Source organism: Grus americana, chromosome Z, assembly GCF_028858705.1.
Source record: "Grus americana isolate bGruAme1 chromosome Z, bGruAme1.mat, whole genome shotgun sequence".
NCBI classification, from domain to species: Eukaryota; Metazoa; Chordata; class Aves; order Gruiformes; family Gruidae; genus Grus; species Grus americana.
This window is the reverse complement of record NC_072891.1, coordinates 14240032-14384210: the sequence shown is the minus strand read 5'-3', so window position 1 is coordinate 14384210 and position 144179 is coordinate 14240032. Positions and strand designations below refer to the sequence as shown.

The window sequence follows — 144179 nt, the reverse complement described above, 5'->3', positions numbered from 1 at the left end:
AGGATCACATCTAGGCAGGTTTTGAATATCTCCAGAGAAGGAGACTCCACAACCTCTCTGGGCAGCCTGTTCCAGTGCTCGGTCACCCTCACAGTAAAGTTTTTCCTCATGTTCAGATGGAACTTCTTGTGTTCCAGTTTGTGCCCGTTGCCCCTTGTCCTGTTGCTGGGTACCACTAGTAGTTATGTATTTTCTGAAAAGAATGAATTTGAGAAATTTTACAAGCCACTGGCAAAAACATTTGAGACACTATGCTGCTGTAGTTCAGTGTCTCTAAAATAGGGAGTCAAGTTTTATTCCTACTTTGACTTGTGCTGATTGAAAAAGAAATCTGAATCCTGTCAACCAAATGATGGAGACATTAATTTCCCTTCCTATCCCATAAGGCCTCATGAATAGCTAATATTTATGCTGCTACATCTGTGTTTATGTAATATTTATGTTTATAATACTGTTTGTGACAAGTATATGCTAAATTTGTAAACTAGTTAAGCTTGAACTGAATATTTTAATAATTAAACAGTAGGTAACTGATTCCAACATGCTGTACAACAAAAAAAATCAACAGTGGAGAGAAAACTAGAATTAAATATATGCCACAAAGTTAGTATTTTTGTGCTATTACAATCACTTCCAATCAGATTATCTGAAAGACTTTTGTTTAGATAGAAGAACAGACTTTGTAATGTCTTAGTTTTCCTCATCTTGCCTACCAAAAAGTTAAAAACATCTGAAAAGGTTTCACAGAAAATTTTATACTTTCAGCATATTGCTATCTGAAAATCAAGGGGTTTATTATGCCAGTATTAGTATACACACAAAATTACTGCTATTTTAATTAATATTTTCTATAGATAACACTTTATCTGTGACTCTAAACCAGATTTTAAAGTTTGTTAATCATTAGAAGTTTTTGCAGACAGGCTAAATTAATTGCTCGGAGTAGTTAAACAATTCAAACAATAAATTCACTCCCTACACTGAAAATTTTAAACTGAGCTTTGCAGTTTTCCTTGTCAGCATCCAGTTTTATTTTCTGAAATATGAACACTTGTTGCAAACATCCTGGTACAAGTTGTTGCTATTAGAAATAAGCAGGAAGTGAGACATTTTAGGAAAACTGAGATTTTCCAGCGTGGATTGTTTTGTTATCAGAACATCAGATGTTTTCAAAACATCAGATACCAACACATCCTGTCTGAACCTGACCAGTTCAGACCTTCTTTTTGACTTTCTTGAGAGGTACCTTGATGTTATCCTTCATCCCGTCCTACTGCGTCTCTTACGATTGCTCAAATGTTCTCTTCACAACACTGATAATTATCTCATCTTCACAGGCAGTAAAATGTCTTTTTCTAGAGAAATTTGTAAGTATTTTCCTCTACTAGTAGTGCCCTGAGTAGGACCAGATGACATGGTGATAACATCTCGATCCTGCCCGTACTGTAGCCTCCACAGTTAGAAACACCAATAGGGTTGCATTAGTAGATGGAAAACAAACAAACAAACAAAAATCCCATACAGACATTTCTTTAAGATTGTGGCATGTGTCTTCTGGAATTTCTACATACAATTCAATTTCCTTTCTTACCTTGACTGATACAAGTGGTCAGACATCAGCTACTGCAGAATGATCATGTCCACCTTCTTTCTCTGGAAACATATATTTTAACACATTTTTTTCTAATGGTCTACTCAGTTCCCATAATCATTTCTGCTTCTAACCCAAAGTTGCTGTCTTCATTTTTGCAACCTACTGTAGTCTTGCATTTGAGAAAGAGCATTTCAAGAGACAGCTAGATGCCCTCCATTAAAAAAATACAGGTAAAATTAAAGTTCTACAGTCTCATCACTGAAGTAAATGATTTTTGGAACCACAGTTTTAGACATAGTATTGCCAAATTTGAAACAGACAGATTTAACGTAGCAAAAAAAGGTGGAAAACTAACATGTACAGCAGATAAGTTAACAAAATGGTAAAGCAACAACATTAAAAAGTAGTCAGTGTTGGACAAATAAGTGATTTTTCCATCTTTTAATTATGTGTGTCACCTGCTGCCAAATTTGAGCTTGTGCCAGGAGCTAGCTGACATTTAAAAGTATATTTAGTATAATATAAGAAAGGGTATAAGAGCATTCAGTATATTAAGAATGAGGGAGAGCTGGATCTGGGAAGATCATGTGTAATAGAAAAATTAAGAGCTGGAATATACCTAGAACATGGTCCAAAAGATTTGTGAAACATGATTTACCTCTAAAAAGCTAAGTTCACGCTTCCTTCTTTACCAGTATTTATCCATGTGTCCATTATTTGTACGTTTTAGTATTGTTTCTGCCAATTTCTCTGCAGTGAACATCAGACGTTCTAGGCTGTAGTTCCAGGTGTACTGGGCAAAATGTTAATAACAATAGTTTTATTTGATTATGATTATGTTGTTATATGGGAATTATGGGAGTTTTACAAAGTGAAAAATTTAGAAATTTGTCTTGAAATAAAGCAAGTAACATAATTTCAATTAAAGTGATGAAAATAATAGCTTTACACAAAGTTTTACAGAAATGCACTTAGAACCAAGCCTTAGTCAATGGCACTTAGTAGCAAACTTACTAATCGAAATTATATTTAAAATTGTGGTTATGTATCATATCAAATAGGAATACTGCCACTCAGGACTAAAAACTAGTTTATGCTCTTCTGCAATGTGATTTAAGTCCTGATTTTTAAGACTGGCAAATGTGAATTGTACTTTCTTATTGTATGCTTAGAAATTCCATAAATACAACTATGAATTAATTATTCTCATACTGTGTCTATTCTGTTTTATATCTAGCAATTTACATGAATGAACAACCTCCCTATTATGTTTCTCTCTTAAGCAAACTCAATACGCCATTGTGCATATAATAGTTTTTTAAATCAATTCACGTCCATGGCAAGGACATATCCAAAGGAGTTTCTGTTTAGGGTGGTTTCCTTACCACGACACTTACGTAATCACATCAAAATGATAGAGAAAGCTTCCACCAGTAGAATCTCGGGGAAGGTTAATGGTGCAAATACTGCCTGCTCTCCTGCAAAGATGAATCACTCAGTGGGCATAGTACAGCCTCAGCTGGAGCAAAGAAGTTTAATTTGCATACTGCATGCCTGCAGTGATGATCAGCCCTCAGAATTTGGAAAAACAATGTGATGTGTCTTTTAACCATGAAAATGTTTATTTGGAAATTGTATTGTTACATTTTAGTAGCCGCTATGGACAGTGTGATTCCTCTCCGGTCTGATTAACAAAAGATCTTGTTAACTGCTTTAATTTCTATTTCACTGGCTAAGGGTGTATCCTGCTAGGGAATCACAGGGATTGAAATGTGAATTTTCAGATAAATTTCTTGCTCACGGTTCTGCAATCATTTCATTTTCCTAAGTTTTCGTAGGACTTTGAGTAACTATTGGCTTCAGACATAACAGATGTACTGTGCTTTTATTACCAAATCATATTGTTTACCTTCTAGAATGTTCATAAAAGATTCATTGAACAAGACATAAAAATAAATGCATTAAATATATACAATACATTAAAATAACATTCAAATTAAGGTGCACTTTCCACAAAGGATACATTCTAAATTATATTAGTTTAATATCTTTCTAAAACAGTAATTAAAGGAACTCTCAAAAAGAAACAATGGGCTTAAAAAGTTTTCTTGTTGGGCTGTAAATGATCTTAAGGGAAATTAAATGAAAGCGTAAGGAGGCTTTTGAAATTGTACCAGCAAGTCCATTCATTGTTGCAGATATATGTTAGTATTACAGGTCTGTAAAACAACTTCAAAATATTTTTTTTCCCTAACGTAAAAAAGTCATAATAATATAAATATATTTTGATGCTGGGATAGGTGTTTGGTGATAGGCTAATAATAACATTACCATAGCTTGACATCTTCTCAGCATTATTGAGCTGTTGAACAATTACGCATCTAAGATTTGCATCAGATATTTTCTCATTTTAAAAAAGTTCTACTACTCTTAATATTAATTTTTATTTCTTTTTTTTTTTAATGTGGATAATTCGTTTTAGAGTTAGAAGTTTGCCAGGTTTAAAAAACATGCTAAAATTTGCACTGTTTGGAATCCTAGTGAGTAAAGCACTCATTTGTACAGCGAGAACAAAAACAAATTAAGCAGATAAAACCTAACTGTCCGAGATTAATTAAATTCAATTTAATACAAATTGGACTGAGTTTATATTTTGTTTACAAATCACCAAGTTAAGTAATTTCTTTTAGTATGGTATACTTACACAAAACATATCAAAATAAAGAGCTGGAAATCTTATTACCTTATCAAGATTATGATCTGTTTGGCCTAACAGTAACTTCATAGGATAAGTCTGATGATTGAAATATGAATGTGGAATGTTAAACCTTATTAGGAAGGACAGACAAAAGAATAGGAATAAGATATTACTCTGTATATGGAGGCATACATACGTGCTCTGAGAGGCAGAATCTGTCAGGAGATAAACCTGTTTAAAGTCCATGGTGACAATAAAAGAGAAAAATAAAAAAGGTGCTTTCATAGTTAGTCAAATATAAAACATCAATCCAAGGTGATAAGGTAGATGAAATAATTTCAGACTAGGCTGAACTTTGGTAGAAGTACAGCACGTAGCAGGATGCAAAGTATGAACAAGTTCTTGGAACATAATGTGCAAATTTTTTTATTGACAGTAGGAAGGAAAACAGGGTGAAATGCATCTGACTTTGAAATCACAGGTATAGAATTGTTTGTGAATTTGAAGGTGAAAAGCAACGTTGATGACTGTGGTAGTGAAATTATAGAATTCATGATTCCTAGGAAGAAAATAAAAAGGTCATTATTAAACAAAATCCCATTGGAAAGGATTCTAATAGAGAAAAGAGGTCAGGAATGCCAGCAGATACTTAGAAAAAAACTGTTAAGGGCATAAATGAGAAATATTTCAAAGTGAAGGAGGTTGGAATGTTAAAATGCAAAATGCAGGATGGAGAATGACAAATTTAAAATGAAAAATCAGGGAGTACTAGTAGCTATCCTAAATATCTATCAGCACTGTTGTGCTACTGTCCAATAATGAAGCACAGTATTTAGATGCTTAAATCAGAATATCATCAGTAAGATATATGAAGTAATATGTCTACTGTATTTGAAACTCATAAAGCCTGGAGTATTTTGTTCAGTTTTGATCACTGTATTTTGAGAAAGTTTTGGACAACTGGAGAAAAGCTCCAAAAGACCAATGAGAATAACCTGCTGGAAAACAACCCACCTAACATCTTTAAATGAATTCAGGCTGTCCAGCCAAAGGAAGGCAGGCTTGAGGAAGGTCTCAGAACTGTGTTCAAATACACAAAGTGTATCTGAAAATGGCATGGGGAACACCGGTGTTTGCTCTGGATGGGACAAGAAATAACAGTTCAGTTTGCAGGAAGGAAAATTTATATTAAGAGAAATAAAAAAGCCAATATTTTCACACTCAGGTAGTTAAATACTGAAGTAGATGGCCTGGACAGATTGTAAAATCTTTGTCACTGAAGGTTTAAGGACAGGTGCTGTGAATAGTGTAGATCTTGTCTTTAGGCAAGAGAATGGACTAAATGAGTTTCTTTCAATTCTTTATGATTCTTAGATCTTATATCTACTTTACAGAATGAAATCAGCTGTCAGAAAAAGTTACAGAGTAGTGGCAAGGTAAATAAACATAGTTTTTATCTGAATGATTGTCCTCTATTAATGCAGATAGGGATTTGCACTGTGATTTTAAGACCTGCGTTTTTAGGTTCCAGCTGGAATGTAAGTTTGCAAGAAAGAATATAAACAAATTTCATCTCTCCGTGGAGACATTGATGATGAACCTGGTTTTTTTTGTAATATTTCAGTGTATTTTGGAGCTAATGGGATTTGTATTGAATGTATTTCCTGTAGATCCACAGTAATATAAGGAAGGTAAAGCCAAAATTCTTTCTCAAGGAGGACTGATTTGATCTAGTCTTTTGATTCAAAACCCTTCAGATAGTACCTATTGTGAAATGATTTATTTCGAATGAATCTACATTAGACAATAGCTGCAGACCATCACTTGTAGGTCTGATCCCTAGCCAGTGCATTGGCTGTCCTGAGGCTAGTCTTGACTGTGGTACTACATTTAAAATATTAAACTATATTAAATAAAATTTAAAGTATGGACCTGCAGTCAAGAAGCTCTTTGGCCATTAACACCATGCACGTTAGTGAATAATAAACTTTATTGCCTTTTAACTTTTTATATTGTTTGGTTTTGGTTTTTTTCTACATACTACAACAACTAATAGGTGATAGAAGTCTTTCTCAACTTTCTCAGCTAAGAAGTTTGCTATCAAAAATTGGTTCTGATCAATTGATTTGCTTTTGATACTTTTTGCTTTGTTATTGTATTTACTTTATTATTTATGAGCTACATTTCATAGAATCATAGAATGGTTTGGGCTGGAAGAGATGTTAAAGATCTAGTTCCAACCCCCTGCCATGAGCTCTTACATTGTATAACACAACCTTTGTATATCTGTGATATTAGGAAAGACAAAGAGTAGAGGGATGATCTCCAGAACAGAAATTCACATTTTCCAGGTGCATGATTTTTATTTCTGCTGTTTAATGTTTTCCAAGGAAGGGTGATAAAAAAGAAATCCAGACTAATCTGATTTTATTTCTTTGTATATTTGGTACAAGTTTTTGTGCCTGCAGTGACCTGTTGAAGCAAATGATTAAGTAGCTATATTTAACTTATTTTGTATTTTACTTTTCACAAATATACAGGATGCATCTTGAAGTAGTACAGGAATAAACATTTTCTAGACAATTATGTATATAATCCGTTGCATTTCCCAAAGTGAAAAAAATTGGACACTATTCTCATGTCATATTCATTCAGTTTATAATTATTGCAGTAAAAACAACCACACCTGTCCTCTAGAGGTTTTATTGCTAGCACCTGTCCTGCTCCAGTGTATTACAGACATATAGGCAGGCTGATTTCAGTCTTCATCCCAGCAACATTGACAGTATATTCTGCTGAACAAGCATCTACTCCTTTCAGGCAGCATCCATTTTGCTTTCTCTCCTCTTGTCCCTATGGTTGGGAAAAACTCTTGTGACAAAAACAATAAAGTCATTTGTTTCACAATTCTTTTCCAAATGTTTTCCCATGATGCTAATAATGAGTATACCGTGCTCATTTTTAGCAACAGTTCTATATATCGTTTTGCATAACTAACTTGTTTAGTTGCTACTTTGTTGTCTCTTTCCTTGCACTCACCTTATCTATTTACTTTCCTTGTATTTGAAGATGATACTGTAATATTTTCAAAACAGGTAGTGTCTTTATTTTTGCTCATTATTTAGGAACATGATCAAGACTGTTGGGTGATGGATAATAATAGTAAACAATGCAAGAAAAAAAAAGTAAATAGAAAAAGAAAAAAAGAAGAAAAAACTTGTTAGTTTCAGTAGGACTTCCAATCATGCCTTGCATGATTTGGGTATCTGTTCTGAGAGCTTGCCTAATCATGTTCCTTTTGGGGCATCTTCAATGTTTTTCCAGGAATAAAGTTAGTAAGTTTGGATGCACTAACACTTGGTTAAATTTGATTCAAATTATTATGTAAGTCATAAACTTGCATATAAAAAGACTTCGTTTCTCTGCAGAAAAATGACATACCTTATCAGGTTTTATTGCCCTCCTTATCTTCTGATTTTCTCAATGCCTTTCCTTTAAGGTTGTGTTTCTGTAAAAAAATTGCTTTCTGCAACACTATTCTATCACTAGGCCATGGCATTGGTTCGATATTCACTTAGCATCATCAAATTAATTAAAGGTGCACTTTCATTAGTTTTTTAGTTTTGAAGCAACTATCTCACTTAGCCTTGGTCTGCATTGCAAAACGGTCTCAGAGAATACTGAACCAGGATGTGCATGCCAGTGCATCTAATGCAGTCTAGCCACTGATGGTTTTTCAGTTCATGGGACTGAGGCCTGAAATACAGAAGCAGAAAGGACATTGGTCCTCAGCACCAGCGATTTCACTGCACAAATTGACTCTTATTGCCCTGCGCTGCTTGCTAACACAGAGAGCACTTCTTTCATTTTGAAGTGTTTGTATCTGAAAGAATTATTACTGTTGGATATAAGCAACTGCCATAGTAGTTTATGAAAAATCATTGTGTGCTGGTTTTGGCTGGGATAGAGTTAATTTTCTTCATAGTAGCTAGTACAGGGCTGTGTTTTGGATTTGTGCTGAAAGCAGTGTTGATAACACAGGGATGCGTTAATTACTGCTGAGCAGTGCTTACACAGAGCCAAGGCCTTTTCTGCTCCTCACACCACCCCACCAGTGAGTGGGCTGGGGGTGCACAAGGACTTGGAGGGGACACAGCCAGGACAGCTGACCCCAGCTCACCAAAGGGATATCCCATACCATATGGCGTCATGCTCAGCATATAAAGCTGGGGGAAGAAGAAGGAAGAGGAGGACATTCAGAGTGATGGTGTTTTCTTCCCAAGTAACCATTACACGTGACAGAGCCCTGCTTTCCTGGAGATGGCTGAGCACCTGCCTGCCCATGGGGGGTGGTGAATGAATTCCTTATTTTGCCTTGCTTGCATACACAGCTTTTGCTTTATTTATTAAACTGTCTTTATCTCAACCCCTGAGTTTTCTCATTTTTACTCTTCTGATTCTCTCCCCTGTCCCACCAGGGGGAGTGAGTGAGCAGCTGTGTGGTTCTTAGCTGCCGGCTGGAGCAAAACCACAACATGTGGTCTCTTGCAACGAGAGACAAAAGGAAAACTGTACTTTAGAAAATGCTTGAATCAGAAGTTGTAGTATTTAATCTTCCTTTTTTTCCCTAATACTGTTAAAATTCATTTAGTGATGCTTAACTGATGTTATACCTTGTTTAAAAGTATTATTCCAGCATTTTCCTGTTCATCTTGGCAATAATTCTGGCTACTTTGAGAAAAAAGGTGTGACGGGCAGTCACTAGGGAAGAGAAGACTGGAAAGCTGTGAGCTGAGAGGAGGAAATTATTTCCACTCCTAAATTGTTCGTGTTCCATAGGCATATACTCGCAAGTTTGTAGCTCATGCAAGATCAATTAATTTTCACCATCATTGCTTTCATCACTTCATCACATTTAAAATATTAATTCCACCAATACATATGAAGCCAAAGGACAAGCATTTTAAATACTGTATTTTAATGTGGGAAACAAATTTTTGTTTTTGATGACTGTATTTTTTACAGTGCTTTGAAGTGATTTTGGCATGAAAGGTACTATGAAAATGAAGATGGCATGTTTTCCTTCTGTTATTGTAGTGTTATCCCAGTACACCTGCACTGACATCATTGAGATTGTGGGATGGGAAACAAAATCCCTTGAAGATAAATGATGGAATCAATGTAATGATAAATGATGTTATGAAAAGTAATTACTCTGCATGCTCAATAATGGTTTTCCAAATATAAAAATACTATAATTTTTTAATATAATGAAACGGCTCCATCTGAAAGCTCTTTGAAAATGTTGCTTCTTAGACATAAGTTCAAAACAGGAGAAGATTGTATTCATCTCAGTAGGAAGAAGCAGAAATCTATACACTGTTTTTAGAAAAGAAAAAAAAAAGAAATATTCCATCTTTACTAGTAACATATTATTCACAAACCCCTAGGCTATTTTAGAGTGCTGGAATATTACAGACTGCATAGTGGGCTTTAAAATAGAAAGTCAACCCAGCTTTAATTGCAGGAGCATTCCATGCATTATTGTAATAACAATTTGCTCAGTGATTCTCTTCCCAGTATTGAATCTGACAATATGTTGCAGTTATAAGGTGCATTTATAATAATATATAACTTTTATTTAACACCTCTAAGCCAGAAAGTACTTTTCTTATTACCAATAGACAAGAATAAGTTCAGTGGCTATGAATGTGATCACCTACGAGGTGAAATGTGACAATGTAATGAAATGAAGTCATGCTCCTTAGGTATCTTTAATATGAGAATAAAGATGATTGTAACATGCATCAAAAACTACAGGAAGAATTTTGGTAGAAGTGATTTTACTACTGAGGATACAATCTGATGAAATAACAAAAAGAAGGTACCACTCTGTTCTTAATGATTGGGTTTGCTTTAAGTGCAAATGAAACAGGGATGTCAAAGAAAATGTAAACGTTATCTGCAGCACATTTATTCCTGACAGGTCTCCAATTCAAACACTGGCTAGCTTGACCTGATGTAGCTTGTCCAATAATTGTCTGATAAAGGTAAAAGTGTGAGAGTCAAAACATCTTTTTCATTTTGATTAATTTATAAAAAATACGCCAATTTTTGCTTGCAGTGATACCTCCATATTTCATAAGAGAGATCTACATACGTGCTCTTTATACAAAACCATTCCGGTTAAGTACAGCTTATCATTGTTTAATCTCTGTTACTTTTTCTGGTTGCTATATTATGAAGGTTTTTGCTAATAAGTACTTCAGTAATTAAGGTTCTGATTTCTTGTATCCTTACTCTCGCTCATCCGTGCAGCACTGATAGTGATGCATATGCGTTGGCTAAGGAAGGTCTGATATTTTCTTCATCTCTTGTGCTTTTATTTATCAATAATGTAATTTTACCGTGGTTATATTTTATAAGGAGATCACTGCAACGAAATTTTGAAATTTTGTTGTTTGAAAGGATTCTTTTTTTTCTACCATCTTTTTCTGATAAATGGATTTCTTCAAGTCTACCTTCTGAAAAAATAAATGCTCTTTTTATTTTTAAAGACAATAACATTTTATTTAAGAAAGTATGACTTTTCAAATATAAGCTAAAAGTAGAATCATCCCTTTCCTTCTGTTAATCACTTATCTGGGGAAGGACCCAAAAGTAAGGGTGAAGTAACATCACCTGCAAAACACCTCTACATAACATTTTGAAGTTTTCTGTAGAGTTACTGCTTACTGGTTTTGTTGCAGGTCAGGCCCATTCCTTCCTACCCTCCAACACTGAGAGATGCTGTAGACAGCCATAGCAAAACAATGGTCTCCGTTCTTAGAGCAGTTACAGCAGGGTAACTAGGGAGACTGAGGTAGTTAAGAATAATGCATGTTGGAAGCACTTTCAGTTAGGGGCTGGGAAAAGCGGAAATTGTTCCTTAATAAGAAAAATAATAATCATGTTTATCTTCAGATAAATTTGGTTTTAGATCACTAAAATTAGTAAGTCAATTTTCAATCTGGAAGTTTAGGTGTATTCCCTAATTACCCAACTTTTCCACTGGTAACATACTTGTGTCAAAAATTTCAAAGGATTTAATGAACTTCAGTTAAATATCATGACAGACCATTGTCTTTGAGGTAAAACTCTGTGACAGCTTCTGATCCTGCTCATTCTAACCAGAATGACTAAAAATCCATGAACTTCAGTGATGTAATTTAGGGCCCTAAGAACACATTTAGGATTCCAGTGTATTTGTTGGTTATGAACATGGCATTGTCTTTAACTCCACTGAAGATTTGCATACTCTTCTTAACTGGATATTTATTCAAGTATAACATTAAAGATTGTCACATATTTTGACTGACAGCTGTTCTAATGTGGTAGGATGTTTCTCTTAGAAGTTCTTCTAAGGCAAGTAGGATAGGAAGTTTTAACTTGATATAATTTTAATATAAATCTTAATACATATTGCATTGTGTTCACTATCTTTATTCTGTAAGCTAAGGAAATGACATTATTAAAAAAAATTACAGGCAAAATTCATAGCTTCTAAATACCTTAGTCCTTTGAAATAGTGTTGACAAATAGATTACTTTTCTGTTTATACTAACAATTATCAAAATTTCCCATACAAATTAGCAAATAATGGTGTTTCTGAAGATTCTGTAGCTAGGCCTGTAATTCAGTGAAGGAAATAATTATCAAGAATAAAACCATTCTATTTATCAGCTGCATGAAAATTTAGAATGCAGTGAATAAGTTTTTCTTCTTGTATTTAATGGTGCAGGCAGTAAAAAGATCTTCAGCTTGAGAACTGAAAGGAGAAATTATCATGAGACACTCACATGCTGAAATCTTTAACATAATAAATCCTGTCACCAGAACAGAGCATTAGCTTTCTAATTGGGCAAGATTAGGTAGAGTTCAGTGTTGAAGCTCCTGATTATGGCTGAGAAAGTCATGTAATCTGCCTTAAGTGGAAATTGCAAAGGAGATTTGAAGAGAAGGTGCCATATCTATGTAATCATACAGAACATAATTATATGTATTCTCAAATCAATGGCAAAATAATTGCTGATACCAGTAGAAGCAGAACTGAGTCAATATTTTGTGAACAGCAAAATTTGTTCATAGATTTTTTTTTTTATATGTAGCTGGCAAGTGCGTTTACAAAGAAGTGAAACTTACAGGAAGTATGATGGACCAGTAGAAAGTTACCTTTGATCTAGGATCAAAGAAATGTAAAAAGAAATAAAAATGGTTTAGTCATTTTCTGGTGTTCTGCACTAAAAAAGTATGACAACTCTCTTTCAAAGTTCGAAGGAAGAGCCTAGTTTATACTTGGTGTACATCTTGTAATTTCTAGGCAAAGGAAATACACCAGTGCAGGTTACAATAGCACTCAACCAAAGGGGCAGAAGAGTAACCTGGTATCAGTCTTGGCTATGAAAAGAATAGTGTAACTTCTCAATATCATAACTGATAATTCTTTTGGAAAAGAATTGGGATGATGAAGTATTGTGATTTTGGTAGGGAACACGGTGTTCTTCAGGGGATTGGCTGAAATGCTTTGCTTTTATACTTTTTGCTGTAAAGGAGAGACAACAGTTGATTTAATCTGAGCAGTTTTACAAATTAGTAGGCAAGCTGTATGAGAAAACTGAAACATACACTTTATGATTGGTTGCTGAAGAATTATACCTTTGCCTTACTAGCTTTTGTATTTAATAAGTAAGTTGATTCACCATGTAGCAGCAGATACAACATAAAATCTGGTAAATGTCATGTTTCAAACTGAAGCAGTGGAAAGATAGGGGACTTCTGGGTGTGTTTACAACACAAATCTTAACATATAGATATGCAGTCAAGCAAAAGGAGACCCAAAATTAATCAGATACACTTTGCAGTTACTGCTATCCAACATTCCTTATTTATGCAAGCATATTTGCAAAGTGAGTATAATTTATTTTTTTTTCCATTTATTTTGGCCACAGAACAGCACCCTTTCAGTAGGCTTCCCCTCATTATAATTGCATCTTTATCAATTATAGTCCCAAGCTAAATCCTACTAATTTGAACAGCAGCACAATGTTTTTCTAAGCAGTCTTCTGTGAGTGCAGAACACCTATTCTCCATTCCATAAACAGCAGAAAACCTACATCAGCAGTGAGAAATAGGTTGCAAAAATTAGATGTGATGCAAATTATGCTGATCTCCTTCACCCCGATTCTGAAAAAAAAAAAGTCCACCTCAAGCTTCCCTGCATAATTTTGATGGTCTGCAGTTGGAGTGATAACCAACTTCTGTGGAAACAAACTTCTGTGCTTTGCTTGCTTAGATGTGTTTGCTTATTTGTTTCTGTAGGATCTGCTGGGGTATATGATAGGTTATACTTAGGAGTGGGACCATTTGACGCATTGAAGAGAGGCAGACTGATAAAGCTCCAGAGCCTTTGAGAGGTTCAATTTGTTTATTTTAATCATATTAGGCTGTGTTGTTAGCCTAATTCTGATATTTATATGGAATGATGTTAGTTATTTACATCACATAAAGGAATGTCAGTTTACATTTGTGTTTGAGGTCTATACATGATAAGGAGTTAATTACTAGGATTATAGCAATAAACTGTGAGAATAAGATTGCTTTTTGCCTTCGTTCACCCGAGAATTACATCAAATATCCGACTATTGCACATGTTGAGATGGCTTATAGCTATCATAGTGAATCATCCTTCATTTGAGAGAAAGAACATTAAAATGGAAAGTCTGTAAATAATGGTCACCTCCCATTTTAAAAACATTTAGCATTTCTATTTGCTGTTTACCAAATACAGCCCTTTGGAGCAGCAGTTTTTGCACAGAAATCAGTAGCGACTAAGAAATCCCAAGCTAACTTGTTTCCTCCAAAACAGCAAAGCAAAATGCTTGAGAGGACCACAAAGTACTGCTGAAGAACCTTCTCTGCATGTGGAGTATTTTGAAGTTGTCATTTTGGTTTTCTGTCCATAATTCTTCTCATCCCTTGTTCTTACATGGTGTTATATTACATTTTTCTTTTCTCTGCCCTGTTTTTCCCCTTTCCTGCAGCTACTACTGCAGACAGTGTTTGCATGTGTCATTCATTGGTGTGTGATTTGTGAATATGTCCCAGCTGAGCAGGGTTGAGAATTGATACATGGTTTTCCCAGTCAGCAATTAGGATGTGGCTTTGCAAAGCCGGTGTGTGTAATTGTATTTTCAGAGTGGTTAATCAGAGCTTGTGGTTTGCACTGGAAATGTGATAGATATATTCTGGTATGAAATAGGATTACATATGAGAACAGTGCTTGCCAAGCTTCCAGAGCCTGGACCTTCACCATTTACTTTGAAGATTCAAGGTACATTTCTCTCATAAATTGTTATTAATTGCTATTTGATCTACATGTACATACACACATAGAGCATCCAACATATGTGTACAAATGTATGCAGTCTTGTGAGAACTAATGCTGGGGTTTCACTAGATCTCTTTTTACATCTGCAAAATGTCTTGGATGTTATCTTTAAGCCAGTTTCTAAGAAAGTGACTGACTTGCACAAGGAGGAATGAATCTTTTGTAGGAGCCTCTTACAGTCTCTTTTGTTGTGATTGAAAATAAATATTTTGGGTGTTCTAAGAGAAAAAAAATTAACATTTTCAAGCTATGGGTGTAAACATTAACCTCCAAAAATAATATTTAACGATATTCGTAGGACATAGTCAATTCCAAAGGTCAAGGGAAATTGTGTCTAAATGCACTTAGTGATATGTGGGATGATGTGGGACATCCTGGACTACCCATTTGAAAAGGAGAGGGCCTGTGCAATAAAATCTGTGAGAGCCTCTGAGTAGAGGATCTAAACTGAAGGTGTTTCTAGATTCTTCAACTACTAAATCAATTCCCTCTCAGATTTCTCACAGCACTTATTTAACTCTTTTAAAGAGGTTTCCAGGAAAAATACCTGGTATGTAACACTAGGCAAGAAACCTGTAAGAAGCTTTAGCTATTATAAAATTGATGTGTAGGTGATAAAGTTGTGAGGAAGGTCCACCTACCTGTATCCTGAAAGGAGCTTTGCATTTATTTGAAGTACTTTATCCTCTACCATTCTAAAACATGACTAATATTTCCTCTTCTGTTTCTGTGCATGGTGTTTTAAAATGCAGTCTGTCAGTCTGATTTGGCTCTCTAGTGTAACTGCACTTTGTTGTTCATTGCTCTGTGGTACTCCTGTATTTCAGACTTAAGGAATTTGTTCAACATCACTTGTGTTTTTATAAATTCTGTTGATGATCCTTGTAGATTTCTTGTCATTGGGCAAAAAGACACATGTTGTCATCAGAGGCAGCAAATAATCTAAACTTGATAGATAGCTTACATGTTTTTAAGACTTTTAAAAAATTATCACAAAAATTTCCAGGAATTTTTTTTCCCAAAGAAAATAGACAAATAAAGTAAATGTAGATGACTTGCTGAAGTAAGGCTTTAGGAGGAATGAAAAACTTGTCACTATTTAGATACTTTTTTTTTTGTCAAATCCCTGATCAATTAATCTGCAGCTTTCCAAAAAGCTCATTTTAAGCATATGATGTTGCTTAGGAATGAGAGAGTGTCAGCAGTGACTTTGAAATACAGTATAAAGTTAACACTAAAGTAACTACATTACCACCATGGTATATGGGGATTAAAGAATATTCTTTGGGGCAAATTGACAATTAAGGGTAGAGTTCCTAAATGATGACTATTCTTACTTTTTTTGTTTTCTTGTATTGTTCAGTATTTCCGTGCATGATAATGTTACAAAAAGTAAGAGTGCTGATAGAAGAACTTGCCTACAAAGTTTGACAGCAAAAATGATAATAGAAAAGAGGGATCTAAAAGTTAGTTATGACTACGTATTACATCCATGAAAAAGACAATAGTTAGTCTGCCATTGATCAGATAAAGCATTCCCTACAGCAATAGGGAATAATTACTGTACAAATAAAATGCACTTCTGAGCTGTAATCTAGGCCATTCTAAGCAAGACTGGCTTCCCATATTTAAGGAAAATGAACTAAATAGGAGAAAAGTCAGAGGTTTCGAACCATTAGGGAAATGAAGTTTCATGGCAGCTTTCCCATAGTAGAAATGGTAGTAAGCAACCTGTCTCTTTTGAAAGTGGAGCTCAGTAAATGTATGAGAGAATATGTTTTAATACTGAATTTGAAATCATACTTTTAAAAGGGCATCACCATTTCTTTAATGCCCGGACTGTGGCTGTGGTCTCTGTAAAGCTGTCATTTTTCTGTAGATATCCCTGAGATGTCCCCAGACATTTTCAGTGCTGAAGCTTTATTCTTCTTAAGCAGTCATTGATGTAAATTGGTAGAACTGAACAGGAATCCATGCACTTATGCATCTCTCAGACTTCTACAAGTACAAAAGAAGTCTCTGTCAAAGAATACATCTGAACCGGGGACAAAGGCAGTTTCAAATTTGTTATATGACAAATTTAAATAACTAACCAAATTATCTTTGAATTTCCCTGTAACAACTTTGAAAGATTCTGCCTTTGTGATGCATTCCAATGGGAGAAGCATTCCATGAGTCCCACGTACTCCATTAGTCTGTCAAAATGGCAGTATCCTATTTTATTGCTAATTACTCTTTTTTGTTACGTGGTAGTGAAGACACATTGCATGTGGTTTTTAAGTGGTTTACTCTTCCTTGTAATTAGATGGCATGATTAAAATATACTTTACATAATGTCACTGTTTCTTTTAAAGAACGGCATTTATGTTGGGGGGGGAAGTAGCTCATAAAAATAATGACAACCTTCTTTGATAGGATCAACCCTTTAGTGAATTCCTATGGTATCACAAGGCCAATAATTTTTCTTTGTGCAGAAGTCACACTGTAAAAAGGCAATCTACATTTAAATAGTATACTGTAAGTTATTTGAGAGCTTATAAAAATGCATACAAGACATAGACGTTATTATCATTCTCTTAGAAAACACAGCTTACTGAGGGAGCACAGGAAACTTCTTGGCATTCTCAGCCAGTTTACATGGATAGGTATTTTCCCACAAATGACTCATTCTTCTGTATTTGGAACTAGCTCAGCAACATTGGGGATGAATGAAGGTATCTGTTAGGTAATTGTACTCTTTGTCATTTATTGTTACATTTATATATTTTTCATCATTCTGCATGTGCTATATATGAGACATTTAATTTCTCCCTCCGCCTTCCCCTTTTGCAGTAAGGCACTATGCTTAATTTTAAACAAGATATTACTAAAAAAAATTAATTTTATCATGCTCCTACTTCAGTAGGAATTATCCTATTAATTATCCTATTAAAGATATCTGTACTTGGCTTTTAGACTAAGATTTCCAGACATTGATAACCTCTGATTCAGTTACACTGTAGTGCAGACAACCTACAAAGTTTTAGTTGATATGACATTTCTTGACATTTGTACTAGCTGAGTGGGAGCTGGCACTGTAGTGGAAAGAGGTATGTCAGTTTCCTTACTCACCAAGTAAGGCATTCTGCCAGTTAAGTAGGCCACAAAGAAAAGATGAATGGCAGTCTAAGGAAAGAACTGATCCTGGTTTGGAGGTCTGTTTCTGTATCTGTCAATAATTTCTCAGGAGGCCTTGAGGGTGTCACTCAGGGTGATACCTGTAATACTTGTGAGAGTTTCTTTTTAAGGTCCTAAATGTACTATTCCGAGGGGAATTAAATGGCTCCTTGACTGGAGAAACCTAGATGGGGACAGGAAACTAGCACATGCTGTTTTTCTGTTGCTCTGCTGATGACTTATGTGGTCCTCAGCAAATTTGACTCCTTGCCTAATATAGTCCTCCAAGAGTAACTCTGCAGGCCTTGTGGGCTGCTAAAAGTCCAAGTCCTTATGTTCTTACCACTCCTCCACATCCACAGGCTAGCACAAAGTAGTACAATCTATGAGACCTGATGTGTGATTAATGTTTGTCTGGACTGTGCCTAGATAGAGGTCTCTACAGCTGGGAAAGCTCCTAGGCAATAATATGAAGATACTGGGTTGAAGATGGGCTTCTTCACATAAACTGACAAATACCAAGTTCGGGACACCATCAGTGGTGTCAGGCAAGAGGGTTGTTGTATTTTCCTTTTAATAAAAGGAACAAATGCATAAAACTACCTACTTTTCTTCACAGTTTTCCAAGAATTGCAGAATCATTGTTACTGAGCAACAGAACAAAGCTCCAATAACCCTGCTGCAATGAAGTAGGACTGGTAGCATTGCTGACTTATTTGGCTCAAGACATACATAAAGTTATAGCCTGCATTTGTAGACAGGCACCCAACCACAAAAAATAAGCAGAGATGAGAAGACTACAGTTGCCCAGGATGAATAGGGTTGTTATATATAGTAACACGAAGACACCTGCATCTCAAAGGGATCTGACGTGACTTCAATGGAGAAATATCACGCTTTTGAGTGGAAAGGCTGGTACAGTAAGTTGAAGCATACAGTATTATCCCATTATTATCCAACAGACCTAGAACTTGCTTAGTTGCCCTGTATGGGATGAAAAAAAAAAAAGCTTTAAGGACTGATTAACTTTAATAAACCAGCTTACAGTACAGATGGTATCTGCTATCGACAAGTATTCCAGCAGGATATAGAAGAATTATGAATTACATGACTTTAACATAGCACCAAGAAATTAATTCCATGATTTGCATGTGGCAGCAAGAAATGAAAACACTGTTGTGTTTGCCAAGATAGTGAGATTGCTATTAAACAAATATGCTGCTGGGTTACTGGACAATCATTATAATAAAAACAGATATGCTAAGAATTATTATAGGTCAAAGTAAGGTCCTTAAATATAAGCATTACATCATGAACACTGCTCAGGGAGAGATTTTCAGCTATGCATGCAAGCAGAAAGTTTTGGCAGCATCAAGTACGTAAAAAAACCACAGAAAGACTGCACTTCTCTTTGCTATGTTTTTATTTATATGGCTTTTTTTCAGTATTGCCTGAGTAACAAGGCACGTTGACCTGTGTCTTTCAGGGTGAGAATAAATATCAGTGAGTTCTTGATATGTGATGAACTTGATGACAATGGTGGGCCGTGTAATGCTCTGCTAAGTATGAAAGAAAAGAACTTGCCAATGAAGAGGAGCAATTGCCACACAGGACTGAATGAGATTAATTTGAGACATGCTTAGTAACAAAGGCACAGGAGAAAGGTGAAGTATATTGTACGCATGGAAAATGAGAGATTATAAAAGCTTCATTATACTTATTAACTTATTTCAGTTAATTCATCCTTTATTTGCTAAAACTAAATATTTCCCTCAAAATTCCTTGGACTGGCTTTACAGAGCGAGGTGAATGAGATGAGGAAGAGAAACACTGGAAGAAATACTGTTATAAATTAACGCAGCAGTGTATTCTGAATCTGTTTCAAAAAGAATCCTATAATCTTCATCAGTGTAAGCACATGCAGAATGGAAGTTCTTTTTGTAACAGTGTCTAATTGTTTTTGCAGAGCACTGAGTAAAATATAAAAAAAAAAAAAAAAGAAAAAAAGCTGAAACAGGAAAACTGACAATTGTTAGGTTTTCAAGTGGCTTCTTGGATCTGTGGTTATTTGGAGTTCCATTACATTTGTGTAAGGCACCATCTACATTTCAGAGAATGATAATGCCATTATGTAATTGATTGTTAAATGTGAAAAGCAAGCACAAACAGGAACTTCTGAGGCATATTTTCAACTAAGTATAAATAGTGAAAGCAAGGAACTGCTCAAACAGGATTCTGAAGGGAATATAACTCAAGACCTCCAAATTTTTCGAGCAAAATCTGAAAATCTTAAGTGAAAAAACCATTATGATTCAACCTGAAGATCTTAAGAGATAAATTGTAGAAAGTTGCTCAACAGAAAAATTTCCAAGCATTTGGAAGCAGAGAAATGTACTGAGATGAAATTGCTCCTTACAATGACATTCTATACAAAGTAGTAGTCATATTTCATAATTCCCTGGAAATTGTTGTAAGGCTATGTTACACTCACAAACAACTTAATTTCCATCAGATTTAGATAGACAAGTCAGAAATTTTCTATAACAGTGAATGGTTTGGATTTATTGGTCTGGTTTCTCTAATGGATTCTTATTCCTTCTGACAATAAGACATGGAAAACTACTATATCACTGGAAAAGAGGATTCTCTGTTCTCAAGGTGTGCTGCTAATTATTTATTACAATTTATGTTTGCACTCTTCTGAACAGACACACCCAATCTCTTGTGAAGGATTCAGGAAATCAGTCTGACTTGCAGGTTTCTCTGTTAGAAAAGTGCTTTTAGAATTACCACTAGAATATGCTTCCAGCAGTGAGCCATTCCTCACAAACAGGAAGGTCATTTTCATTGTCAGGGTCTTGTTCAGAGGATTTTCTGAAGACCAAAGTCATCCAATTTTGCCTTTATTTACAGTAAGTGTTTTATCTACAGATATATCTGACCCTGCTGAGGTACACGGTTGCCAGCAAGATCTGTTGTTAGTAATGCCTCTTGTCTGTCTTTCATTTTTTAAAGATGAAAATACCATTTTCCATTTATTTACATGGGATCTACACTGTAGTGAAAGAACTTAGAGACTTTAGTCTGGGCTACAAGGTAGTCATTGGAAATACTCATACTTGCTTTCTCTTGCAACAGTAGCGTTTGAATATGGCACCTCTCCCTTTTATCATGTTTGCACTTCAGATCTGTCAACTTCATTTTCCTCTTTATTTTTTAACTGTTTATTAGAAGATGCTAATGTTCTTGAAGAAGGTTATTCTTTGCCTGATGTCTTCCTTCTGGATACCATGACACTATGACAGCAGGGAAGGCAAGCATTTCTGTGTTTTGAATATAAGTGTATCCTGCAGATTTTAATGGTTAAGGTGTTTAGAAAAATAGCACAATGCACAAGGAGCAGCCACAGAAGTAACATTTTGTTTCTACGAATGGGGCAGCAACTGCTGCTTTTTATTTTTCACAGCCATGGTGTGTTATAGTACCGGTGTATACATATTGCATGCTCCCCTGTCATTCTCTAAATTAAGTGTTGATATATTTAACATCTTTAAGTATGTCAAAATTTATTTAAATGGTAAATGGCCTTCCACATCAGCCTTCCACAAAGGCAGCATTTTAATATGCTATTCTCAGGAGAGTTTGCAGTGAAATTTCTGCTTCCAGGCACTACTGCCATCTGCACTCAATGAAACGACATACTTTTGATCACCACTGACCAGCCCAGATATTTGCAGGTCATTTGTGATAGGGGAGGAAGGCAGTTTCATCACCAGAGTGAATAATGAAAGAGATAAAATGTAATCTTGATAGATAATCCTGCTAAGAGGGAAATTGGAAAGTATTTAAACATCCTACTTGATAGTAATAGGCTATTCTATTGGATTAGATCTAAGATTAATACTCAGTATTCATAGACAAAGCTTCCTCTGTACAATTACAAGCTTCTCTTGAGTCTTAGGTGACTTGCTGGTTTGCAGATGGTATCTTTTTATTTTTTTTATTTTTTTCTGATTGTCAGAGGAAACCCACATAGGTTTTTAGGAAAAAAATAGGATTTTTTAAAGGCATGTCTAACAACATTTTATTCTATTTGTTATTTCATTTAAAAGATACAATTTATTTTCTTTTAAAAGTTCACATAATTAATAATTTTATTGAGACTCAAAAACCATCTGGAAGTTGTTTCTTTCTATCAAGGCAAAGTACCTTTCTTAGGGAACCAAATCTTCAGGTGCTTGCTTGGAGCTAGGTTCTCTTTTACACACGAGCAGAAGAAAGAATGGTTCAGGAGTTCTCCCTGCCTTGGGCAGCTCATGAAAATGCCAAGTACAATTGCAGCCTTTTTGTAGATGGGGCTGGAAAGGGCTACTTTGCATTCCTGTTTTTCCACTGGAATGATACAGATCTTCACTGCACTGTAAACTATGTTTAACATATTAACTCTCAGTGTTATCTTGGGACTATCTCAATATTTGATCTATGCTAATAAAGAATTAGTAGATGTGTAGAACTGACATTTTTTTAAAATACAATTTTTCATTCCTTACTGGCATAATAAAGATTTCATGATTCAGTTGAAGTCTGAACAGGAAAATACGGACTTTAGGTAGTTGAATGCATCTGTTGGACATGTAATTTGACTATATAGTTAAAAATAAAATATTTTAGGAGCAACAGGAAAAATGTATCAGTTGTTTCCATTTGCTAGGTTTTATGAGTCCTAATAATGAAAGTATTTTTCACATTTTAACTCATGTCTCTTAAATACCTCAGTGCAAAATTGAGAACTAGAGATTAATGGGAATAAAAGTATCTGCAGAATGATGCTACCAGGAGTAAATACCACATTCTGTTATGGAAATCTGATATACACACTTGAGATTAGAGTCAGATTTTCAGAAGAACAGTCATGTGCAATTTGTACACTTGAATTTTGGAGAAGAATACAAATACCTATGCAATAATGTCTTAATTATTGACACAATACTGCAAGGTCTGATTCAGTGGAAACCAATGTATGTATTGACTCCATGTACTTTAACTTATTCATGATCGACTATATTTATTTTTATTTTGCTGGGTTAAGGCCTGTGTTACAAACAGAGCAGTGAGAAGGGAGAGTCTTTGGAGAGTCAGGTTGTTAGACAGCAGAGTAAGAGATTCCTGCAGCAAGAATGTGAAGAATGAAGTGAGAACTCTGAAAGAAAGGAGGGAGGTTGTTTCAAGTTTATAACAGGCATAACTGATGTCATGTCAATATCTGCGTGGATAGCTATAAGCATTATAAGTGGAAAATATTAAGATACTGAAAATCAGAAAAGAGCCTGGAAGAAGAGATCACAACATTAAGTGAAACTACTTTATATGAGAAAACACTATATAGATGACAAGTTAATGGAAGAATAATTTAATTATAGACATTACTACTTTTGTCTTGCATTCATAACTGAAGCATTTTCTCCTCCTCTTCCTCTTCTTTTCTTTATTAAGCTCTGAAGGTTCCAGATGGAAAGAATGCTGTCAGCCTGCCTGAGGGAAACTAGCCATGGGACCTGGAACTAAAGAGCCACTATAGCCTTCCACTTTGAAACAGGAGATGCAATACAGAATCCTTTCATGAGGTTAAGTGTTAGGTTTCCTGCAGACCTGAAACAAAGAGGTATACCTTGATGAAGAGAAGAATAACAAACTGCAGAGCTTCGAAGAGGCATCAGTGTGTGTGTGTATGATTGCAGCTACTCTGCACTTTCACATGCTATGCAAAGAAAGTCTTACACATTATTAAGAACTATATAGGGCAGCAAAGAAATCTTTTCACCAATTCTAATATCCTTACTGTGGCTTCTTCCAACAAGGTGTGAAACTAAGAACAATATGTTCTTCTGAGGAGTCAGATTTGTGTGGAAATGTCAGTCTCTTCTCTCCTAAAATCTAGTTGCCTTTTGCAAACCAGAATAGAAATGGCTCTTTTCCTGTCACTCTGGGGAAATGAAAGGTAAGATTCAGGGTGTATTTTGAAAAAGAGGGAGAGAATCCTTCCACATGGGAAGTGAGATTTTTCCAAGCACTTGAGGCAATATGAGAGCAGTCACTGAATTTCAAAGCAGATAAAGCTCTGAAAAAAGGAGTGAGCAAAGCTTCAATAATACTGAAAAATGAATGCAAATAAGTTATCTTGACATGTAGTACAAAATAGATTGATTCATCTACTTTTACCATGTATTTTTAATTTCTGAGTTGAGGTCTGAAGAAAGTGTCTTTTTGGTGTTTTTTTTCTTCTATAGCATAGATCTACAAGGACCAAAACAAAGCAACAGGTACAACATAAAAGAAAAGGATATGGTTAAAGAGATATGTAAACATTTTATTTCATTGTGAAATGACTAATTACCAACACTTGACTTGATATAACTATCTCATCAGCAATGAATGGAGAAGCTGCCACATCTGCTAGCTTTACAAGCTTATTTCAGTACTAAGAGTAAATATTTGGTGCATAAGAGATCTGACATCTTTAGGGAAAACGGACACAGATGCAAAGGGTAGGAGTAAGCTCAGGTTCCGATGGTTACTAAAAACAATCCTCTGAATCATTGGTGCTGAAATCTCATACTAAACGAAAGCAATGCTGTGATCAGGAAGTCCCACCAAACATTTGCAGGTGGGAATACAGACCATATGATCAATTTCTAATAGTACCCTTGGCTCACTGAGCTGCAGTGCAAACTAAACAGTCAAGTTTTGGAGACAACGACTTATTGTAAGGTTTTCCTACCAGTGTTGTCTCTTTCATCATAGCTAGAGTGAGGTTATTTTGCCAAAATGCAAGGATTATGGCATCATTAGCATCTTCTACAGATTGTTCGACAATGCAGTTACAAAGACAGCACAGAAAGAAATGTATATTCCTTTCTTCCATAGTGATCAGGAAAGATAGTCTGAAGCTGGTTAGTGGGAACTTTTTTTTTTTTTTTTTTGTTCACTGGCTTTATAAAAACCATATCAGGCCAAATCCTTAGTTAGTGTAAATTGGCTTAGTTCCACTGAAATCAATGACACTATACAGAAGCCTTGGCTCCTGTATATAGATAATGCCAAAGAGTCTGGCAGTGTTGCTTGGTTGTTTGAAGTTGTTTGCTTTTGATGACTGATATACAACATTTCCTCCCCCCCCCCTCCAAGGTGGTAAACAGTGAATCTACACATCCCGTCCAGCCCCTGAAGGCACAGGCAGTGAGAGACCAGGACTGGGAGTCAGGACCTAAGTGATTGTTTGAATCATTTACAAAGTGTTCTACATGTTTATTGCTTGAGCTGCCTTTTGGAATTTCTCAGATCCTCTTTCATCAGTCTCAACTTGAGATAATTAAGCCCTGAGAAGTAGTTTAAGCTTATCAGTTTTTATTTATATATTTCAGTAGCTTTTCTTGGGGGTTTTTGTTTCTATTTCATAAACTACATTATTAATAATATAATCTGTAATAAATGTTCATTGATTTACTTTGTAGGATTAATTTTTAGGTGCTATTGTATTCTATCCAAGTTTGCTAAATCATTCTGTAACTTGACTAGATACAAACCTGCTAATTTTAAATAGCAGAAAGAAAATTTATCATCTATGGTAGAATACTAAGACATCCTCATAAAACATTACCAGCTGATACTGGTGCTTTAAATCCTGCCAAACTGTAAGCTTGCTTATTACCTCTGAAGTATAAAAAATAGGGAGATGCAAGACGTACATAACTTTAAATTCAATATTTTGGTTTTTTTCTTCTCTTCTCCTCTGTCTCTCTACTACAGAAAAAGAGGTTGAAGGAAGTTGCTATAGAAATGCAGATATCTCAGTTAAAAACTTCTGAAGTTAAGCACAAGCTGGAAAAAGTTTGAATGAACTTCCTGTTCCTCTAGTAAGCTCCCAACTAAACATTATTTTATTGGGATATATGGCTCAAATGACATTCATGATGAAGGATGGAAGAATCTGGATCTTAGCTAGTTTCAAGTCAAAGACATAATAAAATGAAATAGTCTTAAAGACATTATAGCGATTCTAAACCTCCTATTAGAGCATGACTATTCCATCAACATTTTTCAAGGGAGATAAATAAGAAACCAGCAACCAATTCACTAGGATTATAGCTATATCGAACATTTACTGCTGTAAAATGAATCACACAGGAGAAAGTTTCAGAAGCAGAGCTTGGAAATGGGCCTGTCTTCATTCACTTGGTGATATAATTGGATGTCAAAATGACCTTTAGACATTCTAGAAGAAAATGGGGACCATTTTTTCATTAAATATGAGAATAAGAAACTATGAAAAGAAACATTTTGTTATTTACTAAAACTAGATTAACAGTAAACTGAATATTTGAAAAAAATTCTTCAAATTTTCTGGACAATCTGATGGAACAGGATGTCAGTATCTGAAAAATTACTATCTGCTATTCAGTTTATAATAATTCAAATTATTATAAACATAGTTCTTTAATATTTGCTTTACTGTGTTGACCACAGACCTCATTCCGTACCTGATTCCTATATACCTCTATATTCAGAATGACATTTAACTCTGGAGGAATTAAAATAAAATGTTAGTGAGTTAAGAGAGATTACATTAGCAAGGACTTTCAGTTTAGTTTTTCCTTTCTTGATTTAATAAAATTTTTCCATAATTACAATAGCTCTTATACAGTATTTTTTCACCCATAGATCTTAGAGGATGATGAATAAAATTATCTTGTATACTTAATTATGTGGAAGATATGCTTAGTCAAACACAAATCACTGGGCTTAATGTAATGATCCCTTTAGCCTTAAAAGTCTTGGATGTTTGTACTTAGTTTGCAAATGAAGGTACAGAGGATGGAAATGAGTCAGCAGAGTAAGATGCAGTAAAGCAGAGCAGAGATGACCTATCTCCTGTTTCTACATCAAACATCCTCTCAAGCCCTTGCCAAATTTAAATAGAAATCAACTACTCTAACAAAACTTAATGGCACAATCAGGGCCTCTGAGTGACATAGGCAAAATCAGAATATTTCCTTCTACTTAGCAAACTAATAACTCTGAAGCTGATAAGCAGCACTTGCGACAGTCAATTGTGTCAAAGTCCCCTTTGACAACATTTGGTTTGCAGATCAATAACTTGGAAGACTGTAACTACTCAGAAGCCATTGCAGTCAGTGGATCAATAGAAGTGTTGTTTACTGACAAGCTATAATAGTTAGGCAGGAGATGTTTTTATCTATTGTGCCGAAGATGATTGCATCACTGACTCATAAAGTCCTCTCAACTGTAACAAGCTGTCCAGTCAATGACAGACAGTTGAATCATAATTTTGCTATTGTCCATATGTACATGCATATTATACAGACTAAGTAGTGTGCATTTTTAAAGATAAGTCTTGGTATTACCCCGTACTCCAGACAGTCATTTGCATGTAAGTGCTACTCATTAGGGCTCTCTTTCTATTACTTTGCTGATTTTGACTGAGGAGATCCATGCTGCTCTGTGTGACAGCTAGCAGGCATCACTCAAAACTGATTCAAGACGCTTGATGACTAAAGGGAATAGTTCAAGTTTCCCAGGTGCTCCTAGTATGAATATTGAGGTACGAAACTTCAGATTGTCAGATATGGTCAGGATAACAGGTGGTTTTATGTGTGCCGATGATTCTCTTTTCTTCTTTGTCTTTCTGCTCAGTACTGAAAATGCACAGAAGTGTCTTTTTGTATTAGTATTATTAAACTGTAGGTACCTAGAACAGATACTAGCAGTCTGCAAAAAAATGTCTTGCAGAGTAATAAAAGCAACATAAAGTCTGCTGGAACACTGCACACTAAAACTTAGTTGCTCCAAGACATCCTAAAGGATATGTAATTCAAGTAATTTCTACTTGTTAGCAGCCTCTAATTTGAAAATAACTTTGCTTAGTAATTTTATAAAATGTATATTTTTTTCTTTGTTTCAGGAGAGGATATAGAACTCTAAGTAAATCAAAAGAAAAGATCAATCTTCCTCAGACCAGTTCCTGCCCCAGTATCAGCAGAAGAGGATCTCCTGAGGTACAAAATAGAAGTCTTTTACTGAGTTGAGATATCAACAAAACCTGTTAATCAATTTAGAATAAGCTTATATTGTAAGTGGAGGTCTTTTGCAGAGGATAAATAAATAACAGCATCCTTTTGTGTCTGAACAGGAAATTAAATATCTGAAGATACTATCTGACGTTAATTGGACATAGGTCAGTGACAGATGCGTGATCTCTTTAGACTGTATAGACTAGAACTTCAATATTGAAGCAAAGAGGAAATCATTGTAGCAGGCACAACCAGTTGAAAAATTGGTGTAACTTATGCTCCTTATAAACCCTCAGCTAGTAAACATTGTCGTCATCTTTGTGGATTTATCTCTTAGTGTCTTAAAATGCATTCAATGCAGAATCACCTGAAGTGATTCAGTCCAGATGTCAGAAGTATGGGGAACTGAGGGAACTCTGTAATGAGAGGAGTAGCCTACAAGAGATGCCAAGAGATGTGGAAGCAATTAATGCAACTTGTGATTTGAGCAATGGCTTATGTCTAAGAGCATATTGCAGTACAATCAATCATTAATGGGAGCAGAAAGTCATGCCTGTCAAATGTAGGACATTTTTCTGCAAACTAATGGCATCACTATAGTCTTGTTTGTCCGGTACTTCATCCCTGTTGTGCCTCCTAGTTCAGTCATGCTTAGCAAATAAATTTTCAGCTGGCTAATTACAGCCAGTCTCTATGCTTTCTGTACAGAGCAAAGGGTCTGTATTTTACTTGGCTTGCAGCATGACCACTGCACTTTGTTCTTTTGCAGACTGTTCACAGGCAGAGATGATCCACAAGCTGCCATACAGCGAATTGGCTCTTTGGAGGTACTTGATTGATAAAAGAGCCATCCTGCTGACTCAGTGTAGAAGTCAGGCTGTCTCAGAAACATAATGGATAGACCGTCCCTGAGGTGTAGGCAGAAAGGTCAGAAATGAAGCCATCCTGTCAAATCTGAGGTATAGTCAAGTTCAGATGGAGATTTATGATTTTTATTATTTAACTTAGCAATGAAAACAAAAGAGGAAAGGGAGGACATGTACACCATATCCAGTGAGAGAACATTAGAAACAAGGGAAGGGAATCTTGCTGGCTAGGCAGCGTCTGGAAAATGGATCCTTATCATTTATAAAAAAGCATTTGTGTTGTCACAGTCTATATTTGTACCTGCAAGTACCACAGCTGTTTATACAGTTACATCTGCATGTGCTGTGAAGAGTATTTTTATAGTTACTGTATTTATGTATGTAAATGGTCATAAGAGCAGCAACGACAACTTGAGATGTGAACAATATGTTCATAAGAGAACTAAAGCTCCTGATTTTTCTCTAAGGCTGGTCAAAAAATATACTAAGCCATCAGTTTCTGAGGATTCTTCTGTAGGAAGAGGAAAGGTAGGGCACTTGGATTTTTTCCTGAGGTTTATTTTCCATTAATTCTAATCTCCTTCTGAAGGTCTTGCTCTTACAATGCTTCAATGTTGCTAGATAGCTTGATAATTATTTTAAAATAGTGGTCCAGTGAGCTGATTTCACATCTATGCCTTGGAGAACTACCTTTTACATTCATCTAAATAAGATTTCTTCTGTTGATTTTGTCGTTTGTTTCTTTTGTTTTCACTTTGATAGTGTGTTTTTGAAATAAGCTCTCATTTCTCCAGCCTCAGCCTTTTCTTAGTTGGTTTGCACTTGATGAAACAGGGCAACATTCTTCTAGTAGCTGTGCTGGGTCACCACCATAGATCAGTATCATTGCAGCCTTATTGTCTAAAGACTTGGGAGGGAAGAAAAGCAGGACTACAAGTCAACCACAGAGAAGGTGGGGAAGCTAGCAAACCCACCAGGATCAAAGTGGATTAGGGAATCTCGGTAATCAGGATCTTTTCAGTCAGAGAAGGAAGAATACTTTAGTGGCAGAAGGTCCTTCACTAAGGAAGAGGTGCCATTTAAACAGTGAAGGCTGGGTAGTTCTGACCACATTACATAGCCAAAAGCGGTGCGTGGGTAGGGAAAGGGTAGAAGTTGCTAAGTACCTAGAGGATCTATGCACTGCAGCTTGTGGAGTGCTCCTTTGCCAGAACTTTTAGAAGTAGTATATTAACCTAGTCCCTTCGCTGTGTTGAAACCCAGGCTTGATAGATTTCCAGCCATAGAGAAGTTTCTGCTTTGGTCATGCGAATAGGGACTCCAGTGCCAGGAGAGTAAATCTAATGCATTGTTCATTGTGATTTTTATAAGTTCAGTAAGTTTGTAAGACTTGCCTTGTATCTTAAACCATACTAAGGTGGACTCATAGTATCTAAAATAACTTGTTCAGACACTCACAGTGTCAAAAATAACCTATTTAAATGTGCATAAGACCTTAGTTGCTTTTCAGTGTACTAGAAAAGCAGAATTTTATGATTCTATGATTTATTTCCATTACTAATGGTTGAGCAATAGCACAAACAAGTTGTGGTAAGATAGGACACCACAGGATGACATTGATGGGGAGTGATAATACAAATGTATACCTCTACTAGTTGTACTTAACACTGCAGAATTTTAACATAATATCGCTGTTCAGGGTACTAAACGTCATGTTCATTATGTAGGATCCATCTGTGCATGATGAACAAAAACACAACAAGGAAGGACTGAGCTCTCCTATACATCATCTCTCAGACTTACCTGCTGGCAAGAAGAAGGTAAACTTGGTGGAATTTATCTGCCTTTCTTTGCCTAGTAAGAGTTTTTCCCTAATACACATTCATAGCATGGCTACACTTCGAACTTTAAATGCAAATTAATGCTGTTTGGTATTTAAGCTGCTTCTCAGCTCTGTTAACTTGTGGAGTCCAGCATATACTTTTGTTTGTGCAGTGGATGTTGTCAAGACATCTGAGTGCTAACAGTAATTTACATCTAATTGCCAATTAGTTTTTGTTGCTTAACATCCCTAGAAGATATATTTTTATTCTCCCTCCATCCTTTCCTCTTCATTGTGGGATTTAAACAAGCACAGGTGAAAATTAAGGTTGTTATTTACAAGTACAAAACTGATATGGCTCTTGTTGGCACTGTAGAAAAATTGCCATTAAAATGTTCATAAGTGTGCAATATAAAAACTGGGAAAATATATGCTGGCTCGGCACGTGGAGCTTCTGCAACATCTTTGTGATAGCTTCAAAATCTCATTACTCTGAATGAGAAACTATCTTTTTGAAATCCAAGCATTTAAATTAGCATATGCTGTAAGCAGGCTTGGCCACGTGGCTGAACCTGATTAAAGCTTAACATCTCTTTCTTCTGGGTTCTAAATCCAAAATCTGTTAAAAAAAAAAAAAAAAAAAAGTGATGGGCTACCACACATCACATGAGTCTTCAAGCAGCATTGACCTTAGAAATTCTGGGACATCAGGCAAATCTCTTCCATACTTTCTTCCTCTCAGTCTCAAACACACTATATATCCTTTTCTGTTACATTTTACATAAGTCTTCTCTCTGCTTAGAGCTACACATTTCTTTTATGCTATGAAAAGGAAATCTCTTGCAAAAAATTGCTGTCCTGTTATATAGTAACAGGTCTCCATTCAGTGTTTCTACAACACATTACTTTAGTAACAGGAGGTGTTGCTAGGAAGTTTTTCCGGTGATTCTTAGGATGCTGGCCTGAACATTTAAACCTTAGAGGAGCCACTGGAATTTGCATTTTCAATGATAAGTAAAAGAAATCAAATAGTTCCTTGATACTAAGAAATCAAATAGTTCCTTGATACTAACAGACTGTTCAATAATGCTCAGCAGTGAAAGCAGTTTTGTAGCAAGACCCCAGCAGTTCTCCAAGGTGGTGGTCTAGTTTTCTGCTCAGGTAGCCTAGAAGCTCATATAACTCAGGGGCAGAATTCAGATATTCAGAATTTACTTGTCATATCACAAATCATTGCCATGGCACCAAAGAAGATTTTCTATTACCTGTTCATGAGAGGAAGCTGGAGAGCTTTGTTCCCCCTGTAAAGAGGTTAACCAAAAAGCTCATTACTGTGTTTATGTCTGTGTCACAGCCTGAGGCCCATATTTGAGATGAGTTTATCTAAGGACTAATTAAGGGCTAAACTGAGAAAACACTAAGATAACAGGAGAATGAAGCAAAATGCTAAATAGGAGCCCCATGTTTCTTGTCCACCTTATTCCAGGCCAGCAAAAGGATTGCGTCTATTCTCCTAGTTTTCAGCTTTATTGCCACCGATTGACTCTTTAGAGTTGTTTTAGGCACAGATGAAATTTTAAAACCAGAAGGTGTAAAACATTCCTTTAACTGTGTTACTTAGAAAATCAAAACTGGAATAAGTTTTTGCATCTTGCTTGTTTTGTTTTGGAGATAGCTTAACTCTTCAGAAACTATGTACTTAAAAAAATCTAGTGCACGGATTGCAAACCCTGCAGGGATTGTTTGTCTCCTTTAACACACTTTTATTCCATTTCAAATAAAAAAAAAATCTTTTAAACACTCTGCTACATTTTGTGATATTAAGTTTTATAAAATCCATAATATGGGATTCCATTTAGCTCAGCAATTTGTCATTAAAAATATTAAGTAATTAAATGTTTGCAAAACTAATTTAGCGAGGTGGAATCTGATTGTTCGTACTTTATTGCAGCAATGTAAATGTGCTGGAAACATTTATAAGAAAAGCTCCTGAGCTTGCAGGCATGTAGAGAGCAATACTACCTGAAATATCAAGTGCAGAGGCTTGCTGCTGTTGTATGCTAATGAAAAGTAACAAACAGATATGCTATTACAGTGCAGAGCTCAAACTTATTATATCAGACAGGTCCTGCTAGAAAATGTGTAGTTTTAGAAGGAATACTGAGCTGTATCAGTTTTCCATTCCTCCACTCTTTTCTTTATGTAAGGTTCTGAACAGAGATGTCTGTAGAGCAGGCCTGTGTGACAGATTCCACACAAAGATGTCTTTGCCTAGAAGTCATTGAGTATCATCTCCTTCCAGTTCCCCTTATAGTCAAATCATTCATGATTACAACAACACAACTCTGCATCATAAAGTTCTAAGGCTAGGACTGGGAGAGAGGTTTGAGAAGAAGGAATAGGTACAGTCAGGTTGCCCAAGTTTATTTAAGCTAAATTGACAGCATGGGAGAGCCTTAAAAGTGCAGTTCCTAAACTCTTACTCAAATAGCCTTTAGGATAAGTCCCCTGAGAGATGCAGTTATTCTGCCAAGATTACAAGAAGAGATTAGGAGGGGTAAGCAATACTGAGGGAATTAAACACCAACTGGTATTTCAAGCAAAGGAGTTTAAATCTGAGTTAGCTCATCCTTAGGACTGCAGGTAGATATTTTTGTAGATTTTAAATGCTAGTTTTGAAGAGAAGCGGCTCCTAGTTTATGATTGATTGATTATAAAAACAGGATTTCAAAATTAGACATAAATCTTTTTAAGAATTAGGTTCCTAAGTGAAAAAGCAGCTCAGATCTTGTGTATCCTTGGTCCTGCTATTTGTAGTCCTGGTTCATTTATTGTAATTTTTCTGATTTTTTTCCTGGTTTGAAGTGTAGTTCAGAGAGGTACAAAAACTCAAGGCTGAGCTACCTGAGTAGTCGTACTAACTGTTGTGGGACATGCATAGCTCACCTGAGGTCAGCACTGTAGGTGACAGTTGATTCAGTGCCTGGGAAATTTCTAAACTTGGAGCTGTAAGTATGCTATGTTAGTATATGACTCTAAGTGTTGGCTAATTTTCCATTCCTGCTGTCCCCACAATCTTTCTGTTACTAACATGTAACCCATCTTGGTGGCAGTCTCCTCTATTCATACAGGTGATGTGCCTCAAACTCTTTAACTACTGCAAGGCTGACTTTTGGGAAGAACAGTTCTTAAATGTGACAGAATTGATTCTGTATTTATAGCTAGTAAATCCTGTACCTTTCTGATTAAGTTTTCCATTCAGGTGAGGGACTATTTATATGGAAAAAACAAACAATGATGTAAGATCACATGCCTTTTATGAATTAATGGTCTACTATGTGTATCTTTACTTAACCCTAGGTGTCCAGGCTATAGGAAACCTAACATACAGTTCAAGAAAATTAAGTGCTTCAGGTTGAGAAACTGTAAATAGTATTACAGATTTCTCTTCCAAACAGATTTAAAAAAATAATAAAAAGCAGCTCCTGTCAAACTTGACGAATGCAAAACCAACGACACTTGGAAGGGGTATCTATTCTGCTCTATTGTGTTACAAGAGGATTCCAATCTACTTTAATGGTCCAATACTGCACCCCAGAGGTAACAGAGCATTGCCAACTTTCTAACATGAAAGAAACCAAAGCATAGTGCTTCAATGTCGTTTTGGCCTTCAGTGCTCATTTTAAGCACAATCAATGACAATTCTGACCATTCATAATCACTCTGTAGTTTGTCATTGAATGTCTTGGCTTTGCATTTGAGAATTAGTGTGAGTAGTGTGCTTTGTCCAGGACAAAGGACTTAGTTGCTGTGACTGCCACTGCACTGCTTGTGAAACCATCGCTAGCTGATGCCCGATGATTAAAAGTGACAAAGAACTGAATTGAACTGAAATCTGAAAGAAGCCTGGAGCTCAGAACGTAGGTCCAATTCACCTTTGAGTTGCAGCAAGTTTTGCTTGCTGTGCCGGGCTTAGCCTTTCAGTGACAGATGTGGTCTCCAGGCATGGCACTGCAGACTACTTGCAAACCTTGCTCGAACATGGTATTAGTGTGTGCAAGCTTTGTGCAAATCTGCTAAAGCCTAGGCACATTCTGTCAGATGATCCCTCCAGAAGGTGAATGCACCTGTGCTGCCCCCACAAATGACTGGAATACACCGTGTGCACATATTACAACTAATGGCTAAGCAGAACGTCCTGACTGATGTGAATTCAGCTTGTGCAAAAGACAGTTTCAGATCACAGAACGTGACACGCTGAACGTGACACAGCAGCATGCAAAACTCTCACTTTGCAGTGTAAATGACAGCCCAGTAGGCGCTGGTTTGAGTAGAGTTAGCCTCTCTCAGTGACAGGAAAATAAGACTGTCGTGTGAAACCAGTGCTTTTAGTTGTAAGTGTTGTTTGGGGAGCAGATCAAGTGGTTGCAGATCTGGATTTCTGTTCCTAAATTAGTGATTCATGGTGTGATCTTGGCTAAATCAGATCCTACCCTTTCATTTTCTCAAATGTTTTCCCATCTTTTGGAAAATGCTTTCCTTAGATGAAAGGTAGCATCTAAAAGCAAAGCATCAGCACTGCTGCAATTCTGTTGCCTTCTGAGCTCTCTTCTGATTCTCTCTGGTGAGCATATTTCCACTGCACAAAGCTTGCAGTCATTTTCATTATCTGTCTCTTTGTTTTGATTGACAAGTCATTCTCTAGAAACTCCTGTCTGCCTGTACAAAATAAGCACTTACTATATCTGATGTTTATAAAATTTTTACCAGGCTTTGGGAACCCTGCAAACCCATGAATGGAATGTGCCTTCCATCCTCATTGATAACATAGTATTCCTGTATCTTAGATTGTTCATTTTATACTGCATACCCACAAGTTACAGTTTCTTAAGTTTCAGTGAGGGATCCCAACCACGTCTTTGGGCCTTCTTAATTATATTAGTATAAATGTTACCATACTGAAACCAGGGAAAGTTTCATTTCTGTAATAGTTTTCTTATGTGGGAAAGTAGTCCCTTTTGGAACTAAACAGTCTCAAAATCTGAAGAACTCTAAGTGCGGCTTTTGTTCATAAGCCAGTACCTCCATGGTTCCAATGTAAGCCTAGAACTTCCTACTGGCATGGGTCTTGAGGTAAAGGTCTTCCTTTCCTCATTTGTCCTGGATGATCTTAAATGGATGTCAATACTGTCTAGATACTGGTTCTGCATAAAATCCTATTTTCTGGGTTATGGTAATTCTGTCATTCTTAGAAGCATCTTCTTACAAGCATGCATCCAAATGGCATTTCTTTGTAACTGAGTTTTATTTAAAACCTAAGTGGAAAGACACCTACTCTGCAGGCAAATGACGAGTCCAGTCTCAATTTTGTAAGAAAAAACTCTGAAGAATAATCTCTGAAATTATCTACTCTTTTTTAGCTATCAATTAGCTATCAATTTCCCTGTAGTTCTCCCCTTTTCCCCCCTGCCCCCATTTTGATCAGTAATGTAATCAGTTACATATCAGTTTCCTTAGATTTAACTGAATAGTCAGCTCTACAATAAACACAGTTTCAGGTTTCTCCTGCAAGGCAGTATTTGCATATACACAATTGGAAGAGATTCTGTATATAAATTTCTTGCCAGTAGTAGTAAAGGCATCATGCACTGTGGTACCCCATCGTTGCACATCAACAGATGTTCAAAGCTATCTGAAGTTTGACCTTAGTTACAGTTGGTTGAACAACTTTCTCTGCCTGAAAATGTACTGAAAGATCATAGTTCTTTCTTCTAGACCCCCAGCATCCCACACCACCTCAGAGTACAAATCCAGTTGGAACAACAGGAATTGTTACTGATGCTCTGTTAGCTTTTTGTCATTTTCTCCAGAATGCCGCCTTTCATGTATTCTGGTTGCTTCTTGGTGTTTTTTTCTTTTGTATATTGATGTGCAATACAGTTTCTTGTTTTCTGTGAAAATTAGAATGATGAAAATTTTGAATAAATGAGATAATGTATTCTGAATTTTGTAAAAGGGTTTTTAACATGCAAGAGAGTTTCATTTAGAGCCCGCTATTTCTTCCTAATGTGCCTTGTAAAATCAACCTTATTATGTTGCCCTCTGGTGGTATGAATTGGTAGTTTAAAATACTTTTTATATCGTGAGGAAAACATTGCCTTGAGGAATTAAATAGAGAAAATTCAGTTAATGCAGCAATGATGTTATAGTTCAATATCAATGTGAAATGAAACAGCATTTTACACCATCATTCAACTGACAGAAATTAGTTTGGTTGGAACAATTTAAAAAATAAGTTTGAAATAAGCTGTAGTCATTTTACTGTCCTAAAAACTTCCAGTATGATCATTTGTCCTAAAAGTTTTCCGGTATGATGCTTTACAAGAGAGAATTTAATTTTAAAGACCAAGATAACAAGATTAGTCATCCTTTCTGATAAGCACAAAAAACATGCTTGCAATAAAACATGAATAGATATAATGAGAAGAGTTTTGTGCTATTTGTAAAAAGGCCTAGAAACTGCAGTAGTCTATCCGTTGCAGATAGATTTCCATTCTCATGCAGAACTCACTGTATAGATTATGACCACAAGGTCAGTATTTTAAGTTGTTTTATTCTACCCAGAATCCTTTTTGCCCATGTGTACCTTTCTAGAATACATAAACAGAAATAAATAATGAACAACCAACAATAACATGCTGCATTCTTCTCCTCTTCTCTTCCTGCTGTGTTACATGCCTCTTGTGCAGTTTACAGTGCTGCAACTGCTCTTCCCACCCCTCCTGCTTGCAGCAGGACTGTGAGCTGTGGACCTGCTGTGCCTACCACAGGGGTTCCTTCACAGGGGACAGACAGTGTGCAGGTAGTGCACTTGCTTCCTCCTTTTCTATCACATCACTGCAGCTTGATTCAGATCAGGCAAAGCTGCATCCATTGCATGACATCCTGTGTCCTGGTTGATGAGCTTGGGATGCCAGCATTGTCTTCTACAAGATATCCACATGTTCTTGGTGCAAGCAATGTGTGACCAATAGATAAGAAACTTAACTTGACCACTGGCTATACCAGCTAGGTAAAAGTGGACTTCGGAAGACAAGTCATAGATAGGAATAACTAAAATTGTCCTTAAGATTGTTTTTGGCATGTTGTCTTAGGTCACAGGGAACTGAAATGTTGCATATATACCAATTAAGTCATATCCTCAAATGATGAGTTTTTTTGAAATGTATTATATTAAAACATCAAGCAATATGTTGCCAGTCTTTGTCATTGCTCTTTACATTTCTTGAGCATTTTAAGATATTAACTTGCTCTAGGCAGTAGTTTATTCTTTTTCTCTGGAAAGAAGAGCCACAAATGGTGACATTTAAACATATCTGAGCATGGAACAGTTTCAAAACATCTGGCTCCTAAAATCATCCCCAAAAAGTCCACCTGGGAATGAGAGTGAAACCATCAAGGCAGCCAAACAATGCTGACATTGATCTTAGCTCTGATTAAAAAGATGCCACCACTATTTTGTACATACTTCAGATATTGTGTACAGAAACCAGCAAGCTAGTTTGTTTTTCCTAAATGTGAAATGAAAATTAATGTGTCATCTAGCAGAAATCTCATTGGTTTGTTTTCATTTGTCTTAAAAATGGTAAAGTGTGCTGTAACACAAAGCATTGTTTTTTAGGCTTTTTAAGTGATTTTTCTCTTTCACTGACATTTATGAAAATATATTTCCATTTTGACTTTTAAATTAGAGAAAACAGAGTGAAGCTCACAGGATACTCGTGCCTGCAGTCAGATTGGGAGGATGGAGAAGAGTGGACCTATGTGATATTTTGGGGTTTTGCCCTCCTCTTGGGTCTCTCTAGCCACCAGTTCAGTCACCACAGATCTTTGCAGTGGGGATGTCAGCGGAGTCTCATGGCGGGTGGAGGAGCAAAATGCTTCCATGCACTGACAGAAGACATGAGTACCAGTGCAGGGCTTCCTCCAATGAGCAGCCTCAGGGGCTGTAACATCCAAAGTCTGTAGAGGTCATTGTGCTTTCTAGAATTCTTCCAGTTATGTCTTTAAAGGTTGAAACTCTAAAGGTAATGGAAATAGCCCTGAAGTTGCCATATATTTTTGGGAGAGAGAAAGACAAGTATGTTTACATTCCTTGTAACTGCTTCAGTCTTGCAAAGTAATTTCTTTCTTTCTACCTGTTTCTGTTTCATCATTGATAGATGTAGTTCCAAAATATATCTGAGGTAGGCAGAGGAACCCAGCAATGTTGCATTAGATGTAACTGGAAAAAAAAAGTTATCCTAGTACTTTCCATAAAGGTAAGCTTTTTGGAAGACTGTCTTAATATTGTTGGATTAATTTAGGCCAAATCTGAAGATCTGTCTTTGACCCTCCAGCACCTAACATGCAGAAAGCATTTAAACTCTTGCTGGAAACAGCCCAGCAACTAAGGTACATCGTTGCACAAAGAACTCAAGTAAACATGATTTATTTGAAGTAGTAAGTGCAACAAGTAAACCAAAATAAACAATTTTCCCAGTGGCAGCCATTCATTTTTCTTAACATTTGTCTTCTGCTACCTCTGTCCCATTTCCTCTCCTGAACAGCAGGACCACGGCTGCCGTTGGGCTTAAAGCCAGCAGGAAGTTTCCATTGTATCACAACTGGCTTTGTTCTTCTTACTTGCCTTCTCATCTCTCCGCTCTCATCCCCAAACTCTTCCTTATTTTTAATGAGTTTTGCTTGGCCTGCTGAAAGCTTCACTAACTGCAGAGCAGTGGAGCCTAACCCAGCTCTAGCCTCAGAGTCTGAAGTTCCTGAAAAGCTGCTAATGCCAGCTGACCTCCTTCTGACCCCTGTAGCATGAAGGTACTATCCTGTGTCTTGTTTCAGCCCAAGTGTCACGGGATTTATCACAGCATGAGGTTAGTCTTATGTGTGTGCAGAGGGACTGTAATTATAGTGATCTGTGATAAGTGGCAGGACCCTTCAACTGGAAAGACCAATAAAACAAGTAGATCTGCATTGATGATATTCCTATAATCTCGTTTTTTTCTGTGTGACTCTTGCATTGGATTTGGGTAAGGAAAGCTTTACCTGCTGACATGCAGTCCAACTACCACATTTTGGCACCAAGGAAGTGCATTTATTTTCTTCAGCAGATGCACAAGGAAAGAACCATGTGGGCTTTTCCACAAAAGACACCACTGATGCAGTGAGTTGCAGACACTGGGAGTGATGCTTGCCCATTTCTCCTCCTTACACCATGTGAACTGTGCATGCTCAGTGCCTTGACCTGCTTTCTGGAAGTAAAGAGGACCCCAGTCTCAGTGGAAAAATCTCCTGTGCAATGCAAACAACCTTTACTCTGTGGGGCTAAAGTTCCTGAAGTTGAATTAGAACAGAATGACACAACAGCAGAAGGAATGAGACATGACACATACGAACCCTTTTTTCTGATCTAAAGCACACATGCAGGCTCGATCTGATCAAGTAGTACAAATGGTTATAGGCAAGACACTGCTTTTTATCTGTAATTTGTACACACATCTTTTCTCTGGGTATGTTGTGTGGCTATTACTTATCCCCAGTGGAGAAGCTAAACCTCACAGTTATGAATGTGGAATGCATTGTGTTGAACAACACTATGCTCAAATATTTCACAAATATCTGTCCCTGCTCATTGGAAACCATCCTCTCTGTAGCGTTCCTCCTACTTCCACAGGCTTGTCTTTGGTGTATTTTTCCTGGGAAGGATATGAGAAATTGGAAAGAAATCTGGAGAAAGAGCACATATACCAAAGGGATTTTACATGCTTTTTTTAGACTGCCAAGCAATAGAACTTTTTATTGTGTCTGTTGTTGTGAAATCAATGATGTAGCGTAGCATAGCATAGAATAGACTTAGATGAGACTAGACTATTTCAGTTGGAAGGGACCTACAACGACCATCTAGTCCAACTGCCTGACCACTTCAGGGCTGACCAAAAGTTAAAGCATGGTGTTAAGGGCATTGTCCAAATGCCTCAAACACTGACAGGCTTGGGGCATCGACCACCTCTCTAGGGAGCCTGTTCCGGCAGTGTGTGACCCCCCTCTCAGTAAAGAAATGCTTCCTAATGTCATCTGAACCTCCCCTGGTGCAGCTTTGAACCATTCCCAATGTAATTTTTCATTCCCTAAAAAACTTTCTTTTGTAAGAAACAACGTACAGTGACCCATACAGAGAAGCTGAAGTTGTTCTGCAGTTTGCCCATTTATGTAAAATAAACTTCTACTTTGCCTCTAGCTGCTGCTGAACACCTTATTCTCTCTGCTGTGTTGATCCAGGATTGCAAGAGACAGCATCTTCTCTTAGTCATTTCCAGGAGCCACTGCTGTGTTGTGTAATGTCATGAGAGACCAGTTTATTAAAACTGCTTTTTGGCTGTGTGAGTATGTCTTTGTAGTAGCAGGGGTTTAGCAGTCCTCTTTTATGCTACATCAGGCTGTGTTATCTGTGAACCTCATAAACCTTGCTTTTCCAATATATGAACTTTGTAACACCTGTATAAGCTCAGCCTGCAGTGAAAGAAAGTTAGGCTAATTACTATTGCAATTGCTGTGCACTCATAGCACTCGGACAGTAGGTTCCTGCAGTGTGCAAAAGCCTGTTTGCTTTTGTCCACAGGAATGTTACTGTAACATTGATCTGGATGCAAAGTATTAATTCTGTTTTCTTGCACAAAGTCTGGGCCAAGGATCTTTTGGGGAGGTCAGATATGTAATTGAAAAGCTGGGCATAGAGCTGCACAGCAATAACTACAGATTCATACTGGGTCCAGCATGGATTTTGTTTTGTTGTTCATGTTTTCTAATTAGAAAGCCAGACTCCCAAAATAATCTGTGATAATCTGTGTAGTTTGCATCCCCAAGATTCTCTCCCATGTGAAGCAACCTACAGGATTAATCCTCTATGGAGGTTGATGAGTAGGGACAGAATAGTACTTAAATCATTATTTAAACAAAAGAGCTGATTAAACATCTCTCAGGGCAGAATGTATACTGTAATCCCACAAAAATCAATAGAGGCTGGAAATGAGCTGGACTTTATATGAACTTGGTGCTTTCTGTTTGCAATATTCTAATCTCTTAATTAACAAGATGTTCTTAGCTCCATCACTTCACTTTTTGGTGATCTCAGCTGATGGTATGTCTTCAGATTCTATGTTTGTATTGATTGATCACAAACCAACTGGAGTCCTTCTGATCCACCCTCATTTCATCCACTCATTTCTCTCCTTGCTCTCTTATGAAATTAATTGTTCACACACTCTCACCCAAAGCTCTTTATCTTTGCTCCCAAGCCATTGCTGCTTCCCACATTTCCAGCCATTAGCATTACCACCTCCCTGCTGTTTAACCTTCCACTGAGCCACATAGATGGGGGCTGCTTTTACTCTGCTTCCTGGACTTGTTTCTGGGCCTGAATGAGGGACAGCTCCACCCAGCCAATTATAATCCTAAAAGATAGTTTGGATATCACCAACTGTTACAGCACTTCTGTCCTGTGGCCATGCCTACACTTTGCCACAGTAACTACTCTGTTGGCTCCAAGTAGAGGTGATTGTGTTAGCCTACCATTGTCTTGTATTTCCAGTTGCCCTAAAAAACCTTTTTTTGCTCTGCACCTTGGTGGATTTTAGAGACAGCAGCAGAGTTTTGTCAGGCTTTGTGCACAATTTTGACAATAGAAGCTCAATAGGATCTCCCGGCTAGAGATCTGGGGGATGCAAAATACTTGAATGCTTGGGGTGAGGCTGATTTCCATGGATGCATCATTTATAGTTTCTTAGCATTTAATTCTGAAGCCAGTAATAAATTTCCTGTCCCCCTAGGGTGAGAGGAAGTTCTGCTGGAACCATCAACCTCCCCAGGGCTACAGGGAAGTATGTCAAACTTATGTGTCTGCTTCCTTTGCTCATAAGACCTCCATATATCCTGCTGGCCCTGAATGGGCCAAGGTAGTGCTGGAGGCAGTTCTTGTGGTGAGGAGGGTTACACTGCAGTAACTCCCTGTCTCTGCCTCATGCTTTGGTTTTGTTGCCGTATTTGCATTTTGCTTCATACATTTACAGAGGAAGGGAACAGAAAGGCTGGAGTTAATCCTTAATGTTCAGAAAGTATTTCAAAGATGCCAACACATGACTGCTATTACCATTGTAAAAATGCATCTTCCACCTCTGTCATGCATGACATAAACAGCACGTGCCTGTTCTCAGGGTGGTCCTACCAGCACTCTGCTCTCCCAGGTGGCAGTGCAGAGTGCTGCTGCCCTGCTGGGCCTGCTTACTGAGCCATCCCTTTTTACATCTGACTCATGGCTGAATAATTACTCTGTGAAATTAAAATGGTTCCAACCTATGTATGGCAGGGATTTCTTACTTCAAAGTAACATTAAATGCTGCATGCATGAATCCTGTATAGACTGGAAAGGGAGGGGTGGGGTTGCTTTGTGGCATCCAGTTCCCACATCAGATGGTATGATATAATAAACAAGTTTCTGCCAGGAACTGGGTTTTCACAGACCAGCTAGAGGTGCAATGTTACATCTTCACTGTAGGAGAACTGTGGCTGCAAACATGACTTGGGCACAATAAGCTATGAAGACAGTGAGATATTTACTTGAATGAGCTCAAAAGGCTCAGACTGAGGCAGATTTGCTGTTTCTGGCAGAAACAGATTCCCCAGGAGAATCTAGTAATTTCAAGACATCTGCTTGCAGATTCAGATAGGGGATATTCTTAGCCTAAAGAACTCTTCTCCACCTGATCTCTCCTGTTATAAATGCCACTTCCTTCAAGCAGGAAAATAGAAGAGCTGTGAAATGAGCAAACAACCTGTTCAAATAGCTACTTAGTTACTGCTCAAGAGGACAATAAATACTTCATTGAAAATCCTAGGATCCATGCAGAAAACTGAGCTCACCGTGCTAGCTGAAGAAATGATGCTGTTTCATATGGCACAGGGGCTGTGTCTGGCCATATTCCTTCCCAGTTTGCTGATGTGCTTAGGTGAATGCCTGACGGTGAGCAGTTGACTAGTTCCAGTGGCCTTTGGAGACTTACAGGTAGATCCTGCAGGAAAACCTATAATCCTGCACAGGTCAGAGCACAATATCCTATTGTCCACTCAGCACTTTGCAGGGGTTACTCTGCTGCTGAATCAAATGATTTATTTCCTTTATAAAGTTATCCAAATGTGAACTGAGAAAGTCCTTGATCATGTGAGGGGAATTCAACACAGTTCACTGCTGGCACTGACTCTCTGACAGAAGATAAACATAATTTGTACCTTGTTCTTTCCCATGCTGGAAAATATTCTGAAAAATATTGTTGCATTCTCTTTCTCACTTTCCCAGCCCCCCTCCCTTTTCTTCTTCTCCTTCTGCCTGATACCAAACCCAGTTTTAATGAAGGTGCTGCTGCCAGTAAAACAGTGGCTATATTTGTTTAATGAGCCTGTTCCAATGTGTTGTTTAATTGCTTCGTTATTTCCATTGTTAGTGCTCTGGATAACAAAGTTATTGGTATTTGACTAATTTTTCATGCTTGAATTAAAATATATCAGTAAATACAATGTCAGCTGCAAAGAGGAACTACCAGCAAACTGTGGGGATTTAGGGACTTAGGGCTTTCTCTCTCTCCCTAAGCAGTAATTACAGAGGTAAATGAAACTTCCGGGAACTGTTATTTCAAATTGAATTTTAACTGCTTGCTTCCTGGAAGGGAAGATGTCAAGCTTACTGTCTGAGTGAAGCATAAACAAGAATAAATATGGAGATACTTAATGAAGGACTCACAGGGAAGGCAGATAGTTGGATGTTTACGCTAAATGTTATGCCTTTCATATTTAGGTAACAAAAAATGAAGTAACTCAAGTGACTTCTATCAGTGTAATGTTTTTGTCTGTGTCATCACCTTCCCTAAGGAGACATACTCACAAGGCATTTCAGGTCCCTCCTTTTCCTCCTTTTCCTCCTTTTCCTCCTTTTCCTCCTTTTCCTTTTCCTTTTCCTTTTCCTTTTCCTTTTCCTTTTCCTTTTCCTTTCCCTTTCCCTTTCCCTTTCCCTTTCCCTTTCCCTTTCCCTTTCCCTTTCCCTTTTCCTTTTCCTTTCTTATTTTCCTTTCCAAAGAGGGAGGGGTTTATAGCATGATCACTGGAGAATCAGAGCACAAGGCTCCAAGAGGAAAATATGCTGCAATCCCTATGGTTGGTGCTCTAAGGGAGAGACTAGATTTGGTTCCTATTGTATGACTTCCTCCCCAACATGGCACCTTTCTGACCTGCATCCACCTCTCCTGTTCCTCCCAGGAAGGGGAAAGGGGAGGGATAGAAAAAAAAGACTGATTAAATTCCACACTGAGCTTTTCATTCCACCTGAAATGTGTAGTTGTGTAAGTTGGTAATGGCAGAGTGTGACCCATAGTGATATCAAACCCAGCAATCATACTCAGAAAATGAGTGGATAAAAGCAGCTGAAAGCTCTGTTGACTTTTTGCAAGAAGATACTTTCAAGTAGGACTGATTCTGAAATTATCTCAAGTAATAAAGACAGAGTTTCTGTAGCCTTTTAAGCAGAAGAAGACGGAAGTTTTCCTTCTGTGTTGTCATGCAAGCCCAGGCTTTGATAACCCCTTGAGACATCCTGTCACTGATTAGCATAGAGCATCAGAAAGCCAGAAACTTTGAAAACTACCTGGGACTGGAACACACCCTCATTATAAAACCCGTGACTGCTGCAGGACAACATCCTTTCTACCTCATTTCATTTAAGCACAGGGCAACAGAAGGTGATATGAGAGCAAATCACTGAAAGTCCTACTGCCAAAATAAGCATAGTGACCAACAGAGGAGACTAGGGCTTGGGATTACAGCATTCTCTGAGACAGATAAACAGAGGGGTTCGTGTTAAGATGCAGTTAATAAGGTACAGCTGTCACTTGGGGACTGTGCTCTTGCATCAGATATTCAGGCACTTTCATCATGGTTTCTGACAACAGGACTGGAATTCAAGCCTGTAAACTGATGCAACAGCTTACAGAGCTGACAGCAAGGGATTAGTTACTTATGTAATAGAAAAGGAGTGGAAGAAAAACTCCTAAACATATAGTTTAGGCTCTGAATTAGAATACAAAGGAGGACCTCCAAAATAAATCAGTGCTGCAGAAAAAATGTGTGAGAGATGAAATTATATCTGCTGTCAAAATGATAAATTGATCTTAAAAAAAAAAGAATAAAATCTAGAAAGGCTTCTACATGGGGAAAGGCTCCATGGGAAAAGCCTTAGGAGTCCCTTACAGCACAGGATGGGGGATCTTGGAGCATGGCAAGGCTCAGGTTTCCAAGATGAGTCTCCAAGAGTCTGTATTCTAATGATTTTGTATGACTGCCTTTATACATTCTATCTCCTGAACATCTCTTTTGTTATTGCATATGGAATCATGGGATTAAAATACCTATCTTCTTTTAGATGGAATTTGATGAATTTGCAGACAGGCAATGTTAAATGGCTGTTCAACTACTTAAGAGACAAAACCTCTAGATTTCAGTTGCTGCTTCAAGCTGTCTTTATGTGTTTGTACTGACTGTTTAAAATAAATATTTAAGTGTGTACTGGAGTAGAAGCCAGAACACAACTGCATATCCAAATCATCAAACAACAAAATGATGATATTTCTGGGTCAGCATCTTGAATTCTGTTCTGTGTAGTGGTACAACTTTAAGCAAAAGAAGAAACTGTGCTGTCCCCATCTGCTCCCATTCTGAGAACCGTTTACAGGGCTAGTTCTTACCCCCCCGGCAGGTGCACCCTCTGCAACTGTGTAATGAAAGGTACTTTCCTGCTGCTTTATCCAATAATCAGTCAAGGGGAAAGCAGCACCCTTTTGCTGGCAAAATGAGTGTGGTGGAGCAGCAGCCATTTACAAAGATCTGTCTCTTCCAGAGAGATCAGGGGACTTTGTGACCAGGCAGGCAGTCACTGCTGTATTACACTGTGATGAGCAGGAAGACTGGAAGTGGAAAGTTACACATTGACTTAAATTTCATTTGCATTTTCTTTGAATAGTCTTGAATACTGTAGAAACTGATAGAAATTTTGTGCTGTTCATAAATGTAATGAGTCTATTACCTCTTCTAGGTACTATTTACAAAATGTGGATTTATATGTGTTAACAATAATTCTTTTGAATAATCATAACCAGTAGGCATGAAGTCTGTAGAGTGATTGAAGTGATTAAAGTGCTGTAGGATCAGGGCTTCAGATATGTATAGGAGAGGGAAAAATAAAATACTTGAAATGGGCAGTGGGTGCATCTATTTGACTGATACACGGTGAGGTATTTGTTTCACTGGTCACCAGGCTCAGGCAGATCTTGTCTATATTTGTTTGTACAGGCACATGTGTCCTTGTGTATGTATTGCACAACAAATACTCACTGTACTGGTTACCAAGTTTCATTCATGCTTGAAACAGGAAATACAGGATTGTGGGAAATACAGGATTGAAATACTGTAAATTATAATTAATAGATTGGAATATATAATAGTTTAAATATTAGGTAAACTGGAGAAAGTCTCAGAGAGAACGTGAAGAAATGTAAAACATGCTATTAAGAGAGGCTGAGAGAATTGGGTTTGTTTAAACAGCAAGAAAGAAGACTGTGAAACAGCCGCAGTCTATCCATATAGCAAGGCTATGATTGAAAGGTGATGAATAGTTCTCTGTTCTAGGTGGGATAAGAACAAGAAGAAAATGTAATCTTTTGTTGCAGAAAGAGCTTGAAGTGAGCAGTAGGAGATATGTCTAAATGGGTGTGGTTAATTGAAGATTTTCACAACCATGTTAATTGTTGAGAGCAGATTGGAAAGACTTCTGTCAAAGATAATGTTGGTTGTACCTGATCTTGCCTCTGCACAGGCACTTAGACCATGCAGATCTCTCTGAAGCACCCGTTGCTGTGATACCAGTCGAGCCTGAGCTGAGTAGAATGTGAAGACTTGGCAGAAATTAGCAGGAAGTGAGATGTGGGGACTAAATGAAACACCATAAAATGCTGTGTAGATTCACGAGATCAAGCCAAACTTGCCATATAATTTTCTTTCTAAATATAAATAATTTTCTTGACAAAAACCATTTATGAGCTCTCACTTATTTGGTATTCAACCTAGTGTTTGGTGTGATGTCTTGAAGAAAATTATTAACTGAATTGAAGAAGATTGGTTTGTATAGAACTGCTCAGGAGTTTGAGACGCTGGTTAAAAGAGAAAAAGAGAAGAGTAACATTGGAGGGGGGTTACTAGTAAAGTTCCCCACTTGAGACAAGTCTTAATAACTCTATTAATGACTTTGATATAAAATGAAGTCAAGTACTGATTGAATGCAATGAAATTCATTTGTGCAATGTGCAAAGTCATTGTACTTAGGGACTAATGACAAGAATTTTTGCTATAAACTGGGAGATAATTAGTTGAAAATGTTTAAAGGATGACTGCATGTAAAGAGAATGAGATGATAGTAAAGCAGTAAATGAGATCTTGGGATGTGTCAGTGAAGTATTTGGTAGCTATTAGGAAGAATTAATGTTTTTGTGCATCCCTAACTTCATCTGAAACTGAAATGCCATTAGCAATTCTGGTTGCTTACATGCAAGAAGGATGAAGACTCAAGTACAGAAGAGGACTGCTAGCACAATCAGGGGAGCAGAGATACATGGGAGTATATTTGAAAAAATTTACTCCTAGTCCAGCCAAAAGAAGGCTGAGAGGGAATTCTGTAACAACACGGGGAGTGAGAAGAGCTACTTACGTGCTATGAAGTATCTGGAATAAGAACAAATGGATAAAAAGTAGTTTTATGAAATAGGAAATTTAAAGGAAATTCCTAACCATTGGATAGGTTAATAAACAGCTTCCCAATTACAATGATAGAGGTAAAAAGCCAAATCCTAATTGCTTTTAAAATGGAGCTCGGTAAATTCATGACAGGAGATGTATGATTTGGTGTCAATGATAGGAGGGCATCTGCCTCACAAGCTCTTGCTTTCTTGCCTTCCTGTCTTGCAGTAATACACATGTCCTTTGCTTCCATATGCTGCTGTGGTAACTGGGGACATGAGAACTGCCATCCTTGATCAGACCTCCAGTTCGTTTCATTTGATAATTGATTTTGGCAATAACAGCAAGTCAAAGCTCCAGAGAAAGTACAAAACTTCTACAAAAAATATGTCATTTAGCATGCTGTTGGGGGATTTTCCTCCTACTCAGAGACTGGTGGGTGTCCCAAGGTTTGAGAATTTCTGTTCCTTTTAAAAGTTTGTATATGAATTTATCTTGTATGACTATGGGTGTTCTCATTGTCTTTATAACATGGAAACTTTTCTGGATTCTGCTGAAATCTTCACTTCAATATAATCTGAAGTAACTAACTGTAATGTGTGAATTTTCAGCTTTTCATTTCATGGATTGCCACTTTGTTTCTTCATTACAAGAGAGCATAAATGGCACGTCCTGTTTCCACTTAATGGAGATCTTGGCCACTTAATGTCTTCTTTAGTAGCACTCGAATTAGTTCTACTCCTTCTATGCTACTTTCAGCTGGAAAATTTTCCATTCTTCCAATATAATTTCTCTTGCCTTTCTTGGAATGCCCTTTTGCTGTTGCGTAGTTTTTGAAATGATATAGCCAAAGAGGAACAGTAAGGCATTGCTATTCAACCCGTTGGAAAAAAAAACACAACTGTTTTCTGCTTTTATCCATCCTTTCTGGGTATAGGCTTTTCTGATACTGCATTTCCTACCAGTAGTTCTTGGGTGTCTTTGAAAATTGTTGAAAGACATATGAAATCCTTAATTCAGAATAATAAAAAAATTACAAGGAAGGTACATAAAATCCAAGATGAATTTCCACATATCACTTGTACTGACTACCATGTCTAAAGGTAACATGGTTATTCTGGAAAATCTGTGTTTTGACTGGTTTTAAAAAACAGGACGATTGTGTAGCATAGTGCAAATATTTTACTGGTCATGTATCAGAGTTGTTCTTCCACAACATGCTTGTGCACATGGGAAAGCCCCATGGCAAGTGATTTTCTTGAATATTGATTGACATCTCTATGCTTTTATTTAAGATTTTTGCTTCACTTGACAGGTGAACAGAATTCAGATAAAAATGCTAATTTAAATCATTTTCAGGGGAAATGCTAGAAAAGGCCACAGGCTCTCCATCTGAAACAGTTCAGGCTGAGCGTGTACTATCCAAACAGGAAACTTGAGAAAAAAGCTGTTCATTCAGTTGCTGAAAATGTTTCTGCTTAGGACCACTAGATGTCAGGCAGAGCGAATAATTCACACTGCCTGATTTGGGATGAATTTCATCCTGCTGTTAGGGATTACTGCAAAGCCTATGAATACACTTGAGGAAGGGAGGAGGAAACAAGCTCAGAGTCCTCCGACTGGCTCTTTCTGCAGTACTATATGTCACATCTATTGCTCAAGCTTTGTCTGCACTTCTCTGCATGGTGAGCTCTGCCCTTATGAAGGTTGAAATTAGATATTGTAGAGACAGTGCATTTTCTGGACAAAAGCACTCTGCTGAAAGGGCTTTAAACCTCGCTGATTTCGTGCAGCTTTTAGATGCAAAATTTCTAGTGTGGGGGAGCCAACAGATTCTGTGCTGCTTCTTGTCTCAACCAATTTCATGACATAAGGATAGATGGCCACTGCCTAGTGTCCAAGGGGCACTTCAAGGAGCCCTCTTGCTCTAACAGGCAATGTACATAAGTGTACAAAAAAATGCCAGTCCTAGCTCCAGGGAGCAAAAAGCAGGAGGGAAAACTGAGTAAAGAAGGAGACACATGAAAAGAGATAAAAATTAAATGAACAGAGCTGCTATCCTTTACAGTTTGCTATAAATGTGTGCTTCATTCTGTGATGTCAGCTGAAGGAATGTTTAATCTTGGCAAAAGTAGCTAATAAATGATGACCTCATGACTGAGTTATAACTGTTTACAGCCCTAACCTATTAAATGGAGGAAATCACAGGTCTCGTATTCTCTCACATTTGGCATGCTAGTTAAAATAGAGTGTGGTGGGTTGACCCTGGCTGGGGGCCAGGTGCCCACCAGAGCCGCTCTCTCACTCCCCTCATTCACTAAACAGGGGAGAAAAGGCATAACGAAATGCCTGTGGGTCGAGATAAGGACAGGGAGAGATCACTCACTAATTATCATCACGAGCAAAACAGACCAAACTTAGAGAGGGAATTAATCTGATTTGTTACTAGGCAAAACAGAGTAGAGGAATGAGAAATGAAATCAACTCTTAAAACACTTCCCCCCACCCCTCCCATCTTCCCGGACTCAACTTCACTCCCGGCTTCAACCTTCCCCCCCTCAGCGGCACAGGGGGATGGGGAGTGGGGGTTACGGTCAGTTCATCTCACGGTGTTTCTGCCGCTTCTTCATCCTCAGGGGGAGGACTCCTCTCATCGTTCCCCTGCTCCAGCATGGAGTCCCTCTCACGGGGTGCAGACCTTCAGGAGCAAACTGCTCCAGCGTGGGGTCCCCCACGGGGTCACAAGTCCTGCCAGCAAACCTGCCCTGGCGTGGGCTCCCCTCTGCACGGGTCCACCGGTCCGGCCAGGAGCTTGCTCCAGTGTGGGCTTCCCACGGGCCGCAGCCTCCTTCAGGTGCCTCCACCTGCTCCGGTGTGGGGTCCTCCACGGGCTGCAGGTGGAATCGCTACACCCCCTCATCCTTCCTCCACGGGCTGCAGGGGGACAGCCTGCTTCACCATGGCCTTCACCAGGGGCTGCAGGGGGATCTCTGCTCCGGCGCCTGGAGCTCCTCCTCCCCCTCCTTCTGCACTTACCTTGGTGTCTGCAGAGTTTCTTACATCTTCTCACTCCTCTCTCCGGCTGCAAAAGCTCTCTCTCTCTAAGTGTTTTTCTTCTTCTTAAATATGTTATCACAGAGGCGCTGATTGGCTTGGCCTTGGCCAGCGGCGGGCCCATCTTAGAGCCGGCTGGCATTGGCTCTATCAGACACAGGGGGAGCTTCTAGCAGCTTCTCCCAGAAGCCACCCCTGTAGCCCCCCCGCTACCAAAACCTTGCCACGCAAACCCAACACATAGAGACATCACATTGTATGTGGAGGCCCCAGGATTTTACTACTAATGATATTAGTGTCTATCAAGAATTCTCCCAAATAAATGCATTATAGGGGTTCAAAATCAACTTGTAAGTCTGATTTTCCATATGGTACAAACCTTCTGCATAAATTTTTTCAGAACTGCTTTTCAGCACAATAAAAACTTACAATGCTCTGTACCTTGCAGGAGAGAGACAAAACTTAGCATCTTTATAGTATGACACTTCTAAACATCCTTATACTGGGTTTTCTAAGTGAAGTGCTTTTAATAAAATGCTTTAATGGATTTGCTAACCAAAGATGAATATCCATAAAACATTTCCACAAGAACATTTTAAATAGTAATTTGTATTAACAAATTCATAATAATTTAATTAAAATGATAATAATTTGTATTGACAAGCAAATTAATTATAATTCATTTGCTTTGTTTTAAAGAAATTTTAAACTGAGCTTTTCAGTTTAAAATTTCAATATCAATATAGTGACAGCAATTTCATTAACAGAAGATGAAGTACTGTACCTAGTTACTGTCTGTCTTTATCTGTTGTTGCTGTCTCCAATCAAAGGAGTGGGATGAATCTGGAAAAAAGTCTGTTTTCTGGAGGTCTTATTTTCAGTTCCAATAATTCCCCAAGTTCTTTAAGACAATATTGCATAAAGTGACAGAAACATCAGAATAACAAAAGCAGTATTTCAGGAAAATGCATGTAGATGAGCTGAACACTCTGGACGTCAGACTTTGAGCTTTCCCTGCGTGAGTGCATTGGCTGCAAAACAGCAGAGCACAGCCATACAGTTTTGTATTGACATTTACCAGACTGCTCCAAAAGGAGGTTGGACTTGCTGGAATTGATTAAGGAATAAAAATTGATTAATTAATCAGGAGGTAAGAAGATATGACATTTTGTTCACTATTTCACCTGGCCTTTCTTGCATTGCCCAAACTGCAGAATGGCACTTACTGTAAGATTTAGGAAGCAGGTCTTGCTGCTCCGGGTCTAGATGAGAGGTCTGTGCCTTGGGAAGTCATGTCATTTTTATAAAGGGTTTAACAAGGGAACTTTGTAACATGCTGCAAGGGAAGATCATACACATGAACACACACAGCCTTACAAGTATGAAAGCAGAAAATAGTTCTTCCTGAAAGGTATTAACCATCAATTTGCAGCTCCAGGGTGACTACCTTATGCAAGATGCAGAACTTCAAGGCATGACTCAGTGAAGTGGAAAGCCACAGAAGGAATTATGGTGCCATAGAATACTTATCAGCAGATAACAGAATGGGCCATGTTGTGTTGCCCAATTGCCTGCTGTTGTGGGACTGGTGGAAAAAAGTAAACACATTACAAATGTGCTTCTAGGTCAGACCAATGTTCTGTGTTAAACCTAGTATTTTCTCACTGCCCTGAAGTGAAGACACTGTTTAGTGAAAGCATGCGAGCTGGCCACTTCTGCGGGTGACTTTCTTAACTTCCAAAGTTGTTTTAGTAAGGATACAGGAGGATTTGTTCTTCCTTATTCCTTTTGGTATCTTTTAGGCCTGTTCATGAATGTATATAATCACTTTTTAACCTGTTGATGCTGTTGCCTTCACTGTGATACTCTGCCTTCACGTCCTGTGTCAACCAAGTTCCGAAGTTCACTATCCACTTTGTAAAGCTGTACTCTCTTTTAATTAGTTTAAACTCTCTATTTTAAAATACTCAAATTATTTAAAATACTTTAAAATATTTTAAAATAGTGTCATCAAGTTCTCCCTGTGTGTAATGGTGTTAGATGTGGTGAATAGCAGTTCTACATTCTCATAGGCAAGCTCAGGAACTGTGGGTTAGAAGAGCGGAGAGTGAAGTGATTGAGAACTGGCTGAATGGCAGAGCCCAGAGGATTGTGATAAGGGCACAGAGTGTAGTGGGAGGCCTGTAGCAAGCAGTGTGCCCCATGGGTCAGTGCTCGGTCTGGTCTTATTCAACATATTCATCAGTGACCTGGACAAGGGGACAGAGCGTACCCTCAGCAAATTCGCTGATGATACAAAACTGGGAGGAGTGGCCGACACACCAGGATGCTGCGCTGCCATACAGGGAGATCTGGGCAGGCTGGAGAGTTGGGCGGAGAGGAACTTAATGAAATTCAATAGGGGCAAGTCCTGCACCTAGGGAGGAATAACCCCAAGCACCAGTACAGGTTAGGGGTTGACTTGCTGGGAAGCAGCTCTGCAGAGGAGGACCTGGGAGTCCTGGTGGACAACAAGTTATCCATGAGCCAGCAATGTGCCCTTGTGGCCAAGGCAGCCAATGGTATCCTGGGGGGCATTAAGAAGAAAGTGGCCAGCAGGTCGAGGGAGGTTCTTCTCTCCCTCTACTCTGCCGTGGTGAGGCCACGTCTGGAGTACGGTGTCCAGTTCTGGGCTCCCCAGTTCAAGAAAGACAAGGAACTACTGGGGAGAGTCCAGAGGAGGGCTACAAAGATGGTGAGGGGACTGGAGAATCTCTCGTATGAGGAAAGGCTGAGAGAGCTGGGGCTGTTTAGTTTGGAGAAGAGAAGACTGAGAAGGGATCTGATCAACGCTTATAAATACCTAAAAGGTGGATGTCTTGAGGATGGGGCCAGACTCTTTTCAGTGGTGCCCAGTGACAGGACAAGGGACAACAGGAAGTTCCATCTCAATATAAGGAAAAACGTCTTTACTGTGAAGGTGACCGAGCACTGGGACAGGCTGCCGAGAGAGGTTGTGGAGTCTCCTTCTCTGGAAATATTCAAAACCCGCCTGGATGTGATCCTGTGCAACCTGCTCTAGGTGATCCTGCTTTAGCAGGGGGTTGGACTAGATGGTCTCCAGAGGTCCCTTCCATCCTCTACTGTTCTGTGAATCTGTGATTCTGTGATTTACCTTATCCATTGTTTTCTTGATTTTGTTATTCTTCATCATACAGCCTCTCAAAGTAAGGAGTCCCAGCCATTTTGCATCATCTCATAAGGCAGCTGTTTTATTTCCATGCTCATTTCTCTGCACTTCTTTTTAGTTCCTGTACATCTTCCTTGAAATGCACAGACCTGGACTTTCTACAGGACTCAAAGTGTGGCTGCACCAAGGCCTTGTAGCCGCAAAATTATGCTCTCTGTTCTTCTTCTGTCTTTGCTGATGACGCCCAGCATCTTGCTGCTTTTTTGGCCAGTGCACTGATCCAATGATTTCAGGAAACTGTCAGTTTCTTAAGTCTCTTAAGATCTTTTTCTGGGCTCATAACTGCCACTTTTGAGTACAGCATCATGCGGTCATGGTTTATATATTTTTCTGTAGATGCACTACATTGTATTTGTCTAAAGGGATGCTTACCTGGTAGGCTTTCACCCGTTCAATTTTGTGACCGCCTTCTGGAATTTGGTGCCATGGGAATGAATTTAACTACTTGAAAGAACATAATGTCATCTGCACACTTAAAGAGATTTCACTGCAAACTTCCTTCTCCAGGGGATTGATAAAGGTTTTCAACAAAACTAGTACCAGACCAGTTTCTGGGAGGACTCACTTTGGACACTTCTTCATCCTGAGAAATGTTAGTTAAGCCCAACCCTTTTTTTATCTTTTAACAAGCTTTAAATCCCTAAAGGACCTACCCTCCAGTCCATGGCAACTTATTTTCTGTATTAACTTTTGGTGTAGGACATTGTCAATAGCTTTGTGAAAATTCAAATGTATTGCTTGCAAATGCAGTACTCCTTGAATTCCCCAGTATTTTTCCAGGATGTCAAATTGCACTGCCCAAACAGACATTTTGTTCATGATTTACTTCATGTAAAGAAGCTAATGTTGCAAGAATAAGGTGCCATACAGAAGTCTAAAGAGCAGCTTTCTTTTTTGCAGCATTTTAAATCCCTGAATATAGATTGTCATTACACATGAACCATATAAATAAAAACTTGTGTGAACATGAAACAATTTTACTGTCACTAATACCTACTCAGCACTCAAAAGCTAGTGGAATCTAGTTAAACTAAACCAACAGAAGAATAAAGATGTTCATGTGAGAGCCAGGATGAAAGCTACAACCTCATGTATAATGACTACTGAGTGCACCCTCAGCAAGTTTGCTGATGACACCAAGCTGTGTGGTGTGGTTGACACACTGGAGGGAAGGGATGCCATCCAGAGGGATCTTGACAGGCTGGAGAGGTGGGCCTGTGTGAACCGCATGAAGTTCAACAAGGCCAAGTGCAAGGTCCTGCATGTGGGTCAGCACAATCCCAATCACAACTACAGGCTGGGCAAGGAATGGATTGAAAGCAGCCCTGAGGAGAAGGACTTGGGGGTGTTGGTTGATGAGAAGCTCAACATGAGCCGGCAGTGTGCGCTTGCAGCCGCGAAAGCCAACCATGTCCTGGGCTGCATCACAAGAAGTGTGATTGGCAGGTCAAGGGAGGTGATTCTGCCCCTCTACTCTGCTGTGGTGAGACCCCACCTGCAGTACTGTGTCCAGCTCTGGGGCCTCCAACATAAGAAGGATATGGAGCACTTCTCCTATGAAGACAGGCTGAGAGAGTTGGGGTTTTTCAGCCTGGAGAAGAGAAGACTCCAGGGAGATCTAATTGTGGCCTTTCAATACCTAAAGGGGGCCTACAGGAAAGCTGGAGAAGGACTGTTTACAAGGGCACCTAGGGATAGGACAAGGGGTAATGGCTTTAAACTAAAAGAGGGTAGGTTTAGATTAGATGTTAGGAAGAAATTCTTCACTGTGAGGGTGTTGAGGCACTGGAACAGGTTGCCCAGAGAGGTTGTGGCAGTAGCCTCCCTGGAAGTGTTCAAGGCCAGGTTGGATGGGGCTTTGGACAACCTGATCTAGTGGAGAGTGTCCCTGCCCATGGCAGGGGGGTTGGAACTAGATGATCTTTCAGGTCCCTTCCAACCCAAACCATTCTATGATTCTGTGATTCTGTGATGTTTTTAGAATTGATGAGGGCTGGAAATGTATTTTAAGACAGTGTAAGCAAAATTCTCCTAATTCTGACTCTGAGAGTTTGCAATACAATACTTAGTACTACAAGAGCTGGCAGCACTGCTGGTTTGCAAGTGAAAAGCTTAGGCCCTGGCTAGATGCCGCATAGCAAGCAGAGAGCAGCCACATAGCTGGTGGATGTGGCCCTGGAAGATCTCACCTGACTCATCTGAATTCTGAAGTAGTTCAGAGATTTTGAGGCAAATCATGAGTCCACCAGGAGGAAACACAAGGAAGAAAAGTGCAGTGTTCATGCTTGGTTTGTATTCTGAGGGGCTCTGTAACTTGTCAGCCAGTTAGAGCAGTTAGTTGGGGAACTGGCCTGGGCCAGACTCTGGAGGGAAACTTTAGAAGTTTTGTATGTTCTTCTTGTCATCAGGAATATCAAATGCTCTTTGGCCACCGCTGACAGCTTGGATGGTACTTCTTCACTTAGGTGTTAATCAAGGGTTCCTGTAGAAAGACTAACATTTGGCCTGACTCTTAAGTCTCTTCAAAATGTGTTATGTCAATGCATTGTCTAGATGTGTCAATAGGGATGAGGTTTGGCAGTTTCCAAGTGTGGAAATCTATCATTTTCATAGCACTTTGGGGGACATCAGATCGCCAAGAGAACACCCCTTGAGAGAGAAAAAATTGAGACTGGAGGAGAGATTAATAACTGTGTGAAACTCTACTGTGTTAGCAATTAGTGTTAGCAAATTAGCCCATACACCACCATTCCCCCAATATCTAAAAGAATATTTCAGGAACTGTGGCACACATTTTCCCCAAGACACCTTCATCTTGCCTGAGAGATGCTCAGATAAAGCAGAGACAAATGAACACACACACACAAGAATCAATGTAAGAATGAAGGTGTTCATAAGTGAACTTCTTTAAAGCTGTGCTGAACAGAGGACAAGATGAATGAGTATATTCTTATGTGAATAAATTTAGTAATAACAACAGCAGCAGCAACAACATTCTTCAGCTGAAGCAAACGTTGTGTTGTGCTCAACTGTTCATCAGAGGATTTAATATAATATTTTAATTGGAGGGAAAATTTTACTTGTAAAAAATACTTGCCACACGATGGCAGCATAATACAATGAGACCAAAATTTTGGCTGACATTGCTGGGAAACACTGCATGTTTTAGGAGGGTGATTGTTACAGAGCCACAGTGCATCTAAAAATGAAGCGTTGGCAGTATCTGAATAGCTCTTTTGCACTGTAGAGGCTAAGTGGCACAGTGGGTTAGTACCGTAGTCTTTTTCTTCTGGAGACTCGGCCTTACATCCTGGCTTAGTCTGTAAATGAAAGCAAGTTGGGTGGTCTCGTCTCAGTCCCCATTTGTGCGTGTCACAAAACCACCAGGCAGTTTGGCATGGCCAGGAGTTGCTGCCTGGGAGAGGAGCGGGGTTCAAATAGGAGGAGAGGAATTGCAGGTCACGAGCAAGGTGAACTGGCAGATCTGTGAAGGGAGGTTTGTGTAGCACTTGCACAGACCAAATGGCAGTCACCATCTGTCCTCAGTAATAATAATTTTATTCTGAATATATTTGCACCGTAGTTTATTCCCTGTGTGTGAAATCCAAGTCAGATATTGATTTTGTCCTTCTCCCTATTGCTATTCGTGGAAGTTTTGGCAGTGAAAGGAGCCAGCAAGCACCACAGGATTTGGCCTGGGTTCATGTACAGTTACAATGAACAAATTAATATAAATTTGAGAAGATAGTATAAATTCTTAAATACACTTTAAGTATCTACAGCAGAGGAGATAATAGTACAAAGGTACTACGTACTAGGGGCAAATCCTCAGGGTTTGGATGGTGCACAAGACATGACCCAGGTGTGTGCCTGTCAGCTCCATTGTATGGCCTCTCCACAATATTAATTTCTCTGGAAACAGCCCTGGTGCTAGGGCAATGCTATTGTCCCCATTTTATTGGTGGGGAACCAAAACACAGAAAGCTGAGTCATGTCTAGGTTTGTGAAGGAGACCAAGGCTACTATTGAGATGGGAGTCAGGGTTTGTGAAGACGTGCCATAGTGGAGTTCTTGGAGGAGACACTGTAAAAGTGAAGAGTAGAGCCAACAGAGAAAGTGGGATAGATGGAGAGAGGAATATGGTACTGCAGAAAATGGGAAACTGGTTGAGGCATTGAAAAAAACCACAATGCAGGAAATGAACACAAATTCAGAAGCAAGAGTAATAGTAACAATATTGGAAAAATATCAGGAAAAAGTTGGGGTTTTTATAATTTCTATCAAATATCAGGAGTTTTACAATACTCTTAAAAAGCCAATAGAACAATAAAGAAAAAAAATCTAAGCAATCAGGAAAAGCAGAAAAGTATACATTGTCTGGAGAAAGGAAGTTATAAAGAGCAAAGAAAAAGCATTAATATAAAAATATACTGCTGAAAAATGCAGTTTTGAGGCAAGTACTTGTGAAGCTTCTGTAAATACAATTGGCTTTAAAATGAGGAGATATTATAGAAAAGTTGAAATATTTCATTTTGACATTTTCCTAGCAAACTCGTTCAATGTTTTATTTGTGAGTTACAGTTCATTTTACAGCTGAGTTTGTTTTAATTTAGAATTGAGTAAAAGCGATCCAGAAGTGAGATAGGAAGTTTCAAGAAGTGGAGAATGAAACATTTCTTTATACCTGAAAGAGACTGCTCTTTTTTTTAAGCAATAATAAAAAAAATTGTTTCATGATGCGTAGGAAGAATTATTCTCCCCAGTTTTTCAGTTCTCTCACTGAAGTGAAAAATCAATTATTTGTGCAGCCCTAGTTGTGCAATGAGGCATGTTGAAGAAAAACTTTGGTTAGAGATACAAGTGCTCCTGTACTAAAATTATGGAATTTTAGATACCTCTGGGTATCTTAGAGACATCTGAGGAGCCAGGTGGGGGAAGAGGGGAAAGGAAAGGGCTCACCATACAGGATTATATCATCTGACTACAGCTCCCTTTGTTATCAGAAGGAATCTTGCTACCTCAATGATGTTGCAAATCTGGGTTTGCAGTTTGGCACGGAGGTGTATAAGTATTTCTCCATCTTCCAAGAGTCTCCATCTTACTCCATGATTCCAGGGTAAGCCAATCTTTTAAAAAAGATTACACAGAAATCCAGACAGGGAGTGATCTATCAGTTTATCTCAGATTTTTTATCCTGTTCTGGGAAATGGTTGATCACACTAGAAGAAAGTTGATCACACTGTTAATCACAGCTAGCACAACTAGCACACTGTTGATCACACTAGAAGCAAGATATACTCTTCTGTACCATTTCCATTTTAACTTTATTAAACCAAGCATGTGTTACAGGGTTAGTTGAAAAAAATGCCCTAAATTTTTTATCAGTTGTGCCTGCATTGGAACACAAATGTCACTTGTACAAACTTAGTCCTTCAGAAGGAAAGACAGACTTTCCTGTGCCAGTAGTTGATTTTCCACATGCATGATCACTTTGCTTTGTACTGGCCACACACTGTTACAGAGAAATAAATTCTTGCCTAAGAATGGCATGGCTGTTTTGTACCCCAACTTCCAAATGAAATCGCTGCTGAAAAATTATGGAATGCCAGAGATCTTTATTCTGCATGGGGGCACAGAAGAGTAAGCAAGGCCACTGTGGCAGTAATATCTCCAAGTGATACACTAACCCTCTTTCTTTAGCTCTTCCCATCATGATAGTAATTCTGGAAACACAAAAATACCTACCTGGATTAATGAATGAATGTGTAAGGTAACTAGAAAAAAATGGGAAAAGTTATGCTCATGCACTTTAGAACACCATGTCTTCTCTGAAATTTTTTTTTTTACAAAATTGGTTTTCACTCAAAATACTGCAGACAAAATCATAGAGGTCATTGTCCAGTGGTTTGTTGGTGTATGTTCAGGAAGGCCCAACTTCTCCCTGATGCCTCCATCTGCTCCAACCAACACAACTTTCTGGATACAAGTGATTCAGCTCATATCTTTTATACCTTCCCAGTCCTTCTGACAAGACATTCAATTCCACTAGATGATAACTGCTAGCTGAAGTTGTTGCTGCATGAACCCTGACACCATCACAAACTACTTCTCTGAGAAAAACAGTGGCTTGTCTAGGATGGTTGTAATGTCACGATGCTGTAATACCCCAATCAATAGGGATTTTGAACCATCTAATTACACATCCAAAATGAACTGGCAGGTTTGCAGTAGCTGAATCAATGAAAAAGTAAATACTTTTTTTTTTATTTTATTTTGCAGATATCAATATGAATTTATATACTTGAATTTGAATGAAATTAAGTAGGATGAACATTGCTTCTTTTAATTTTTTATGTCCCTCCCCCCTTTACTTATTTATTTTTGATCATGAAACTGTAAGCAGGTATTTGAAGTGAGGAAACCCTGCTATGTCAAAGCCCTGCTGTATAAAATGGCCTGGAATTCCCGTATTATGAGTTTGTTGGCTCTGAGTTTGTGCAAAGCTTCTATTAGAGAGTCTTTGTAAGAAATTCTAAATCACAAAAAAAATTAATGTAAAACTATTTTTATTGAAAATACATCTACAAAGTAATGTTTCTCAATCCACTCTGGGTGCATAGCAATGCAGAACCGGTGAGGGATGGGGAAGGGAATCTTTCTATAATACCTGATTTCCATAAGAAACAAAGTTAGTATAAAAAAAGATCACATTCTTTGTGACACAATTCATTTTTTCTCAGCTGATGTCATAGAAAGACAGCCATTTACATTGTCTTTGCAATGTATTTCCAAACAAAATCTTAACAAAAAATTAAATTGTTATGCCGTAAATTCTACAGTTAATGTCTATACACACATTCTGAATACAGTATCTATATAAAAATATCTCTAATTACATGTCAGAAAATGCCTGTCTGTATCCTAGATTTGCATTCTGTTAGCAAAAAAAAACCCCCATACTTGTTCTTTTTCAGTCAGAGATTCATTTAGAGCTTTGTTGGTTTGACTGCTCAGTACTCTGTTAAACCCCGCTCACTTCATTCACTGGAGAGGTCCTGCTCGTATTGTCTGGATTACTCAACTGGAGAAGGTGGGCAGGAGTTTTCAATCCTAAAAAAACCAGTCTTGCCTGGGAAAAGATTTGCCTTCAACCAGCATGCTGACATTTTCACTACAGTTACTTGTACACTTTATTTATGTTCTTTCAGTGACAGAAGCAACGTATTGGGTGTTTTCTGAGTGGCACCTGGGACATGGCAAGGGAATCCTTCATTTCCCATCAGAATTTTTTGGTAGGGGAACAGAGAAAGAAGACAACTGAACATTTTGATAAAAAAAGATCACTCCACAGATGTTTTCATTCCCCCAATTGTAACTGCATTCTAAAACTTTCCAGTTGCACCTCTATAATAATACAAGGCAAAAAAGGAAAAAAAATATATAATTTATATTTCTAGAAAAGGGCTTCATCAGGAAATAATCTTGACATTAACAAAAACAGTCACAGGATTACAAGTGCACTGTCTCTCTTTTTTCAATCTTTCCTTATCTGTTCCCTGAAAGAAAGCTACAATATTGTGCTTCAAAATCCTTTCTAATTAAAATGTCAACATTTATTATAGTATTTACTATTTTGCAATTTATGTATTTTTCCTAGTAAAAAGTAAAAAAAAGCACCCATTCGTTTTACTTTCTAAAGGGTCATTCTTTCTTTTTGAGATGCTACTGATAAACACACCAGGATTTTGAAATTTCACATTGAGATAGGGAGCCTTCTTCTCCAGATGGAAAAATGTAAATACAGCTAATAACTTATCAGTGGGATGAGCAAATATTTGGGAGATTTCCAATCAGAAAACCTCCTGTTGGTCTCAGAGATTCAGATTTAGAATCCAGTCCCTTTAGGATCTGAGCATCTCACTCTTCTGCATCTTCTGCAGAAGGCTGGCACTACCTTCTGTTCTTATTATTCCTTATTAAGTTGATAATTGGCATACCAAGAGCATGCTATGGTTTTTTTCTAAACAGAGATGAAGACACATTTTCTGTCACAGTCAATACAGCCTAAGGCCTTGCTCCTATAAACACTTACACACAGATTGTTCAACTGGGTTGTGATGTTGAAATTAAGGGGGCAAATCCAGACTGGAGGTACATACACACATATATACTTAAATGTTTGCAAGTCAGTGGGAGCTGACTAGGTTAAGTTTTTGTAAAGATTGGCTGATGATAATGCAAAAGACTGTGTCTAGATAAAATAACTTTCTCAGAAATACTTCAACTCAGCTTATAAAAGTGCTGATTTGGGATATTATTTTTTTATATATCTTCCCCCTTTTTATCCTTTTAATTTATGTCCTTCTTTTTATTGTTCTGCTAGTATTTGAACAACAATAATATAAAACTAGAGAAAAAAATCAGATAAAAATAAAAAATCCTGTTAATTTACTTAGTTGGGTGCAGTTATCAAGTTAGAAGGATTGATTGTGTCTTTAGAGTTGTTAGGAATTTTGCAACAGGTATTTAAAAAAATAAAACCATTTTCAGGCTCTGTTATCTGTTTTTACCTTCCAGTTCATCAAAAAAAAAAAAAAAAAGTTTCACAGGGCTGAGTAACATATACACTGATTCTTGTTTTTATTTAATTGAGAATCTTTTTTTGATCCTCAGTTAGCACATGTCTAGCAGGACCAGTGTTGTTGCTTGTTAATTTTTTTAAGTGTGAAGCCAACATATACCGTGATCACTGCTAATTTGGAATATATTTTCATTAATTCTTTCCAGTGCTAGCATAAAGGGAGAAAACAAGGAATAAGTGAACTTGGTGAATTCAAGATATAAATGGCTGGAAAAACTTTGTTTTCCACACTTGCAGTGTTGGATTCATGCTTTCTTTACCCTACATCTTGGTTTCACTATCTAATGGTTTCTCGCTCTCATTTTCTTGTGAGATCAGTTGGTATGGTTTCTTCATTTCATTCTCCTCTATCACAGAATTACCCATTTCAGCATCCCTGTTCTTCAACTCATGCCGTGATAAATGTTCAACAATTCCTGCTCCGATGGAATCTCCCAAGACATTGGTAGTGGTACGGAGACGATCCCTAAGGAGAAATAGTAAGTTAGCCTTTATTTCACCACTTGTTCAGGAAAGCATGCAGACTACCTATTAAAATGGTCTTTAAATAGCTACTAGATGATTCAGCTATTTTATGTGTATTTATTGATCTGAACTGTTAATGCCATGATTTCTTCTATAGAAATTAACAAATTAAGTAGGATTTGGAGTCACAAAATGTGTTAATAGTTTTGGCAACTTCACAACAAGAAACAACTGTGTGATGAGGATAACGGAGCATATGACAGATACTTCTTGGAGGCATTTCTATACTCTGGTGGTTTGCTTTTATATCCTCTGAACATGTAAGCCAATGAGAATCTACCTCGTTAGGGTAATTTCCCTCCTGATCATAAACCATGGTCAGTAATTTAGGGTGGAATTCTGCTGAACTGCTTCAAATTAAACTACAACAATTCAGCCCTCTTAGAGGGCTGCACCCAGAAGATGTAGGAGGCAGCTTGACAAGTGACTAGGACTGTTACTCTATAAGCATCCACCTACATAAGGCTGAGGGCATGTGGTAAGATAATAATTTGAAGACACTATGTTCTGATAAGAACACAGACAATTTCTTGCAGGGATCACTTGAGAAGACTGAAGGGCAAAACCCCCTGGCAACTATAACCCATAGGGGTTAGACAAAATAGAGGTCAGAGGAAACCCTCTGCCTTTGATTTAGCTCCTGGACCCAAGGGATTTCCCCATATACCTACAGGTATCAGTTAATGTTCTACAGACAGAGGAATGGAAAAACTGAAGGACAATACATTGTGGTGGCTGGGTAAGAGAGTTACACAACTGTTTTCCATTCCTGTGTCCATGAGATAGACACATGAACCTTTCCTAGATTAGATAGTTATCAGGGCTGCAATGAGCTGGGTCAGATCTGAATCAGGTCTGAGCCCAACTCATGGAAAGGTTTTCATTGCTATCCTACAAAAAAGTAGACGACTAAGCAATTCTTTGCTAATTTGATTACAGCATGTCTGAAAGTTGTCTTAATACCCTAAGGATCCAGGTTTCTAAGTAACCCTTTTGCTCCTTTTGCATGCAAGAGGAAGCATCATTAAGTAACACCCCTCACCATCTGCTCTAAGAAAATACATTAATTGCAAGAAATTGTGATTATTTTTTTAACACTTCTTTCCAGCTGCCTTCCACAGTAAAAAAATTACACCTCTGATGGCAGTATTGCCAGAATGTCCCTGCATACTGCATTCTAAATATGGTCAAAGAGCTTAGTGACTCCATAAAAATACTTACAAGAACCAGTCCACTGCAATGATAAGAGTGATATCATCTGTAGGCAAACCTACTGATGTAAGCACAATGACCATGGTGACCAGTCCAGCTTGAGGAATGCCTGCAGCCCCAATACTGGCAGCTGTAGCTGTTATGCTGTGCAAAGAGATGGCAGAGCAATTAACTGACTTCCATAATAAACTCTCCTTATCATCTGCTAAACATTAAAAACAGATATGAAGGAAGAATGCAATTGTTCAGTAGTAAATAGAAAGATGAGCCCAGTCCCTTATCTGAACACTACATAGCTTCAGGGGTGTGTGGATTTTAATCCAAAATGTTTACACTAAGCCTTTATCCAGAACCCTCAAAACATGATTTTGTTAGGTGGCAAATCCCCTGCTAGATGCTAAGGGCCAGACAAAAACATTATAGCTACATGCCCCCACCTATTGAACAAAGTCACTCTACAAGCTCAAACATGTTAAAAGAAAAGATGAGGAGGTAATTTTGTCCTGGCAGATCTAATGCAAGGACTTTTACTCTTTGTCCATCTCACTATAACTTCATGCCAGGTGAAGTATCTGTCCTCCAGCAGTTGGCATTCTGCCATCAGAAAACAGAAAGCTGCCAGAAACTCTGAATTGTACAGTCTAGTAATTTGATAGAAATATACTTGTTCAATTTGTTTTGTCAGGTGATTTGGTGGGGAGCAGCTCTAGTACTACTGAATGTGGAACTATTGCCCTGGAGTGTGAAGGCAGAGTTTTCGTTCTGTTGATGAATATTGAATTAAGCCAATGTTTTTTACGAAGAGAAGCACTTCTGCTTGAAAATCACCTACATTCCCAGTTCACCACATCTGAACTTTCAGTGTTCCACTCAGTGTTCCACTCAGTGTTCCTGAGTGAAAAATGTGTCTTTCTCTCCTACAGCATCTCTTTCTTCCTTGCTGACATTTCTTTCTTCTGCACATGTACCCATCACCCTTTTCTTTTAAACTGTTTGAGTAACGTGATGAAATTAATGCAGATCAGTTATGATTGAGTGCTACTTAGTGGGTTGCTTGCTGTTCTGTTTCAAACATTGAAGGCTTGTGTGCTTGAAAACATACCTATCTCTCCACCTCTATTAGCTGGTCTAATAAAAGATATTTCTGTTCCTTACACAGCTTGCTCTACTTGTATCCTGAGACCATCAGCACTAGGAAAACACTACCTCTCCTAGCATTAGCACTGCGATGTTTTTATGCTACTGCTTTGCACATGCATTATAAATTATCTGTTACTGATTGTAAGTCTATAGCTCCCAACAGTTGCATGAGTTCTTAAGAAAGAAAATTTAAAAGTCATTAAAAACTGTTCTTGTTGACTCTACTAAGTGCAGTGTTAGGTGTGTCATGTTACAGTTTTTTAAAGGTTTACTTAACATGTGCTGGGGGGGCCTCTTCTGTGCAGATGTAAATCATTACAGTTAGCCAGCTACTGTAGCAGTTCTTGTTTTTAGCTCTAGACGCTTTTGCTTAATCCCACATATAACAGCAAGAAGGAGTCATCACAAAGGTGCTTTTACTAGATGTAGGTAATAATGGCTTCTGTACCTGATTGTGATAATCTGCCCAAAGTTCAGTTCAAAGTTGTTAACCTGTGCAATGAAAATTGCAGCCAAAGCCTCATATAAAGCTGTTCCATCCATATTAATTGTAGCACCAACTGGGAGTACAAATCTTGTAACTCGTTTGTCTACTCCATTTATTTCTTCTAGACACTTAAATGTAACAGGTAGTGTTGCAGAACTGAAATAAAAAAAAAAAAAACCAAGAAGGAAATATATATGACATAGGTTCTAGAAACAGGGAATGAAAAGAGTGTCATGCATTGTGATAACAAGAGAGATTGTTCTGTCTTAATTTTTGTGATCTACCAGAATATTTTTTTTAAAAATGCAAAGGCTGAATTTAAAGTCTTCTAATGATGGAGGTTCTCCTAATGCTTTTGGAAAGTTTTTCCAATGGTTAATTACTGTCACTGTCTATGTAGTCTCTAGTCTAAATATTGCAGTATTTTGTCACCACATAAATAGAAGAATCTGTTTAAAAATTCCTGCTTCTCATTTTTTTATCTCATGGAGTTAGGATTGAATCATCCCTAAGCATTGTTTTCCTAAAGTTATAGAAATTGAGCTATTCAAGCCCTCAGTAAACAGCATGTTTTCTCTTATTTATTTGTGGGCTCCCCTGAAAAGGGCATTTTGATGGACAATTACATCACTTTACCACTTGTGGGTTAACAGCAGAAGGCAGCTAAGCACCACACAGCCACTTGCTTACTTGCCACCACACCCTGAGTGGGGCAGGCAAAGAAGAAAGGAAAAGTAAAAGCAACAAAATGCAGGGGTTGAGATTTAAAAAAAAAAAAAAAGTTTAGCAAGTGAAGGATAAGTGGAAGAAAAGAGAAAGAACACAAACCAAAACAAGTGATGCAAGGGCAATCACTCACCACCTCCTACAGGTAGACCAATGCCCAGCCAGTTCCCGAGTAAAAGAGGTCTAGCCTCCCTAAAATCCCCTCTTTTCTCTTTTTATTGCTAAGCACGATGTTATATGGCATGGAGTATCTCTTTGGTTAGTTTGGGTCATCTGCATGGTTGTGCGCCCTCCCAGCCTATTGCACACCCCTCAATCTACTCACTGCGGGGGCAGAGTGAGAAACAGAGAAGCCCTTGATGCTGTTCAAAATACTGTTTATACTGCAAATAGCTATAATGTCAGTGTGTGATCAGCGTTGCTTTGGTCACAAATCTAAAACACAGCACCATACGAGCTGGTATGAAGAAAGTTAACTCTGTCCCAATCAGGCCCCGTACACCACTTAATCTTGTTCCCCTGCTGCTACATCCAAATATAATATAAATGATAATTTCATTTAAAGACCAACCCAACTGAACATTTTGGCTTCATATGCTACAGGAGTGCCCATTCGGCCCACATGATGCCAAGCTCCTTTTCAGAAGGAACTGCCTCAGAAGGAAGGATAAGGTAGCCACTTTATAAGAGCTACCTGGGCTCTTTGTTCTTAAAGATGTATCTCTACATCTGGGCACACCAAAGTAAAGAGGTTTTTCAAGACCCAACGATTCAGATTACTCTCAGTTACCTCTTCATTGCTAACTATGTAACAGACTTTTATGTCTTTGAAAATTGTATCAGTATTAATAAAATACTGATAGAATGTAAAGAAGGACTGTGAAAGATTGTGCTACAAAATCTCTTTGATGACAGTCATCTTACAGTTGAATTTTAAACAGCTTTTAAATCCAGTTACAGTATAGTATGTTCTCTTGCATCAATCTAGGTTCTTACTCAGAATCTTGAGCAGTGCCAAGTGGAATGTCTTGTACAGAAGCTGGATCATATCCTCTTAACACTATTACTGTTACCCAATAAAGTTGTAGTTTCTTTTTATTTTCTTTTAAACTACGTTGACAGGCATTAGTTTTATTATCTTAATTTAAAAATCATTATTAATCAAATTCCCTTTTAGGCATTCCACAAATTTGCAAGGATTGACATCAGAATGTCAAGTGTAAAATTAGTAATTGTCCCTCTCTATCCATTAATATACTGTCATAATTTTTTCAAGTCCTCAAGAGCTTTTTCAGTGATAAAAGACTGAATCAGATTCTACCTTAATGGTTACAATAACTTCTCTTCCAGATCTTCAAAATAGTCCCAAACACCTTAAAACATCAGTCTTTAGGAGATACTTTTAAAATCTATTTAAATAAAAGACATTTTATGAAAGGTCATAGGGTATAGAAATGTATATTTGATTACAATAATGTTTCCTTTCATCATAGATGCAAACAGTTTTGTTATTCATATGGCGTACCTATCATTTCATCAACAAAGAGCAGAAGTATCATTAGTGCTGCAGGTTGTATATCGGTTACTGGCTATCAGGATTTTAAGCACAGAATGTCAGCTGCCAATAAGGGCTTTCAGGCTCTCTCAGAGTGCCTTAGAACCCTCCTGTTTGCTGCTCCATTTTGCCATGCACATCCTTTGCCAGCAAGCCATTGCAAAGTACTTAAAAATTTCAAACACAAAGTCACAAGGGTTCCAGCCATGCAATCTGCATCACCAAACAGACTAATTTAATCTCTGTTCAGGGGTTCCTATAGAAAATAGAGTTCAAGTCAATATGAAGATAATAATTATCTCTGTCAGAGAGCAGTGGAACTGAAATAAAGTGACCAAGTAAATACTTGAATACAGAGTTAACCAAGTACATTAGGCAAAATTGTTTCTTAAACCAGTAATATTATAAAATCAATATGGTCTTAAAATATTGTATTTTACCTGGAAGACGTTCCCAAAGCTGTGACTAATGCCTGGATTAAGCCTCCAATAAATACCCAAGGGTTCTTACGGGTGATCAGGAAGTAGAGAAGAGGTAGGACAATGACAGCATGAATTAGCAAACCAATGATAACTGTTACAGTATACATGGCAAGCTGACCACCGATCACACCCATATCTTCCATCTCAACAATTTTTCCAGCAATCAAGAAGAGGATTCCAAGTGGAGCATACCTACAAATAAAAAATCAAATTAGTATCATACTGAACAAAGTAGAAATTCACTCCCCCATCCATACCTTTTGTGTTTATGTGCATGCATGAATAGTTTTCACTGTTAGGATGACTGCAATTATGCAGAAGCAGTTAAAGAGTTTAACTCTTTACAGATTAAACCATAGCAGTAAATGTTTCTGATAGACTCTGTTGGATTTAGGATCTGATAAAGATTTCAAGAGGTATAGCATGACTTTCAGATGCATAGGGAGATGGGCTCCCTTTGGAATTCAAGTGTCATTTAAAAGCTACTTTAGCCAATTCTGTTTAAGTTCTGTCTGTATGAACAAAGGCTCAACTGACATAGTTGTAGACTATGCAAAGTGTCCAGTTCTATTATCTCGCCAGTGCTGTTTCCCATGTTGTTGGAGAAGGAACCCACACAGAAGGCTGATAACTTCCAATGTGTTCACGCTGCTTCTGGCCATGCCCCATTTTATCCAGTGGGGCACTGGGCAAATACTTTAGCATGAAGCCACCTCTATGACCAGAGTTAGCTGCATTGTAGAGCTGCAATAAAGCTGGTATGATCCATTTTTTCCTATTGGTAAGCACAGTTACAGATGAAGAAAGAGCTAGTGCTGAGCATACAACTCTAACATAATTCTGCTGCAGCTGAACTTTTGGTTTAGCCTTATTTCTATAAATGTCCACTTATCTTTTCACACCAAGTTACCACCGAACAAAATTTATCCAGCATATCTCAATTGCATTTTAAGCCATCAAATCCATGGAGAAATTTCTCAGAAGTAACAATTCTTATCCACTGCTTTATCATCTTATGCGTGCTTTTAAAGAAGGAGAAAAAAAATTTGCTTTGTATAGATGTTTCCTGGCAGAACAGAATTTTAGTTACTGGAAAAAATATAATTATTTTTAGGTTTGTAACTAGTACTGCAACATATGTTTGTGTGCTCTTGAGTAGGCTTTTGTAGTTGATTTGTTTGTTTTCTGTAGTAAAGAAAGCAACTAGACATAATTTCTTAATTAACTTACTACATGACGAATAATGAATCCTTACTGTTGAAAAGACTTCATACCTAATGTTTGAGGGAAAATGTATTTGGTTTATTTACGTATTGAACACAATAAAGAAAGTAGGAAAATTATGAGTATGTGTAAGCAGTGCAGTGACAATGGAAGGACATAGGTGAAATGCTACACAACTGCAGGAACCAGTTGTGTTGGAAACTAATGATAACAACGTCTTGCTGTGTAGAAATAAGATTATGGGAGAGATTTGTCGGTTTCCTTTAATGAAGTCAGATTAGGATATAAGGAAACTTTGATAGCATACTGTTGTGACTGCTGTCTTTATGAAGACATAGAATGGCTCTGTATAAGATTAGCAAGTTCTACCATAGACCCTGATTTTTCTCATGTCAAAAGCTAAGCACACTGAAAGAGTAGGTATGTTTGGGCAAATTATTGACATACGGAATTACAGTTCTTGGGTTCATTTATGAAAAGAGCTACAAGATAGTAAAGATCTTATTGTCTGACTTCCTGCCAGACAGACTTGCTATCCAGTGCCTGTGATGAAAAAATATTGTAACTTAAAATGGAATTTATCAAAGAGGCACTTACCACATGATTAGAGCTACCAATCTCATGATAGCCTCATTAAGGCTATCAAAGAAGTCTTTTAATGCCTGACCTTGTTCCTTCATGCTTCCAATCACCAGGCCAAAGCTTATTGAGAAAACCACCAAGCCAAGGGCATTCACTCCATTTACAGAACCTGGAACAGGAACTATTTCCTCTTTCATTCGGGTGAGAGTTTCCATTGCTTCTGACACATTGTTTATTATGGAAGCCACTGTGGATGTGTCATTGGATGGAATATCTACTTTAAACATTCTCTTTTCATAGTTAGTTTTGAACTGTTAAAACAAAAATAAAAGAAAGATAGGAATTCTGTGGATTATGGCAAACAAAGGTAAAAATCACACACTAAATTATTAATTATTATTGTAGGACATTTTAATTCTTTGTGTAATATTTCTTGGTAAAATGTACTGTGAAGAAAACCTGGCTTTCCTGAAAGCAACAAAAATCCATATTAACTTCAAAGCTAAATCTTCACCCTTAGCTTCCAGAACTTGTTTTCTCATAAATATGTCAAAATCAAAGGCGCAGATTTGTCACGCTCCTGAGTTTTGTGACAAAACTATTAATTCTTAGTTTGCATTTTTATAAATTGTCATTTTCCCCAACATTTTTCCAACTGTTAAATAAATAGGTCTTTTTTGGCTAGTTAAAATATTTTCCTGTGTTCTGATGTTTCCTTACTTTTTAATCTTTTTGAATTAGAAAACATTAGACTGAAAGTAACTTAAATATGTCATACCTCTTTTTTCCTTTGCTATGACCATATTCTGCCAAACACTGTACAACAAACATTTCTAATTCTTTTATTTTCTTTATTTCTTTTTTTTTTTAATGTGTACAGGTATGATAATTGTGTTATATGTATATTTTTATTACTGTTTTTCGGTAGAAAAAAACTTAGGTAAAAATTCCGTAATGCAAATATCTGAAGAGTGTAATTGTGCTGGACTTGTGGGCATATGGATTAGACAAACATTAAGCAAGATGTTTAATGAGGACTGGAATTAAAGCCTAATTTTCTACCAAATTTCCTGTTCATTTCCTACTTTCACTTAACTGTGACGCATCTTAACTGACTTTGTCCTGATTGTCCTCCATTACCTCTCAGGTCCTCTCATTCCTACCTATTTGACTAGGTCAAAAGCAACATGTGATATGGCTGTTAGTGTTAGATGTCTGCTGCCTGGCTGGTTGGATGCTCCCTGTTGAAACAGGCCACGAGCTAAGTCACAAACTGCTTTTTTTTCAGTGGCAGCGCAGTCTTGTTTTGTCTGAGAATTGCCTCCCTCGTGTCAAATTAGGTTGGAATTGGCCACTGGGCTCAAAAATTATGACAGGAGACCGAGGAGTTGGGCAGCTACAGAGGAGAAAGCACAGTCACGTGAAGTTTCTTACCTTTAAAAACCCAGTTAGGAATCATTTTAGGTTGTAATAAGCATGTTCCTTCTTTTTTGTGCTTTGATTCTGGAATTCTGTCCCAGCAGGGGGATGCCTTTAATTCTTATTAGTTAAGTCTCTTTAGGAGTATAATACGGATTTGAGGACCTCATTTAGCAAAGTCCATTTCAGCTACTAGACTGGTACACAGAAATGTAGATCTAATCTGTTGACTCGTCCTGTTGGTGAGACTTAAGTATTCAGAAACGTTACTAGGGAGAACACTCTTTCTAGAACCCCTTCCAGAGCAGTGGAAAAATAGTTTATTTGGAGATTCAAAATGGCAATCTGAGCAACAGGAATCAGAGCAACTTTATTTGCTCTGGTACAGTCACTTGAGCTAGCCTTTCTTTTATTATTGCTAAATAACGTTAAGGATAACTCTGTGGCTATCTCTGTCTTATTATGCCCAAAGTTGTCTATCAAAAGTCATGAGGATGTTCCTGGTGAAGCAAAAGAAATTAAGGAAAACCAAATACGAGATTGCTTGACCACCGCAAAACAAATTTTCTGTGTGTGGACTGGTGAAAAGCCAACTAGTTACAGGAAGTGACAGGATGAAATACCACGTTCAAGATGATAGAAAATGTTAAAGGTTTTGAAATAGATGAGGTGATAGCAGAGTAACTATTACTGCTCTGCAGAGAAACTGGTGATAAGAGATCCTTTTGTGAGCTTTTAGGTGATTCGTGCTTTCAGGCAGATCTCTATCTTGGTGGGAATCAGAGTTACCAGCTGTTCAGGTATCTCAAACAGACATTTTGATATCACACTGTGATTCTTCAGATCCTTGTTCTTTTGCAACATTCGGTAATGGAAGAAATTAAACAAACAAAAACTGCTTATATAACATATTGTAGGCTTAAGCATCTCAGAAGAGTTGGTTATTTTTATTAGAAGTCCACACACCTACCCTGATAATCTGTGATGGGCTAGACATTGAAGTCCTGTCATTTCTGAGGATGTTTGGTGCCTTTTGTCTCCAAGCAGCAGTATTTTTGTCTGGTAAGATTTTAGATGCAAAATACTCATATCTTTTCCTTAATTTCATGTGTGGAGAACAAATTAGAAGCAAGGTAAATATTATCTGGAACATACTAATACTGACAGCTTTCTATGAACAACTTTATCTGCAAGTGAAATATAAAAGATAATGGAATTTCTGGACTTTTTTACAAGACATGGTGCTAATGAACAAATTTAAAGTGAATCTTAATCGTTATCTCATTATGAGATAGACAATATAATTACAGTGAATTAGTTGTTCACACTTTTATTATTATTTTATTAGTAGTACAAGATACCCACAGTCATTTTGACTTGAATATATTGCATGACTTTGTAAGAAGCAGCATTATAACATGGCAGTAGCCATTCTAGTGGTTAACTTGCAGACAAGGTAATTGCATGGGTAACTTGTCTGAAAACTCATAATTTACTGTCAGTACTCTGAGCTGGTATAATTAGCACTGTCTGTGCTAAGTCTGTATGACGATGTAGTTTTTAGTGAACGGTGATTTTAAAAGCAACGAGTTTGCTTAAATGCAAACCTAAAAATGAAAAGAAATTAAAAATAAGGCAGTGATATCCCATCTTCCTAATTAATTTTTTCTTTCCTTTCCTTATGGCCATGTGTGAAAGCATTCTAAATTGTCTACAGAAGAGCTGATCACACAGGTTAAAATATATCTTAACTAGCCAAAATTATCTTGAGAAATAGATGGCATATATTAGTTAGTATTCATGTCTGGATGTGTGATTAACAATTCCAATCCTCTTGATAAGGATGAGTTCAGGAAAGAATATTTAATTAAAAATAGTTCTGAAGAAATGAAATTATCAGATGCACCTTTCCAGTTCTTTAAACTTCAGCTGGCATCAAATTCTACCTATTCACAACAGAATGACCCAAATTGTTCAACTGATTCTGTTTCTCTTGATGTACCAAGTTCACTTGTGTTTCTTTTGTCTTTTGATAGACAGAGCACAGCACGAAGATCAAGCAGTTAAAAAGCAGTATCTGCTTATCAAGCAGAGTGCTTATGACTGCTTAGCCCCAGGGTAGACAGCATTTTTGAATTTAGCAAAGAAAGAGAATTGAAGAGATAATGGCCAGAGCTGAAAGATAAATTCAAAGATTTCTTTAGATATCCCTAAACTAGGGGAAAATATAGTGGTATAGAGACATTTTTGAATAACGTAATCTAGTTTTAGGTAAGCGTGGAATATTTATCTGCAATCAGTCTTTTCAGATTCTCCTGTTGCTGATAAAATCACAAAAGCCCCCAAATGATCAGTGCATAGTGAAGGTAGCAACGTATCTCATATGGAAATAACGAGCACCAGAAAGTATGCTGTTTGGATTAACAATCTGTTGTTCCCAGTGATCCTTATCTGCCACTGGTTTAATTGGAGGGCATCCTGTTAGAGACAGGGTGCCAACAGGACTTTGATCTTTCTCAGGCAGAAAGGGAGTAACTAGTGAAGAAGAGAGTGAAGCTAAAGCCCAACACTTTCCAGATTCTTCTTCTCAACTTGGCATGCTAGGCAAGGGTGGCTCTTTCTCCCTGTAGACTTTCCTGGGGCTTGGGGCTGAATGCCGCCAGCTAAGTCTGAAATGGTTCTGCTGATTCTCAGTGGAAAGATTTATATGAAAGGATTTCCTTAGCTTTTCCATGAACTGTCTTTCTCTTCTACAGGGATTCCTCCTGGCTTCTGGGATCCACAATGGGGGATCCTTTTTACAGGGGAAGGGGCATTTTGTTCCAACACTCTTCCTGTTTCTGGGGAAGAAAATGTGCAAAGATGGAGAAGGAGGAGGAGAAGAAGCAGCAAGAGGAGGTAGCTTTGTTTGCCTCACAGACTTGCTGGGAAAGAACAGGAAAGGGAATCCAAAGGACCAGAAGTCTGAATGAGGAACTGTAGAAAATTTAGGAAGATCCTTCCTAAATATGTCCTAAGGTCCCAGTTTTCCTTTGTGACTCTTCTTCTCCCAGCAGCAATCCTGTAAAAGCTTTTCCGACTCCATCTATAAGCCCTCCCTCAGACATTGGTTACCCTTTCCGCACAGCTCCATTTCATTTTGCAGAAGAGCAATTCCACATCCAGAAAACTAACTTTACTTCACTAAAATTAATTATGCAAAGGATAGTAAAATTTCCATGTCTTGGTGTTACAAAATTTGAGTAATAGTTGATCTTTTGAGGTTAAAAGCTTTGGAAATGATAGTTGGTCCTGTGTATTAGTGGAGCTGCTTTGGGAAGTGCTTGCTGTTGATGGGGAAAGTAATAGGTTCAAAATTTGCTGTGAGTCCTAACACAGTCATTAGAGGACCTATCTGCTGGCTGTGGTGAGAAAGAAAGAAAAACCTTCCAGTGTCAGGAAACAAACTTGCCTAAGGATGCTTGAAAACAGAATATGAACACCTAATATTTCAAAAGGTGTGATTTGAATGCGGAGTGCATACGCCAGTGATGGTTTCCAGGTGTGCAAAGCTATGGGTCAGTATTATGGCTTTGAGTGTGGATAACTGAGTAGTGGTCTGTTCTGTGTTTGGGCCAGCAAATATGGTGTTACAGAACCAGATTAGTGCCAGATCGACCATCCTTCCTCATAAGTCTTCTGAGAAACATATGAAAAACCTGATGTAAACTTTTGAAAATAAAGTTATGGAGTCAGATGTTCAAGGTCATCTGGATACATATGAATCTTACACATACTTGTTTCTCCTGTATAATGTTTTTTAGTTTAACAAATCTGCTACAACAAAATTATTTATACCTACAAATCTAGGGTTTGGTACCTGATTCAAAAGGTAATAATATCAGTATGACAGATTAAAATCCTCGTGCTTCAGTAAGCATAGTTGCTGCTAAAAGTAAAAAAAAAAACTTTCACAATACATTTCCCGTATTTTGAACCATTTGTTGGAAATCCCTTTAAGCTGCAAAGCACATGAGAAATACAATATACATAATGTAAACAGTATCTTTAAGTCTGTTAAATCATTAAAGATGTAAACAGGACATCTTTAATTAAGAACATAGATTTAGGACTGCTGGTCACTGAGTCAAGTTTCCTGTTGATGTAGGATACTTTATCGAAAGAATTTCTCAAGCTGCATCTTAAAACTGATGAGGTAGTTTGTTTCCACGACTCCTAACTGAAGATTTTTCCAGGACCTCACCTTTCAGGTATTGATGGTTGGAAAACTTTTCTAGTTTCTTAAATTGACTCATAGTGATTTCCATTTCTTCTTGTATAAACATTTTTCTTTATCTTTTACAGCTCTGTTCCAGTTTCGCTTTTGTACCTGAATAGTTTTTAAATCAAGCTTCTTTTTGCTTTATATGTTTTCCTTTTTTGATAATCCCAGCAGCTTCTCTCTCCATTGTGCTCATTTCACATGAATCTTCCTCTGAATGTAATGACCAGAATATAGTCAGTATATTCAGAGAGGTTTAATTTTTTTTTTCTTTCTGATGATGACTTCTCATCTCAAAGCAGAAATTACTCTTAATTTCTAAATGTTTGTTTCATATGTGATGAAGAGCTAGAAGGAGGTAACCAAACATGCCAATATCTGCAAGAGCCAATTCACTTTGTTGTTGTGACTTTATAGTATTACAGTCTGCCAGGGACATACTACTTTCTTTAGCATTTGTTATACATCTTGATACAAAGTTCTCAGACTTTCTTATCATCTCACAAATTTCATTATGTCTTTTATAAAAATATCAGTTGAGGTATGCCTAGTCCTTCAGCAACTTCCATTACTATCTCCACAAATTCTACAATTTTTACAATAATCTTGTCCCCTTATCACTTCCCTCATATTAAAAACTGTTTTACAGAAGTCCAAAGAGATTAGATCCATTGCACTTCTGTGGCACAAAAAAAAAAAAAAAAAAAAAAAAAGAGCAATCTCATGGAAGAAAGATGGAACGTTGTTCTGGTACAATCTGTGTTTCAGAAACCTGTGTTATTCTTCATCTTTTTTTTTTTTTTCCCCCACATAGTTTTCATTTTCATTTATTACAACATCTATACGCTTTCCTTCAAGGTACTTATATCCTTCAGTACAACCAAGATCAAGCTAATGGGTTATGAACTGCTTAAATCAATTCCCAAATCTTTTTGAAATTGCCATTTGAAAGGCACAATGATTGCTTTCACCGGTTATAGATAATAACTTCCCAAATTGAGACATTTATTAAAAATACTTTCTGCTAGATCTGTAACTTTATGCCCTCATTCTTTCATTATTTTGAGATAAAAATTATATCATTCCCTGACTTTATTACATTAAATTCTTTGAATTGGTTTCTAGCTTAGATAGATACAGACTTTTGTATTTCCATACTGCTCTTCTGCATCACTGTCTTGAGTTCATCATGATCCTTACTGAAAACAGAGGCAGAGCATTTGCTGATTTTAGACCTGAGTCTAGTTTATCTTTAATCTTGACCAAATCTTTAATCTAGAGAGTCACCGCTTTTTATTGGTCTCTGTTTATATAACTAAAGAAAATGTTACTCTTTCTTTTCAATTCTTATGCAAGATGTAACTCAGCTGGACTTTGGAAGGTTTCTACTTTATCCTCTTGCTTCTTGACCTCCACATTTCAGCTTTTTTTTATTGCTATGGCAATAACTGGTAAGTAGTATCAGTTCAAGATTGTCTGTGGAGTCAATAGGAAGCAATTAGATTATGGAAATATACATTACAGATTTCACTGAATCTATAATGTCCTCCTTTTTTAAAAGGAATGTAACTAGTTACTATTATTTTCTTTGCAGAACAGTTAAGATGAAGACCAGGCCAATGACAGAGGAATCTGGGAAGCAACATAGAGAGAGCATTCCTATGCATTCCTATCACAGGTGACAGGAAGTCCCCTAGTTTGATTTTGTTATTGATATCCACAAAATTGTTGCCTTTGTTTTGAACCTATGCACATTTCTCACGTGACATATTTGAACATCTTACAGTCTCTGTACAAATGGTACATATCTCAGTATCTCCCAATTTAACATAACACTGGTTTTGAAAAGTAAATTCTGGATTGACTTTAATGAAGCTTGCTGTAGACTTATGAATTTGACATTTTGAAAAAACTTATTTTTTGATTTGCTGTGCCAGGTGTTTTCTTCACTTCTCATAGCAAATACTGAGACAATGTGATTGAAAATAAAGCACAGATTTGGTTGGTTTGGATTGGGGTTATTTGACAGGGGGCAGCATATATAAGATTTGTTTCTGCTGTAAGAACAAGTATGTGATATTCCTGAAGAAAATGCTATTAAATTTCAATTTCTTGCTTTGTATGTTTTAGTTGGAAATAACAAAACATTTTTACCTGTTTAAAGCAAGCTTCCACCAGATTTGGAGGGAACATATTTCTGTGAAAAAGAAAGAAAGAAACATGAGAAGTAATAAGACTCTAATAATATCTTAAGTAGGGGCACAGCTAATAAAAGAAGTGATGACCTAATTTTCAAAGGAATCCTAAGACAAATATGTAATTATGTATACGTGAGTAGAGCTTTGCATATAGCATTGGCCTGGTTAGCTTTATTGGGATGAAATGTAGTAGGGTAGGATAGATCCTGGCAATTGCAATCTCTGTATCCAATATTGTATAGCAGGTCTGGTTATGGAGCAGAATATTAGCTAAATTACCAAATGAACAAAGCTCTGGGTCAGTACTGACTTTTAATTTTGTATTTATTACTGCTTTCTGAATCCAGATTAATAAATAAGTTATAAATATTTAATGCATTGCTACTTCTCAGACAATTTTTGCAGTCACGTAGCCTAGTACATCATGACGTTTATCACTTAATTTAGAGTCTTGTCATGATTAAGAAATAAATACTTCTGAAGTTTGAGTATTCTTTAAAAATAACACATACACATATAATCATATATATGTGTATGTATACTTGTTACATATGGGGGTTTGTTTGTTGGCTTTCCAGAATGGTGACATTTCTGAGGGAATTAGAAGCAGCCTAACTGAATAGATCTTGAGGAATCTGAGTGCAAACCTCTTCATGGGTCTTTCTGAAGTCCCCCTTCCTGGCAGCATGACTCTTGGAGGCCTTTCTCCATGTCTCTGGCTTCTCCAAATGGGTTAGTGGAACACAAAATTTTGGTGGCTTTACCTGTGGAAAAGCTCCCGAGTTCAAAACCTCAGCTTCCCTACTCCCTGGAATACATCTGTGACATATTAGCTCTATAAAGGAGGCATTGCAGAGTCTCTGAGCAAGGAGAAAACAAGATTTTATATCTGTGGCCCTCTATTTCAAGCATTTTACTTGCCTGTTCCTGGAATTTACTTCCCATCCATAGAATTTAACAAGTTGAGTAGACGCAGCCAGATTGGTGGCTACAATTCAAAATTAAGATCAATAGCTAAATCAGGGATTCAAGTGAAGTGAGAAAACTGTCAAAAGTTGGAAGTAAAGGAAAGCAGAGGAATTTGGTAATAAGGCTTGTGCTATGGAAGGAGGGGAAAAGACCCATGCAGATAGCAGAATAGAAGTCTTTCTTTTGTGCATGAAAGAAAGAATCTTTCTTGGAATATTAAAAGCAGTTTCTTCCCTTGCAACAGCTTAATTTGAAAATAAATCCATATCTTCTTTCATAGCGTTGTAGAGGTTAAAGATAATGGTATCACACAGATGAAAGAAATTTGGCTAGTTTATGCAGTCACTGTCTAAAATTCTCTACTTTTGTTCTCGTGTGAATCTAAATATTACTGTTGTTTCTGTTGGTACAGAAAATGTGCAATATCATAGCCATACCTGATTAAATCAAGAAAGGCATCTGCTGCTGTCACTTGCACAATTTTGCCTTCTCTGTGCATGTTTTCTTTAGTACCTTTCCCAGGGTGGATGATGACCACAATGATTATACCGATCAGTACAGCAATGATCGTAGTACTCATGTAGTAGACTACTGCTCGGACTCCCATCTTCCCTGATGCTTTACTATCCAGGGCAGCAATTCCTAGTAAATATAAGCACAAGGACATTCACCTCATACAGTTGTGAGTAAACAGTATAAACTCAGCATGATGAAAATGGTTTTGTGGGAAGAGTTTTGATGACCTGTATATTTAAAGCTACCCAAGGTAAGTTGGCTGTCTTTTGCAGCTCGTACTACCCCTGTCTTTCCATCCCACCCCTAATGCTTGTCATTAAATAATTTGCTATTGCAAGAGTTGCAGCTTTCTGTGCTTTGTTAACACTTTGTTAAAAGCAAAGATTATTGGTCTGATGCAGCGTGGCACTCCTTGTATTCCAGTGAGCCAATTCATTGTTTTTGATTAGCGTAGTTACCATAGTCTGAAAAATGAGCTGCACCAAATTTGTAGTATTAAGAAAGAAAACAGAATACTCTCAAGTAATATTGATAATGTTTGCTACAATTAATGTATATGAAGAGTTTTCTTCAATCCCTAATGGAACAACCTCAGTTTACCTCTGTCTCAAGCCACGGGAGTTTAAAACAGATTAAAAACTCTTAGCTTGTTTCAGAAAATCCTTGCTATTGTATGAATAAGCATTTAGAGTCTTTTATAAGCTTTGCAAAACTTGCAACATTAATCCTAATTCTTGGCTCGTCTTAATGCATCTGATCTAATGCGAATACTAGGGTGCTCACCATGGCGTCTCCTAAAGTGTTTGTTCATCAGATTGCACCAGCAGAGCTGCACCGTGTTTTTCAAATGAAGGTGCAGTTCTGCCAGAGAAAGAGCTCTGAATCCCTGAGAAGCAGTGTCTCATGAGGATGGTCAGAAATGGAAATGCTCTTTCTCTTTCCAAGCAGGTGCAGTTAGTGTTCTTCTCCTTAAAATGCCCCTTTGCTCCTTCTCCTTAAAATTTCAAGTAGTCAGTAACTTCCCCATATTTCATCTGGAGGGCTATAACATCTGTCTTAAAACCGTGTTGATGCTTCTTGTTGTAATCAAGCTTTCAAAGTGTGGAATGAAGAAAGTGGTCAGGAAAGGATCTCTTTTGCTTTATTATCTCCTCCTATGGACCCCTATATGGCACTGTCTAATCCAGACTTCTGTGGACTGCCCACACAGATCTAGATGCCATCTTTGAACATATAAAACATAATGAAAGTTGACCACCTTCTGCTCTGGGTACCTATCTAAGAGGAGAAAGCATTTAAAATAAGGCAACAGGATTGCATGAATATAAATAATATGGAAACATAAAACTAGAATCATGACCTGGCAAAACTAAATGTTTTCTCAAATCATTGTAGATATATTGTACTTCTGTCTATCTTCTAAAGGAAGAAATATGTGTTACTGGAGTTACAGTGAAAGTACTCTAGTCAATGATGTAACTGAGATCAAGGCTGTGTTGCAGGCTCTGATCAAATCTTCAAAGTATAAAACCAATCACATGCTTCATACTTACCCTTTCATTTCAGCTAGTGTTTGCCTGTCCTTTCGGCAGAAGCCATTAGAGCCAGTAAGATTTGTACCCACACAATGAATTGCAAAGGGACATCACTAGATTCACACCCTGAATTGTTTGATTTTCACGTGCCATTGCAGTGGAAGAACAAAGTGTTACTGGCACAGTAAGAAACTGAAAATGGAAATCCAACATTTGAAGCACTTGATCCTTCATTTGTGTGCTTAGCTTTTCCATCTGTAAAACTGGATGATGTGGTAAGTTACATTTATGTTTTGAAATTCTGTAAGGAAATAAGCCCTATAGCCCTCTTGTCAGTGGATGGAGGATTGATTATTTTTTTAGACTCCTCAAAATAATCAAATGAAAAATAATGCAAATATAGTTAAACAATGCAGAGTTAATAATTTTTGGAGAATTTCAGATCTGCTACTGAGTTGCACAATGTTTATATCAGACAGCATTTGTTACAAATACTATTTTTAAAGTATCAGTATGTAACTTAAAATGAAGTGTAATTTTGAAAGTGAAAAATTAATGCATGCATACTAATCCAGTCAACTTTATATATTTTAATTGCGGTTTTATGTTCTTACTTGCTATTTCTAAAGTAGCAGCAATGGGCTATGTATTTTTTCATTTTAGCTAAGATCAGCTTTAAACTTGATTTACAGCCTGAGCATGGAAAGGTTAACCTATATAGTTTGGTAGGAAAGTTTGGAAATGCACAGATGTAAAATCCGTCACTTCCCAGTATCCTGCCTTTGCCAGGTAATAGATTCAGGACCAGATGCTGAGCACTGTCACTCTAGAGGGTTCCCAGGCATATGTGCTTACTGCTTTAACCAAACCTGATCCTTTCTTTGTGCTCCACACTTGATACAAGATTGAGTTTCTTACAGTCCAGAAATCACTAGAGTCAGTGTAGGGCATATTTTACACTACAGATTGCTGTGTTGAAGGATTAGAGCTTGTGATCCTATTCTTTCTTGGACTGATTCTGGGACTGAGTGGTGAACCATGTGCAAGTGATATGTCAGGGAGCGAGTCATGCTCTTCTCTTTATAAGTTGCTTTCCAGCATGGTTTCCTATTATGCAGTCTGGCTGTGACTACATGGCCCCTTATTTTAGGTTGCTCAGTCTCATTTCTGCTCTTGCTAATCATATAAATGACTTCTCAGCTTGAAAGTAGAGTCCAGTAATTCCTCTCTTCTTGAGCTCTAACTGCTCGTGGCGTGTATACCAGCAAGCATTCAAAGCAGAGGGATGACAGGCCTAAGTATGAACAAAAGCGATATGAGGAGGAAACAAGTTCTCACCTCAGAGAGCCCTTTCTGGGGAGCTGCTGGGCAGCCTTTCCTCCCGCTGAAGTTAATGGGAACTCAGGGAACTCACAAGAGGGACACTTGGTACCATCTAGGGCTGAAACTGCTGAAGCTTCCAGCATACCAACAACAAGAATTATCTAAAAAAATATTTAAAGTCTGTTTTTAAAAGATGAAAAAATTAAGTTTTCTTTACATTTTAAGATGTTGACAAGGTTTCCTAGAGCTCATGGGATTCTGGAAGGGTCCTTAATGAAGAAGCAATAAAGTTTGCTCCAAAGCTTTCATGTGTCACAGACCATTGTATCCTCAGTGTGTCCTTTCACAGCCAGCCAGCAAAACTCCCATTGTCCCACAGGAGATGTATGTGCCCCTTTCATCCTGCTCACTGCTCTCTCCTCCACACGGCTGCTGGCTCCAGCACCTCTGCCTCCTCTCTTCCTCTTCCCTCCCCTTCCCCAGGGGGCCTGGGAAACTTTGCTGTGCCACCGGTCCTCACTCACAGGGATGCCTTGAAGTTGTCAAGGCAACCTGGAGCAGAGTGCCTATAATTTCTCCCAGCATGTGCGTGCACACAACATGAATGGGAATGATTTTTTAAGTATTGATGGGGAGGGAGGGAGGAAGGCAGAGAGGAAGGGAAGACAAGAAAGAAGGGGGCAGGCGTAAGTCTGTAAAACTGCAGACAAACCCAAGCCCTTACCCCCGTCATCTCCCTTCACCTACTCTTTCCCTCTCTTGAGAAGTAAGTGAGGAATCCATCATACTGTGGGTGAAATCAAGACATGACAAGCAGTTCTCCAGAGTGTCAGGGCAAAAAGCAAAATACTACATTGTTCTTTAACAAAGGTGTTAGAAAAGAAATGAAAATATTTTAGGATGTAGGAAAGGCAGCAAGTAAGTAAGGTAATTGCAAAAGAAGGAGAAAAAGAGAGAAAAGATGCAAGAAAAGAGAAAAAAATCTAGTTAGGAAAATTTGTTAAAAATTCTGAATTGTTAATCTGATAGTTCACCTGACTTGGTCATGGTTCTGCAAATTAGTATGAACTAACGATGCAGCAGCTTTCCTGAATAGCTACTATGCTATGACTGGTTTTGTGTCAATTAAATTTTTTTTATATTGTATTTATGGTCCTAGTTTATACAGAATTCTAGGATTTACGAATCCAGAATTGTTTTTATTGTTTTTAATTTTCTTGACATTGAAAGCATGTTGTACATAATCTATACGTAATCTTGGATTGGCACCGGTGCTAGGGATGGTACTATACTCCTCAGTAAGATGGAAGTTAAAATACACTGAGCACATTCTCATTAGATAACACTTAAGCCAACAATAGCTTTGGATCTGCTTATTCAAAACTAAATTCTAAGGAATTATTTTAAAAGCCAAAAAGCAGAGCCTATGCTAAAAAGTCCTACAACAACAGAACACTTTCTCCCTTTAATTAGTGCAACTGCATCAACTGATTTCTTGCAGAACAGTCCAATGCCCTCAAGTCATAAGCTATGAGCTATTTCAGTCTGAGGTTTGAGTTTAAGCACATAACGTAATTTTCCTGTTACAGTACTTAAGAGTTTTGGCGGTGGTGGGTTGTTGGGTTTTTTTTAGAAAGAAGGAATATATATATTTACACAATTAATCATAGAATCACAGGATGGTTTGGGTTGGAAGGGACCTCAAAGATCATCTAGTTCCAACCCCCCCTGCTGCGGGCAGGGACACCCTCCACTAGACCACGTTGCCCAAAGCCCCATCCAACCTGGCCTTGAACACTTCCAGGGATGGGGCATCCACAGCTTCTCTGGGCAACCTGTGCCAGTGTCTCACCACCCTCACAGTGAAGAATTTCTTCCTACTATCTAATCTAAATCGACCCTCCTTCAGCTTAAGTAGATGGAATATGCATATTTACCACAATTATAATTGGTCAGCAGTTGATATGAGTGAGGCCCTATTTCTGTGTGTAAACCCCTAGTCAGCAAAGCACTTTTGGGCTTATATTTGTCCTTGAAGTTAATCACTAACATCATTTGCTGAATCAGAGCCCATAACTAACAGTTTTTAAATGGGATCTTTTTCTTTACACTCAACAGTAAGTAGTATGCCACTGAAAAACTAGGCAAGTAGCAAGATTCATTTTCTTTGGCATTTTCTTAAAAAACCCCCAAAACAGTCACTACTTAGGACTGATCTTAGTATCTTCAGTGATTTTATCATTTGTCAGAGCAAGTGAGACACTATCACAGGGGGGAGAGGGTGTGCATGTGAGTGTGTGCATATATGCATGTGTATAATTTCAGTTTGAAAACAGTTAAAATGCTCCACTACTGTTTTTCATGTTGAAAGTCTCCATTTCTGAAATTCTGGAAAAAATAGTAAGTGTATGTGTTTGCTTTCCTACACTAAAACTCTTGTGTTTGTAATGAGAATCTAACATTTTGCCCACAATATTTTTAACTTTTGGCTTCTTTAAAATTACTTTTGATGCATAATGGTGAAAATTTTAGATATAGAATAGATTAGTTCAGTTGGAAGGGACCTACAACCATCTGTGCGCAGGTGGCTGAATGCCTTTGAGTGAGAATCCCACTAAGATATAATGATATGTTGTTGCAAATATATAAAATGATTAACAAGTTCTAAATGAGTGTGTAGAATAAACTGTGCATTCTGGTCCTCATACATATTGACTACTGGAAATAAAAAAGAGAGGATTTCTATGATGACTATGAGTTCTTTCCTTATTCAAGGTATTAGGACTGAATTGATGGTATTTCCTTGCTAATGTAGATTTTTATATATTATTATATTATTTTGTTTAGATGTTTTGGACTCAGTCTTTAAAAGCAAACCATTATGAGCAGAGCATCTTTTTATTGCTATTATTTCCCTGTTTATTTTTTACAGTCTCTTCATTAGGAAATTGCAGTTGCTTGTTAAGCACTCCTGTGGTGGAACAGCAATAATGGCAACTGTTGACTCAGGAGTGTTGCCCTAACTTTGTTTCTTTAAGGTTGTCTCTCATTCTCCTAATGAAGCATTCTTAAATGGGCTACTCCCGACCCCCTACATCCACTAAGCACTGTATGATGAGTAAACTCTCAGTGTGAGATCATGAGAACAATCCCTTTTGTGTATGTTGATGAGGATTTGTGGAAATGAATAACACTGTGCAAGGTCACAGTAAAATATGCTGACAGGAAAATTCTAAGGAAACATAATAGTTAGGTAAAGACAGTGGAAGTATTGCCTGATTTTAATTAACATGATTAAGCTCTAGAGCTTTATTTTGATAGCTGCTGAGCATGTCCTGAGTGGTGCTGAGCATTCCCAGAAAACAAAAGTTAAATAATGTTTAAAACTTTGACAGCTGAGCCCTTCATGAGATCAGGTCCAAACTCTACATTAATATTTTTAATAGCAGTAGCAGTAAAAGAATAAAATTGCAAGGAAAAAAGCTAAATAACATTTTCAAAGAACTATATGCATTGGTTAAGTTAATTAATATTAAATCAGCACAGCCAATGGCTTCCTGAAGCCATACAAAATACATGTCTGAAATACGTCTTTTTGCATGAACTGATGCGAGAAGCTGCCCCCAAATCTCAGTTTAACTTATCCTTATTTGACTATGAAAATTTAAATAATGAAATTAGATGTTTTAATAATTTTTCCAGGTCCATTAAGAACACTGGGAAAATTAGTAATTGTATGTGATCCAAAATTACGTGACTGTGATTAAGCCAAGCTGACTAATGAAACTCATGGCTGGGATATAGTAATGCAATTCAATGAGCCAATTAAATGGCTAAGAGTGGTTCCTAAAGGACTAGACCTGCCTCACAGCTTTGTAGTCTTGTCCCATCCTTTGCCAACAGAAAACTATTAAATTTGGGGTTTGTAGGGTTAGTTTTTCTGTCAGTTTGTCATTCTGAATCATTTTAGAATCGTGTCATGGGAACACCAGAACTTATACATGGTAAGCAGAAGGAGAGCGTGTCTGGGAGCAGAAAACTAGCATTTTGGTAGCAGTTTGCCATTACTTCAAGTTGTCTGTATTGTTAAAATGCATCCTTTGCTCTTTGGTGGCAGTGGTGCTAAAGCAAGTTAAACATTCCTTACTTCTTCCTGTGTATTTTTAAGCTGTCTCTGTTCTCACCAGGTAGCTGAGCAAACACTGTCCACCATTTGATGACAAGGAGAGAACAAAGGTGTGTGAAAGAGCACCTGGGCTCAGGAGAGATCTGGAGGGCCACAGCTACTCAAACTTGCACTGCCTTCAAAATATCAGCTTAAAAATATACCCTTATGAAGACACACACATGTTCCTGTTATATGTAAGAAAAAAATCTCATTGCATGAGTGAATCAGAGAAATCACAGACTTTAACAGAAAGGTAGGACTTAACAACATGTAGAAGAGTCTACATAAGCACTTAAATAAAGTGATGTACCTTTCTTTGTGGATTCTGCACTGCTACAGTGAGTAGAAAGGTTGTATATGATGAAAAAAGACCTTAGGATGCTAACCTAACCCTGCCATACATACTTATTTCTGTTATTCATAGAGTGCTTGTTTTGAAATACACCTGAATGTGGATGCTGGATAACTCTCAGTGATTCTGAAAACTTTTGCATGTACGAAAGTGATGCAAACTGTACTCTTTCTGTTGGTCCCATATTTCTTGATGGAAACAGTGTAAAAATATGCTAGTAGATAGGTGTAATGTGTGCTAGCTTCAAATATATTTCCTCCATTCCTTTCTAACTCTTGTTAAGTGAAAATATTTCATAACTGACCATGATTTTTTATCCTTCATCCTCTTGGCTGCAAACACATGCTCTTCTAGCCGCAGTTTAGTCATTAGAAGGAAAAGGTTTGTGAAACCATGATAAGATAATGTCAGACCATCACTGACTGATATAAATGGTAAAGGCTCAAATAATCTCTAGTGTCTTTACAGTGATTTTTACCTTTCCGTTAACCATGAATAATGAAAACATTGTGTTGTTATTGATTACTGATACTCCTCTTTCAGTGGAATAACTTTATGAAACTCTGTTTGGTTTCAGTAATACAAGATTAGTTATCTCACAAAAAATATGACAGTAATCTATGCTGGAAGTATTTCCTGGGCCATCAAGTATAGCATTTTGATACAACAGGCAAATATATTATATAGTCTTGTTTATAAATTATTGAGCTTGAGGTTCAAATCAGTTGTTACTTTTACCCTAACTATTTTCATGGTAGAGTATTCCACAGCCTTGCTCACTTCTTACTTAGCTTGTTTCCAGGCACAAATAACTAGATTTTTCTTCCTTTAAAATTCTTTTTTCTATCAGGACAGTGTCAGTAAGTGAGGGCAGGGAAGAATTCCATAAACGTCCCCAGTCTGTGCTTGTTGTTGTTAAATAATGTATAGACACCAAAATATTACACTTCCTAGTAAAAAGAAGTATGTAAATATGGTACACTTAGATGCTGCATTTATTGTCAGTGATATTTGCTTTACTATGGGAACCCTATTGCAGGAATATTCTTTAATTCTGAAAAATATAGTTAATTCACGTTTTGGGTAACAGAATACATTTGGAGAACCAGTAGGAAAGTACGTTTTCTGAAACTCACATCTGCCTGAGAAGGACCCTGCTGTGGGGCTGTTTAGATACCCATTTAACTCTTCGCATTATTCCATCTCTTGCTCACAGTATTGGAATGTGCCAAACAATATGCTTTTTGAAGGGAAACTAGGGAGTAATTTATCTTCTTTATGTGTGCTAAGCAGAGCAGGAGGGAGAGGCAAGCAGGGATTCACAGCAAGCCATGGAGCAGTGATTAGTAACAGCTGACAGTCTCAAACCAAGACTCTCTTTCTTTGGTTACCTCATTGTAATAACAGAGTACAAAGGACTGACTGTCTTCAAGCCAAGAATCAGAGACCCAGGAACACAGAAAATAGCAGCTCACCATTTTTTTGGTAACAAAACACTGCTGCTACCTGCACAGTGCAATTCTAAAAAGACATCCTTTTATGTCCAGACATTTGGACTAAGCTTTCCTGGAAATGGGATTCTTCTGTTGGGCATAAAGCTGCTTGTTTTCTGTATCAGGAGTGAAAAAATGAGCACATTTGCTTATGAAAAAGCATGATGTATCATGGTAAGTTATTTCAGTTTAATTAGGAAAAAAGTTCATTGTGGTAGCTGATAAGCCAAAGCACATTAAGTTAGCTTGAATCCTACAGGACGTGTTGTTACAAGACTGAAATAAATATGCTAGTAGTTGTAAAACTTCTGAAACATCAATTCTCCAAGGATTAAAATATTAATTTTCACTTATTCTGAACATATTGCCAAAAATACCTACTTCAAACATGAAACACACCGCATCCTGGCAAGGTACCACTGATAAAGATACCTTTGCCTTCTGGATGGCATTAAGCAAATTACTTAGTGCTCCATAAAAATCCATAATGCAAGTTCTTAAAATACATGTGGAAGCTTTTAATCTGCTAAAACACTAGTCTGAGTTTTGGCAGACTGTGCCTGGAGTCCTTCAAAGACATGTTCTTGTATGTGCAGCAGTTATTAAACATTTCACAAATGTACAGTGCTTCTGTTATCTGACTGTCTGTATACCATGTGATGAAGCTGTAAACTATTTACTATGCTAAATCACTCCTGATCTACTTTAGCTGCTACTGAAAAAATAATGACACAGTTGAGAATACAGATGTGATATTCGAGGTATCCGTAGCAGTAGCTAGTAATGCAGTCTAATGTGAAAAATGTATTTGCTTTTACATCTTCAGTACGTAACAGAAGTCTGAAGACACACTTGTGTTGAAAAATGAAGTAAATATAATTCTAGTCAGGGAGGTGCAAGATTTAAAGAATGAAAAATTAAGGTTTTCTGTCTAAAATAAAAGAGATAGAGACATATCTCTATGTGTGTGCAAAATTACATGGGATTTGGGGTATGGGATTGTACTGATCTGTAACTTGTCACAGCTCTTTGCTGGAGGCATCACCTTTTCATTCAAAATGCGATCCAGTATTGTTAGCCAGCCAGTGCTTGGCTTCTTCACTAAAACTTCCAATAATAGAGTCTACTGCAGCGATAGTGTTTTTTTATTTGGTTTGATTGTCCAGTAGGATCTGATACTAGTTAAGTTCATTTTATAGAGTTCATGCAGCAGCCATCATTTCAAAAGAAGCTTTGCCCAGTTGGATGTGACTCAACAAAGATTTGAACTAATGGTAGTGTGTTACTAACACATCTGGTAACAACCCGGCCTTTGGATTTCTGCTTGGAATTTTAGTTTTAGCACAATTTTTAAACACCTAAGATCATCTTTCTTTGCTAATTCAGCAATGTTAAGGTAATTTGGAATAGAATAGTGACATTGCCTTTAGATATGTTCAACAAGCCTTGACTTTTTTGAGTAATCTGAAGTTACTCTAATAAGTGCCCACTCACTAAAGAATCCTGCATATTTTTTGTTGTTGCAGTAGCTGCTATCTATCCTCGTACCAGGTTTGTTCTGTCTTTTTTTTTAAGAAATCTTCTCAGTGCACAAGACTGATTAGTTACTTAAAACCAATCTTAACTTAACCAAACTTAAAATTAATAAATTTCATTTTACTTTCAAGCTAGCGGTTTATTCATCTGCTGCTGTTTTTTCCATTGATCTTCCAGACAATTTATCTGAGCTGCACATGGAGCTGTCGCTTTCATTTTGTCTATGTTACACACACCCTGCTGGTGTTTACATGTTCTTGCAATCCTTTTAGTTTATTACACTCCTTCTCATGTGCCAGGCATTTTTTTTTTTTAGTTCGTACTATTTTGTAACAGTATATATATGCTTCCATGGGCTGTTCTTCATAGATTCACAATTTGTTTGCTGACTTTTCTCCTCTTGCACCTCAAAGATAATTTTAATTTCTGCCAAACTGTTGTGCTATCTCCATTCACATGAAGCAACATAAATCACTGGGTGCTCCATGGAATGGAGCTCCATGCTGCTGTTGCTATCCTGCTCCCCATGTGGATATAAAATTAGCTCAGTTATCTATCTACAACAGTGAAGTCAGCAATGTTGACATAACATTTTCTCAATCTAGGGAAGTTTGTCCTGAAAGACATTACCCGCAATACTTTGGTGCAGGACTGTGTGTAGTGGGGCCTCAGCCTCTCTAATATTTCATGTACAAATAAGATGCACCACTACACAGTATTATCTATCTGTGTCAAGAGGAAATGCATGGAACTATTTCATGTCTCTAAGTCATTATTTGCATCAGAAATTGCAGAACAGTAATTAATTTAACAATACAGAGTACTTTGAGATTCTCCTTTTTCAAAGAGTCACATTAACTTGGATTTGATAAGAAAAATTCTGCATATAAAGTTATATATGGCATCAAAAATGAATTTTGTATTAATAAGGAATCTAGAAACGATATGAGACTTCCTTTATCAAGTATAGCAAAGTCTATTTTAAGCGTATGGGATCTGATGCAGACATAATTTTTAAAAATTTGTACAGATATTTTAAAACTTATGAACTAGCAGCCTTTTAAAGCACCACTTATAGTCAGTAAATTAATATCTTAATAATAAATTAGAACATTCTAATGCATAACATCATAAACATTTTTCCATTTTTTTTCATGGACCATAGGAGTAATTTGTAATTTAATTACACTCTAAATCCCCCCAAGAATTTAATGGGTAACAATCAAATCAACTTTAGGAAAAAAATACTTCCTATTTGTGAATTTAAGGTCCCCTGGTAATATGCCATATGAATACTAAAAAGTCATTCCTTTAGCTGCAATTAGTTTATTACATTTTAAATTGTTGTTATAATCTTGTGGGGGTTTTTTTTCACAATTCAGTAATGATGTTAAGGCTGTTCTGAGAACTCATTATGAAAGTGTGGAATTGGAGTTTCATGTGAACAGGCTTTTGTTTTCCTTCTTTTCTCTCTGTTTCAATGACCTCTTGAACTTTGGGTCACTGATTCAGTTACAGCCTTGCAACATCAAAGCTGTACATTTTTTGCTTTGTCTTTCTCCACCTTACAGACTTGTAGGAGGCAATGGAAAGAAGTTCAGACTTCCTCTGGAATGCCTGACAGTAGCAAACAGTGCTTTATAAAAAATATTATTCAGCTCTTTTCCAGGATCTTACACTGTTAATTATGGCTGAAAAATAGATTTTAGCTTCCACAATTCAAATGTTATACAGTTGCCATCTGGGCATCATCTGTTTGCAGGCAGGATTGAGGATATGAATTTCTATGAGAGGTCTGAGGTACCAAAGCAAATATCAGCTGATTTTAAACTAAACAGATGAAAGAGAAGAAGTTTTTTTAGATCACTATTGTTATTGGACTGTGATGTTCTACAGAACAGAAAAGAAGCCTACTTACTTTTTAATGAACTATTAAACATCCTATCTTGGGTTTGAAAGCTTTACTTTCTGTATGGATGCGGGCCCTTTGCACAACTTCATTAGCCTTGAGACAGATATTAGCCAGGCTTAGTAAGCTAATGTTCTCTAACTTTGTTTTCAGGGTTTGGGGAGTTAAGACATACTGCAATTGGAAATATTGAACAAAGCTGATTTTTAGTGCAAGAATTAATTCATTAATGAAATATTCATTAGGTGAACTCTTGACCAAAACCTACTTTTTCTCTAGCTCTGAAAAGAAACTATATTCACTGGACAATCTCTGATGTTATCTAAGTATTCAGATCTAAGTTAGAAGTGGGTGGTAAAATGCCAGAATAAAGTAAGTATTTAGCTTTGCATATGAGTAGAGAGGAAATAAGGGAGCTGTTTATAGAGGAAAGAATCAGCATCAGTATGTTAATTATAGTGCAAATAGTGTACTTCTAGTACTATGCTGTATTTTTCTTTTTCTTATCTACCACCTGTAAGGAGCTAGTGGTATAGTTGTCTGAAGATGAAAAGGTGTAATTATCTGAAAAAAAAAAGTTAGTTCTGTTTAAATATATAATTATTGCAAGCCAACACCTGATCCTGAAAACACACTTGACTGAGACATCTAAATAAATGTTTGTGATAACATACTTACTCCAAAAAAATCTTCACAAGTTGTGTTACACTTGAAGCCCTTCAAACTCTTCAGTGAAGTAGGGAAGATGAATATTCATTAAAGATTAATACCAGATCTGATAACTTTAACTATTCAGGAATTACAGGTCATGCTCTCCAAATACTGGAATACCCTAAACCCCAAAATTTTTCCAATTAAGTGCTCTTTATTGTATGACTCTTGAGTTTTCAGAATATAGCCAAGATCTATTGTAGAGCTTTTCTTCACAGCCAGGGGGACAGGAATTTGATTTGCCTGGATGCTTGTCTTCCAGAGGCAGTTAAGAATAACATTAAGCTCGGAAAGCTTCTGTTGGCATGACAGTTGAGCACTCAACTGTGTTCTTTATTTGCATGTTTCTTAGTATTAGAACTGAATTGCTATTCAATTGTGTGAAACTGTAAAGAATTTTGTCTTTTCATGTCCCACATGATATGGCCCCATAAATAATGAGACTTTTTTTTGCACAGGTCTTGCTGTATCCTAGTAGCTTTTACTTCTTGTTGTAGGTTAACATTGGTATATCCAGTTTTGATAGACTCTTGCAGAGAAAAAGGTCCTTTCAAGATACTATCAATAGAAGGAATACATGGAACTTTTGTATCTGGTGAGCCGAGAAACCAAAATTTCAGAGCTTGGCATCCCAAGTGCTTATTTTGCTATTTTGCTAGATATAACTGTTTTCACAACAGCAGGAACTGAAAGTTTGTGGTGTACTAAACTGCCCTGTTTTGGTACATGTGCAAACCTCTGAGGAATCTGTGTTTGTACTGATTGCACATGTACCTCTTTCAGATGGAAATGCCATGCTTTACAATTGTGAACTCTTGGCCAAGATTGGAAATGCTAAATATACAAACTTTGTTGACCTGAGAAAAACTGAGACAGGTGACTCAAGAAAGGCCAACCTTGAGAACAAGTAGGGGCCTGTAGGAATTTCCTTCCCCCACTTTCTGAAATTCACATGGCACTTGCTACCTTCCAGAGACACAAGGTTGGGATTTTCTGTAAAATGAATTAACTTTACTGTGGTTTCTATCAGTGGTATCCCTCAGTCGAACCTGGAAAGATCAAGTCATAGTGAGAATCAAAGGAAAAGGGCCTTGTGTAAATGTGGTAACGTGTCATCAGGGTGGCTCAAGCAAAATATCTGAGGCAGTGCATAGAAGTGGCAGAGTATACCCAGACCTAGCCAAAACTGATGCTTTCTAGAATAAACCATCACCACAAAAAATGGTCATTTCTGGGACTGCAGGTATGTTACAAGAGTTTTGCATTAAATTTCAGCAGTATAGCAGCACCCTCGCCTCACTTCTGTGAAGAAAAACAGATCAAACTGTGTGAGCCTGAAAAAGTTCACACAGAGAGACTTCCCACCCAATTAAAAAAGGTTGGCAATTCTGTAAGGAGATTCCAGGTTTCAGCAAACATTTTGCTGTGTTCATGGCTGCCTCAGGCACTCATCTGGAAACAATATTGCAACAAGTAAATAAGGAAAAGGTATTTTACCCTGTGCTAGCCACATCTCTGCAAAAGCTACCAACTATGAAAACGAATTATGACACAACTGGAAAGCAATTTCTCCAACCAGGCAAGTTCTTAAATATTTGCAGTGATATTACTGGAGGTACTCTTCATACGATATACAACAGCATTGTTTACATTTTGTTGCATTAATTTCTCAAGGTCTGAACTGGAGGATATAGAATATATTCAGAAACAGCCTGGAGGAGAAAGTAAGGAAAAAATATGCACTAACAGGGTGTCTGGATGAAAGGAATTGTGGCTGATGCAGGATCTGCTTTGTGGCTCTCTGATATGCAGCTCAAATCCCAGATGATCCTTACTGATCCTTAGTTATATCTGTAGTCTCAGGAAATCATTAGAGATTTCTGTCCTGAGTGTCTGTTTTCTCCTTCTTGACCTCCATTACCAGTGAGAGCTGTGTCATGCAGCTGAATACCCTGTTGAATAATTAGCTGGGCAGCCTTCCCCCTCTTCCAGACAATCCAATATCTTACTGTAACCCAGACCCAAGGCTTGAGTCCCGTAGCTTTTGTGGTGCACAGTGACTTTCCTTGTTCTCCATTGCTCAGAACTCAGGTGGGGCATCCAGCAGTGCTAACAAGAGACAAGCATTCAGTATCTCTGCCTCCAGTAATTATGATAATGATGGATCTGCCTTATAGAAGTTTATAATCCAAATGCATGGCTGAAGGACAGCATGTAGCAGATCCAGCAACTAATTTTGAGAATTAAATGGAAATAATATATTATAGGTCAACAACTGCCTGTTATCAAAACATGAAAAAAATCAGGGGTGAAAACAAGGATAGAGGACCTAATGATAGCATTACAGTCTCTTGTTTGTGAAAGATGACAACCTTCTGCAAATGGTTTGGTCTGCAGCTGGTCCTTCTGCAATGATCTGTGTAGCTGACGCAGTGATTCAGAAGTACTTTGTGTCTGTCACATTTCACAGCATTGATGAAAGGATGGTATGTGTTACTTCTGCTGGTGTGCAAGTACTCCCAACAATGTTCCTTGTGTCTTCAAAATGCAGCCTCAGGAACTTTCTTGATTAGATTCTTCTGGTCTTCATGAGCAGTTATAGCAAAGATAAACTGACAAGGAAGCAAATATGATGGAGTTGTGCTACATTCACTTGTAGGAATTGGGGATGCAGATCACAGTGTTCATGCTAGAGGTAAAGAGGTGAAAGAATTAGGAAAGTGAGAGTTGTTTTAAGCCTAAATGAAGCCTCTGTGTACCTAAATGTCTCTGGGTGTAACTCGTCTCTTGACAAGTTTTCAGGCAGGTTCTTTGTCATATTTTGATATAGCTCTTACACTGTTGTTATTTTTCAACTTTCCAAGAGTGGCATAATTAAGAGCTGCTGATATTGTCATGCATAGTTCTTTCCTTCTTTCTTGACACATGGCTTGCCTTATCTCTTTTATTTTTAAGTCTAATTTCATGTCAATGGAGCTAATTTACATTTGTTGAAGGTGAGATGATTCTCAGATCCTGTAAGAGTTTTTCCTTGGTTTTGAACTGGCTCTCAGAAGAGCTATGCGTGTCAGAAAGCTGAAACTGTTGACAGTTGTCATTGCCTTAGAGCACTTGGTAGGTGAAATCTTAACAGGTGAAAACAGGTGAAATGTTAACAGGTGAAAACCCCTTCAATCTGATATGAAATTCTATGGAGTGCAACAATAACATAAACCTATGGTAAATTAGTTAGTCCGATGATCGTCCAACCCAGTTCTGTATCTAGCCACCAGTGGGGACTTTGGCCTTCCTAAATTGCTAGTTCCCCAAATTTAAGTCAGTGATGGCTGCATCTGTGAACTCTCTAGTTTCATTTTGAAACTGTTAACTTGTGGTTCATGGCACTGTACAACTCAATTTAATTGTGTGCTGTATGAAAACATTCCTTTTCTTTATTATAAATGCATTCTCTATTTCATTGGACACCCCGTATTTCCTTTATTATGAAAATAATTATGAGATATAATAATAAACCATTACTCCATCTAAGACTCTGCAAATTACTCCTGATTTCTGTGGACTTTTAGGGCGATCTTCCACAGTTGTTTCTTTTTCAAGCCAAAAAGTCCCTCCTTGCATGTCACTAGAACTCCATTCCACTAATAAGCCCTGTCACCTTCTCCGGACTGTTCACAGGGAGTGTGAGAACTCTTGCCTGTGTCCTAATGGCCAACTGAGCGCTTGTGATTAGGTGCAGTACAGGTGCAGCATGTTCCCCTTTCCCAGGTGTATTACTTTGCATTGGCAGCATTCTAGTTCATCTATCACATTATCACAGAAACATTGATTATTGAAAACATCATTCTTTACAGTTTCAGTCTTCAATATCCTGAATAAAATGCTTGCTCTCAGTGTCATAATTCCCCAAATGCTGAAGAGACTTGGGTTTGCATTTTGGACATTTTGCTGTACAAAATACAAACCAAAGTCTTTTGCTTTTACAATCTAATGTAGCTTATTTTATATTTAGTAATATTTTTGAGTTTTTTAATTTTCTTGTGTGCTGTTTTCCTGTAACCAATTCATATTTATTTATATTAAAGTAAAAAAATTGTTATGAGTTGTCCCTAAGATATTTTTAGTCCTTCTGTCTTTGATTGAAATAGAAATGTTAATAGAGTGTCAATTTACAATGGTCCATCAGTGCTCAGGCAAGATGCTTTAACTCTTACATGTTCCATTATTCTTCCAAATAATTTTTGCTTTTTGTTTTACCAGTGACTTGCCTGTCAGCAAGCAAAGTCTTGATGTTATACATTTAAAATAAGATAAAACGTCAAAACTAAGTCTTTGTGGATGGGAGGTCATTACCTATTATCAACTCAGTTGGAATCCCATGCAGAATGCAAAGTGAATAAAGTGTGGAACAAGCTGTTATTCAATATGTTGTGAAACAATTAAAAGTAGTGATCCACTAAGAAAAGCTATATTTTCCAATGAAATTTAAATCAGCCTTTAATTAAGGACTTCTAGTAAACTTGAATAATTTTAGATGGGTTTTTTAGTTTTGCTATCTTTAATTATTGCAGACTTTGTTCTTGAACACCTTTGCTGTCTGTGCATTACTGCTTGCAGAGACTAAGACATCAAAACCCACACTGCTATTTACTTGCTGCTTTTGAATGCTCTATAGCATGCTTACGTGTTCTTTTTTAAGGTATAATCAAATTTTGTTTTCTAAAGAGTGTCATTATATGCAGGAATTTAATCTCTGTTCCTACTGCATTTTCATTTTTAATGGAATCTGGGTTCACTTAGAATTGTTCTCTCAGGCTTTTGTGAAGATTGATTGCTGTGTATTTCCTATTGCAAAATTGTTTCAGAAACGGTTCAGAAGTGAGTTATATTTTCATTTTATGATCCTTTCTGTAGCTCCTTGGTTTTAGTATTTGCATAGATTAAGATACATAGCACTTTCTGAGTAGGTTCGACCCAAAGCTGTATTTATTGTACGAATATGTATGACATTTCATTATGATTTTCTAACATCCATGCCTTGTACAGTGCTTTCTGACTTCCAACTGGGTATGGTTTGTTTCCTCCTGGAGCACTTTCTGTGTAAAAACTTGTTCAGGAAACATATGCAGGAAATCACAGTCAAACTGATTGCCAACATACACTGAATCTGAACATAGTTCTTTTTGTGTTCAACTTGAACATTGATGTTTCTAGGTGCTGAATAGTTTCCAACCTACCTTTTTTTCTCATTGACTTTTTAAAATGTAGCTGCTTGCTACTTAACCTAATTTTTTTAACTTTTAAAAGCTTTTATCCAAAATACTTTAAAATTACATTACATAATTATTAAACTTATCCTGACCACAATCCCTTAAAGACTGTGGAAGGGAACAGTGTAAGTTCCAACTTTTTCATCTTAGAGTGCCTGTCTAAATAATGATTATTAGAGGCTATATGCCAGACTTGATAGACATTTGTTTTATACAGTAGCAGAGGTTCTGAAGAGCAGGTCTTTAAAGTAATTACATGTATAATGTTTCATGTTTGTATATTTTTAGCTGCTGTTGGCCTGAATCTACCATAAAGACACTAGCTTGAAATGAAATTGTTACAGAACGTGGATATTTCTTCAATTGTTTCTTTATCCTTACAGGAAATCCCATTTACAAGATGACTGGGTCTTTACAAACTTAGTAACTTGTATGCCCAAATTTTTAGCACTCCTTTGATAGCTGAAATGAAAAGCATCATATGTACATCCGAGGTTAGTTAAGAGGCATCCACACATGAAAATTTCAGATTTCTGCACTTTGTCAACACTATATATTTTTTTGTAGTGGTAAATACTATGAACATGTTGAAAAAGTCTGGGGACAAAACCTTCTGTGTCTGAGTGTGCCCACAGGAAGGTCACTTGTGTCTTCTGTGGTTGTCAGTGTTGTAGTCGGTTTCCTGCACCAGAGGCAGGGAAGTTTCTGTATCTTCCAGAATCCATGAAAGACACTCATGGCATTATTCAAATTAGAAAGAGGAGTGAATATAAACAAGGACATATTAAAAAATGCATACTAAGATGTTTTTCTTGAGGTAAACCTTCCATGCTCAGTCTTCTAAACTGTTTTACTATACAGCCTTCTTTTGTGTAGGAAGATTCACAGCCTTTTTCTTTGTGTTTGTACAGAATCTTGCACTCAGAAACCTGGTGTATGATTAAGATTCATTTGTACCATATTAGTGTTACTCCCATTAACAGTTTGGACAAGCATTATCATCTAATGCATAGTGCGTTGTACTGGTGCTCATTATTGGCATCTTCACCTGATTCCATGATTGCTGACCTGCTGTATAATCTTTGGCAAGCCAGTGGACCTCGCTGTTTCACTGTTTCTACTTTCCCTTTCTCTTTCCCCAGCTTGATTTACGTTAGTAAATAAATAATTTTCTTACTGTTTCTGAAATGTGCAGCAAAAATTAGTCTCAGACCTTGACTGAGCTTTTTATGCTTTCCTACACTTTACCCAACACAGATATTTGAAAGAAATGCACAGAATTTAATCCTAGTTCACTTGCATTTAAAAGTAGCGGTCCCTGTACAACTAAATTCCAAGCTTCCAAAATTTCAGGGAAGGAGAAGCAGCCTGTCTATTAAACAGACCTATAACCAGAGTTGTGCAATATATTTGCAAATAATCCCTATAAAATCTCTCTAGTTTTAATATGTGTCACAAATGTTATGTTCCAACTAAGCTTTTTATAAAGACTGGTCATGAATAATTTTTGTGAATGTGATTTCAGCAAATATATGGTTTGATTAAGTAAAGGTACCTTGTTCTGATGCCCTTATATTCAGTGAATAACTGAAACATGCAGATAAAACTTTTGGGCCAGTTTTAAGGGCTGGAATTTCAATTTCATTATGATCTTGCTGTAACAGCTCAAAAAATGTTAATGCATAGTGCTCTTAATGCTGGTGCAAATCTTGCAGTCTTTGCCTATTTCATGATGAGTTGAATTATCATATGCATATATTTTTATTTTAGAAACCTTTTAGGGACAATGCATCTTTTAACATAATTATGTCAAGCAATTTATGTCAAATACTTCAAGTTATAATCCAATAAAAAGGTATAAAATATTTTTAACTCCTATAACTGCAGCAAATTGAAAACAGAAATGGAGCAAAATTGTCAACCTTGTCTTTATATAAGAATTCAGACCAGATTTGGCCATGAAATAATGCAAATGGTTATTTATGCTGCTTCCCATATACTGTGCTTTAATTTTGCCTTTGACATTGTAAGAGATACAATTGGGAATGCTGACTTACGAGTTCTCCCATTTGAAAGACTGTAGAGAATAAAGACCAGCATAGAGTATGCATCTGGATTTGTGTCTAAACCACAAAAGATGAATACAAATACTTGTATCATCATATTTTCCTATAAACAGTAAAAGATGGTGAAAGGCATGCAGATAATTTCCATTTGCCCACAAGCCGATGTTAGTACATGCCTGGTAACATACACATTAGAAGACAGAATCTCATGGAGAAAACTGCATACCTGCTGGAGCCACGTGCAATAATAGTAAGTCATAAGGTAAATGTGAATAAAAACCTCTGAATTTGATTCTTCATTGTTTCTTTCATGAAAGTACGAAAACAGGCTATAGAGAAATGTGACTGGGTTGACTTCACATTTTATAGTTTATTTTCCCAAGACTCTGTGAATAACCATCAGATTACCTGAAATACCTGTATAGCAGAACTCTTCAGTTTCTCAGTTTATCTTTCACTTATGTAACAGCCCATAGCTTCTATAATTCTTACTTTGTTTTTATTGTTCTAATTTCTTTGACATTCACAAAATTTGCAAAGGAATGTAATAATTCCCAGCCCATTTCTAATACGTCAGAGACTGTATGTTCTGATATTGTCATAACCTGTTATATTGAGCACACTTACATAAATATAAATGGAAACTCAAAACATCATATCTGGGAGACACTGTCACACCTGCAAACAGCAAAAATATTTATTCAAATCATTTACAATTGGAAGAAGCAATTATATTATATTATCTGCGTGCAAGACCCAGGAGGAATCTTTCTAAGGTTAGTTAAGAGGCATCCACTTTGCTTTGCCAAACAAAATACAGGAAATAAGGATTTGGCTCATGGATGGTCTTAAGACTGACTTGAGAAGCGTAAGACTTTTATCCAATGAATTACCCTATAATGTCTGAAAAAAAAGAAACCAATAGCATCTCTAAAATTGCACAGTAGTACACCTGTAAAGTTATAGTTCATTATTATTTAGATATTCAATAATACCCGTATATTTACTTGACTATGAGTTCTGCAGCAAATATGTAAGAGCATCTTTTTCAAAAAAACCCGATTTGTAAGCAAAATGAGGTATTTTTCATTGCAGAAAACAGTTTTTCCACAGTTTTTAGAAATGTCTTTTAATCCCATGAAAAGACATAGTCCTGTTCTATTTAACGATTTTTTTTTTTAAAGAATGAAATCTGTCATTTGTGAATTGCATTGAGTTTTCTCTGAAAATTACTATCTCTACTTCAAAGGGAAACTCTAAGAATAATCCACTTAATATTGCACAGCACTTGTATGATAATAAGTGAAATCTTATAGATAGAGAAGAGTATATAAAGGCTTACAGCAGAGAGAAATCTTATCTATCTATAGCTACCTTATCTATCTACAAGATTTCTCTATGCCAAAAGCCTTTATATAATAAAGGAAATTATTGTTATGAAAAAAGGGCATAGAAAACGATAAAAGGGTCCAAAGAATTTAAAAGGAAAAAAAAATCAGGAAGAATGGCATTGCTTCAATCCAGAGGTGGAAGATTCTTTTCAGAATAGAATTAGTTAGAAACTCATTGCTCTGGTGTTTCACAAAATCTTTACTGAGACCTGGTGATACAGCAAATGAGCTTGTTTTATCACAAGGCCAGCTCCTTGTGACTCTTGTTACTTTATGAGGTGGGTTTGCTGATCTTTACCTGAGAAAAGTGTTTCGACTTAGAATTTTGAAAGTGAATTCAAATCCTTATGGATGCAGAGGAACTTAGCAGTGTAGTAACTCATCCTACAAAATGGAGCAGCAGTGCCAGCCTCAGCTGACACTGAAGAAGGGCAAATCTCTCTCCTTTTCTACTTCTAATGGTTCTTCCATCAGTGTCCAGCCAACCTGGGGAGTTGTGCAGGTGAAAGGGACAAGAAGACAGCAAGGAGATATGACATATAACAGAATTATACACTGGTTGGGAATAAAACCTGTCATTGTTTCCCATACAAGACTGATAAATTTCTCTCTAGTTTCAATGTGCATTAAGATTTCAGTATCCATATAATATGCGTGTATAGAAATAAGCTTTACTTTCTCCTCGAAATACATGAAGGGAAATGATTTTGTAACTGTGAATACCCTAGTTGTCTGCTGTGGTATTAACAGCTTATATACATACATACTATCTTTGGTATCCGTGAAGATGGGGGTCTGTGCTCATTTGCAATTGTAAGAGGAGATCTTAATATTAAAATATTTGAAAATCAATGAAATAGAGAACAGCTTATAGTCTCTGGATCCTCCAACAATTATGGTAGTGTATTAGGTGTTTAGATCTTATGACTACACAGTGGGAGGTTTTGATTAACTTCTTTAAGCTATACCATTGATTTGCTGATAGACCAAAGTCCATGCTGTCTTTCCTTCAGATAATTAACAGAATAAATACATCACAGGTACATACTGAACATTCATAAAAAATCTGAGAGCTCTTCCATGAAACTTACGTGGAATCACAAGGCATACGTCATCATAAGAAATTAATTATTCTATCTCTGGCTCAAGAAACAATTTGATAAAAAGGACTTGAAGAGTTGCTGACTACTCTGGCAGGAAACAAGAACTGAGGGAATGAAGTTTCTTCCAAAGTATCCAATCTCTCCCATATACCACCTATATTTTTCTAATCTGTTGTTAAAAGATTAGGACGTGGACAGATGTTTTACAGATCTGGGTTTACAGGCATAGGTTATTGCCCATGATCAATAGTTTAAACTTTCTCTATTTTTCTGAGATACCTTATCTTTGATAAAAATAGGACACTGTGGAGGAAATATCTCTTCAGAATGTAAGAGAAGAAAGTAAAGTACAGAGTCAGCTTCATAGCAGCTACATATAGTAACTTGTACAGTTAGATTATACTGGAATTGGGAAAAGTATCTTTTAGTTTCTTTGTATATTGATTTGAACCTTTTGTTACCTCTCTAAAACAGCAATAGCAAAGGTATCACTTTCTGCAGGTTATGACTTCTAGGACATGGAATGTTCATTTTGTATGATCTGGTGTGTGCAACTTTATCAAATTATTTAAAAGAACAAGAATTCTGTTGAGTTTTTTACCTGTGACTAAACTGGATACAATTAGTGGCAGGACCAGCATTTGCAGCATTCTCATGAGTAGTTCTCCTGGAAATGAAAAGTACTTGATTTCCCGATAGCTCATCTTATATGATCGGAGAGAAAATCCAAGGATTACACCTGAAGAGAGGGAAAAGATATGAGTTACTCTTCTAAAGTAATAGTAACATCTGAACATGAATATCTGCATAGTACTTACTTGACATATCTGGTTGTAACATGCAGGTTTTGTTATACCCCAGATTGCATGCCTGATTTGCTCTCTCAAATATCAACTACTATTATGAGTAGTCCTACTGAATTATTTTTCACTGTAACAGATTGAGAAGGTTATTCATGCTGATTTTTTTTAATCTGGATTAATGTAACAAGTTACATCTTGAGCATTAATGAAAAAGAAACAGTCCCTGCTACTGCAGACAAGTGTTTTGACTTCTGGGATTTTTAGTGTAATCATATATGCAGTGCATATATATAATAGCTACCAACCTTTGGAAGTCTTGTCCGTGCCTCTTTACTCTGTGGGGCCTGATCCTGTAGATGTGCTTCAGATTGGATGAGATAACCAGGGCAGACGTATTTGAGAACCCCCTTGTGGTTAGGTCTTTACACAGCAAAACTGCATCAGGAGCTAACTAGCTTTATACATGCCTACCTCCTGAAACACAGGCACTTGCAAAGCAGCTAATTGGGATTGGAAGGTCTTACTGGATGATTAAGTGGTGGGTTTCAATGCCTGAAGGAGTGGGGTAAGGGAGTGCCTGGATACATTTATCTTCTTGGGAAGAGATAAATGGTGCTTGAGATATATTTACAAATGGTAGCCGTAGATTGGCTGATGTGCGGCAACCTAAACTTCTCAGCTAGAACTTCATAGATTTTGTCCTGTACTTGGCACCAACTGCTTTATTTGCTTATTTGGTTAATTATTTGGTTAGTTGACACAACTAGTTACAATTTACTGAACGTTAAATGGTTTGCTGCCTATCTGATGTATGTTTTCTATATCCAGCCAGGATCTGGAACACTCCTTAACCATACAGATGGTAAAACTCAAATATTTCTCCTTCCCATTCCTGACTCCATGTTTTTCCCCACTGTCTAGTACTGGCGTTTTTGCTAATTGTGGCTGTATAGGAAGTTGGATCATAAAATTGATCCTGCTGCAAAACGGTTTTATTTTACTGGGTTAATTTTCAGCCTGGTCACTTCCCTGAGGTAATTTGTTTGCATGGCTGCACAAGTGTTGGTACTTTCACAAGGGAATAGTTAGAAATGTGCTTTGGAGAAGAGTGGGACTGCCCTTTTTGGCAGATAGGCAGACTCAGGTTTCCTAAAACTTTTCATGAAACTGCATCCTCACTGATGTTAGGCAGCAGAGCATTCAAACTCAGATTGTGTTAGAACTTGGGTACATCCTGAGAAGGCTGTAACATTGAACACTTCTGGAAACTGCTAGTTCCAATTATTAATCACTTTATGATTTTGGCTTTTTTAAAAATCAGATTTTAGATCGGTACATCCACACACCAGATAATACCTTCATGCCAAATTTTATTAGCTAAAATATGTTATGCCTCCTACACTAGCTTATTGCCATCTGCTGACGTAAGCAAACAGCTATAACTCTCATGTTAGTGACCCCTGTCTGTCTGATCATGCTTTTAGGGACTTCGGCAAGTTGGTTAAGTTAGAGGAGTCCAGAAATGTCTTGTGTAGGACAGAAAATCTCAGTGTCACAGGATGGGAGAAAAGTGATTAGAGCACAATTGGAGCCAAGCATGGAGTTCACATGAAGGGAGAGAGTGGTAGGACTAGAAGGCATTTGTTTTAGCCTCATTTGAGTTCTATACACTCAGGTAGTCAAAAAGCATTTTGCATAAGTGATTTTTTTTTAGGTAAAAGTAGATCATAAACTGCATAGACAAAGGGCCTCTGAATTATTCTTGATTAAAAGACTTGCTTCAGAGTTTCCTTTCTTTTCAATAAGGTTTTAAATTCCACTGCAGGGTTACTCAGTATTTTCTTTTTATATGGGAAACACATTTCTCAGATATAAAGAATCCATCTGGACCCTTTGTTCCTGCACTTAATGAGCACTACATTTTGACAACTGGATAACAAGCGAATAGAGCTAGACCAGTTTCTTACTTAGGCCACAGTCCTGCAATTAGTTCCACATGAATTAATCTCTGCACTAGTACAAAGCCTCACTGAAGTTAGTAAGGGTTTCTGAGGCTGCTATAAGAACTAGTCCTTATGCTATACTGTAAGGGCTTGATTATCTGGTCCACTACTGTTCAAGCAGTACAAAGTGGCCTAAGAGAGAATCAAGGCCCAAGTAGATGGCTGTTTGAATGAATATTATTGGTAGTAAGTTTCTGAAGCTCCATGTAAACCTGTTGATCCAGAAATTACTGCACTTTTTTTTTGTCCTAAAGTGCTCTGTGCATAATTACAGGGTTGCCCAGCACTGCAATTTACAAAAAATTTCTGCGATGTGGAAAAAATATGCCCTGGTAGTGCATTCTGGTGAATTGGGTCAACACCTGACAGTTATTAATTCTTCAGCCTTAATCTTAGCACTGCTATTAGTTTATATATAGTCGTGTAGTTTATAGTAGTCATGCCTAAACCATATGAACCTTTCTCTGACTCAGTTTCCCTACTTGTAAAATAGGTGTAGTAGTAGTTGCTTCACAGATGTTTCTGAAAATTAATTGTGTTGACATAGTGATCTTAGCAGCACAAGAAGGAATTGAAGCACATGATTTCCTCTTTGTAGTGTGTGACAATGAAAGCAGAACATCATGGTTTTATCAGCCTCTCTTGGTTTTTGAATGTATGGAGATGAAACTTTATTTTCTGTTCCGAGTTTAAATACCTAGATAGTGGGTATTATATCCTGTCCAACAAAGTTTTATTAACAAAAAGTATGAACTTGAAACAAAAGAGTCAAACTTGGCAAGGTACCTTTGACACCTTTGAATTCTCTTCTCAGAACCAACATTCACAGGTTTTTAAATAGTCAGATAACAGCATACAATGATGATTTAAAGATAGACACAATGACAAAGTATCAAAATAAAATTGGGAAGTAAGACCTGGTAGGAGGTACTAAACATTTTGAAAGCGTGCTGTATTTCAACAACCATCCACATCTGTGTGTCTGGTAAGAGTTGTAGTGCTTACTACCCTCCACAGTCAAGACTGAGAAGATTAAATACTGGAGCTGGCCTTTCTCAGTAAAAGTTTCAAGTTTCTGATTAATTCTGAAAATTGTAATGAAACAAAGCCTTGTGTGAAACAAGCTCCCACAACCTGTTGTGCAGGTTTCTGTCTACCCTTTGTAACAGAAAAGAGCATCTAATCAACGCTATCAGAGCCTGACTTCTCAAACAGTAAATGGTGTGCCATTTTTGCACTGCAGGGAAGAGTAGATTTCTCAACAGAATTTGTTAGGCTTTTTCTGGACAAAAAATCAGTAATGCTCGTTTAAGTGAAGGGGCTGGATTCTATACATGCATATAATTGCATAACAGAACCATATTGCTGAATAATTTATACAGTTCATAATGAAGAAGCAAATCAGATTAGAGTTATAAAAAGATTTTTGAGGTGTCCTTGTCAGTGATATAGTAAAATTTATGGAAAACTTTTTTTGCAGGTAATCCTGATGATAATCAGAACAAGCCTTGAACTAAACCATTTTATCTCATTTTTATACCAATGTAGATGTTAAAAAAATTCAATCTGTATGAATACAGTAAAGAGAGGATTTAAAACTTGAAAGGAGCAGAAGGTGAAAATAATTATGACAGTGATGGGAATGGGATGGAAATGGCAAAAATGGCAGATATGATTTGGGATTACTTATTGCTAAAATAGGAAGACATTGATGAATGGCCTGCAGTTTTCACTTCTAGACTGCAGTACCAGAAAGGAAACAATAAAGTCTCCATGTCAGGCTTTAAAAACTGTGGGTATACCTGCAATTGCTAAGAAATATACAACCTTCTATATAAAATTTCTTAAATGGATTAACTTCAAATTGTGATGAAGTGAGCATTAAAATCAAGGTCTGAAGCGGCAAGACAAAAATTAATACTTTTGTAATACTTAGTTTTTTAGGAATAGATTTGTTATGGAGATTGTTCTTTTTTGTTTGTTGTAGTGCTCTACCAGGGTATCATCAACTTATATATAATTTCCTAAATTGAATTTGAAAATGAACTTTAAAATCCTCCATGGAGAAATTGTTCTTAATTGTATTACAAAATGCCTTGGTCTCACAATGGTAAAGAGCTGTTTCACATGATTCTTTGTGTTGCATAGATGAAATAGGTTGCACACCTACACATGAGTTTAAAACACCACATCAGTTAAAAACAAAAGAACCATAACTCTTAGAAGGCGAGAGATGGGGCTGTACTGAGATCTAATGCTCATTCAAAGAACTATAGGGAAGCTTAGGTCTATGCTCCTCCTTGGCCTACTTAGAAGAATTAAATAAAAAAAAAGGATTTTTTTTTCATTACTTCAAATAATTCATAATTTTAAGACAATAAGGAAGCTCCTAACTGGCATGATGTTTTTAACTGAAGAATAGCAGCAGTTTTGTTAAATAAGTGAAGTCTCAATTTTTAAAATGAATCCTTATGCACTTCTGATGTCTTATTTCAGAAATACACAGGAGTTAGGCCCATAGCATTATTCGGAGTTAATATTTTTTTAAACATCCACACTCTCTTCTGTATTTTCATGCAAAAAGTAGAAAATCTAGCAGTTTTACTTCTTAATTAATCAAAAATATCTCAAGTATATTTCAAGAGGAAATCGCTAGGTGGTATACCCATGACAGTGCAAGAGCTACCTTTTCCCTATTAGTGCCTGCCAGTTCAAACAGAACATACCAATTAGAGTTACATACACTTCTGCTTTTTAACAGTAAAACTCAAAACACTGTTAAATGAGGCCCATCTCAATATCCTTTTCTTTAACAGATGAGGTACAGACTTACTTTTTCTTTTCCAGCAGGAAATAGAAAACTTTGTAATAACTGGAAAAGAATACATGAAACTAGGTAGAACGGTGCGCTAAAGTAACAGCTGTTAATAGTGCTCTTCCAGAAAACCTTGTAACCAGCAAGCAAATAAACATTTTGTTCTATAACAGAAATTGGGCTAGAGCCAATAAGAGAATCAGGCTTCTACCAGTTTAATGGGACATTGTATATTTTTGTTCTCTGCACAGCCATTTCATTCTTATGTTCCTGCAGAGCTCTGGAATGAATGCTTTTGTTCTTTGGGTCATTTGTTTCTGCTTAATTTACCATTTTGTTCTGACACCTTTTCTTCTAACAACCAGTTTCAGATAAGGCCGTAACTGTATTTACTTGAGACAAACAGGTAAATAACTTCTCTAGTGATAGAGAAATACTTCAAGTTGCCGACAAAATCACAATTGTTCTTAACCTATTTCTTTGCTTGTCACAAGAACGGACTCACCAGTTCACTTGCATGCTTTTGATTTTCATCTTTTTTTTTTTCCCCGTAATTTTATACTGAACCTTCCCCCCACTCTCACCGCCCTTGCATATCACCTGCTCCTTTCTTACTTTCTGGTTTTCCTTATGTAGATAGGGAGGTATGTTCACTTTGAAACCATTTTTTTGAACCTAAATACTAGGTACCTAACCAAAATATTCAGTACCTAAATAATGCAGCAGACTTTTTTTGGTGATTGTTTCATTACTTTTACTAATTTTGCCTTAAAGATTAACTCTTATGCTAATTATTGTTTAGTAGCTAACTAGTTACTTTTTTACTTAATTCATTTAATTTAGAAGCAGCAGTTACTGCCTTTAAGCATTTGAGAACTACTTCTGGTATTATACAGTCATCAGTGTTGCCTTATTACATCTCTTTCTTTGACCTTTTTTATCCTAAAGGTGTAAGATGATGACCCTCTTTAAACGTCCTTCACACAAACTATATTTGATGGGATAACCTAAAAAGCACTTTATGAGTATTGACTCCAAAAAAGGAGAAATGCTTTTTGTTCAGGAGAGTCAGTTACAGGCTCTTTTGTCCAAGTCCTGTGGTAGGCAAATAGCTAAGGCAAGGAAGGGTGTGTATGGCATCAAACTGAGGGGAATAATGCTGTGGAGAGCATCAAATTGCTGCAGTCAGGAAGAGACTACAATTTAAGCTGATCTTTTTATAGGGTAGAGTAGGGTAGGGTAGGAAGAATGGGATAATTTTCCATTGGAAGGGACCTACAACGCTCACCTAGTCCAACTGCCTGACCACTTCAGGGCTGACCAGAAGTTAAAGCATGGTGTTAAGGGTGTTGTCCAAATGCCTCTGAAACACTGACAGGCTCGGGGCATCGACCACCTCTCTAGGGAGCCTGTTCTGGTGTGGGACCCCCCTCTCGGTAAAGAAATGCTTACTAATGTCCAGTCTGAACTTCCTCTGGCGCAGCTTTGAGCCATTCCCACATGTCCTGTCATGGACAGGGTACCAGGGAGAAGAGATACGCACCTCCCTCTCCACTTCTACAGGAAGCTGCAGAGAGCCATGAGGTCACCCCTCAGCCTCCTTTTCTCCAAACCAGGCAAACCCAAAGTCCTTACTTCAATGCACTTGAACTTGTCAGATACTGAGATGAGCTCATTTGTGGGCTAAACCAGGGAGGAACTATTTTTTACTGAGTTAGTTTTCTGCTGGTTTAGTTCCCTGGACAGGTTTACGGCTGTGTGAGATGATGGTGGTGCTGGTGCAATGGCAAGGGAGGAAAGCAAACATTTGAGGGTGGAAATACGCAGCCAGGGACAGAGGTAGGACTGGCTTAATCAATCACAGAACATAACCATAAGCAACCAGATACTCTTCCTATGGCACTCCAGAATCTGAGCTAATAGGTAGCTTAAAAGTCCTTGAATTCCCTTCGTCTGAGACCAAATTTAGAGCAAATGTATTCCATTTTAACTTGCTTCTCTGTTTCAGACCTGAAGAAGATCAAGTATCAATTGGCTTAATAAAGCCAATTGGCTTAATAAAGCCTCTATGGCTCTCACCTGACAGAGACCCAGCAGAGAATCTCACATGTATAGATGTACATATTTTTGTGTGATACGTTCCTTCTCTTTTAACTGGATGATGCCAGTGCAGTAGAAAGCTTAAGGACCTGTGCTCCAGATAGCTCTTATAGGTGGCTATACTGAAATGGAATATGGGTTAATTTGGACACAAATAGCTATGTCCCCTTTGCTTGAGAGATATCATGAGTGGAGTCATGGGAGAAGTACCATAGAAGAGATAGATTGGATTCCAGACATGATTGGATTCCAGAAGGTCCCAGTGTTACAATATATTGTAGTATGGGATGCTTCTAGCAGCAAAGTGATATGTAAAACTTGTTGACTGAATTCTGCTGGGAAGAATGAACTACCTGGTTTATCTGTTTATAAAAAACATACCTGCTTTAGTCAGGATGCACTATACATATTGTGCACAAATGGACTACCTGTGGTAGTTCTGGATGGCACAAACTGATTTGTGGCAGGTCTGACACTTTCTGGGAATGCTAAAGTCATTGTGCACATGCTACAGAGTCTACTGTGCATGCACACTGCACTCTTCAAGACTTCCAAACATCAAGCAATTTAGCTGAAACTCCTGCCTCAGTTAAGCTGTGAAAGATCAGAAAACAACAGGCAAAAAAGCTTCCAATTCCACCTGGACAGAATTCTAAGGCTGTAAAAAGAGACATGTCCAGAGAAAAGCAAATGTATAGTGAAGTAAGAGTTACATTGATGTCAAAGAATTGTTCCCTCCATCAAAAGAGAAGTCAGTGTGTTACCTTGGCTCACGGGTTATGAGAGTGCCATGGTGCTCTCAGCTATACCGAGGAGAGACAGAGCCACAGTGCTGCAGTCACTATGTGTCAGCAACCGGCCTCCTGAACCTGACCCTGAACATTTGCTTTATCCAGTGAGAGCTATTACCTGACCAAAAAGTCACACCGGACTTCTAACACCAGTATTCAGTTACAATTTGCAGACATCCAGAGGCATTTTACAATATTGACGTATTTTTATGGGCATTAGAGATAGATTAACATAGATACATAGGCACTTAATTTGCAGCTGAAAATTAAGACACTCAAAATCTGTGCATTCCATTGCCTGACTCTGGAGGTGCCTAAACTCCTGAAACACCTTTATAGCTATGGCCAGGCACTTGCACGTTGTCTTTACTCGCAGACACAGCAGCCTCTCCTTGGATTTTGTGGACAGAAGGCATACACTTGGGATGGGGAGTCTGAAGCTGTAATGAACCTAAACTGCCTAAACCAGGACACTTCTTATATCAGATCTCAGGATATAACAGCATCTGAGTGCTGTTAAAACATTGTTTTAAAAAATCACTGAAATCTGTCCTTTGCTACTTGTTGGCTCCAGTGTTAGACTCATACATTTTCACCCTTCTCTAGTTATTTGGTTCATTTGCCATTCTTCACCAACTAGGAGGTAATTTTCTTCCTTTGAGAACATGTCCAGAAGATTCTTCTCTTTTTATCGAACTTCTGTTCCTCTGCCTTCAAATTTTTTCTTATTTTTTCCCTTGTTTTCTTTGAAGTGTTTCTGTATTTATTTATCATCTTTGATTTCTCTTTTGTTGTTATTTATAAGACAAGCAATTGCAAGGCATGCGTAGAGGATTTAGAACGAAGAAGAATTTTTACTGCTGGCAGTGAAGCACTGTTCTTTATGGAGTAGGGACATTATTCTTGATTTCATCCTCAGACAAAAGACTTCATTGAAAGACAAACTACTACTAGTTTACGTACAATTAGTCTCTGAGCTATAGAAAAATACTTTTGATGCAAAACCCCCCAAATAATTCAATCAAAATTCAGGAATTTTCTGTTACTCTGCATATAAAAAAGATCAGGCATTTACAATATATGTGAGATTATATTTTGTGAAGTATTATTTAGAATTATGGTGGTACTCAGTGTTTTACAAAGTTACTGTAATACCTGGGTTTTTTCATGCCTGGGTTTACTTTGCTGCTTCACCTTCTTGACTAATATTAATGTTTTTATTCACATGAAGAATAGTTCCCTACAGATAATAAAGCTGCTCTCTTCAAGTTTACATAGTTCCTTTCTTACCTTTACATTTCTTTCTTTCCTTTTTTTCCTCAACTGGAAGCTGACATAGTCCTTAACAGCACCAAATTCTGTTTTTCCCTACTACCGGTTCAGCTACCTGTCTGTATTATTTTGTCTTTTTTACAGTATAGTAACATGGAGGAATTTGCAGTCAATGAGACTGAAATCCCACAGTGCCAAGAATTTTGTGCAAACATGCTCAGAAAACAGAGACCTACCCTGAAGAACCTCTAGTGTAGTTCAACAGCGAGCCTGAAGTTAGACCTTGATAGTTGCCTTTATTTGGTGTTGGTTTGTTTTTTTTTTTTTTTAATTCCACTTCAGACATACACTACAAAACCAGTTCATTGTAGGCTTGGCTTCGTGGATATGCAGTTTTACACCATCATTTGTGGGACATCAAATTATGCATTCCTATGTCTATGGACCTAGCCCAACTCTTCATTCCAACAAAACCACCTGTTAATTTAGCTTAGTGCTAAATCTGTAGCTGAGATGTTTACCACTGAGGATTAAGTATTTTGTTGAATCAAGATATGCCTATGCCAGGATTATTTGGGTCATGGACCATAGCTCACATGGCACACTTTTTAAAAATATTTTAAAGAATCTTTTTTATCCCGTATTTTGCTGACACATGCAAACAACCTGGGCAGACTGAGAGGAAGCATTTCCTTTTGTAGAATACAAGACTTTTGCCATATCAGGTGTAAGCATTACTGGAATCTTTTATTTATGTTTGATTTATCATTCAGTGAATTCTTTTGATAAAGGAAATCAGGTTCACGACTGAAATTCATGGACTCATGTTACCATCTTTTTAAAAAGATAGCTAGGATGCTTTCTAGCTGTTTGATTTTGTTAGTTGAGCCACTTCATCCTGGAAAACCTCAATATGAGTATGAAACTATTCATATCTAGAACCTTCCACCTATTTAGTTTACTGGTCAACAGCCTTTTTCAATACATGAATTTCCAAAAGTGTTCTATTTCAGTTGATTAAAAAGAGGTCTCATGCCTAACTTCTTGTGAGTTAACTCACCTGAAGGATGTGTTGTAGCATAGAGAATTAATTTAGATGTAGCTTCCATATAGGTTATGATACCTCTCTTCTCACTGCTAGGTGTTATTCAGAATGGCAGAATTTCCCTATCTTAAATGTCACAAAAATGGCAAAGGGAAACTGGCACCTGGAACAATACTTAATTACATAGTAAGTACCTGAGTCCAAATTGTGACCTTCGAAGTCCCTCCAGATAAAAAAGCTTAGTTCTGGAAATCTATAAAGTTAATGGGCACTTCTCTGTTTGTTTTGGAAGACCCCTCACTTCTCACTGTTCTGCTTGTGTTTTTCTCAGAATTGCCATGACCTAAACATCTATTTGCCTAACTCCAGGCTAAGTTCTGGGGATGTAGAAACCGAACATGACTGACGCATGCAGAGAATCACTTGGATTTGGGATGCCCTGTGTTCCTGTTCGTGCTCAAAGGATTACTTCACAACCTGGGGCTCTCTGCTATAGATGAGTGTTTTAGCCATTAGGTTAAAACATCATGCTGCCTTTTGCTTTCTTGGCATATGTATTTGCCTTTAGAAGTCTTGCATTTCCTTCTGCCTGGTAACACAACTTTGAAAGGAATGGTGGAATTGCATCCTCCTGTAACTTGCCTTTTGAAAGGAAAAGATTAAGCTAATTCCTGAAGCGCTGCTGACATCATTGCCACGGTGAGGGCTCTTGTGCTCCTGGATCTTGACTGGGTGAAAATATCTGGCATGGTCCTGACTCACTCAGAAAGGAGTGGGAGTAGGAATGCAAACCTGTTAGTTTGTTGGGATTTTTTTTCTCCTGGCAAGTTTTAGGCAGTTATATGTTTAGCTTGTGGAATTGCGGGGTTACCCTTTTGAGTGTTCTAGCTCTCGCCCACGCACTAAAAAAGACACCGAGCTCTGAGACTTGGATTCCACATGCAGCTTCCTTTGCTTACATTTCAAGATTTGAAGGACTAGATTGTACATCCCTGTTTGTTTAATGTGTGTATTCCCAAGTCAAAATTAAAAGACATCAAAATATATGCAGTAGTCTTATTTATCAACTGCCTTTGGTTAGTACTCCTAGGAATTCCCTGATTTATCGTCCTGCTATAGTCATACAAAGGCAATTTCACTCTTTTTTTTTAATTTAGTCCTTATGAATAGTAAAACCAGAGCATTTACTAGAGCCAGTTTGAGGGACCAACTTATGTTTTAGTGTAAACAATGCTTGACTGTTAAGCCCCATCCTTTACAGACTTTCTTTGAATAAACTAATTTTCAGTTATGCCAAATTACAGTAAATGGTGAAAACCAAGCACACACTTTGTAACTGTAAAGCTGATTTCCGTTATGATCTTCAATCCATGCCAACAGAAATGCATAGACATGTCAAATTTCAGCAAGAAAATGCATTTGTTCAATGTAAAGAATTGAACAAGAATTGAAAAGGTGAATATAACTGCTGCTAAGAGATAGGATGTGGCAGAACAATCACAAAATATGAGTAACACTAACACTTTGTTCTCCTGATTCTCCTGTTAACCTTCTGGTTTTCTTTGCCTCTTTTCCTGTGTTTATCTCTTTTCCTTTTCACTGTTTTACAGTTTGCCAGACCTATAATTTTCGTCTTTAGTTAAAAAATGCCTTATAAAATCTATCATTAAAATAAATTTCTTTTGTATGGATTTTTTAAAAGTTGCACACCCCGTGGTTTCATCCTGTTGATTAAAAGTGTAAGTGGTGTCAGTACAACTTCAAGTCTGATGGGTTGACATAATAAAGACAATAATCCAGCTCTTAGTAAAATTTCTTTCCATTTGTTCTTTCCCTCTTTTCCATAGTTTCTTCCCTATTCCATGCCATCTATTTTTTGTTGTATCAATGACTAATTTAAAATCCCTTGGTCAGGAGCCTAGTTGTTTTCTAATATACGTTGTAGACACCATAGCATATTCTATGAACAGCACAGTTGGAGGAATTAGTATGGGAAGAAGAAATCTCTTAGCTCCTTACTGGTTTTTTTATTCATCACTTTCATTGCCTTATTGCTCCAAAGCACCAGATTGAACTGAGCTGCAATATGCTGAGAAACAAATATATGACAAAATATGCTAAATCCCAAAGAAGCCAAGCTGTAATCTGAAGCTGAATGATGTACAAAATCTGAAGGGAACACACAGTAAATGAAAGGAATTGGGAGGATGGACAGAGAATATACGCAACTAACATGACTGCATATATTATTTCATGCAGTTGGTGGTTCCAGAACATCTGATTTTTTTAACAAGGTGTGGAAAAAAAAAAGTCAGTATCTCTCAGCTGCTGATCTGGAAGTCAATGCTACAGTACAAATTATCGTAATTCCTGTGTTTATATCTAACTTTTCTAGCGGCCTTGTTAACATCCAGAAGATCTAATTTATTTCTTTACCTCTCTTCAATATTAAATTTCTTTGTATAGTTTTTCAAATGCACTTATCTTGATTCACCTAAAAAGATAAGTATTCTATAAAAATATTTTTTCTTTGGTATCATAAAATCCCTGGAAACTTTTAGATGCCTTGTCATTTTGAGAAATTATGTGAGAAATTTAAGCCACATGAATGAAAGTTTCAGGAATTCATAGACAACTGAACATCCCATCTTCAGCTACACCTCCATTGTGACCAACTCAAAAGCATTCTAGTTTTACAATAGCTAGGGTGCTAGTAAGGATCTAACATTAAACATTTACTCAGCGTACAACTCATTGGCACCTTGCTTATGATCTTGTACTGCTTTGCAGTCGCCATAGTGATGACAGCGCATGGCTGCTGAAAAGTGGAAAGGAGCGGCAAGCCCTAATACTAGTTCATTTGAAATGTCTTTTTAGTCCCGTTTGATGCTCAGCACAGATTTTTTTTTACAATCTGTGGGATGACCACTGTTTTTGTTGTAACATATCTTTTGATAGCACAATTGCCATATTCTGCTGGCATTCAGGGAATTTTCTTGTAAAATCTCTGAGAAACCACATAAACATCCTAAATGTGTCATGTGGTTACTGTCCTGCGTTCCACCCAGGATATAGCCTTGAAATCTGCTTTGTAAGAAGTGGTATTACATAAATAAATTTAAATTTAATTTCTAGATAGAGTTTTGAGAATCTCACATTCCTTTTCACAAGCTGTATGCAGAGTGCAGTGAATGTACGTTTCTCTGGATCGTTTTATGACCATTCAGACATACTACTTTCGAGCACCACTTTGCAAGTCCACTGATTTGTCATTGAGTATCTTTACTGTGCATATATGCACAGCTGCTGGCTCCAGAATGCACAACTGTGATTCACAAAGTAGCCAAGTTTATTGTTTTTGCTCCATGCCACGTATGGCAAGTCCAACAATCACTGCTGTTTTATTTCAGTAACACCAGAGTGTACGACAAGAAATTAAGATTGTGATAATAAGTTAACATAATTTTATTTTGCAAGCAAGTGCTAAACTAGCATACTTTGCAGTCTGAATTTTATTACTGGCTACTTAATAGCAGAATAAATTTTATTTCTATACTCTTTTTCCTTTTTGAAAAGGATCATCTCCTTTGAATTTTTAAGTGTTACTCTGGATCTTACAGTGTCTGTTATGGGGGTTTTTTTTCCCAAAATTATAACTGTTTCTTAACTTCAAAATGAATTAAGGTTTTGCTTAGCAATTTTTTCAGAATATTACTTAGGAAGGTTTTGTCACTCAGTGAGAAAGCAATCGTGCTGGGCAGGTTTTTAGGAGAGCATTGGGATAGAGGCAATCTCTGAGTTCAGCATAAATAGAATTAATTTCTCCTTAGCTGTCCCCAAACTGTCTTGATTTTCTTGTATATATCTTAATCTTTTGTCTGGTATCACATTTCTCTCTTTGTCTTTTAACATGTTCTCTCACCTAGGACTCCCTCCCACAGCTGTTTCTCCTGTATTGATGGATCTTTGCTTTGTTCTCATGCAAATTTTACCAAGGCTGCCTTAGGCACCATCATCGTGTTCATTGTCAGTGTGTAATGGGGTCAAATACCCTTCTCTGGGTATGTCACCCCCAGCCTTCAGTGGATACAGAGGATCTGCCAATAGCAGAAAAGATGTCCCTTCAACACACAAGACACTGTCTTTTTTGTGGGTGTAATACAGGATTCTGTCTACCTGTGAATTACAGACTTCTACTCGTAGGACTCATGTTAAACCAGAGTTCAGACCAGGGGCGTGTTGAGATAGGACAATCTGCTACTCTGCACAGCTTTTCACTGTCCAGACATTTTAGGGGGTTTTATGAGGGTTTTGCCTTCTGTATTATGGAGGATCTTCTGCAGGCTTTATTTAGCTCTTTGCTTTTTTCAGGGACATTGGCAATGCCTTCATCTCTCTTGTCTTCTTCCTGTCCTTTTAACTACGTTTTTTAATAAGGATGTTGGAAAGCTTTGGGATCTTCATATATGGTGTATGGTGTTGTAGAACAGATGTTGTATGGACCTATCTACATTTCACATCTAGTTGTGAATTCCGCCTGCAATTACAGAAGGCTGGGTTCAGTGGTGCAGCCAGTCCTGTGCTCCTTTCGGTGGACAGGTAGCCAGAAAACAGAGCTGGATCCGTCTCTGTCCCCCTTGAATGTCCCAGTGGACAACTGCAGCATATAACATCAGCAGTGTAAAGAGAATTTTAGCTAATTATTTGGAGCTATAATGGCTTCATGACTATGCGGAAACTGCTTTTTATAGTGCTTTCTCCACAACCCCCCTCTACTTCACCGAGCCCCTCAATTAAAACAGTATTTCTCTGTGAACAGCTTCTCAGGATCTCTGCTCAGCAGCTTTCTGTGTCTGGATCTTTCCTTCAGTACAAGTTGAGAATCCACAGGAGATTCTTTGGCATGTAGGAGTCCTGCCAGAGTAAAGTCTGGACTCCTGTTGCAATTTTGGAAAATGGGAGGTAAGTAGCAGAGAACCAAGACAGTCTGCTGAAGGAAGGGTATCTGAAAGGAAGGCATTTTGGGGACAGGATGATGGAGCTAAGTAGCGTGGGAGAGAGGGCACTGCCTGAGATTTTGCCAGTAATTTGGCTAGCACTTCAAAGTTTTTAAGACTTCCTGCAGATTTTCCATGAGCCACCATGACCCCTAGCCTACCTTAAATTGCTCCTGGTCATTGTGACACTCTGAATTTACCAGTGGTCAGCTTCCCAAATGTGCTTCACATAATTGTTCTCATCCATTGGCTCTTGCCAAGATCACTGCAGAAAACTAATATAATATTTCTAGGTGTACCAGAAGAATCTGAAAAACTGCATTGTAACTCGCTTACTGGCCATGCTTTTCTCAAAGTTTCTCGAAGGACTTGGAAGCAGTTTAAATTTCACTAAAAACAGCAACAACAATGATAATGACGATGTGCTAGACAGACCCTACCTATGCAGAATGTGAAGTCAAAAGGACCTTTCATGAGGTTTTCGGGAAATGGAGAGTAGTGCTAAGTAATTCTCAACATGAATGATAACTTCTCATAGCTTCAGCATTAGGTTTTTAAAGATTAATTGGTTTTGTATTGTAGCAGCTAGTGAATTCAGTTTAGAATTCAGTTTGGAATCAGAGTAACATCAGAAGTTAGGGTAAACGGCTGTATTTCTCCTTATGTGAATGTCAGAAAATCTCTACCCTGCAAAATATCAGTATGCAACACAAACAAATGCATGTTGCAGCTACCTATTTCATAATAAAGTGCATGTTTCCAGACACAAACTCAAATGCCAGGCTAAGACATGTGATCCTATCCACTTAACCTCTACCAGCATCACTCCTGCTCAGCAAAGAAATTGGAAATGCTCTATTAAATAAGCTTTTTCATGTCAGTCCCTTGACAAAAGAGGCCTAAAAAAAATGTTTCTGAAGAAATGTTACTCTCTTTGAAATTTTGCTTTTCCTGAGTTTAGTCTTCATAAAAATTGCTGGACTGACAGCCTAAAAACTGATGTCATTTGTCTGTTTAGATTACAGAGAGCATTAAGCATCTTTTCTTGTAAATGATTCAACCTCAGCCTGAGCATAGTTTGGTTTCCACCTACACGCATATCCAAGCATCTCTGATGAGACAGCCAGTGGTGTTAATTGGTGGGTTAATTTCGCAATGTTGATTACTGTCTGCTAGGAAAGGGAACAAGCCCCCACTGATTTTCCACAGATCACCAAACAACAGAGAGATGATAACAACTTAGTTCTTGCCAAACTTGACAGACGGAGTTCAACCACTGATTGTATTCCAAACTCTTTAGCCAACTGTTCCCTACTTCTGAATATTTCCACAACAGCAAAAACCTCTCAAAACCCCCAGATCTTAACTTTCTGTGAGGTATCAAGTGTGAACTTATTGGTATAATCATATATATATATACACTGTAAAATTACACTACAAACAACAAATGTGAGAACATATTTGAATATTCAGTCATAGTATCGAGAAGACATTTTCCATATCTTGTACCAGATATGTCTATAGGTTCACGAGCAGGATTGGAGCAGCTGGCTCATCCTAGGCTGCACATTTTCATGAATTCTCCAGTGTCTATAGGTTCATGAGCAGAACTGGAGCAGCCAGCTCATCTTAGGCTGCACGTTTTCATTAGTTCTCCAACTTGTGTTCCAGCCTTGCTGGCACTCTGCCGTTGCTGTAGGTGGTAGTGGAGCTGTGGGCAGACGTTTGTCACTAGGCATCTAAAGCTAATTGGAACATGCAATAACAGCAAAAATCACTTGTCCGGCCTGCATTTCTGTTCCCACATTGCCAAATTTATGGGAGTCGCACTGGAGCTAGATGACAATGAAAAAAATTGCAAGAGCACATTGGTCTTGTGCAGTACAGCAGGTGATAATCTAAGAATTGCATTCTTTTGAGCTTGGACAGTGTTTCAAAACCTGCTTAATTTGTTCTGCCTTTCCTGACCATTTTAGATAAAATGGCTAAATTTTTTACCTCTGATATTATGAGAGTTTTGCATTGAACAAATTCTTATTTAGGAATTAAAAGCACTTGTGATCAAATACTGTTGATAATTATGAGAGACATTTCTGTTATAGCAATAAAGTACTTTATTTTACCAATATGCAAATTAATATAATTGTTTCCCAGAGAAAGACAATCAAGCCTGAAATTAATTTAAAATAACCCTGCAGATGTAGTATCAAGCAACAATGATGGTAAAGCCCTAAATATTACATTCCTAAAAAAGTTGTAGAAAAATAGCAAGCAGATTTATACGGAACAGCATTATCAAGGACATTAGGGTCTACATAGGTAGGATATATACCCTTATTTTAAAGTGCTAACATTTGAGTTTTCATGAGCAGATTCAGTTTCATATTTTAAACTAATTAGAAAATAAAAATGAAAGTAGTAGAATAAAGCCATAATGTTCTTGCTCACACTATAAAGAATGGTATTACATGAAGCATATGGTGTCATTTAGAAAATCTGTAGTTAACAGAAAATTACTGCAAGTGGTCATGTAATTATATAAAGGAAAAATTGTTTAAAAAATTATGTTTTTCTCAGAAGATTCTCTTTCAAATGTAAATTCAAAATGTGTAGCAATATTTTAAATTTACATTTTGGTGCATTCCAAATCTAAATGCTGTTTGATCTTCTGGATTCCTCTCCATATACTCTAAAAAAAGGCATTTAATTAGGTGCTATCTTGCAGTCCTTTGAATAAGAAGCATTGCCATTGTTGCCCCAATTGCATCTGAAAGATGCATGTGTAAGATTGTGACTGAGAGAGCATAAGCTTGTACTTAGGTTTGATTGTTTTCTATCTGTCAAGGGAAAACTGAAAAGATTGGGGCTCTAATATCTACCTTTGCTTAGAAATGTCACTTCATTTCATTCATTGATGACTTCTGTTTGTCATTGCAAGGTGTTATTTTTTGATAGATTAGGTAAATAAAAGTTGCATCCTGAGCATTTTGCTGCAGCTGGCTTTAGTAGAAAAAGATTTCATTGAAAACATTCAACTCAATTATTGTATCTGATTTGTTAAGAGAAGAATCCATAAAACAGCTGGTTGGTTTTTTTTTTTCCACCAAAATTCTCCTTAGGAATACTAGAATAATTAAAATGGCTGTTCCCTAAACTTCAACATGCAGATGTCAAAGCCAAATCTCTCCAAGCCAGAACATTCTTAGCAGTGCAGAAGAATCTGGGATTTCATTTGTAATGCAAATGGCCCCAGCAAATCGTCATTGTCAAATGCATTGGAGAACAGAATATTCCCGTTGAACAAATTACTCACCAAGAATCACAGCAACAACGGTGAAGAGCACAAAGGCATTCCTCAATAAATAACTTTTAACATCATCCTTTGTTATGCTCTGCACTTTTTTTTTTGCTAAAAGTGTACGTTTCCGGACTCCTTGTTGAATGCGTTCCATCCTACTTCCAGTTTTTGGGTCTTCTCCGTTACCTTTAGTCATTTGTCTTGCAGAAAGTTTGCTTTTACAATTAACTTCTGTCAATATCCCTTCAGAAAAGTGGAAGACTCTTTTCCGTGGGAAGTACTGGGGAAACCTGCAAGACAAGAAATATAAAATATTGCAATGATTTTAGAGGAATGATTAGCCATAGGATTACATGGAAGCAAATATTCTTCATGTTTCAGTAAAACATATATTATTTGTAATATCTAAGTTGTTGATTGCAGTTTTTGATAAATAGCCTCAATGACTGCTAAAGAACTCTTTGAAAGGAGGATTATATGGACGGATCAGATATGTATCCTATGTCTTCAGAAATTAATCTGAATTGCTGTCATGTTATAAAACCTGTGAGTAACTTTTTTTTTTTTTTGCAGTTGCTAGAGATACACCTATGCCAAATTAGTACAATTTGTAGAAATGTGAGGTGCTATCATGTTTAAAACTGCCAGCCTTGCTTCTCATCTGTTTTGCAGGCCCATATTATCTGGAAAAAAATCTAGCTCACCTTCACATTAACCATTAGAGAAATATTTTGCTTGAACTGGAATGTTTAAAATCTTCCGCATTTCAGATGTTTTTAAATGATTGAATGTATTGGCTGAATTCCTCCTTTTCACAGGGCAAAATGCAGCAGGAATAGTTTGTTTGTCCCTCAACCACTATTTAGAAGATATGTCTTTGACAGTTTTATGTTGATAACATTCATCTTTGAAGTGTATAAACTATTCAGAGCACATCTGTAAGATATCAGAAGTTATATCCCACTTAACTTGTCGCTTCAGACTGTAGTACAAATTCACATTGCAAAGTAATGCTTAGCTTAGCCTGATAGCAATTATGAGGATATAATCTGATTTTAAGAAATCACACACTGAATCAACCTTAAAATGTTTTAATATTAAAATTCCATCATTAGGACATTATTTTTCATTTTAAAATGAATTTTTTGTGGCTGCTGGGTATGAATTTATTTAATAATGGAGCCTGCACAAAAGTGTTTTCCAGACTGAGAATCCTATTTTCTGAAGTCTTAGTTAAGACACTGGTGTGTTTTTATGAAGAAATTAGAAATTACTGAATGGATAGATTTAGTTGCTTCCACTGAAATCTCTCTCCATTTATACACAGTCCAACTCTAACATCTTATTTTTAATAAATCTAGTGCCTAAATACCAAATACCTTTTTTTTTCTTTTGAAAGCACTTAGAATATAAATATACAAAGTTTCCAAACAGCATGTTTCAGAGGAAATACCATGTTGTAACAAATTTATTTTGATGAGATTTGATTACTGCTTCTACCATATGTTTCAAGATTGGCACTTTAGTGCAATATCCTCACCGAATTTTAACAGAATGCTATAAGCTTTGCTTCTTCAGAGAGTGGAAACATTCTGAGACTGAGCCAGATATTTAAGTTAGTAAGTATTCTAGCTTGGACATGATGGATTTTTTTCAGAACAATTAATTTTAGTATTTCGCTTAAAAAATAAAAAAAGAAAAAAGAAAAAAGATAAATTCACAGTGCCTTTTCCTTCCAAGATGATTAATGCAGCTAATCTATCTGTTAGAACTTACATTAAGACCAAGAAAGAACACGGATACATCCAAACGGATCGTTAACGTACATTAAGTAACATAAAAGGCAGAGAGTGAAAAATTAGGACTTTGTACTCGAACCCCCACCAAATGAAGCAACCGGCTCACCTTTTCAGGTCTTCAGTACTCTAAGAACACGTTGGTGGCAGAGAAGGTAGAGGTTTCCCAGCAAATACAGCAGAGTTGAGCGAGCGGGAGAGAGAGAAAACTGGCAATCTGCATGTGCTCTGGAATACAGCAACTTACTATCACTGTAACTTAAGGAAAGGGGAGGAGACTGCTAGCCCAACTCTGAAAAAAATGAAAACACATCAGAAGAGAGGGGAAAGCTGAGCTTCTGGAATATTGATTAGTCTTGGCGCAGTGAAAGCAGGGTCAGTTTCTTTGTTTTTCCTTTAGACCACTTTCACGCTTTGTCAGTTCAGCTTCGTTAGAAATGCAAAATCAGAACCCAGGAAGAATTGAAGGATCGCACGCGCACATACACAGAGCAGGGGAGGCTGGCGCGCTTCTTCATTAGATATTCCAGACTGGAAATCTGAAAAGCCTAAACATAACTACGTATCACTATTCCTGTGCTTTTTTAAATAAATGGTAAAATATGTGAGCAAGTTAGTTTGTTCTAAAAAGAGACATGGTGTGAAGCTATCACCTATTTTCTAATTCTTAAAGACAGTTATTTATGATCTGCTTTTCCTGGGGTGGGAAACACATATCTTTCAGAAGCAACTGGAGCATTATCAAGAGTAGAGAAAAACGTAATCGGCTATAATTCTTTGTATGTTTCTTGTAGATATTCAAAACACATGATGAGACTTGCCTCTTGTTTAGCAATTTAAACTCACTGGTACTAAGCCCCATTCAGCCTGTTTCAATAGCATGGAATGAATAATGAAGGGAAAAGCATAAAACATCCACTTCTGAGAAATAAGTGGCCTTCAGGTTTTTTTAGCATTCAGACATTTGCACTATTGAATAGATATTTGCAGAGAGTCAGGGGAATTCCTAAAGAACTTCTTTCACTTTTTAGAGGAACGCTTTCATTTTAAATGTTGGTAAAGTCAGTTTAAAATATTCAGTGATTATATTTCAGTGCATCTTTCATGAGATTTTTAAGTGTATTTTTTTCTAAGATGAAAAAATACCGTAAATGGAAATTTATGCTAAACATATAATTTAAAAAGTTTGTTTATAGATGATGTGGCTTTCAGTGTTTTTTCCTGGAAAGTTCTTTCAAGTGTACAGAAATAATCTTATGTATTAGACACACAAAAAATAGTTAGGTACAAAATAAGAGCAGCGTTACTTCCACAGAGTCACAGTAATGGTTTTGCTTCAAATGTGCTTCAAATAATGATGTATAATGTAGAGAAAAATAATCTTACACTATAATGCATACTTGCTCATGATTAATGTAGGTTGGAGATTGAATGGTGTACCGCAGAATCTTGGTCTTAGGTATCTAACGAGAAAGAAAGCATCTAAATTAACTTATTAATTGACTTTAAAAAAGCAAGAAAAAATGTTGACAGCTTGTGTTGCAAAGACAGAAACACACGTCGTGTTTTCTTATACCTGGCAGCTTAAATGTCTATCATCTCACTCTTATTTTTTGTGGTGCAGTTTTTAAATGCTTTCACCATTTTGCCTTGAGATGGGAACTGACCTCTGAACTGACCTTTGGGCTTTAGTAATCTGCTTGTTTGATCTTTCTTTTTGGAGTATGGCATGCTTGCTGTAAAACCACCCAGATAAGGACTTCATTTGGCCCTCTGTTCATATGAGTAGTAATGTTCCAGTTGCCTTAATGGGACAGGGGTCAGGCCCCAAATGAGATGATCCAAAAGCATGTCGTCATTTAATGCTTTCATTAATAATAGAGTCTATGAGAAATGAGGACAATCCTGTGAGAGAATTAGCTATTCAGTGAGACAAAATTAAAATAGACAATAACCTTAGCTTAACTTTAGCAGTGATACTTTTATTAGCTCTCAGTGAGCAACAGACATTATTACACAGTGCTTAGAAAAAAGTAATATTAGCTTTTTGGCAACATGTTCAAATTTTTCTTTCTTTCCTCTTTCCTTCCTTCCCTGACATCCATTTCTTTTATTGATTTTAACTTTGATGGTGAAATAAGGAAACTATAATATATAAAGAGTATTATCCTTTATATTACAATAAATATGTATTTTAGATATCCCTGGATAGCAATAAATGAGTCACAGTTCATAGCGTAGTGTGACCCTGCAATGCACTGAAATTTCCTTTTACATATAGAATAGATGTAACAGATTTAGTACACAGGATTTAATACTAGGGCTAGGATAAATTTAAAATGTTATTGGTTAAGTGCTTCTGTCTGTAATTTTCAGTCATATTATTAGTTTCTAGGAAGAGCAATTTAAAACATAAAAGTTATTAGAAACATTTTAGACCTTAGATTGGATCAGCCAACACTAAGAATAAACAAAAGCATTGGTATGCTTCATAGAGTAACACAGAGCAGCCCTCATTGGTGTTACCAGCAATTCTACAGTTTTTAATAAAAAATCAACAAGGAATGACCTAAGGCCTTGGTGAGCCTGTCTGTTGTGGTTTAACCCCAGCCAGCAGCTCAGCCCCACACAGCCACTTGCTGACTCTGCCCCAGTGGGATGGGGGAGAGAATTGCAAGAGTGAAAGTGAGAAAACTAACTCATGGGCTGAGATAAAGACAGTTTAACAGGCAGAGCAAAATCCACACACACAAGCAAAGCAAGACAAGGAATTCATTCCCCAGTTCCCACGGGCAGGCAGGTGTTCAGCCATCTCCAGGAAAGCAGGGCTCCATCACGCCTAACGGTGACTTGGGAAGACAAACGCCATCACTCTGAACATCTCCCCTCTTCCTTCTTCTTCCCCCAGCTTTATACGCTGAGCATGACGCCATATGGTATGGGATATCCCTTTGGTCAGCTGGGGTCAGCTGTCCTGGCTGTGTCCCCTCCCAGCTCCTTGTGCACCCCCAGCCCACTCGCTGGTGGGGTGGTGTGAGGAGCAGAAAAGGCCTTGGCTCTGTGTAAGTGCTGCTCAGCAGTGACAAAAACATCCCTGTGTTATCAACACTGTTTTCAGCCCAAATCCAAAATACAGCTCCATACCAGCTACTATGAAGAAAATTATAACTCTGTCCCAGCCAAACCCAGCACACACATTGTCTCAGCAATCTAATTTGTGCTTTGAGTTTCAGTTTCAGCCCTTCTTTGACAATGCACCAGGTGTCTTGCAAAGCAGGTAAATGCAAGTATAGGGTAAGGACTGCCTTTAACTGAACCTCATCCTCACGAGCGGTGTGGATTCAGCCTGCTGAAACCATGTGTTATAGTAAACTCAAGCCCTCTTTGGTTGTTGCTAACAAAATCAGTCAGTAAATGTGCTTTGCATGTCGGCAAAGTATCTGAGTGCCTTTGTAAAATAAGTAAAGGTATTAGAGTGGAAGCTGCTGTTCAAACATAAAGTATTGTTATTTTCAGCTGACCTGAGCTATCAAACAAAAACCCAGGAAAGTCAGTTGTAGCAAATGCAAGAAGTGGAAATGAAGCAACAAATTGAACAACTCTTTTATTTCCCAGATAGTAATAAATCTAGTACAAGAGTGCGTGGATCCCAGCTGAAATAAGCTTTTTAATATTCAAAGTAACCCAGTCTTCACATTAATAAATCAGCACTATAAATTAATACTTGCTACAACTTTGAAGCTTTGGAGTTTCAGAAGCTCAGTGAAGTTTTGTTGAAACCACAACAGCAAAACTGGAATAAAATTCTTGTGAATGAATACGTCGGTATGTTCCCAGTCTTCAATTAAGTTGGACAAAGTAAGGATATAGATGAATCCCTTGCAAGCTCCAATCCAGCTTAGAACTGTTAATTACCATTATACCCTGTTGTACCAATGAAGAAACTGAGTCTCTAAGAGGTCAAATTTAATCCATACAAGTTAGCAAATAGTTGGCAGAGGTAAGAGACAGTCTTAGGCTCCTGAATATTTCCACAGGATCATGGTATGTTTTTTTTCCCTGAAATATACTTGATTGTCTCTTGCTTTTCTGAGCATGCTAAAATGAGTATGAGAAACTGAGGTTTGGTGTTTTTTTCTCTTCAAAACTGTTTATCAGAGTGGGATTTGACAAATACCTCAGTTTTGGCCAGCCAAATGTGAAAAATATACTTTATTTTTTATTAAGATCTGATGCAATGTAAGTTAACGCGTTGCTTTATTGAAGACAGTGGGAAGAGATAGTGTGCTGTAATTTATATACTTGCATGTGCTCTACACATGTCAAAAAAACATAGTGTATGTTCTGTTAGCAATTACGAAAGCTTCAGGAAAAGATCTGTAGCTCTGTAATTGATATTGAGGATGTAACATTTGCAGTGTACGCACTGCAGGACTGTTACTTTGGATTAGTTTTAACTTGTTTTGTGGCCCAACCACCCATTAGCGCTTGGACCGTATGATCTGGTTTTGTTTCTCCTAAAGGAATCCAGTTCACACTTTCTAAGACCACTCCATGATATGAATCAAAGCATGTTGCTGTCGGTCAGTTTTAGTAGGAACCTCCCTGCACTAGTTACGCTGAACTTGAGTTTATCTTTGATACATTGCAAGTCATTGGTCAAATGGTCTGTTGTCAATAAAGGTTATGTTGTAAAATGTTCTGTAGATGGTAAAGATTAAATGATCATTATAAAATGCTACTATTCCGTCAAAAGAACATTTCAAAAGGAGTGTTTTGCCTGAGATTAGATAGAATGATTAGTAGTAATGGCCAATCTAATCAGGACTCAGATTTTCAGTGATCTGTTTCTACATTTCTATTTAGTGTCCCATGACAGTCTTAACATTGCTCACTCAAACCAGCCAACAAATCCTCTCGGTCATTTTTTCCCCTACATATTGAAGTCTTGTGCCATGAGAATAATTGTGAATTTATGCTTTAGAGCTCTGTCAGTTGTCACTCAGAAGTTGCACAAGAAAAATGCGGCACTCCTTTTCTGCTCTGTGAAAATTCCCGGCAGAGAAACACGAACCTCTACTATCTCCATTCAGCATTATGGGCTGCCTGGGCCTCAACACACACTGTATGTCTGACTGCAGCTGAATAGACAACCTTGTTTCCTTTCAACACAAGGAGTCAGATCACCCACACACTCTTGGGAGAAGGGGGGAGGTAAATGAAGTTATACCAGCAGGGGATGCGGCTCATGAACTTTCCCCCTGACTGCCTTATCGAGAATGTGAATGTGTGTATGTACAATGGAGCAATTCTCACCAAAGAATAGGCAAGGTTGTCTAGGAAGGATGGGAGATAGGATGGGATTGTGCCATTGTAAGAAATCTAATGGGATCACATTGACAGCTGATTGCGTTTCAGATCCAAACTGCTGTATAGTATGGCTTCACTGGTTTTCCCACAGCTAGTGGCAACCACTTAAATGGGTGCCAAGGGACAGAAGGTTCATTTGAAAAGTTAATACAGCATTGTGGCTAGTTACAAAAGAATGTGGCATTGGAGCCAGGAACTTGCTACACCCTTTGTCTCAGGTGCCTCTCTGTTTCCTCTTCCTGATTTCTTTTTTTAAAAATCTTTTCTCTGATCAGCTGTAAACTTCAGTAGCTTGTGAATCGACTGAGCTACTGAGAGTCCCCTGTGGAAGCTCCAGCTGGAAGTACACACTGTCACGGGTACTCTAAATCATGAAGACCAATCCCTGCTGGTCGTGGTGGCAATGAACAGAGCGATGATCCCACACAGGTCCTCTTTTGGGATAACTGCACTGTTGGTGGGCGTCCCACTAACTGAACTGTTTTCTGTCTTTCTTCCCTACCAGACTGGTTGAAGAATCTTGTGATGCTCTTTGTACTGGATGTTCTTTACGCAGGGTATGGGCTTATCACTAGTACATATGCTAGCCTGTACAACGGACATGGTCTCAGATTCCTTTTTCCTTTTTCATCACTTTCTTCTCTTGACATGATCTCTTTAATCAAAGCAAGGGCAGATGGGTGAGAAACAAGATGAAAGAGAAATGTGCGTTTCTGATTTAGAATCAGGTATTAGTGGCATGAAACACATTTCTTATAAAACACTGCTGTTCGTTTGAAGGCTTTGTCCATAGTTACTTTTATAATGAAACAATGGGTTATCAACTGGTTAATACATCCTAGTGTGTTGTTAGCACAGCAAGTAAGATAAATACAAAGCCACTCATTTATATGAAGTTCATTTAAGGAAATTCATTTATTTGGAGCAGTAAGCTAAGGTGACTTTTTAAATACACATTTACTACTATGGAATTATAATTACTGCAATCAAGACACATAAAAATCTTTTGTAAAATAATTATAATTTAAAAGCACACAGCTCAAAGTTGCTGTTATAGTAATGACTATAATAGCAACTGTTTAGCATTTGGACATTTTTTTGGCAGAAGCACTTTGCATTGTTTATTGTGAGAAAGAAACAGGCTCTGAGAAAACATGCAAATTTTCAGCAAGGGAAAAAGCAGCATCAGGTTTGGAAAACAGAATGGCAGAAAGTCTTCTTTGCTTCTATCTTTTTAGTTCACATAGGCTGAGATGATTTAAAGTTGTTACGTTCTTCTGGATGATCTCTGTTTAACATACCATGGAAGATCTCAAAATATTTCTGTTTCATAGTATCCCTGGCATCCAGACGCTCAGGCTGTGTGGTGGTCAGCATTTATTTTCTTGCTGTGTTTTTCATTCTGAAATTCCATTCTCTGTTGGGATCCAGGCCCCACTGAACTCATTGGTACCCTGTGATTTACCTACAAGAAAACAGGAACAGTCCTTTAATATTTATTACTCATTGTTCTTCTTGAAATGTAGTTAAATGCCTGTCATCAGATCAACAGAAAAATTAAGTGTTAGATAGCAGGGTGAACAAGTATGTTTCAAAGGAAAGATTACATATCACTGGTGTGATATATTAGCTCAATTTGTTCTGTTCAGAAGGACTACGTTCTTCACTCGGTGTCTGAGAGGATATGACTATTATTGTTATACAAAAGAAATTCAGAAAACTGTAATTAAAAATTAAGAAAAATCAAGAAACAAAAATGTGTTGAGTCCACATTTTAAAACTGTCATTTCTATAACACCACAAAGGATTGACACACTGTATATTGGTTTTATTTAGATATATTTATTATACAATGAAATCTCTTTTAACATACATTATAAATGCATCTGTTGAAAGAATATGAACAATAGTCTGTTCATTCAGACCAAAAATTGTTAAAGATAAAAATCAAATATTGCAGCTATAGTGTAGTATGCTATCCTTCATTTACAGATGCACTGTATAATACATATCAGGTTTGCTTTTTCATGCAGTCACTTCATCCCTTTTGCTCCCTTCTGAACTTGTACCCCAGGAGAGCGCTACCTTCCCCCCTTGTCCTCTTTTCCTTGGTAGGGCAACTACTCCTCAAGTTTTTGCATGTTCATTGCTCTCCTTCTCCCTTTACTTCCAGTAAGTCTATCCCCCTTTTTACTCCTTAGCTCACCACCACTGTTCGAGTCAGAGAAAAATTAAGGGCAGGTTTTGTTTTCATCTGAATCGGTGAATCCAAGTCTTGAGGGAAGCTTAGATCTTGGCTCTATTTGGTTCTCAGACACCTATTCCAAACCATCCCTTATTTTATGCTCCTTCTGTGTGTAGTCTATAATACTCCTTTGCTCTTTGCTCTCTCATGTTCTCTGTTCCCTGCAGGCTTTCTTGTCCTGCTATTTTGTTCTTTTTCTTTATTTCACTCTATGTCCTTTTTCACCTTTAGCTTTTCCTTGTGTTCTGCTTATACCAATTCTCAGTTGGGTTGGGAAATGGGATTGAAGGTCTCATTTATACTGACATGTGTTCACGGAGGAGTTTGTATCACAAATGTATAGCTGCGAGTGTCTCTACAGATCAGTGGATATGCACTTACGTAACTCTTAGTAATCTCTCCCTCCTCCAACTAAACAATGATAGAGGGTATGGACAGTGGAACAGATTTCCGTTTTCAGCTGCAAGGATATCACCTCTTCCCCTCCAAACAGGGATGTCTCTTCCGCCTTAACGACTGCATGCAAAAAGGAAATTATTTTAATTAATTTGTTAAACCAAAGGGCATGTGGGAGCGAACAGCCAGATATCTTTCAAAACAAAAATGTTTAGACGAAAATAGGGGGAAATAAGAGACAATATGTTTGACGTGCTGCTTTATACAAGTCTTTCACATGGCTCCAAAAATGTCTGTATTTCTTCCAGTTATGTCTACCACCTAGTGTTAACTTCAAAATGGTGATGTATTGGGTGCTTTACTTAGCTACTCTGTGAATGGCTCCCATTCACCACAAGTCCCAGCTCACTCCATATGCAGGCAAAACTCCCAGTGAGGACAATGGGAGTCCAGGTCTCCTGACTCACATTTTGCTCAGGCAAAACCCCCATTGTCCAGTGATTGCTTTGCTCAATGAGCAGTGATTCAGAAGTGCTGAATAGGAACCCAGTCAGCTGTGCTTTGATATTAATTTCCTGATGATTCATTAATTCTGTAAAATCACTATCAAATTCTTTGTAGAATTAGTCAGGAATTTTGGTTTAGCCTAAACATTAAAAACATATCACCTATGTGAATGTGTCACCTTGGGAAAAGTATCCCTAAATCAGTATTTTGAGATCTGAATATTTCTTGAAATGTATTCGCTATTTTTGACTTCCTCTAAGCCCAAGAATATGAAAGCACTTAATTCTTTGATCAGGTTCCTGATAAATTATTAGAGAATTCCAGTGATTCAGTGACTCAAAATAGGAAAATAATATGAGAGATGAATGAAAAGAGATGATCACATTCAGCTGCTTTTGTCATGCTGTATTCAAACAGCTTAAAACAAGTTATGTGAATTTTGTATAATCACAAGCTATTAAAGTCTACAGTAGTTCAGTAACAAATGAAACTCAGAATTCCTGTTTGCACACAAAACATAGATAGAACAGTTGAAATCTTGTTTGAACTGTAAGAATATTTTACTTTGATGCATCTATGTGAATACCATGAAAATCAAGTATGTTTTGCCTCAGATCAAAATTTTTTATTTTGTATTTCCCCCATTAGTGATGTGTGAACAGCCTCATTCTTTTTTTTTTTACCCTCTAATACCTATTCCCTAAATGTAGTGCAAAAGAAGTGTAAAATGTTACTAATTTCATTTCCCACTAATTCCACTGTTGTGAATGCTTGTGTAGGTTTTGTGTATTTAGTACTTATTCTGCAAACATTTTTAATAGAGGCTGTTTCTTACACATCACAATGTACTACAAAATTATGCTTTAAATAGATATGAAGCCTAACCCTTAATATATTTCATTTGCATTACCAGAAACTCCAGAATCGTCTTTATCAACGAGTCCCATATTCCACAGATAACTCACTGTTCTGGAAGATGTGGGAGCAGTGATCCAGAAAGTGCAGCTCCCTGCCTATCACAGAACTTTCCCTGGATTACATTAAAAGTGTAGATGTTTAGTACAAGCCCCTCAAAGCCTCAAAAACGACAGTGCAGTGTAGAAGTCATGAAGAACATTGTTTGTATATCAGATGAATGCATTAGTGGGGAATTTGTTAAATAGGAACCTTTAGATAATCCTGGAAAGGCATTTTGCTCAGTATTCTGGGATGAAGATCAGCTAGCTATCAGATTTTCATCGCCAGTAATCAATCAGGATTTTGCTTTCATTTGAATTCTGGTTCTTTCCTTTTCCCCATTAGGTATCCTATCATGCTCTTGTACAAGACCATTTTTAGACATAGCATTCATATAGAATATTCCAACAGTTTTTATCCTCCAAGGGAAAGCTCTCTGCTGATGGTTCTTTTCCTTGTAAGGTTTTTACTTACTTTTAATGGCTTTTTGAGGGGTGGGGGGGTGGGGGTGTTTGTTTGTTTTCCTACAGAGGTAACCTTTTCCTATCAGACTATAATGTTGGCTATTGTGGTTGATACAGGGAAAGCACAGGCCTTCTCCCCATCCCAAATACCAGTTCCCTCAAGTTTCTTCCAGTAAACATCACAAACTAATCTCCATAAAAGCCCAAATTTCCACACAATCTTGAAAGGTAAATATAAACTCAAAATATTTTTTTTTCTTCAGGTTGTTTCCTGAACTGTTTTCCTCTGAAATCACATTGGTAAATGTAAAATTACCTACCACACCTCTTTTCATAAGTTATCAGTATGTTCTAACCTTTAAATTATTTTGTCATTTTGATTATGTAGATTACAATGAGAAAGCTGTTTGAAGAGGCATACAAGATATCCTTTTAGTTTTCTAAAAAATTATTACTAAACTGCTTTCCAGAGCACAGAGACTTCTAAGCACAGTTAGAACAATTTGCAGTTCTATTCACTTTCTGAGTGCTTCAGTTAAGAGCCCCGGAGAAGGGACATATTCAGTTCCTGCAGCAGGGCACCAGAACAAGATAATAGCCTCTCCCAGTCTCAAGATCTCAGAACTATTCTCTTCATTCTGGTACTTTTAACACAGTAGAATATAACAGGATTTTAAGTGTCCTCATACGTAACTTCCAGCTGAGGTCTCAACACCCAGGATGCATAGCAATCTTCAAGCAGCAAGATAATTTCTACTACATTCTGTCTCTCTTTTTTTTTAACTTTTTAAATTGCACACTTTGCTTCTGATTCAGCAGAGCAGCTCTATAAAGAATGTTATTGTATACTATGGTTCATCAGAGTATAGCAAAATTAGCATTATTTTCCAGTTATTTTGTCATGATTTGTTATTTTTATTTACTACAGACATTAAAAACAATAGTAATAATATTTCGCTAAGTTATTTTTAAATTTTAAAAAATGAAATTGCCATTTATGGCACTTTGGAGTCTTTCACTCTTAGCAAAACATCTTATACCCTTCACAGCCATCCGTAGTAAAGCTGTCTATAAAAGATTTTGACACAGTAGATCATTCTTGAAGACAGAGTAACATTCAGTAGGTTTTAGGTCTCATATGTAAGTAAATATTATTGCCACAAAAGGAGACCAACATAGGAAAATTAGTTTTGTTTTGGTTGATATTTTGTGAAATAGAACTGTGAAAGTGCTGTTAAAAACAGTGAACTGTGTGTTTCTTGATGTTTTCTATTTTCAGATTTGATTCTTAAGACCTGCAGCAGGTTACAGCAGTTTCAGTTTAATGAAATAATGACTTTAGAGTAACTACTAAAAAAGAAAACCAGTATAAAAATTCTGCATAAGATGATTAAAATCAAATAGATAAAATCTCAACTTACTGTGGAATATTGGCCATGATATTCTATATATGATGCAACTTTTTTCTATACATGGAAAATGTATGAACCAACCACATAGGTGTAATTCTGTCTGAATAATCATGCCCGGTCTGAAAATTCAAAGTTATCCATATATGCCACTATTTTGACAAATTTCTGAACAAGAAGACACAAGATATATTCAACCAGGGGCTAACTGTTGAAACTATTTAAACTATTTGAATGTATATTATTCAACCCTTACACAGTATGAACTTTTCCTTTTTAAATGTAAAATGAGATAAATCATTCTAGTGACTTCCACCAGATGCTAAATTAACTGTCAGTGTTGAAAGTTTTTTAGGTTATTTTTAAAGCATCATAAAAAATAGCAGAAACTGTCCATTCTTCCTACTATAGATGAATCAGCATCTTCCTACACTGTAATGTTAAGATCCCTTATAGATACAAGCTTATGATTTTAGTTGGCATAAGTCAGTATCTTGGACTGTGCTGAAACCTAGATGTTTTGAAAAGGTGTCACTGTGGAGGATCCTGTGAAACTTCTATTTAGTAGCTGATTTTTATCTTGTTCAGAAGATATTCCTCAATCTGAGATAACGTGTGAAGTTATCCACCAATTGCTTTGGATTTTTCTTAAGAAAAGATCTTTAAAAAGACCATTACCCTCATGAATATTCTGTAGGTGGCTATTTGATCACATTACTTGTTAGGAACAGTCCACAGAAAAGAAGACTTTTCTGATGTCTGTATTTGCCTTTTATGAGCCTGAAAAATTTGCAATTTTGTTTTAAGAGCTATATATGGCATTTGAATAAATCCTTGACCAACAAGTGAGATTACTGGAATATAACCTGGGCTACAGAGTTAAATTGTTTAGGAACTTTCCTATTTCAAAAGTCCTTGTTGCTTTGTAACTTGAACCAACTCACAAAAGGATCCAACAAGAATCAGAGCCAGGTAAGAATAAAAGACAGGAGAGTGCTGCTGGGAGTAGAAAGGTGGGCAGAGTTGAGGGAAGAGAACCCTGTTGAAGAGCTGTGGTCTTTGATGGTCTCCACAACCTTATGAAATTAACTGGCATAGGATATGTGAATATTTCCAGGGAAGCAAAGGGGCATATTTAAGTATATGTTGTGTTTACAGAAACTCACAACACCATTTTTCCATTGTTTATTCATTGATTATTTGTGTATCAGTCTCCTTGACTGCAATACTAACTACTTTCACGTCAAAGAATTAGTTTTAACAGTTCTCAAATGTCATTCATGTAATTTTTGAAATGCCTTTTGGATGAACGTCATTTCAAAAACTGCTTTGGTGTCATGCATAATGCAAATTCAATGTATCTTTCAGAAAGCTGTAAACGATTATATGTACGTCCATTCATTATTTAATATCCTTAGCTAGTCAAGATTTTTATCATATGGGCTGAAACTACAATTTGGCAAATACCAAATGCTGATTTTTTTGTTTTGTTTTGTGGGTGGTTTGGTTTTTGTTTGGTTTTTGTAATAGACAAGATAATGCCTGTGCTTGCTGTGATAGTAACAGAAAATTTTCATGTCATAAATTTTGGTTTTAAAAAAGATGGTAAATGAAGGAATATTCAGATTCTCCTTTGTGAACCAACAGCACAAAGTGATGGCTGAAGAGCCAATGAGAACCTACATCAAACGAGCGGGTGCATTACAAGCATGAGGCTGCAGGATTGACAGGCTGTAGTTGATGTGTGTGCTTGCCAGAAGCAGAGAACAAGAGAAAAAACAAACAGCAGTGGTGAGCACAATCCTATTAGGCAGCTGAGAGTCAGAGCTTTGGAAATGTGTGCTTTTCTGAACTTGGAAATGACCTATTAGCTCATATGCTTAATACTGAGTGAAACAGGATCTTGTGCGCATTTCTGAAAATAAAGATATACCTGGCTATCATCTTTCTAGTCAACAATTTGCATCTGCTCCTGGAACTGACTAAATGCTGAGGGCTTTACATCTTTACTTGCCCCTCTTTACCATTATCAACAGATAAAATAGCTCTTGAGTGAGAGAAATACTCAGTGAAATCTGGATGCTGCCACAGAGTGAGTACAAATGCTGTGATTCTAAACCTAGGCTTGAATATTTAAATAAGCTATATGTGTTAGTCTAAAAACTATTCTTCTCATGCTAAGATCTTTGAAGTCTTTCACTCTCTGGACAGGAATGTTAGTTCTACCACAGCGCAGAGAAAGTAGACAGAGTTTTACTTGGAATTCCTCAGAGCAGCCAGACCTGAGTAGTTTACATCCTGCGTACCTTGCTATCCTAATAATACCCTTCTCTTTGTCTGATCACAAACAGCCTGGCCTTTTCCTAAAACAAACAAGAAAAAAAGAGCCTCACCTTTACCAATAATGCTTTCTTGTTTTCAACAATGTATGTAAGATAATTCCCTGGCTTTTTCCTGTACCTGTAGATGTGAAAGTCAGTACATGCACTGACTTTTGAATCACAGGAGTTCTGTGCAAATGGCACTGCTGATCAGCAAATATGCAAATAGAGAATTTCTGGACTGATGGACTTGGGACAGAAAAGTCTTAAAAGGGATCCTCAAAGAATCAATGCATTAGAACCACCTTTAAATACTATTTCTCTAGTTTTACTGCCACTGTAGCTTATTCTGTTAAACTGACTTGATCATGTCATTTGGAAAATGTTTTTTACAGTATTTTGGGGCCATCAGTGTAGCATAATGTAGGATATTTAAACAAGAGTCTTGCAGACAGGAAAACATTAACTTCCTTCTCCCTGTAGGTACTCCTGTATTTTCTCATTGTACATTCTACCAAGATTAAAAAAAGAATGTTATTAGAAAATTTTAATATTGCAAAATTTTTGCCATAGGTACTCTCAGAAAATTTTGGGGGAAGACTGTTCCAAATAGCTACAGCACCACTTTTTAACAGTCATTCTTCCGGGTTCAGAAAAGCTTCCAAACCTCTTACTTCCAGCATGTTAATCCACCACTGATTATATTACACACATATGAAACTTGAGGGACAAATCTCAGCTACATTTTTACAACCTCATTAATGTCATTCTGCCTTTCCTCTTTATGCCTGCCTTTCCCTTTTGTTCAGAAATGTGGTAATGAGTGAAATCTTCATGGTATGAATGTACAATGACTTTGTATAGTTAAAGTGGTTTTGTTTTCCTATTCTTCATTGTTTTCTTGACAAATCTGCACTTTGATCTTGAAGCTGCCTTACCCCTGGCACAGATCTCGTTCCGGTGGTGCCTGTGGATTCTTTGTGAATGAAGAGTAAAAAGTAGAGTCTCCAAGCACATGAGAATGTGAGAGTCGTGATTCAGATGAAGTATAGAAATTTGCTGTTTTGTTTTCAGAAAAACGTGCAGTCTCTGGGCAAACTCAGAGAAAAAAAATGACATTTCACATAACTTACAGTAAGAGCTATGAATTCCTTCCCAGGGCTGCCATGAAGAAATTTCATATAGAACGTACATCTAAGTTAAGTGAAAGAGTGAAAGTGGATTGATACAGTTATCCTATTATTTCCCATCATTATCATATCTTCTATTAAAATTAAAAAATGGAACAATCAAAACAAATTTGGAAAACTATTTCTTTTCCTCAGGTCTGTTTCAAATTAAAGTTCTAATTAAGTTATAACTGTGACAAGAGACAAAATCATTAAAATTTCTTTTGTCACAGATGGTTTATGTGAAATTTATTCCTACAGTGCACCTTCTCCGTAACCCACTCAACGGCAGGAAGTCACTGAAGAGGCTGGGAGAGCTGTTGCCCTTAAACACTGCATTGCAAGGGTCCCCTTTGGGTACAGTTCATTGACTGACAGTGATTTGAGATACACCGTAATGAGTAAATAAAAGCTGAAAAGGCTATAAGAAAAATATAGACATTCTTAAACTACATTTCTCCACGTATGATCCTTTTTAACTTGAAAAGTATTCTCATCAGCTGTTGTGCAATGCTTAGTTTTGAAGAATGGCAGTGGAACCCCTGCAAAGATCTTTTTATTCAGAGCAGATGCACTAGAATAATAAATGTGGCATGCACCGCTGGCATGATACAGTCTTGCCGCTTATTTTTCATTTCATATTTGTGTTTACAAAGGTTGATACATTGGCACAGTGGGAATCTTATGTTTGCCCTCTAGCCATATACAGTTCTGTGTGATACAGGCAGCCACACTGGGAGATCCCTGGTACCCCGCCAAAAACCTCAACCCTGCAATCAAAAGCAATATTTTCTTCACGGACAAGAGGTAATTCAGTTCATTTTGGGCCTAGCGTGATGAGCAGTTTAGAAAACACCTTTTGTATGTGCATGGTGATTTCATAACTCCATACGGACAGCAGAGTCAAAACGCTTGCAAGGATTTGTGTTCCACATACCACTATGACTATTGCATCTGCAATTTTTTGCATGATCAAAAATCCGTATTTGAATGTGTGTATTGGGAGATTTGGTTTCTGTCTATCAGGCCAGCTCATATCAAGCTACATGCAAGTACAGGGTCCCGTGTGTGGTAAATTGTGAGCGCAGATTCAGAGGCTGTAGGGGGTGGATTCACTGTGCTTAGGCTGACATACAGGGAGAATAAGGACAAAGAGCCTTTCTGAAAGAAGGAGAAATGTACGTTGGTTTCTATATGGATTTAATGTCTGATGACAAAAGCAGAAGAGCCTCAGCAGTCTGAGCCCATGTCTTGTAGGGATGGCCTGAGAATGGAGGAAGATCAAAGCATCTGTTAGAATCCAGAGAGCGTCCATGTTCCCAGCGAGAGTTGGGCCTTTTGTGTCCTTTAAGGACAGAAAAGCGACAGACTGCGCCCCGAAGGGCTTTCTGTCGGAAGACACAGAATAAAGGTAGATTGTACCAAACAAAGCAGGTTATTGGAGAATTTGCCCTGCTGTCAGAGTTGTATGGAATGCACAGTTTCTTTTGTTTTTCTTCTGAGACTGGAGAGGGGGAAGGAAGGAGCATTGAAAGGAATACAGGGATGTGAAACAGCCACGAAAACTTTATAGCTGGAAATTTGCCAGGAGTTTGAGGCCTCACGGAGGGATTTGGTGGAAATAAAGTAACTTCCAATTACTTAATGGATTTTTAAGAGGAAGGTTTTCCAAAGCATGATATCATCACAGAAGGAATTTTAATTGCACTTAGGATTTTGGTGATGAACGGGAAAAAGAAGAGAGTGCAAGGTTTTTATTGCAACAGGTAATATTTATGGTGTCATGACTTTGTGTATTTTATTTGCTATAAATTAGCCTGGACCCACACTGCTTTGAACTGTTAGGATTTATTTAGAAACTAAACATAAAGGTAAGATTCCCACTGCATCCTGTGGATTTGACTCACTTTGTTGAACTGTTTTAGGAGGTGCTTGCAGAGAAGCTCTGCGGGCAGGACAGAAAGTGTGGTAAACACCACACGGGGTTTTACGGTGCAGAGACATTGCCAAGAGGGTGCTATGACTTGTCAAGAGCACAGACTACTATCCACTGCTAATCTTTCATGTGGGCACGAATGACACTGCAAGCCGGAACTTGGGCAGAATCTAGGAAGACTACAAAGCCCAGGGGTGCAAGTGAAAAGTATGGGTGCCCAAGTTATCTTTTCTTCTATTTTACCAGTTAGAGGAAAGGGGACAGACAGAAATAGATGTATAATGCAAATCAACTTCTGGCTTTGTGGCTGGTGCCATCATGAGGGTTTTGGCTTTTACGACAATGGGACGTTCTTCAATAACTATAGCCTGCTAGAAGTGGATGGTAGCTGCCTGTCTAGAAGAGGCAAGGGAATCTTTGGCAGCTTGGTGAGGCAGGCTTTAAACTGAAGGACTCAGGGGGTGTGGTCCAAAGTGGCAATGCTCATGCCATGACATTAAACTGGGGAATAAGCCAGGCCAACCAGAGCAGCAACAAACGTTCCTTAGCTGCGTCCCAAGACGAGAACCAGAAGACCAACCACCTCAAGGGTGTGCGTAGCTATGATGGACCCTCTTGCACCCCTCCAGGGAAATCTCCACGCTCGATTACCTCTCTGAAATGCCTGTACAACAACGCATGCAGCATGGGGAATAAACAGGAAGAACTAGAAATCTGTGTGCAGTCGCAGGGCCATGACCTCATTGCAATTCCAGAGACATGGTGGGATAGCTCGCATGACTGGACTGCTGTCATGGATGGTTCTGTACTTTTTAGGAAAGACAGGGCCAGCAAGGTGAGGTGGTGGAGTTGCTCTTTATGTGAGAGAACTGGAATGTATTGAGCACTGAGACAGGCTGCCCAGAGAGGTTGTGGAGTCTCCTCTGGAGATACTCAAAACCCACCTGGATGCGATCCTGTTTGACCTGCTGTAGGTGATCCTGCTTTAGCAGGGGGTTGCACTAGATGATCTCCAGAAGTCCCTTCCAACCCCCACCAATCTGTGAATCCGTGGGTGTACCAGTGAGTAGCCAGGGATGAATAGGAATTGTAGCTGTTTGAGCTGGCACAGCCACAGCCAGAAAGGACGCATACCCTATGTATGCCCTAAAATACTCATATTCTGCTGCTGTATGAGTAGGTATCTCCAGCGGAACGTGCCAGGTCAGTAGGGAATGTGAGGAAAAAGCAACAGCAAAAGAGCAGAACTGTCTTATCACTTGCTCAATAGTATGAATGACATAATTCAGCTCAGCTGTAAACTGATCCTGTCTGTACGTCTTCCAGGCAGCGTTCAACATCTTCATATAGTCATACTGACTAAAAATCTGGGAGGATCTGGCTGGCATTTGTACTGCCTGAGAATTGAAGATCATGTAGCTGTACTGCTGGGGTTCAAAATTAATCCACTTTCTGCATTCTGCTGTGTTAAACAAATAGAATAATGAACACCTCCCCAACTGTTTTGTGGAGTGACGTATTTCAGATACAGTTTACGAATGGCTGTGAAAGAGACTCAACAGAGTTGGAAAGAAATGGATGCTAGTAATTTTTTTTCAATTCTCTGGAATTAAGATGTCTTTTTTGTGCTATGGAAAACTTAGTTTTCTACAGTACTTTTGATTTTGACTTTTATTTTTAGTAGTAAAGGTAATTTAATTTCCTTTCGTTTCCTGCTATGCCATCACAGTAACTTTTACATGACTGTTTATGGCAGTGATGAATGTAAACCATTCTCATCTTTGTTAACCAGTTACAGTTGAGTGTCACAATTCTTTTTTCACACCATTGTGACTTTTGGACAGCTGAAGAGCATTTTTTGGTTCCATTGATAGGTTTGCACAGCATCTCCACCTGTGTTAGCCTCCAGGGCTGACTGTAAAATGCTTATATGTGGCAATCAAGCAGACAAGGCATACAAAAGCCTCAATAATAAACTCTGCTGATCTTTCTGGACAGTGCATCTTTGATCATTTTATCTTGATTTTCTCAACAACTCTTTTTGTCTGAGTTGTTTTTTCTTGGCTCTTCTCTTGGCAGAACAGCTGCTTCTCTCTGGCCACTGGGTATAGCCTTATTTTATTTATTCTTGTCTTTAACTTTTGTAGCGCAGCCAGATACATGGGGATGGGTGTTATATAACAAATACAATAAATAAATAAAGGCCTATTTGCAACGTTCTTGCTGTCCACAGTGAAAGCTGTGGTCATGGAGAAAGGAGTTCTTTACACAAAAATGCCCTGTTTGATCCTGTTGGGGCAAATGGCTAAAAAAATAGGAGGGGTAGTTTGAACACAAAGTTTGAAAGCTGAAAAGTGAAATTAACAGAAAATCAGCTGGTGTAGGGACAACTGCTAGACTTGTTGAGTGCTTTTGTTAAAAAATAAAATTGAAGCATAGAATGTCCCTTTATGCCAAACAATTAACTGGATTTAAATTCTTAATCCTTCCAAATTTAAAATGGTTGAAACTCAGGTTGCTGCTGGCACTGGCTGCTGAGGAGCAATGCCAGAGTCTCAGTGTACTGCAGAAAGTTGATTATGTAGAGCCAAAAGACTGATCAAGGATTCACGCACTGCAAGCAGTTACTGAATTTATTTGAAACACTAGGATAGATTTTATAGTGGTTAGAACTTTAAAAGGGTGTGAAAGAGGAGGTCAGCAGGTTCTGAGCTTGACAAGAGGCCTTTGCTAGTGTTGCCAGACTTTCCAGATGCTTATAAAGACTAAAGACTATTTCTTTCCTACCTTTCACCTCTACAGTAATTCTCTTGCCCTTTCCCCTACCTTTTCCCATTTTGCCCTTTCATTAGTCCCCCTTCTGTTCTTCCCATGCCATTAC

General features: G+C 37.5%; 1 protein-coding gene across 1 annotated transcript; it reads right to left on the bottom strand.

The window, feature by feature from the left end:
• Positions 1 to 61362: 61362 nt before the first annotated feature.
• On the bottom strand, positions 61363 to 124782 carry SLC1A3 (solute carrier family 1 member 3). Its single transcript, XM_054810828.1, has 10 exons — positions 124634 to 124782; positions 122744 to 123018; positions 104206 to 104343; positions 80672 to 80876; positions 79222 to 79264; positions 71403 to 71698; positions 69540 to 69773; positions 66780 to 66974; positions 65201 to 65335; positions 61363 to 63920 (listed from the first exon to the last, which is right to left on the bottom strand). Exons 2-10 carry the CDS (start codon positions 122922 to 122924, stop codon positions 63716 to 63718), a joined length of 1632 nt encoding a protein of 543 aa, XP_054666803.1. The 5' UTR covers positions 122925 to 123018; positions 124634 to 124782; the 3' UTR covers positions 61363 to 63715.
• Positions 124783 to 144179: the final 19397 nt, after the last annotated feature.

Coding starts and splice junctions, on each gene's coding strand:
- SLC1A3 (XM_054810828.1), bottom strand. CDS start 122,924: ATGACTAAAGGTAACGGAGAAGACCCAAAAACTGGAAGTAGGATGGAA. Junction 71,699..79,221: donor TGGAAGCTTGCTTTAAACAG/GTAAAAATGTTT, acceptor TTGTTTTAACAG/TTCAAAACTAACTATGAAAA. Junction 65,336..66,779: donor GGGCAGATTATCACAATCAG/GTACAGAAGCCA, acceptor CTCTTTGCACAG/CATAACAGCTACAGCTGCCA.